The sequence below is a fragment of the Manacus candei genome, unplaced genomic scaffold (genome assembly GCF_025592945.1).
Source record: "Manacus candei isolate 608988 ecotype Guabito, Panama unplaced genomic scaffold, ASM2559294v1 h1tg000014l, whole genome shotgun sequence".
Lineage (NCBI taxonomy): Eukaryota > Metazoa > Chordata > Aves > Passeriformes > Pipridae > Manacus > Manacus candei.
This window is the reverse complement of record NW_026138062.1, coordinates 39,401,533-39,545,711: the sequence shown is the minus strand read 5'-3', so window position 1 is coordinate 39,545,711 and position 144,179 is coordinate 39,401,533.

The window sequence follows — 144,179 nt, the reverse complement described above, 5'->3', positions numbered from 1 at the left end:
CGCATAAGAAAACAGCACACATCCTTTTACTAGCATTACATCTATTAAAAATAACATTTTTTGCTTTATAATCAGAAATATAAGTAAGAAAATATTGTGTTATTTATTCCTAAACTAAAGTATCAATGCTATCAAAAGCAATAAAAATTTAATGAAATATAATTCTAAAAGCCATCTAGTTTTGGTATTTATACTATTTTTGTGCTTTTAAAAGTATGTAAAAAGCCAAAGTTACTTTTAAGTCATGACAGTGTAGAATCATAAAGTCATTCAGACTGGAAGGGACCTCAGGAGGTCCCTGGTCCAATCTCCCACTCACAGCAGGGTCAGCTATTCAGTCAGAACAGGCTGATCTAGGTGGGGCTTGAAAGCCCTCAAGTTCAGCGACTTCAAAATCTGGACAACCTTTGCCACTTTCTGACTGTCCTCATGGGAAAAATCTTCTCCGTCCAGCCTGAACTGAATTTTGAAGTTACACTGTTTGTTCCTTGTCCTGGTGCCACGTTCTGCTCTGTATTGCCTGGCTCCTTCTTCTCAATACTTCCTTAAAGTTCTGGTTCAAGGAGTTGGGTATTTGTATTGCAATAAACATTTTTGTATTTTGAACATAATAAATAGCCATTTTGCTTAAACACGAGAGCATCATGTTCACAGATTTTCATTAAGGATTTTGGTGGCACCTATCATAATATCTGTGGACAATCATGTTAATTTAACACAAAACAACCTCATAGCCAAAAGCTGACAGAGCTATCTGCATAATTTAACAAAGGATCTAATAACAGGAGGACAAAATATGGATGTCTTCTTCGATCTAGCAGAGCACAACAAAAGCCCAGGTCTGAATGGTGAAACCATGTCAAATCATGCCAGAAATAAGGTGTAAACTTTTAACACTGGAGATAAATAATGTTTCAAATAACCTGTCTGAGGTCATGGCACATTATTCTGGAAATATTAAACAAGACTGAATGCTTTATCCCCTAAAATATATAGTCTACTTCAAACAGGAATTAAACTGGGAGCATCCTGTGGCTTGTGTTAAGCAGGGGGTCAGACTAGATGATCACAATGGTCCCTTCTGGCCTTAACTTCTATGAATCTAAGTGGAACACAGCACCAGGAGAACTCAAATCCCCTCACAGATTTAATAAAAGCCAAAAGCACATGACTGACCCAGAGGCAATTTTGAGAGTTGCTAGCATGACCGACTGCTGATAATGTAGGGCTCTGCCAAGTGGCCAGACACTGGCACTGATAGGACACATTTCACAGCTGACATCTGGAATTTCAGGTAGTTGTGCGCATCACATGCAGCAAAGCTAATGACTAGAGAAGACAAGGAAGGCACCAAGCTACTAGGAAAGTGATTCTTTTAAAGAAACAAAAGAAAATTCAATTTTCTCTAATTTTATCTCTTCCAAAATTTAATAATAGGATTTGCTAATTGAGAATTGTAGGTTTTGGGGTTTTTTAAATTATTGTCATGGTTTAACCCCAGCCAGCAACTAAGCCCCACACAGCCATTTGCTCACTCCCTTGGGTGGGATGGGGAGAGAATTGGAAGAACAAAAATGAACACATATATAGCAACATGCTTCTAAATAAATATCTAGTAGTTATGAACACTGCTTATCAAATTTATTCATATTCTAACACTGGTATTTATTTTGAATTTTTAGCTGGAAACTTTATTAATAACTCTGCAGTGAAAACCAGAGAAACCATAAAGGAAGAAGACATAGTAATAGCTGATAGAGTGTCTGAGACTGGGTTTTTCATTTCCATATCTCTGTACACTATGCGTGAGTCAATTTTATTGTTTAATAATCACTTCTTTCTTTTACCATCTCTATTCATTTCTCGTATGCTGGAAACACTTCACTAATTTCCATATATTTATCTCTCATTTACAATGAGACAACTCCCAGAAACAGAGGATGAAACTGATTTCATCTAAATTTAAAAGTACACAGCACAAAAGTCTGTTTTTTGGTTTAGTCATCCTAGGCTCCCTCAGAAATCAGTAAAGAGAAATTAGCACTTCGGAAGTGTGATTCGTCTGATCTGCTGTAGATGTACACTTGAGGATGAGAATCATTTTTCCTTCAGTCCGGAAAACAGACAACTGGGAGAAAGGATGCGAAATGCAAAGGGGTTACAGAATCATGAATGGCCTGCAAAAAGGTAAAATGAGTCAACTGCCCAGTGTTTCTGAAAAAAAAAAAAAAAAAAAAAAAGAGAAGTAGAAGGCACTAAACAGAGATGACTGCAGCTTCATTAAATCAACCACACTAAAAATGAATGAGAGGAAGTAGAGTGAAAAACAGACCTATGGAACTCCATGCCAAAAGACTGCTTAAAGTGCATATGGGTGTTAAAAGAAGATTGTACAAGGACATGTAAAATAAATAATTTTCAAATTGCCAAAATCTCAAAGTTACATACACAGCATGAAAATCCTTCGAGTTGAAATAGCCAGAGACCAGAAGAGTAATCAGGAAAAGTACCATATATATGCTCACCCTCCCCTGAGGTAGGTGGATCCCTGGTCAGCCTAAATATGCTCAAACACTGACTATAATAGATGGAGTGGAGATAGTTTAAAAAGCAAGTTAAAATCTACACTGTGGATGACTGTATTTGATCAGATGAAATCCACTGAGTGTCTTTGAAAACAAAATCAGCCCAGGTTTAAAATAGGTTATATGTGGGAGAAGAAGGAAAATCAGCCAATAAGGTACTGGACTTATCATTTTTGTAGGCAAACAGACTTCCCACCACAGTTCTGCTTGTACCAGGTTCCTGCAATCCATTAATGTAATCATAGGGCTGTTGGCTTTTCAAATAATACTTCTGAAGTTCCTGAAATCTGAAATTGAATGGAATTTACCCCCACAGGTTAAAAAGGACTGCTGCAGATTAATCACAGTTGGTAGCTAAACCCCAGCAGAATGAGGGAGACAATCAGAAGGGCAAAAGTAAGAAAAATTACTTACATAGCCCACCAGAGGGACCTGATTCTTTTTTATTTACAAAAGGAGATTCAGCTGAACAGACACCTTGGTTTTAATTTAAAATAGATTAATATCAGCTTCATTTCTGTAAAGGTTAAAATTATTTTGTGCTGATATATTTGGAGGGTAGGGGGTTGTATATCTGCATAAATCCATGCAGTCACTGAACAGAGAAACTAAGGTTTGTTTCAACTATCTTCCTATCAAGACATGGCTCTTCTCCACATCAGAATTGGATGTAAAAAAAACTGTAGTATGTTCATCTATGACCTTAGAAGAGCATCTCAGCAGATTATTTCAATTACTATCACACTTATTTTTCATATACTTAATATTGCACACATAAAAACCTTCCTGTTGTCTCTCCTTTCCTGTGACTCCTGTCAGATCTTGTAATGCAGCTTGATATATACATATCATCATGTTCTCTTTTTAGAAACTGGCTTTCCTTTAACCTTAACTGACTACTCTAGTGGAAGTCCCGGCAAGAAGCAATACTTTAAGAGCTGAGTGAGCAATACTTTACTATCTTTAAGAGCAGAGTGAGAAAACAGTGTTTAAAAGGCTCTGCAGAGTTCAGGGCTCTCTCCATGGTCCATTCTCACAACATTTCCTTGATTTCCTGACAGAAAATCTGAGCAATGTCAGCAGCCATGGGCTGCTGCCAAGTTTACTTTCCTCTTACCTTTCTCTCCCTTCTCCAAAACTGGTGTCAGATATATAATGAAGCTCAATATAATGTATCCTATATTTATACTGTAGTAATACTGCCATATCAGCCAAGATAACAGACACTTGATACATACAATGCATGCATTTTTTAAACAGCTGAATTATAATTTCCTTAGATCAAAAAGTAAAATGAAGCCAAAATGTGTAGCAACATTACTCAAATCAGATGATCATATTGAATTTTTCATACTAGAGATTTAACCAGAGAAAAACTTAAAGGAAGTGACAAAAACAACACCCTAGACTTCCCATACATTTTTAAACAGAATGTGGAATGAAGGGGAAAAAATTAAAAAAAAACACTTTAGAGTATATTTTGAAGGATAGATGACTGTACCTACTGTAACAAGTCTCAGTGTGTTTCAAATGTGTGGAGCAGCACAGAAATACAGAAAGAAATAGATCTTTAGCTAACAGCAGTGCAGAGAGGTTTTTAAAATATCAAGTTCATGTATGCAGAGCAAATTATTTTTCAGCATTGTAGACTGAAAGGGATATAGACCAACAGGTACTTTTTTGACAAAATATCTGCATTTCTCAAGCAGTTTTTTGGAATATGAGAGATGATTTTTGGCAATTTACAATATGCTGAAGACTAGACAGAGAAATAATCTGCTGTAACAAATAGAACAACACTGTGAATAGAGATGGTGGAAAATATCCTTTAGTGGTTTGTAGTGGAAACCAATGCAGTTTAGGGCTTTTCTCCATCTCACTATTGTTCATGCAGTTTGAGTACTAGATGATAAAGAAGCTAACATGAGGATTTATCAGGAAATTACAATGCTGATTTTTCTGATGACATTACTTGGCTCAGCTCTGTGTATTGATGGTAAACAAAAGATCCACCAAACAACAAGAAAATCAAAACAAAACAGTTTGATGGCTTCATCAATAAAAGGAAAACAAAAAATATGGTTATTAACATCCCAAAAGGAGCATAACTTCAGAAAGAGAAATATTAAAAGAAATAAGTCACTTTTTCTATCCAGATTGCAGCCTTGCAATGAAAATGATACTGTGGTAGACATCCAGCAATGATGACCAAATGCTGCTAATGGCTTTTATAACTTTGAAAAGATTTGGAAAAATAGCATGATTAGCATTGTCCCAAAAATGATTTCTCAAAATTACCATCTTTATGAAACAGTCATAAAGATATTTAGTAGTGGTTAGGAAGAACTATTAACTAACTCAAAAGCTTTGATTGAAAGAGTTTATCAAAACTTACTGGGAAGTTCATTATACTGTAATTTCTAAGGAAAGAAGCCAAAGTCATTAATCAGACATGAGGGAAGAATAGAGATCAGCATATTCAGAATAAGCTTTAAGAGTAATATCAGTGTGACCTTCCTGTCAAGTAGTAACATAAACACCATTCAGAAGAAGATGAATGAGAGCTAAGAAAACCTAAGTGAGACAATAGGCAAAGAAACCCAGTTCGTCAACATGACACTAAAAAACTGAAGACCATCATATCAAAATAATTATATAAATTGCAGAAACCAGGGCCCAGCCCATGACCAGGATGGTGCAGAAAATTAGACAAGAACAAGAAAAAATACTTTTCTTCACTAAAAAGATTTCAGATGTTATAAAAGATTTCAGCTCCTCAAGGAGAGCTGAATAATCCTTTTAGAATTTTTGAGCAGTTTCTCACTATTCACAGTTCAACTGTCTGTAGTCTTTCCCCAGTATGTTGATTATGCTTAAGAAATACTAACCAGCAAATTAGTTTTTAAAAAGCCAGTTGTGAAGGGACTCCTTCATGATCCCCTACCAGCCTCCATTTAACATGGATCTCAGTCAGATTTAAGTAGTCTAAAGTGTAATGAAGAGATCTCCTTAGTCAGCTTCTCCTCATTTCCCTCAGGGACTTTGGTCCAGTGTTATAAATGGCACAAGAAGTCTGACTGCTAACACCTAGGAGCACAGCAAAAGGGTCTTACCTGTAAAACCTTATTGGAACAGGAGCCCATCCTCTATATTGAAGGATTCTCTTTTTGTCAGAAAATGTTACTATTTTTTTTATCCCTCAGTTTTCTAATAAATATATTCAAAGTATTGTCCAAAGCTAATATTTTACTATTTTGTATTTGCTTTTAATTTCAAGTAGTGTATTCAGTTTCTATGTTTACTCAACATCAATATTTGAACAGTCTTTCAGAGATACATGCTAAAGCCAGGGCCAATCAAGCCTGGCTAATGTTATACATCTATTTAAACCTGACCTTCAACTCTTCTCTCTAATCAACCAGTGTCTTCACTGTTCTTCAGCTAATGGATTTTTAGCACCACATGTGAAGTGTGGAGTGTGCATCAGCATCTTTTACATTCACTCTCTCCAGAAGACAGAAGAAAGGGAATATCTGACTAAAAATGCCTAAATGGATTCAGCTGTACAAACACAACCTATTCATTTGAAGAGGGGAGACTGAATGACAGAGCTCAGTTTAAATGTGGAAAACTGTCAATTTAATTGAAACTAATAAATATACATATGAAGGGCAGCAGACAGACAGTTTATTGTTTGTGGTTTTTTTGCTCCTGTAAATTCTGCTCAGTGAAAGCTGGCCAAATCTTTATGTTTGACTGTAAAGAGTCTCTTTTCTTTCTGACTTTATTGGTTTGGGTATTCATTTAAGGCCTTCAACAGACATGGAAAAATATAGTAATCTGAGGACAAAGGGAATTCATTGTAAGATTACTACAGTATCTTTGAACGTAAGAGTATGGATTTCCACAAAGAAATTCACATGAAGTCATGCCTACTTTTCAATTTAATAGAAATATATCAACATAATATGATATAATATTATACTGAATAGAGGTACATTTATATTGCATTAGCTTTCACTTAAATAGCTAGAAACTTTGCAGGGGAATCACTACTCTCTACACAGACTTTAATTAATTTCTTTTTCCCATGAATCTCTTCACAATCTTCCTACTTGTTGGCCATCTATTATCACTACAGTTTAGTTTTAAACCTTTGTCTAGAAAATTTTTCACATATAACTAAAAAAATCTTCCACAGTTCAGCAGCAAAACTCTTGTGTGCATCACATGAATGGTTGGTGGCTTGCATTGTTAGGCTACTAATATGGGAACTTGAACACAATTTCTGGTCAATAACTAAACACAAAGGCAAATGGACATGGGTAGCTAATGGTTAACTATTACTGGTAATTGAAAGAAGTCTGTTTTAAATGTGGTATGATGAGTTTGGGGTCCTCTCTGAAATTCACAGTCTTTAATTCTGACTACTGCTGAAATCTTTGGGGGATTTTATGTCTTTTTTGGCATGCAATACCTTGCATTCACTTTCTTATTTATAGGTCAAAATGCACGAAAAAGCTTTCATTCAAAGGTATATGCCCAAAGGGATTTGCAGTAGTGCAAAACTCTCATGAAAATTTATAAAAGGAACCAAAGACCTTAGAATTGGCATACAGAATTCAAGTCTATTAACACACTGATCTCAGATAATGAAAAATCTGATAAATCACAGGACAAAGGGGCCTATTATGCAATTTATTCTGATCTCCTACATTGCACAGACTATAACTTTTCACCCAGTAATATCCTGATCTCTGGATTAGCTAACGCTCTTCTAAAAAGACAAACAGCTTTACTTTAAACTTTAGTGGCAGATACTCTGTCTGAATCCCTGATAGTAGTTCTGGTGGTTAATCACACTGATTGTGTCATAGATGTGGTTGATTTCTGCACTGAGCTTACCTGGCATTCTCTGCCAGCCTTTGGATGTCAGTATGCCTTTATTTTATCAGATAGCTCTCTGCTATAAGGATTCTTTCCTCAACACTACTGTCATCATTCGTGATCACTAAACCTCTTCTTTGATAAATTAAGTGGAGAGAGATTCTACAAGGATTTCAAAAAATTTCTGACTTTTTTCCACCTTTGTTCTGACCTCGTTTAGTAGGGCTGTTGAAGCATTGACTTAATTGGTTTACATGGCACAGTAAATGACTTAGCAACTGTGCACGTAACCTTCTCCTTCTACGCCACCTATTACCTCAGCCACAACTGGGGAAAGTGCATACTGGGCCAGTATGACCTATATTCCCGGTTCCTAGGCATATGGACTTTTGTTTGCCTTTAAATGAGAAAAGCACATCAAAGGGCTCTCAGGAACCAATCTTTACATGATTATTCCTTTTGTCTCAACTGGTTTCACTCATCTGCAAATTTCATTACAGCTTTATGTTTGCTTCCAGTAAAATATTTGATTAGCACTGGGCCAAAGAGAGATTCTTCCTGACAGTCATCCAAACTTCATCGACTGAAGATGCCTATATCCTCCACCAGCTGTTACAAGCAAATTAAAGCCTGGATCACTTATATTCTCCATTTATTTCTGCATTCAGATTTAACAGTCAGTCCTCAAGGATAGGGTACCCTACCAAGCACTTCATACAATTTATACAGGCTACAGTAATAAACCTTAGACATGAAGGTATTAGTTTAATTCATATCCAAATAATCTATAAAATAATTATTAGTCTGGTTATAATGACAGTAAAACTTACCATTCCAATTATCTGGCTTTCACCTCTCTTTCTCAATAATAATTTAGCCTAAATTGATAGAAACTTCCTGATGTCCCCCCTTTCTCTGATACTATGCTTGCCCCTTCATTTCTGCTTCAGATCATAAGCTTGATGAAAGGTTTTCCTCAAGAACTGGAGAGCGAGTGAGTCGTCTCTGACCCAAATTCTTACCTCACTCATCAAAGAAGTGTGATACTGATGTTTCCTTCATCTTGGGTATTTTTTTACATTTTTGCAAAAAATCACCATAATTTGTTCTTTTTTGATTGATTATCCCTAAATCCAGTTTTACCTCATTTCCAGGTTACATTCCTTTAATAATCAGGGAATGATCAATCATTTGTGCCTTGCATTTAGAGCTCTGTGGCCTTTGCTATCATCCAGTGCTTGTACTTTCAGGGCCTTATAATCTTGTGTTGTGAGTACCCATTGCAACCTTTTTCACAGCAGCCCCCATGCTGCTTTCAGGTCATACAACTGTTGTTTTATTAGCTCAGTGTAGTAACCCATACATCCTTGTCCTAGGGCCATTAATAGCACATTTTACAAAAGCAGTAATGTGGACATTGTGCTCTGATAAATGCTGACTATCAGTATCCATCAGTTCCAGCAATAATACTGGTAAATTTTTTTTACTATACAATCCATAGCTGGAGTCGAGTCCTTTTTACTTTTTCTTTTATCTTTTTTTTTTTTAATCAAGGTGAATCATTCTTATGCTTACCTAAACAAATAAGAAAATGAAGAAGCAAACCAAAGCAATTCATTTCTCTATTCAGAAAGCAAGAAAACCTCTCTCAGTATATACACTCTGACTTTCATAGATAGGCACAATCACGTTTTGGCAACATTTGGAGTCAGTTCTGGTCTGATTCACAGAAGTTTGTTTATCATAGACTACCTTCTTGACATAAAGGTTCATTGAAGGTAATGAAGCAAATTCACTCCTACAGAATTGTAATTGCTCTGGCATTGCTTCTCCCTGAAAGTGACTGAAAAGAATTAGCAGATTTTTAAGTTCCTGCTAACTAATAAAGATATCTGATTGTTTGGTGGACTTTATATCAGATTTCTGGGAAAGTAAAAAAATAAAATTATATAAGCTACGCTGAAATTCTAGCTGTTGCACTTGTCCTTATACAGACTCAAAATGCATATATGACAGTAACACTAACAGTCTGAGACTGACTTATCTATTATAGGCTGGCTTTATCCTCTGATCACAGCATAAAGCTTTTATGGTTAAGACAGAAAGATTTCTGAGTGTTACACTTCAGTGAAACCCAAAAACCGCTCTTGGTATCGATCTACACAGGTCAGTGGTTCTAATTCTTCATCAAAACGCTAAAGTCTTCATCAAAGTCAATGAAAAATGAAAGTGACAGGAAATTTTGCCTTGTATGGTAAGGATTGAATTTAGCGTGTCTTGTCAAGTAAATACTTTTAAAGACAAACTGTATTGCAGCTCTATGTCTAGTTGCAATTTCTGAAAAACATATTGGGCACTCATTTTGAGTGCCCAACAGCATTGAGCAGAGAGCATGAAATATTTCTACCAAACAGAATGAATCTAGAAAAGCTTTTTGTTTGTTTTTCTTAGGAAGAGTAATCTTTGCTCTGGTAGCTACCTACTGATGAAGAACAAAATTAAATGGTAATAAATTAGTATAAATTGCAAAGAATCTTTAAATGAGTTTGTGAAAGATGAAATTCACAAGAATTTGCCCATTGTATCCTAATTTCCTTTTCAAGTGATCAAGAATCCTTTGCAAAGAAAAAGAGTGGTTTGATACAGAGATGATATAAGGACTTCCAAGGAAGTTGACTCAATCTCCAAGTCTGTCATACCTTTACTATGTGACTTTAGTCATTGAAGCAATTAATTGGATGAAACTTAGCTGTGAAGAAGCATTGTTAACAGAGATAAAGATATTAAGCTGTCTTTATAGTTGGTAGAGAGAAAAATCTAGTTTTAGTGTGCGATTTCTCTGATCTTTAGATACTTGGTTGATGTTGAGAATTATAGCCTGAAAGTGCCTGTTTTTAAATCCTGACTTAAAAGAGACTCTAAAGTTACTGGTTTACATATGGATACCTACACCATGGACAACTATAACTGTTCAAATGATCCCTGCCCCTTGTGTATTTGTGCCTTATTTTCTGCATAGAAATTAAGGAAAACGATGCTATTTTTACGGTTGTTTGCTTTTTCTGAGTATATGTAGACCATATATTCCCAAGATAAGGTCTTCTCTCATTTTTATACAAATGAGATTTTAACATGGAACAGTTCAACCACTACATTGATATGAACATATTCAAATTTTTAAGAAATAAATCTCTAAATCAATTTTAATAAATTATTTTCCTGACTCAAAATTGGATTTCAATTTTTGCTTAAAGTGATATAGTTTCTCTTTAATGGCACATAATCTGCAAATTACCAGAGCATCTCAATGTCAAGATACGCTTGAATATATGAAATGTCATTCCGAAAAATCATTGCCTTGACAATGATCCCATTTTGCTAATTGCCTCATCAACTAAAACCCCACCCTAAACCAAAAAAAAAAAAATATTCTTCAATCATTTCATCCCTCTCTAGAATGCAGGTGCTGCACTTTACTATAAGGTGTTGTTGCTACAGTAAAGCAAGTATGTGCAAATTAACACTAAGACAAAGCACCTGAGTGATTTTGGACTTTGTATAATTTATTGAGAATGTGTCTCTTCCTGATGAATACTTTTAGCCAGCAGAAGGATGAGAACATCATAGAATCATAGAATAGTTTAGCTCTCCAGTAACCAGAGAAGTGAATTTTGACATGTAGATCTCTGAATTTCAGTAATATGGAGGATTTAAAATTTTGTTGGTTTTGTTTTTGTAAATTCTGATATTGTTCAATCACTAACTTTTGAAAAATAACATTAATGGATAGAAAAGGATTAAAGACCACTAATTGTAAATCCCAGTAGGCTTAAATTCTCTCAGTTATTCAACGTAGTGAGAACCTCTAAGTCTTTTCCAAAATGTAGATGGGTATGTAAGTACAACAAATCAAAAAGAAGCTCAGATTTCACCCTGTACAACACCACAACTGAAAATGAGCTACCACACTACCATGTGGTGCTATAAAATCATCTGGCTTGCTGTGAACAAGGGCTTGACACTGCAAAGTTAAAATCTCTAGGTGACTCTTACATGAGGGGGCCTAACTGTTGCTGACTTCCTTATGTGTTGAACAAGCTGGCTTGGCATTGAAGAAATGTTGCAGAAGGGTGTCCTCCCACTAGAAAATATGAGTAACCGCCATGATTCTTTAGGATGACTGCACAAGGGAAGTCATATGCCACACTGAATTTTTAGTTTGCTCTTTGAGGGAGGTTTTCATATATGAACAAGTTTTCTGACAGTGTCTTCTTTATAACAAACATCTCTGTAATATCACCCAGTGAAATATCTGAAATGTCAGATGAAAACTGAGAAAGAAGTAGCAGTGAAAAAATACCACCTAATTACAATTAGACAAAATATTTGTTCTAACATTTCAGGAAAAATATATTTTTCTTAAAAAAAACAATTTTATGTTAAATTATTTTGATTATATCTTAATAATTCAAAATATTCCAACTTTAGAAATAATTAATTACATATGGCCTATATCCAAGTCTCCCACACATATTCAGTAGGTCTGAATATCTGAAAATTCCTGCCATGAGTGAGACGTTTCACAGTGTATTGGGTCTGGCTGAGATGGAATTCATTTCCCCACAGCAGCTCTCACAGTGCTGGGCTTTGCATTGGTAGCTAGAAAGGTGTTGATAACACACCAGTGTTTTTGCTGCTGCTGGGCACTCCTGTCTCTTAATATTCCTTCCCCCTCCGCTGTCAAAGACAAGATTCTGAGAGGGGACACGTGTAGGCCAGCTGACCCAAACTAACCAAAGGGATATTCCATACCATATGACATCAGCTCAGAAATAAAAGCTAAGGAAAGGAGGAGGAAGTGCTGAAGCCCTGCTTCCCAGGAGGTGGCCTGACTTGCTAATGGTCAGTAGAGAATAAACCTTGTTATTTTCCTCTTCACTTGTGAGCACACAAACCTTCACTTTTGCTTTAGTAAACTGCCTTATCTCAGTCTACAAGTTGTTTTCCATCTTATTCTCTCTCCCCTGTCTGGATGGGAAGAGGAGTGATAGAGTGGCTTGGTGAGCACCTGGGATCCAGCCAAGGTCAACCCACCACACACAGATACCAAACTAAGGAAATAGGGGTGGTCAATTAATTCTGTGTTAATATATGTATCCCATGAAAACTCTGCCTCTCCATTGATTCACACTGAAGTAGAAGAGCTGAGACATTTTAATTAAATAACAACTTTTTCCACACGAAAAAAAATCCTCCAAAACTTTGAGCTGATTTTTTAAAAACAAAATTAAATATATTTATTTCTCAATTAATTGTTAATATTTTAAATTATATCTATTACTTTTATTTTAAATTTCTACAAAGCCAAAACTTTATATAGATATTATAAAGCTATTCATTTTAGATTGTAGGTAGGAAAAGCTTAAAATGTTCCATACTTTAAAAATAATTTTATCTCTTCTCTGCAACAAGCTTCCTTTCTCTGTTGGTTCAACATGTTTTACTGCTATTAATTTAAAAACTTTCAGAGACCTACAGATTAGTACCATGTAAATACCAAAAGTAAATTAAATCACAGTCCCTTCTTGGCAGATGCATCAATATTTATTACTTAATTCATATCCCAACTGAATTTCTCTCCTAATTGTAAGAAAGCAAATAATGATCTTCTTTTATCAGGCCATTATGTCATGATAACTGAAGAGTCTCTGAAGATTTGCACTTTTCATAAGCTTTCTAGAACTTGCCTCCTGTGTCACCTGGTCTGCACTGAACTCATACATATAGCTATTTTATTACCTGCTAAGTATCTTGATTACAGATTCTAATCTTTAAAATAAAGCAATCTCTCCTGATACCTTCCAGTCACAGTCTCCTAGCAACAAAGCTTACTCCCCTTGATTCTGAATGCAGAAGAATTTATGGATACTTAAGCTTTTACGTTTTATTTCAAGCAGTCTCTCTTTTTCTCAAGAAAGGCTTTGATTCCTTAAAACGCTATAAATCAGTGCAAGATCACAAATAGGGAATTTTAAACATCTTTTGTTAAACAAAACAACACCTTAACACACTTATAATCTTAATGGAATTCACTTGGGCCACACTCGTATTATTTTCTGTATATGATGCTGGCAGAATTAGATAGCAGTAGGAGAAAGTTCCCTTCTTAAAAGTGTAAGAGGAGTCTGTAGTTAGTATAGTAGCAAATTTCTCAAACCCAAACTCCTTTCTTCTTTAATACATGGAAAACAACTTGCTTTTATTCATTGAAGATTTTATCCTACTAGACACACTAAAATAGCAAACCTTTATTGACAAAATCTTATTCAGTACTTATCATCAAAGATTTGGTTGAAGATTTGACTTCTTTATTCTGTAATGCAAAGTATTAGAGGCAAAACCTGCGAAGCTCACAAACTGTTTTCTTCCTGTCTTGTGGCCTTTGCACAGCTGTGTGAAGCCACACAATGCTGAGTGCTCTCCAGTTCATTGCATTACTATGCTCCTTTCTGCTGCTGGCGCTTAACCCTAATACCTGAGAGGCCAGTTCAGTAATTCTAACCCATTTATCAGCTCAAGTGTATAAGAGATTTGTATTCTACTTATCTGGTCATTTTGAGGATATCAAATATTATTATATTCATGCTGTAAAATCTTTCTGTTAGTGTACAGAAGTTGTATTTAACACATGGTAATCTCACCTGTCATTTCAGTCCAAAAGAAGAAAGCTTTCCAAAATCTTTGTTTATTAAGCATAAGCGTATAAGGAGAGGCAGAAAGACTGTGACTGTCATTCTACCATGTTTTCTTCATGTTCCCCCATGTATGATTCTTTCCAGATTATTCTATTTTCTTTCTTCTAATTTGATCAAAATTTGAAGAGGGTAGACACCTCAAAGATCTCAAGATGCAATGAGATATTGGATAGAGGAAAGATTCTTCAGATACTAAGCCTTTGTAATGTCCAAGATCACAGGAAAGAGAGAGATACCAGAGTCCAAGTTTCATTAGTCGCAATATGCAGAGAAATTGTAGTTATTATTAGAAATCATCAGAGACTATACTACAATCTCAGGTCATTTTCCAGACTCCCAAATAATTTTGTCAAAAGGCGTTTTACTATTTTTCAGTTTCAGTTTTTACCTTTTGTTTGTTTGTTTGTTTGTTTTGGGGTTTTGTTTGTTTTTTGTTGTTGTTGTTTTGTGGTGGTGGTGGTGGTGGGGTTTTGGGGTTTTTTTGTTACTGAAAAATTTTAGTATCAGACAAGTTAATGCCTTTTTTTTTTTCTGAAGTGAACTTTCAGAAGATACTTGATCATCTGGTGGCCTTCTAACATGAATTTGCCGAAGAAGAATCCAATATGTTACAGCATGGTCGTCTGAGCCAATTTTCTATCAACACTTTAATAATTGCTATGACCTCTTATCTTCTAATGAAATATTTTTCTACTACACTTCTGTCAATGGCTATGGCCTTGGCTTCCTGTGCTGCTCACATAATCCTTGTGATGCCTGATTCTGTGGAATGTTTCTCCAGGAGTATTTCTGCAGCAGCTTCAGAGATATAAGAATTGGTGTACCCTTTCTAATTTCTGCCATCTGAACAGAAGCTGATCGACACTCTATTTTGCTCTTATTTCTGTGGACTTTCCATTTGTCAGTGTTAGTATGAACTCTAAGGATATTTGCAGACAACTTATTACTTGAAAGTTTAACTTCAGTGCTGTCAGTAAATTATGATCTCTTCTGTGTCAACCTCTTTAGAGGCCTTCTATCACACCTTGATAATTCCTTGTTGAAATGATAAGGCAGTGAGTCTGACTGTAAACCCACTGACCTATCATGCATGGAAAGTCCATTACCTTATTGCTTTATGCTTGAAAAAGATATGTTACTGTGAAGTCACAAGAGTCACCAACTCTTACTTTTTGTCTTGTCACACTAAAGCATCTGGGAACAATTACAGCAATCTGCAGAAGCTCTTGTCAGGGCACCGCAGGGGCTAGTGCTCCCTGATGACACAGGGCAGCGCCTGGCAACCAGGGCCGGTCCCACCGCCCCAGAAACCAAGCAGGGCAGCTGGGGGCAGCCTGGGCAGCCCCAGCCCACAGCACTCACCTGAGGATAGGGACAGGATAAAGGACAGTGGTAGGGATAGGGATAGGGATAGGGATAGGGATAGGGATAGGGATAGGGATAGGGATAGGGATAGGGATAGGAATAGGGAAAAGTCAAGGCCAAGCTGGGCTTGGCTCAGGGTGGGGGTCAATGGCTGAGCAGAGCAGGAATGTAGAAGCTGGAGGCCATACCTGCTGGGACTTTCCTGGGGCAAGACCTGACAGCCCTCGGAAGCAGCCACAGGGTCCATTCTCCATGCATTAATCTAGCCTCTTTTTCAATAAGAGCTTGAGAGTGGTTTTAGATCTTCAGTGCCTTCTGGCAATAATTTCTACCTCATTTTCAGCATATGTGACCGTTACTGTTCAAGGATGACCATCTGCCTCACATGTCATCCCATCCCAGGTGGAATTCGGGTCCCTGCCTGCACTGTCTGCCTGCCAGCATTGCAGAGCTCTGCCGGCACTCAGTGCCTGGGTGCAGTCACGTGCTGCTCGCACTGCACACAGTCAGCACACAGTGAGGGGAGTTTGTCAGAGGTGACTGCTTTTAGCAATATATTTGTATACTTAAGCTTGAGTGGTGATGCCCAATTACATCCTGCTCTTAATAGAACTTTCTTGAACCATCAGAAAGAAGATGAATTAATTAAACATTACTTAAAGTGTTTTTGAAAGTTGCTTAATCTCCTCAACAAAGCAGTGACCTGCATTTTGAAAGCTCCTGAACTTTGCACTTATTAATCTCCTGGACACTCAAAAGTGGCTCTTATAAAATGAAAAATAATGCATCACAGCAACTAACTTTGATAGGGTATTGCCGAACTATATTCTAACTATATTATACAGCTGTAGGTGTAATTGTGCTTTACTGTTCCTGTTTCCTGTTCTTTACAGGCAGAGTTTCTTTTTTTCAGTACTGGCCTTTGGATAATGAACGACGATAATATCAGTGAAAGAATCCTAGCCTATATAATGGAACCCAAGTTAGGTTTGTTTCCACTTTTATACACTTATAATGATTCCTATAATTTCACATGTAAGTGGGTGCAAAAAAGAACCCACGGAAAAAAATATGAATAAAAAATTTTTCCCTTTAGTTTCTTAATTGTTGAATGAATTTCAAACTTTGTTTATGAAGTGTTGTAAATGCATAATCTGTCCTCCTTTCTTGAAAGCTGGAAGACATTTAAGATTTAATGGCATAATAAAACATTTGATAGAATACTTCTGTCTGTTAAATGTATTATCTTTTATTATAATAAAATTTAATAGAAGAGAGGAAAATCTTTCTTTCAGACATCTTACATTTATGGAAAATAATTGTCATACTCTTAATATCAGTGATGTAGCCGGTAATTTAAGGAGAGCTGAGCTATCAGTGAGGTTTAATGATGTTATAAAATGAGTGAACCACAGTTATTTGTTAAAGGCATGTTCACAAAACTATGATTTCTATCATGCTGTGTATAAGTGAAAAATGAAAGGTCTATGAAACAAATCAATAAAAAGAGATGAATGCAAAATAAGCTATATACACCCCTCTAACATTTAAGAAGTGTTAAGTCCTGGCTGGATAAAAATTTTGCTAGGAGATGGAGTCATACTCCTCTCTGCGAAGATGAAATCAAGGATCACGAAAATGCCATTTTTGCCCATCACTAATAGGAGACCCTGTAAATTGCAGCCACATCAAGATGTCATTACAACTCTGAGACAAAAGAAAATGTCCTAAAAACATGGGGGCTACGTGGAATTAAGAGGCTTAGAAAGCATGAGCAAAACAGGTTTTAGCCAGGAAGCCTGAGGCAGAAGTTAACAGCAAAAGGGCAAATTGGGATGCTGGAGCTGTGATAGATGTTCCCTAGGATTTGGACTGGAGGAAAAGCAATTTCTGTACTTAAGAAAGAAAAGGCATATAAGGAATAGTGGTTTTACTTTTTTTCTGCAGGGGACTATTTTTCCTCCTTGTGGAGTAGGAGCTTGTGAAATCTCTTAATATTGTGGAAAGCAAGAGGAAGAGCTGCAGCATAGAAGGGAATGCAGGAGATTCATTGAGATCTCCCTTTCTCCTTCAGGTGACCACCTGCATTGTGCCTGCTTCCCCTGGATTGTTCTGTTTCCTTCATCTTTACTTCTGCCAGAATATAACTTGTAAATTTCTGATACACAGAGAAGAACTTAAAAAAATTCTCGTTGGAAGCTACAGTCTCCCTACGGTTACAGCAGAGTATGAATAGTGTTTGAACCCATCTCTTACTACACAAGAAAGACCTAAACATTAAGATATCCTAACTTAACCTATCCTATTAAGATATCATGAGGAATGATATAAGTGGAAGGTTCTTAGTCACGTTCTGCGAAACTATTGTTCAACTTGGAGCAGTTTAGTGCCAGAAATGAGTGGAAAGAGAGAAAATGCAACCACAAATCTAAAACGTGTTGATTAGAAAATTCATCTAGAAAAGGGCAGGAAGCCTAAATGTCTTCCCATTGTCCATTGAATACTTATTATAGAATTAATAAAACAAGGGTAACATTTCAGATTTTCTTCCTCCTCATATGTGTTCCAAACACTTAATTACAGTTAGTTTTATGCTTATTTTCTCTTGGGTCTGCTGAATATTTAGATATTTCCTGCAAAGTAGAAAGATTTCTAACAGCAGCAACTGAATGTATTTATTTTCTCTCTATCCTGACATACCAAACAGTCCAGGGACAAAAAAACCTGCAAAAAGATGAAAGACCTGGGTAAAACAGGTTTTCAAGCAAAGGAGCAACCTGCATCTAAGATGTCCTTAACCTCAGTAGTGACCTAGATACAGCACAATTGGCAGATGGGCATGTGTGCAGACACATTTTGGATAGAGCAGAGTTCTCAGACTTGCTCTGGAGCACCAAACAGATGAGGCCCTGCAGGCAAGGATATGATGGCTCTGGAGAGAGAGACCTTGATTCAGGGTCAGATGACATTTTAAGAAATCAAGAGAGGTTATCGTAGAATCATAGAATGGTTTGGGTTGGAAGGGACCTTAAAGATCATCTAGTTCCAACTCCCCTGCCATGGACAGGTTAAGAGGATTAAGATTATACATCCAGGCTGTTTGCATTCTGCTGTTTAGGACTTTATTCAAAGAATGGATCAATTTTATAACAATCCTAAGCCGTTATTTCAGATACCAAAAATCATTCAATTCAATTACTTCATTCTGAAGTACTTCATACTCCATTAAAGCAATTACATATAGGTGTTTGCTTTAGGTAATGACATAAGCATGACAACTGGTTCACTTTCAGAATCTTTCACTGGGGGAAAAGAGTACTAAGAAATAAATTCTGTGAAATAAAGTAATCGACATCAGATTTTTCCCTTCCTGGCTGAACCACTAATTCCTAGGACACTGAATCAGGCTCCATTTTCTGCTGGACCACCATATCCTTCAATTTGGGTGGTAACACGCTGCTATAAACTGTATTGTACCACCTTACTGCTTTGGGAATTGACCCACTGGACATTATCCAAAAAATTACAGATATTGACCATCATATGTAAAATGCAAAGGTGGTCTGCCACCTGTTTGCTCTATGTCCAGCACAGAACACATCACATATGTTAAGTCTGGACCTACCAGAGTTGATGACTGCTGGACCTAGCATTCTCATTTTATGTTGCACAGTGGATTGGCTTCAATGGGAGAGGTAATCCCCACAACACAATATAGACTAGTTGTTCATACACTATTCTGTGAAGTAAATGTGAGCTACGATCCAACCAGGAATGAAGAAATCAATAATAGAATCATTGAATGGTTTGGCTTGGAAGGAACCTTTCACAATTGTCTAGTCCAGGCCCCTGTCATGGGCAGTACACCTTCCACTAGACCAGGTTGCTCAGAACCCTGTCCAACCTGGTCTTGAACACTTCCAGGGATGGTGCAGCCACAACTTCTCTAGGTAACCTGTCCCAGTGCCTCACCACCCTCACAGTAAGGAATTTCTTCACAATATCTAATCTATGTCTACCCTTTTTTTGGTTTAAAACCATTCTTCCATGTCCTACAGCTATATTCCCTGATAAAGACTCTCACTATTTTTCCTGTGGGTGTCCTTTAAGTTTTGGGTAGTGTTATCAGAGCACATCCTCAATGTGAATGTCAGCAGTGTGACTACTGAGTTAGCCCATCAAAAGTAGTAGACCAGGATTCCACTAGTTTCTAATTGAGTAACACAGAAAATAAGGACGCAAGTCCTCAGAAAGGCAAATCTTGTCTTCATAGAAACAGAATCATCCATGTTCATGGAGCTGTCAGATCAAAAAGCCAAGTCCCCAGATGAGTTGAACAGGTAGGATTAGATGAAAGTTAGAATTGAAGGTAAAGTTTTTATTTCATGTTGTCAGTCATAAATCACGTGTCAACTGAAGTTCATATTCATGAAGATAAGTTTATGACTGCTTGGGGAATCTTGATTTTGGATTCAAGTAGGAAAATTTTGAAATCCAACTTTGAACACCTCAGCTCCATTTTGCCTGAGAACCTGTGTAGCTAAGATGAAAGTGTTCCATCAAGACAGTAGTTTGGGAATACAGTGAGGGGAATTGTTTTTGCAGTGACTGTTGGAAATACTATTTCAACCCCATAAAATTACTTTGATCAAAATACATGTCTTGCAAGAAGAAAAGAAGAAGAGGATCATTGTAATAGTCAAGCTCCCACACAAAATTAAACCAAGAGACAACATTTGCTATCAGTGTACCAGAAAGGGCTAGAGAGATGGCTGGACTTGAATGAGTCTTAGGGTAAAGATAATGAATCAAACTTGGAGTCAGGGAAGCTGGAGAACTGAACAACAAATCCAAAATGCAGTGTCTAATGCCTGATAGGTTTGGTAGCTGGGAACATTTATTTTGAAAGATTGCATGTGCAGGTAAAGGAGATAAACTCTGAGGAATAGAATTGGAATTCAGCAAACTAATAGAGCTCTGATTGTTTTCCTATCTGAATAAAACAGAAAAGCCAAGATTGAATATTTTGAGATTTCGCAGTGCTACAAGGAGAATAAAATTTGCAGAGATATCAGAAAGACAAACCAGTGAGTTTTCTGAGTAAATTGGTTTTTTTTAATCACGGTGCAGTTCCAAAAGGAAAGCAAACAACTTTCAGAGACTATCAAGCAGATGTGAAAAACGAAGCTGCAGTGCTGAAGAGAGATTTGTAATTTCTCTTGTAGTTTTACCTTTGTACATCAAAAGCTCAAGAGAACTTTGTATTGTACGGACAATTCTCAGACAAACAGCAATTAGAAATTGCATATCTGAATAGGAAGATAGAGGTATTTAATTTGAAAAGACCCAGGAATGATTGCTTTATCTCCTTCATTATCAGAGTGTGTTAGAACTTAGCTGCATATTTCAGATATATCTACTCTTTCACTGAATACTAAGTACATGGAAATATAGACTTAAAACACAAAAATTTAACTACTGTACTGTGGGGAACGGTGGTAGTTTAAATTCCAGTGGTAACCAGAGGACATTCTGACAGATGTTTAGTGTCTGTAATTAGTGTGGGAAGCAGACTTTAAGCAAGAGTCTTTAAAGTTTAAATCTCACAAGGGAAAGATAAAGACTTAATATGAGGGAGACAAAAAAATGTATAAAAGGGAAGATCTTACCTGACAGTTTTTTGGTTCTTAATTGTAATTCTGTCCTGGCTTCCAATGTTCACAATGGGATTTTGGTCCCATAGTTTTACCTGAGGCAGACCTACATTTTTCATTCAAGTCTTGATTTCCTCTTGTATGATTGCATATAGCATGCTCTTGACAAAGAGGCATCTGGTTATGCCTGCAAAGGTATGTTACTATTCTTTCCACGTGCTTCAGACCTCTTGTATAGCACACCCCAGAAGAGAAAGTGGTCATTGCTCTATCTGAATGTAGTCTTAAGAACACAAAACCCACTTACAGAGGTGCCTCTGATAGCAGCCTTAGTCTCATCATTAAATAGCTATTGTTGATTATTATTTAGTACTATCCAAGTGAATCTGAAAACCCTTCACAGAAAAGGGATGCCATACAGGCCTCAAACTGTTTTCCTCTACTATTCTTTATTTTTATTCTTCAGGGCAAAAATCTGATAGGGAAAGCATTTTGGTTTCAGTTGTAATGACCCTTTGATTTGGCCTGTGTACGCTTATTGTCAGGAAGCAACTCAGTGCTGTTCCTGATGTGTTCCACTTACCGGATTCCCTGGCTGTGCTAAGGCTCTATGCCCTTGCCAGTGTCTTTGCTATCTTCTTACTGATATAATTTAAAATACTGGATTTTTTTTTTTTTAACAAGTATTCAAGGTTAGTTTTTGGACCAAGGTATGCAGGATCTGCAGTAGAAGCTGGTCAAATAGTCATCTATGGTTCAAGAGGATTTGACTTAATTGAATACTATTAGTTTAGTACTTTGTAAGGGTGGAGATATTATATTTATCTGATCTACTGTGGAAAAAGCTAGATTCTATTTACCACTTTTTAACCTTTGGTTTATCACAGATTTTTACCACATTGCAGAACTGTAATTTTACAGCAGCATCTATTTTTTTTTTCTGCTGTTTTAGCAGTACCATCTGAAAGACTTTACATATTGATTGAGCTCAATGTAAAAGATATCACATTTTCATAACACTGATCTAAGTATTTCCATTTAAATAGATCATAGAGTGGAAACCAGCAAAAATATATAAAATAAACAAAAGGTTTGCACAAGGAGATGAAGAGAAGAATGAGAAGTATGCCAAGTCAAGATCTAATATTTCAGTTTCTGTCATTCTGATTCCAAAGATCTTCATCATTGCTACATGGCTCTGCTGCCCTTTCTGAAGTCTATCCGCAGAACCTCTACCATCTGCCACTAATCTTCTTTCCCTGAGGACCAGATTCTCAGCTGATGCAAAAAAAGTGCAACCCCAATGATTCCTTTACATGCGACCTGATTTTGATTCAGACATTGCCTCAGGGTTAGTTGGTCTACTGTCATCACTCCTGTTGTCAGACCTGACACGGGCTGAGTTTCTCCCAGAGGCTTGGCAAGGAGTGACCTTGGCATCCTTGGACAGTTCCATTAACTTCAAACCAGGTCACACTGTAGGACGTGGTCGTAGTTTTGGGACATAAGTTGAAAGCTCTTCAAGAGAAATATTTAATCTCATTATCTTCTGAAACTCAATCTACAGGAATTTCAAGGTGAAATGGAGCTTACAGTCACACAGCAGTGTTGATTGCTTGATTATTTCACGCTTCTGTAATATTACCCTTCATTGCTACCACTTCCAGAAAACATGTATTATCCTAATTGTTACAGAATGTTCAAGACAACAATGGCATAACATTAACTTCATCTTCAAACGTCTTCTGATTTTTCAAGCAATGTGTTTTCTCAGCAGAAATCCACCATTTGATAACTTTAGTTAACTGTAAACTAATAGACCCATGGTTACATCTATTTTTCAGCAAAATTATAGGTTTTCCTGTGAAATTTGAATTAATTGATGCATCTACTAATGTATGTTTTTTGACATTGGTTTGCAAGTACTGCTCTTTATAAGTAGCATCCTCAAATACCTGTAAAGCAGAACTAAAATATTTCTGAAATTCTCATCATTTTCTCCCTCTTTCATCCCCTCCCTCTACCTTTAGGCCTTCTCTTCCCATCCTGCTTTAAATTCTCCAAGCTGTAGTGGGAAAAAAAGCCCCTTCCGTAGATCTCCTATTTGTAGCTGTCTGACAGATTATGGAGGTCTTTCCTTCCTCCTGGAGGGGGGAAAAAGGATACAACAGATGGTTCTCGATCTTTTTTTGTCTACTTATTTGGTGAGGTCTGCATTTTCTTTTTGGAACTCCTTCTGATGAGTTAGAAAAAAAAAAGCCTTATCTCTGCAGTATGTTTTACGTTCTGAAGTGGGTTTTCTCTGACAATCCCAGCTGTAGCACTTGTACCACTTTTCTCCTGACTTAGTTTTTAAAAGAGATCTTTTTTTTTTTGGTGAAGTCAGCTTGGCAGCAGTGCTTATGTATTCTTTCTTCATTTGCTGGGCATTTCTCTTTATCTGTCTCTACAGCATGTTGAAGGCAGGCACAGAACCCTTTTTTAGTCAATAGACTGCAGCACTAACAAAAAATATATCGGTAGGCTGGAAAAATTCTAATACTAGTTTTCATTAGCAAGGAAACAAGAGGCAAAGCAGTCACAGGATTCATGAATACAAAGCAAGCTGCACTATAAAAAAATTGGCAGTAGAGAGTTATTACCTCTAGTCCCTCAACCTTGTAAACAGGCATTTGCTTAGTTCTGTTTGCAAAAAGCCTGAGCATAGAGCAAGAATTTTTATACCTTTTTTCTATGTTTCAATAACTATTGGTATTGTATTTATGTGCTACCAGATAACTCAAAATACAAATTTTATCCAAACTGAGGGCAGGGAAGGGCAAGAAGGAGGGCTTGCTGACATTTCTTCAAATGAGCACTGAAGCATACAATACAGTATTTAAACCCTTTTTTTTCAACCACGTAGGAAAAAAGATAATATGTTGAAACTTATTCCAGGAGAAAGCCTGAGACTTCAAAGTCAGCACAGCAACATCTTTTGAGTAAAACTGACCATACAGAATGAGTTTAAATTGGCTTCTTACTTTGCTTCATGGGATTTTCTTTTGATCTCATACCACAAGACCTAAAGACAGATTTATTCTGTGATCAAACTGGAGCCTAAATCTATTGACTAGTAAAGATTTTGCAGGGATGCTCCCAATTCTAAGTGAGCCCTAATCTCTTGAGAACAACATAAAGAATTAATTTTCTGTATTTTTGTCAAGGAAGAACTCTTGCAAATTATCCTAGAAAGATTTTCTTCTGTGTGTGTTGAGACATTCTTTGTGCAAATCATTTAGTATGTTTTTGTTATTAGTATGTCTTACTTCCTTTATGTTCTGCCCCAACAGGTATCTGAATGTGCAATAGACACCTTCATCTGGTTTTTTTTTCCTTTGGTTTTACTCAATGAAAAGATGATTGACAAGCCCCCTTTCTTGCAGAGAAATTTTTGCAAAGTTCTGAAAGCAATCTGCTTTCCAGAAAAAGAATAGTAAACTGTGGAAGAGTTGCAGCAATATTTTTGTTAAGGCATTTCTTTTTCCTCTTCAGAATTTTTTTTTCACTGTCAAAAAGAAAGGTTGCAAAGACAGCATTTTCTCAGACACGCAGATTTGGTGATGTTAGCCATAGAAAGGTTTATTCCTTTCAAGAAAGACTTTCTGATCATTTCTGGAGAGACAAGGAGAAGTCAGCATGAAAATTTGAAACAAAAAAAAAAAAACATTTTTACACCAATCATTTTTCCAGAAAAATAGGATTAATTTTTCACTCCAAAGTTCAACAAATGCATTTTAAAATTTCAGAAATTGTCACAGGAGCTGTAATTTCTAACAATAATTCCATAATTCCATTGACTTGGTAATAATGCAGTTTAAGTTCAATACCACAAACAGAGACCAAAAGAAGATCCTGCTGTTGCAAACTGTCATTGTAACATTCAGTAGTGTCTTCAGAGAAAGTCTAAAGACTTTCTAATGAAAGTGTGCAGATGACAAACCAAGAGGAGTCTGTTAGGGAAAAAAACAACTGCAGTCAAAGTCAATACATATGTAAGGAGATTTCAGACTTCAAGGAAATTAATAAATATTCTGTTCTAATTAGGAGGTTTTAACATTGTTTATTTTGTTTTTAAAAAGAGCTTACTAGTATGATATTCTAAAATCTTAGTGTGAAAAAGGAAATAAACCTGAATCAGTTCTAACAAAAAGGAAAAAAATCACAAATATTTAATTTTCTGATAATTTATAGAGTTAATTGGGAAAGTGGCTCAGAGAAAGCTGATCCAGAGAAGTACTCTTCAGCTCTTATTGCTGCAATAGTCTTTCTGTTCTTCAGTTTGGTCTGTAATGTGTTTCAGGCACAAAAGATCATCTGTCTTGCAGAGGTGATCTTCAGGGACTGCTTTTCAGCATGTTTTTCACCTAAGAATAGCCAGGCAGTATGTACATTAACAGTAAGGACTAGCAACAGAACACTATACAGTTTTGACATTACTCCATGTATGAAGTGCAGAATTGCATCTCTTATAAATTACCACAGAGTTTTTGCTAGAGTGAAGTTCGCTTCTTTCCTCAAAAATTCATTAATAAGGTTCCTGGAGTCTTTCGTCAGACAAAAAAAGTTGTGGGTTTTGGTTAGTTAGTTAGTTTGTTTGTTTGTTTTAATAACTGTTCTAATTGGTGAAACATTGCTGTCTTGTCCACCCACAACATCTGTCTTCTTTTACTGTCCTCTTTTATTCAGCTTTTCTACTTCTACTGCCTTTTACTTTGAAAACCTGTTCTTCAGATTGTTGAGTAGTTTTTTCTTGCTTATCTGTTATCTTACTTTGTTTAGATTGAATGCCTATCACTTCATTGAGGAAAAGTTCCCACCTGGAACAACTACAGACACAAAAGTAACAGGGAATTTATTAATGAAACTTGAAATGCCTCCATCACATTCAAAAAAGGGATTTCAGTCTCATTTGTTAAAACATAATCACCTCACCACAGACAATATGCCTCATTTTTGTCTAACTTGCTATCTATTCCTTTTTTTATTTTATTTCAACACCCCTGAATGTTATTTATATTATCTTGCAAATTCTTTTTGCTTTTTTTATAATGGATTTTTAAATTTTTCATTTCAGGTACTAAGATGCATGTCAGTAGCAGAAACATGCCTTGCTAAAAGAATGCATAAGTTTATTGACAGGAGACAATTCAGAATCAGTGCTGCTCACATCCTGATTTGGCAAGGCAACTATATTTTAATATATTTATGCTATTATAAAATCCACACAATATCTTACAGACAAACAAGGAGCTCCACCAAAATGTTCCTCACCATTCTAATCTTCGGTACAGTCTTTTGTGGGGTACTGATTCATGCCTCTCTGCTCTGATTAGTTTGTATGTTTTTACAACACAGGGCAGATTTCAGCCTACCCAGAAGACTGGTTCAGAGGGTACTTTGGGAAACAACCCTTGAAAAAAAAGAAGGTCCAGGAGGGATGGACATGCTTCAAGGATCAAGTTTTAAACACACAGGAGCAGGCTGTCCTAGAGTGCCAAAAGATGAGCCAGAGGGGAAGATGGCCAGCCTGGCTGAACAGGGAGATTTTGAAGGAAATTAGGAGAAAAAAGAGAGCCTACCAATTATGAAAAAAAAACTGGCTACTCAAGAAGAGTTTAGGAATATAGTTAGGTCATGTAGAAAGAAAATTAGAGAGATGAAGGCACAACTAGAACTTAACCTTGCCACTTCTATGAAGGATAACAAAAAGTCCTTCTACAGATACATCAATAGCAAAAGGAGGGGCAAGGAAAACCTCCATTCTTTGTTGGACATGGGTGGGAATATAATTATCAAAGATGAGGAAAAGGCTGAGGTATTTAACACCTTCTTTACCTCAATTTTCAACAGTAGGACAGGTTGTCCTGAGGATAGCTGGCTTCTGGAGCCTGTAGAAAGAGGTAAGAAACTGAATAGCCCCCTTGTAATCCAGGAGGGAACAGTTAGTGACGTGCTGAGCCACTTGGATCCTCACAAGTCTATGGGACCATGTGGGATCCACCCAAGGGTGATGAGGGAGCTGGCAGAAGAGCTCGCCAAGCCACTCTCCATCATTTACCAGCATTCCTGGCTCACTGGTGATGTCCCAGAAGATTGGAAGTTGGCATATGTCACACTGTTCCACAAAAAGGGCCGGAAGGAGGACCCAGGAAACTACAGGCCTGTCAGCCTGACCTCAGTGCCTGGCAAGGTTCTGGAGCAGATCATCCTAAGTGCAATCACACAGCACCTACAGGATGGACAGGGGATCAGACGCAGCCAGCATGGGTTTAGGAAGTGCAGGTCCTGCCTGACCAACCTAATCTCCTTTTATGATCAGGTGATGAGGGGGAGGCTGTGGATGTAGTTTCCCTGGGCTTCAGCAAAGTCTTTGACACCATCTCCCACAGCATACTCCAGAAAAAGCTGGCAGCCCATGGCTTGGACAGGGGCCCTCTGTGCTGGGTTAGGAACTGGCTGGAGGGCCGGGCCCAGAGAGTGGTGGTGAACGGGGCTGCATCCAGTTGGCGGCCGGTCACTAGTGGTGTCCTCCAGGGATCAGTGTTGGGCCCAGTCCTGTTTAATATCTTTATTGATGATCTGGATGAGGGGATTGAGTCCACCATCAGGAAATTTGCAGATGACACTAAGTTGGGGGAGGAGTGTCAATCAGCTGGAAAGCAGGAGGGCTCTGCAGAGGGACCTGGACAAGCTGGAGAGTTGGACTGATTCCAACGAGATGAGGTGCAACAAGACCAAGTGCCGGGTCCTCCACTTTGGCCACAACAACCCTGGCAGTGCTACAGGCTGAGCACAGAGTGGCTGGAGAGCAGCCAGGCAGAAAGGGACCTGGGAGTTTGGATTGACAGGAAGCTGAACAGGAGCCAGCAGCGTGCCCAGGTGGCCAAGAAGGCCAATGGCATCCTGGCCTGGATCAGGAATGGTGTGGCCAGCAGGACCAGGGAAGTGATTCTTCCCCAGTACTCAGTGCTGGTGAGGCCACACCTGGAGTACTGGCCACACCTGTCCAGTTCTGGGCCCCTCAGTTCAGGAAGGATATTGAGGTGCTGGAGAGTGTCCAAAGAAGGGGAACGAGGCTGGTGCAGGGACTGGAGCACAAGTCCTATGAGGAGAGGCTGAAGGAGTTGGGGTTGTTCAGCCTGGAGAAGAGGAGGCTCAGGGGAGACCTCATCACTCTCTACAGTTCCCTGAAAGGAGGTTGTAGCCAGGTGGAGGTTGGTCTCTTCTCCCAGGCAACCAGCAGCAGGACAAGAGGACACAGTCTTAAACTCTGCCAGGGGAGGTTTAGGTTGGATATTAGGAAGATATTTTTTACAGAGAGATAAATCAGACATTGGAATGGGCTGTCCAGTGAGGTGGTGCATTCTCCACCCTGGAGGTTTTTAAGATGAGACTGAATGTGGCACTTAATGCCATGGCCAAGTAACCACAGCGGCGTTGGATCAAGAGTTGGACTTCATGATCTTGGAGGAATTTTTGATTGCAAGATAATCGGTTCTTTAAACAGATTAAAGCAATACCATCTAATTTTACTAAATAAAAACTCTGTAAAGCAGTGTTCATTAACTAACTCCAAAGGTCTTCTCACTGATTTTTCCATGCATAATCACTTCTGCAATATGCTTTATAAAAAAACCTGTGATTCAAAAGAAACTGATGAAAATGTAAAAAAAAAAAATCTTTTATAAGAATTTCTCCTAAGAAAATGATATTTATCTTCTTTGCTGAAATTGAAAGGCAAAATACTAGTCCCGGTCACCAATAAAGCTGTCAATCCAGTTCATCTGAAGCATTCATAATTTTGGGTGTGGTGAGAAAGGAATTGAGTAGAGTGTCAAAGAACGTTGATTTGGACACTTGTCCACTGATGGCCCACTGTTGAAACATGTTGTATCCCTCAGAAACAAAGAAAATCACCTCCAATATTTTGTACCCCAGGCAGCTTTTATTTACACCTTTTGAACTCCTTTTTCATTTCTACCTCTGAAGAAAAACTTACTTCATGGCAATGCAAGGTAAAATGGGAATGACAACTTGAAACAAGAGAGGATTGCCACTTTTCATCATAAGTCTGCAAAGTTGCCAGCTAGAAAACATTAACAGCTAGGAAATTGTCCTTGGAAAAGTGTTTTGGTTTTCTTTACCATGAGCATATATGCAAACTTTACATTAGAATACATTTATTTATTTTGATTTTATTGTGTTTCTTTTTTTTTAATTTAAGAGACTCAGTGTACATCTTGAAAAAATCTTGTCTCCTTTGAGACATTTTTTAAGTGAGCTGCTCCTGTCCCAGACAATTTTACAAAGGACAAACAAAGGATAAAGTTTTCCAGACAAAACCTCAAGTGAACTGTTCCCGTTATGGGTCAGCAAAAGCCTTCCCAGATTTTTCCACACAGAAGAAACTTCATTTCTTCTTTTGGAGCTTATTACATGATCTGGTGGCAAACATTTTTTCCTTTACCTACTATTCAAAACCTTATTCTGCACTGTAGTGGCTTGAACCAGGTTTTCCCCCTGAAGCTAAGAAAGTGGTAACCCCCAGGGGGTGGTGACACTTGGGATTTGAACCAATCTGCGCTCCTGCGAAATATAAACATACCACAACCAGACTGGAAGAGACGAGCTGTAGTTTGGTTGTTGTAGAAGTGGTAGCCATGTTCTGAGGCCACGAGGAGCAGAGGGCAGAAGCCCCTGGGGGGCTTTGGCCCCCCAACCCCCAGCGGGGGCTGCAGGGACCTGGAACAGCATAAAGCTGGGCTAGGTGCCTGCAGCTGAGAGCTAAGAAAGTTTTCTCCACTGTGAGTGAGCAGAGATAGTAGCGGCAGAAGCAGCGTCCAGAAGCGATGGCAGAGAGCCAAAAAGATAAGAACGCAGCAGAGGCGGCTTGCAACCACTCAAGCAGACACAGAGATGTCTAATGAAGAGAGAGAGAGCCGAGAGAGCAGCAGGGAGAGAGGAAGCTGGGGTAAGAACTGGAATAAGACCCTATACCCCTCTGACACCTCTGAGAAAGGAGGGAGATGGACTCCTATTAAGGAGAGGAGCCTTGGAGTGCTGCAGCACCAGAGAGAGTAAAGGAGCTAAGAAGCTCGGTTGTCCTGAGGGCTCAGCCAGGATGGTGTGTAGGAGGTTGACCTTGGGGCCCTCCCTTCCTGCAAGCTACAAAGAAGCTCGCAGCCATCTTGAGGCAGGGCACAGAAACTCTGCAAGGGGCTTGAGTCCCCTGAAGATACCAGACCGTCACGAAGACCCCCTGGGCTTCGTGGTATGACTGTGGTGGAATGACCTTTGTCTGGGGTGAATGTAGCCCATGGAAGACCCCTTTGCCTGTGTCGAGGGGCCGAGAGGGGCTTGGATACCCCCCTCGTGAGTGCTGGCAGAAATCCAGCCACAGTTGCTGCATGCATGAGATGAGGAGAACCTGCTGCCTTAGAAGATACTGCTGCTCAGAGACTGGAAAGGATCTGTCTTTCTTCCCTCCTAGACTTTTATTTGGAGGGGAGAAGAGATCTGATCCATTGTAAATACTTATGTCATGGTAGAGATAGTTGTGATAGTGTGTATAATGTATTATAATATTTATTTGTATAGTCATTGTAATATATTCCCTTTCCCCATTCTGAGTCTCGTGTTTTGTCTGGAAAAAACACATCTTATACTGGTTGAGATGGGGGAGGGGGCTTTGACTAGAGAATTAGACTTTTTTGAGGCTCTCAAACCATGACATGCACGTATAGGTTTTAAGCCGAGTAACTCTTCATTAATATTAATGAACAACTACTTGAGAAAAATCTTCATATTTTCAAGGGGATATTAAGAAAACATGGTGTCTTTACCCTACCAAGAGGAAAGTTCTGTAGGCATGCCTAATACAGTGAGAAAATAAAAACAACCAAACACAAAACCAAACAAAAATAAAACAAAACAATCAAACAAGTCAAATGGTAAACAGCATTTTGTCAGGGGGCAGATATAATTAAGTTCCTTGGATGACCACGTGCCTGTATAATTGTGTTAACAAAGGGAATATTCTCTCTCACTCATTCAACATTTTCAGATTTCAAAATTACCTGACTAACATTAAGTTTTGGGCCTATTAAATCAGACACAAACTTTTATACTTCAAGGTTATTCAAAGAAATATAATTTCTTGATTATTTGCACTTCTTACAAAACTCACACCTTATTGAAATTCATGACTCAAAAGAAACTGTTGTCCCATTTTTATAAAAAATTAAACTTTGTTCTACCAAGTAAATTCTGATGATATTAATCATATGCAACATCAATGTTTCCTACATTATCACTCTTAATTTCAGCAAAAGCAAAACCCTAAATACAGAGCTTGCTGTTGCATCACAGAGGATGAGAAATCTAGCAAATACTACAGAGGACTGCATGCAGTATACATTTTGAGGAAGTACAATCAAAAAAAAAAAAGTAGCTTGATTTTTCCTCTTAGTTTCATTTGAATAATCAAACTCTAAATTGTAGCGCTTAAATGGAAGTCAAAGAACTTGGAGTGTGATGGAGGAAGCAGTAATCAGTTTGAAAAGATGTTGAATCTCTGATGAGCATTGAATATGTCAGATTAAGTTATGCCCTAGAAAGGGAGGATCCCTGAACAACTGCTAGTCACTTTAAATTATTCTGCATTTCAAACAGGAAATCATCCAATTAGACTAACAGCTGCAGAGATTGGAATAAGCCTTACATATTTGAAAATTAAGGAAATGCAGCTAAGTACTAAGGAAAGGAGCTAAGGTAAGTCATTTTTCCTCTCCTTTTCTTCAACAGAACTTAATTTCAAGGACTTTTAGGATAAGAAAATGACTGCAAATTTATTACGTGTAGTTAAGATAGGAAAAAACATTTGCCATGAATTATGTTGGATAATTCTTTTTCATATGTATGTTGTGTTTGTCCTAAAATATCCGTTGTTTCTTTCGAAGTGGGTGGAGAACTCTGTATTTCTCCTTTTCCCAGGTCCATTCCAATACCATCACTATTATTTCCAAATGTTTTAAAAAAGATAAGCCAAAATACTACATTGGAATGACTTTTTAATTAAGAGTCATCTCCATTTGAAACTCTCTTTTCAAAGATAGTCTGAGATTGCAAACTGCAAACTATATGTAAGAAAAAAACATAGTTGAAGTTGGGAAAAACAGTAACTCAGAAGATAGAAATGAAATTTTATACAGTGAAAAAACCCAACCTCAACAACAAAAAGAATTCTCATGCCAGAGAAAATAGGATGATGAAAGAAAATAATATTGAAAATACAGTATACACCTTGAGCGTTCTATTGTATCTGAGAAAATAAATAAAATCAATATATTTTTACCTAGACACCATCCATGTCATTTCAGGATCTGAAGATGCAAGCCAGTCTGTATGTCAAAATTATGGTTAGTTTTTAATAACTGGATTAGTGTTAGACATCAGTCTCTAAAACAAAAATGGATAGAGTCATGAAGTGTCAACCATGAATTATAAACATGGTTGTTTTGGTTTGGGGTTTTTTTGTGATGAAATACGTTTTAAGCAAAAAAAAAAATTAACATGATAAAACTATATATTTCCATAATGATTCTCTCAGACACCTACAGATACTACTCCTGCAGCTTTTGGCACTGTGCATCCCATAACTGGCCTTCAGGAGACGTCTCTTTTCTGAAGAGGTTGTTCCTTGAAGAATCTCAGGTTAGATAAGCACTTTGATTTTTTTAAAACTGTGCACTAAATGTCAAGGCACATTCTCATGCTGCATACACAATTCCTCCTACAGGCTTTGCTCCTAAGTGTTTAGCCTGGGGTCTCTGTCCCTTTGATACATACACAACATCTTGTAACTTACCACAAGAGTTCACTGAAATCACAACCGAATCTCTAGCAGGCAGAAATACAGCCTTTCAGTGCTATAATTCCTCTCACTTTAAAATGCCTCATTCCCCTGATGCTTTTTAAATGAGCCTCAAACCATAATTAGGAAAAAGTCTAATAATTTTCCTTAATACGTAATTTCAGATTGCTTTCTGCAGAAGATCTTTAACTGATGTTAAAGCTTTGAAAGTCTTGATAGGATCAAAGACAAATTCATCAGGAAGAATATATAGAGGAAAGTGACTAATTTCTTATACCAGTGTATATTCACGTCACATCAAGATTTAGCCAGCTCTGGAAATATTAGATCTGAATTGCCACTGAAATGTATAATTTCAGTAAGAAAGTGAAATTAAAGAAAATCCAGGAGACACTCTCTTGCTTACTGATAGACAAAGGATTCAAAGACTAAAGTGCCCCTAAGAGTGAATTTTTCCAGTCCAACAGAGGCATTCAGTTGGGAAAAAAAACAACCTTTAAGCCAGAAATATGTTCAAAAAGTATAATTTTACTTTAAAAATGGATTAAAATGTATGTTTAAATGGTCATTGGAATCAAAGGTTCAAATGAACAGTTTGAATAGAAAGTTTGTTGCTTTTAGGTTGCACAGAAGATGCTTGTTCTTGGGAAAATTTAAATTTGCATTAAAATGTTAGATTTAATATTCTACAATGTAATAGAGTAATTATCAAATGTATTGAGACCAAGAGATAGCATAGCACTGCATTAGAATGCATCAGATGAACAAATGCCTGGAAATCACTCTGACCGCTGGTGAAATGAACCTTGTTTTATGCTTGCAATCAGTGTATCCTGCTATGGGAAAATCCAGAGGATTTTCATGGGATGTGGCACAGCACTTTTGCTCTCCTGTTAAAGACTGTTTCTTGTATTGCTTAGTAAGCATCACTTAATTTGACTGCAGTACATTTAATGTATGGCACAAGAAAGATACAAGACCCACCGAAAATCAACTGTGATTTTTTAAATTTTTTTTTTTAAAGTTCCTCAGTTACCTGAAAGAGTCTTTTTCTTGTGGTAACTAACTGCTGATAAGATCCAGCAATGATAATTTGTATGCTCAGTGCATCCTGATGTGAGGGGTTTTTTTGTCTACTCGATGATTTTAAAACTGTTCATAGACTGACAGCAACTGTTCTTAACCTGATTCTTTTAAGTTGATGAGGACTAACTGCAATCATCTAATCTAACCTCACACCTAGAAGTTAGAGACTTCAAACGATGAGCTCCCAATTCCTGTCTATTGATTGAATTTGAAAATGTCAATGGTTGTTGTGTTGTTTCAGAAACTGAGTATCTGGCTGCTAATAAGATGTTAATGTAATGAATGCTACTTCCCACATAGTTTTGAGAAATAGGTATTGCTGAACTAACTTCAATTATATGAGAATACAAGTTTATCTGACAGATGCATAAGTGATAATGCAATAGAAATCTGTAATGGATTCGATATCACACAACTTAGGGTTAAGAAACTTGAGCAACACAAAGTTAGTGTGCTGCATATCATTAGGATTAAACATTAGTTAAACAGTATATTTCAAAAAAGGATTGTAAATAATAAGTCTTAATCAATTAGGAGAACTGTGAAGGAGTAAAAGTGATTCAGACTATAATTTAAAGCTTATGTTAGCTATTGTTGAAAAATCAAAATCATTGTCAAACAAAAAAAGGGGGTTTTACCATACAGATAGCATCAAAGAGGGGTGGTTTTGGGTAGGAGGAATTCAAACAGATGTGGAAAACCAGAGATTTTTTAAAAAAGTATTAACTTAGTATGCATATATATATATATATATATATATATATATATAAGGATTTATGGATTTATGAGTTTCAATAAAGCCAAATATTGGAATATCTCTCATAGCAGCAGACAGAAAACTTTCAAGGGAAAGAGTGATACTTGAAAAGACACAAAAATAGTAGTGGATGATCTTCTGAATATGAGTGCCCATTCTGTTGCCACAGCCTAAAGAGTTAATGTGAACCCTGCATGTATTAGTTCTGTTATTACTCATGGTCAAGGGAATTACATTTCTCATATGGACAGCTTGGTGGACTGGAGGACTCAGAGGAGTGCAACAAGGTTTATTAAAGGGTTGAACAAAGCCTTAGAATGAAACACCTGAGGAGCTCAACAGATTAGTTCAACAAGAACAAAAATGGATAATTACATCACATCTATAGGGAAGACACACATAATAGTGGAGTTTCCACTCTAGTAGAAAATGTGAAAGCTGAAAAAATTTAGATTGAAGTTCAAAGATATTACTAGAGTGAACAATTGAGTATTTTGATTGGAATATATGTACAGATGTTCATTCTGTGAAAATAATTGTAAACAATCCACAAGGCTTCAAGGAACCATGTATTTTAAGGAACTGGTAAGTGTTCTTAAGTAGTTCCCAATAATTATTCACATTTTTCTCTTTAGTTTCTATTTACCAGCTGACTAAGCCCATAATTATCTGTATGCCTGTGAAACTAGCTGCTGGTATGCACCAGAGAATGTATTATTGGTTTCCACAGAAGCATAATCAAATCATGATGACTTGCAGTAATCACCATTACTTTTTAGGTTTGAATCAGTTCCTTCAGTACCTCTTAAAAAGAAAAAAAAGAGAAGACTAGCCTAGAACTTAGACACTTGGAATGTTATATTTTAAAGGCTAGAAAACTGTCACTAATAATTAACAGAAATTATTTTGATTTTCATATTGAAAGAGAAAAAAACTGCGGTATGTTTCTGTTTACAACTCCCATGTGTTTTTAATTTTAAGTCATATTTTCTAGACATTCTTACCCACTTGTCTCATTCTCTCTGTTCTGCTTTGGCTTTCTTAGGCTGACATCAGACTACCTAATCTCTCTTTTATTAGTTAGAAGATTAGTCTTAAGGTCAACAAGATCATTTACATCCAACTTGTCCTGGATTCAGAAAAAAGGTAACTATGCCTTCACTCTCTTGTATGTTTGACCCTTATCAAATGGATTTAAAATTAGCGATTTTAACACTCAGGAAATCTTCCTATTAGATTTCAGAAATATCAGCTAGATGTTCATGCATGCATTTCTAGCCTTTACCAATGATTCTGAAACTGGTGTATAACCAAATAAGAACTTTTTGTCCAAGGTCTTATTGTTGAAGATATCATTGTACCGACATCTTAATTTTCTGCTGAATTAATAGATTTTTATCTACTCCCTTTTTCTATACATGAACATAAATTTTAATAAAAACTATATGAGAAAATTAGTAAGATGGAATCAAAGTAATTTATTCTTTACATTGTTATTTGTTTGCATGTATTTGTCTATTTTAGTCATTATTTTCCTATATTAAGTTGCCAACATTTTAGAAAAATGAAAACTTTTGAGTCTATTATACACTTAACTGTATTACAGTATTTCTTGCTAAGATAATATTTACACATCTATTTTTATTTGACATACATTCAGCAGAACTCCTGGCCACTATTGAACTTTTTTGTTTGTTTCTTAAATAACTTGGAAATAAAAAAAACCTAATTTAATGTGAGGTTATTTTTTATAAGAAGTTCTCACATTTTTAATGAAAACTGAAAAAATCCTGAAATTGTTGAAATAAAAAGCTGAAAAATGTTGTTTTAAAACATTAAAATCAAAACGTGAGCTTTTCAAAACAATCTCTATTACAAAGTCATTTAAAGTAATACTGACATTTCAGTCACCTCCATACTGAACTTTTTAGTGAATTAACTTTCATTTCATTATTCATCTTTGTTTCTGGAGCCATCCAGATGGATTGCTCATTCCTCTTGCATGGAAAAGAAATAACTTACTCATTTTTCTTGGCTGATGTTGCAATACATCTTTCCCTAGAAAGATTGTAGGACTGACAGGAGAAAAAAAGGGAAAGATTAACTGTGTTAAAGCTATACATTAATGCTTGGGATGCATGAGAAGAAAAAATAATGTTTCCCTCTTTCCTGTGGGTCTTAAAGTGGTTAGTATTAAACAAGTTGGCTCATAAGTGTAATAACTTTTTTTCCCCTCTTATAAATTATTTCTCTTTTGAAGGCCCAGAACCTTGCTGTTCAATATGACATGGTCTTGCACAGAGCATATTTTCACTGGGTCAACTCAGAGAAACTGCTGAAACTAAGAAACTATCCTACAGAACAGGTTTTCCTTTTTTTCCTCAACTTAGCAGTCACTTGTGTTCCTTTCAACCCTGAAGAATGACGTGAATTTAATTGCTTTGTTTCTCAGAAAATATCATGTTCCATGTATTTTCTTCCAGACATAGTCTGAAGATGTTAATCAGTTCCCTTGCACTTGGTCATTTGGATAACTGTAATCCTTAAAGAAATTATTACTTTCTGGATATCAAGAATACGACCGAGTGTGAGAGACTGAAATGCTGTTAATGTCTTAAACATTGTCAAAATCAGAGAAAGACTTTTTGTCAAACTGCAAAGAAGCAACTGCCCATCTGTGAGCACCAAAGCACTCACCTCTCTCCCGGATATGCCTCCTGACTGGAATTTGGACTGTAACTGGGGACTTGAGATAAGACTGTTGTCCAATTATCTCAGATCTGAGGAGAGGTAAACAAGGCTCAGGGAAGAAGAATGTATCTCTGTTAAGAATCAGCCCTAGCTGGCCCCAGCAGGTGGTGGAGGAGAAGGGTTTTTAGTGTGTGATGCCAAAATCTCTCCACACAAAAGCAATAACCCCGCCTCCGGCAAGGCCACATACACAAGGGGCATTCACATGAGAGGTAGCTGAGAAGGGGTCATAAATCATCAAAGACCCCCAAAGTGCCCTCCGACTCATTCCTAAGACCTTCTGGCACCAGAGGACTGCAGGTGATCCAAGTGATGCAACAAATACGAGCCTATCGCAAGAAACTGTAAAACTTCCCCCCAAAAAAGGAAGGTGCCTGGGCATTTCCTGAATGTGTATTGATCCATTGGACTCAATGTTTTGTGGGTCCCTCACCACCAAGAAGACTAGAAGACGAGGACCCACGAGACGCCATTCGGTTCCATGGAGTGGTGATACATTTCTATTTCATCTCTCCCTGTCACTCTCATTCTTCCCACCCCCTCTTTTTTCCAATTCCTTTTTTTCTCTCTCTGCCTCACATTCATATTGAAGGGAATGATCCTGCAGGATTAGAGGTCCAGCTATTGCCTTTATCAGGGAGCAGCAAGGACTCGCTGCTTTTTAAGGACAGGTAGGGCCCTCTCTGTCAAGGGCACAATGTCACAGCAATTGAGCAGCAAAGAACAGAGAAGGTTGACAACAGTGATCAGAGTCAGATATGGTCCACTCTGCCAGGTGCATCTCTAGTGACAAGGCAGGGCTGAGGTCAAGGTAGAAATTCAAGTCTGGGAGAGGATCAGGGTTGAAATCAGACTGAAAAATTCATGGCTCATAGTTTTAGACAAAGCACCTCAGCTCCACCTCCAGATTATCCATTGTGACAAGTACTGCCCCCTCTGCCACAGAAATATAAAATATGTAAAAAATAATTTATTCACTGGAAATTAGGTCCTTGCTGGCATCATAATTCTAGACTGATACACCTGGAAGACACAAGAGACTACAACTACAGTTCTGTGAAACATGAATGGGGCTAATTTTGAAGAAGACTCACAGACTAGTACGAAGAAATAGTTCTCTAGCAGTCCAACATACATGACGGAATAGTTGATTAGTAGAAAAGAGCAGGAAAACTGGTCATAGAGAGAGGAATGATTGCACAGAGCAGAAACATGGTAAAAGAAAAATAACTACAGAGACAAAAACTGGGAAGAATTATTTTTGGAGTTTCATAATGCTAATAATTAACATTAAAATTAACATTAAAATGTTAATAACATTAAAATTAATATTTATGGGGAAAATTTACCACTATATATATATTTTATGATCATATCCCCTATCAGAAATACCAATGCAAAATGTCTGCTGCAATATGGAATAATGTGGAAGAGACAAGGGGTTGACCTTGGCTGGCTGCTGAGTGCCCACTGAGCCACTCTATTGCTCCCTTTCCTCAGGACAGGGAGAAAAAAGTACAATCAAAAGTTCATGGGGATGGCATAAGTACAGGGAGATCACTCAACAACTATCATCATGGGCAAAAGAGACTTGAATTAGGAAAATTAATTTAATTTATTGCCCATTAATCAGAGTACGATAATGAGGAAAAAAGAACAAATTCAAAAACACCTTTCCCCCACACTCCCTTCTTCCCTTGCTCAACTTCCTTTACTCCTGACTTTTCTACCTCTTACCCTAAGCAATGCAAGGAGATAGGGGATGGAGGTCATACCCAGTACATAACACTTTGTCTTTGCTGCTCCTTCCTTCTCGCACTCTTCCCCTGCTTCAGTGTGGAGTCTCTCCCATGGGAGACAGTCATGCGTGAACTTTTCCAATGTGATCCCTATCCACAGGCTGCAGTTCTTCACAAACTGGTCCAGTGTGGGGACTCCCATGGGGTGTAGTCCTTCAGAAACAGGCTGCTCCAGCATGGGACCCCCATGGGATCACAGTACCTGCCAGAAAACATGCTCTAGAATGCATTCCTCTTTGCTTGGGTCCTAACCTAACCTGACAGGAACCTGCTCCAGGACAAGTTTCCCACAGGGTCACTACTTTCACCTGCTCCAGTGTGGAGTCCTCTAGAACCTGCAGGTCAATCTCTGCTCCCCTATGGATCTCCATCGTCTGCAGCCAACCTCACCATGGTCTTCACTACGGGCTTCAGGGAAACATCTGCTCTGGCACCTGGAGCACGTCCTCCCCCTCCTTCTTGGATGACCTTGATGCCTGCAGGGCTGCTTCTCTCACATATTTTCACTCTTCTCTCCCACCTGTTGTGCAGTATTGTTTTCCCTTTCTTAAATATGTTATCCCAGAGACACTACCATTGTCACTGATGGGCTCACTCTTGGCCAATGGCAGGTCCATCTTGGAGCAGGCTGGCATTGGCTGTCTCACATGGGGAAGCTTCTGGTGTCTTCTCACAGAAGCCACTCCTACTTGTCCCCTGCTAGCAGAACCTGTTTCCACAAAACCAATACTGCTATGCAGACACTCACAAGTTAATATCAACATTTAGATATCCTAATTTCCAACTGAATTCTGTATTACATGTTCACAGCCAAGGACATAGCATGTTATATGAGGTCATCTAAAGCATTCCTCAAATGTTCTTGAAGGTAAAGTGTAAAATTTCATCTACAAGAAAATAAGACATTAATTTCAAATCTCACAATAAGATGTTAGTGAAAGATGTAATTTCCACAGGTCTGTGGTTGCCAGAATGGTTAACACTCAAGAGGCAGAAGCAAATCAAGCACGCGGGAAAAATCACAACTGGCGTAAGTCAATGCCCATTTATCACTGCACGATCATCTGGACCATACAGTTCATCAGTTCTGTGGGCGTAGGGATGTTTTAAAAAGCTTTCACACTACCTAGGTCTTTACTAGCTTACTCTGAGGCCTTCATTTCATTACCAATAAACAAGGTATTTGCCTTCCAAAAGCTTACTTCAACTGATCCAATACATATTCTGATTATGAATTAGTAGCATGCAGATATATTTGCAGATATATCTGCAAGCTTCCAGATATAATAGCTTAGTGGTACTTGGGAAATATTGAATATAAATTATTATTTACATAATTACAGCATCCATGATTGCACTGCCTCATTGCTGAAGAGAACTTTAAGGATTTTCTTAATAAAACATAAATCATTTTCTTTTGGCACTGAAAAACTGGGTATTCAAGTAGCATGAAGTCAGTACTGTAAATGTTATACAGTCAATAGTATGGGGGAAAAACACATTTCAGTTGATGAAAACAAACTTTAACTGTCATTTTCTACTTCGAGTTAAGACAGAGGAAGACTTGTAATTCAAAAAGTCATCAAACCCTACCTGACAGAATCATGATTGAAAAATCTTTGTTTACTCGTTTTCCAAGTCTTCTAAAAAACTAATGCTGAAGCTGAACTATACAATTAATTGGAAATTAATGAAGATTTTTCACAGTTCTGTCACTTGTTTTTTTTACTCCTTTGCTCTTTCTTTTTTAGCTAATATTTTGCATAATATTGTATCAAAATGCTGGAAGTAAACAATACAATTTGTACTATTAGCATTCAAGGTATCTTCAATCTGGACCCCTTTGTACTCAACTAACTTTACTTCAAAGAATTTAAAAGCTGCAAGGAAAATATGTTCTTTGCCTCTCACAGAGATGAGGTACATTATTAGAGAGAATAAGATCCAGAGAGAAGGATTTGGGTCAGTAAGTAGGATGAGGGTAAAATGTGGGTCTTTATATTCAAGTTCAAATCATGGCCAGGCTTCGCGAACAAAGATTTGGGAAGGGCTCTACCCATGTTTGTTACAAGCGTGCTGGTGGCTAAAAAGGCCAATATGAGATAGACACATCCAACTGCAAAAGGCACAGCAGAAAGACTCCTTAGGTGGTAAATTCTGCAAGACACAATTCTTTCTGTGTTGTCTTTTCTCCTCGAGAGTGACCCTGCATGTGTTCTCAAAGGAAGCAGCAGCGTTATAGATGGTGTGTCTCCAGACCTTCCAGTTGGAGGTCAGAGTAGACCAGTTATGTTGATCAATATGGTCAAGGCTGAGATGTTGTTTCAGGGAGTCCTTGTATCTTTTCTTTGGGATTCCTCTTTTGCGGCAGCCAGTGACAAGTTCACCATAAAGCAAGATCTTAGGGAGGCGGTGGTCCTTCATCCTTGAGACGTGTCCTGCCCAGCGCAGCTGTGTTCTCAGCAACATGGCCTCAATACTTGTGACTGTTGCTTGTTCTACAACAGATGTATTGGTCACATAATCTGAGCAGTGGATGTTTAGGATTGTATGGAGGCAGCATTGATGGAAGCATTCTAAGAGACGCAGGTGGTGGTGGTAGATGACCCATGATTCAGATCCATATAACAGAGTGGACAGCACAATGGCTCTGTAAACACTGATCTTTGTACTTTTCTTCAAGTGTTTACTTCGCTAAACTCTTTTATGGAGTTTTCCAAAAGCTCTATATGCCTTTGTTAACCTATTGTCTATCTCCCCATCAATCTTACCATCCGAGGAGATGAGGCTACCCAGGTAATTAAACTGCTGGACTGATTTGAGCTCTGATTGGCCAATGGTGATATGGGGGTGATGGAAGACTTCCTGAGTTGGAGGTTGATAGAGAACTTCTGTCTTCTTTAACTGACTTCCAGCCCAAAAATCTCAGCAGCATCTGCAAAGCAGGATGGGCGGCGTCATCAGCATAAAGCAGCTCCAAGACAAGATGATTTAAGGTCTTAGTGTGGGCCTTCAGTCACCTTAGGTTGAATAGGCTTCCATCAGTACGGTATCAAATGTAGATACCATCCTGGTCATCGAGGTCTGCCATGGCCCTTTGGAGCATCATGATGAAAAAGATTGTGAATAGGGTTGGTGCAAGAATGCAGCCTTGTTTCACACCATTGGTTATTAGAAAGGGCTCAGAAAGTGCATTGCCTTATCTGACTTGGCCGTGCTGATCCTCATGGAGTGAGATGATCATTTTAAGGAACTTGGGGGGACATCCTAAACGCTCCAAAATCTGCCATAGACATTTTCTGCTCACAGTATCGAAGGACTTGGTGAGATCAACAAAGGTTACATAGAGACTTTTATTCTGTTCCCTACACTTGTCTTGTAGTTGTCTGAGAACAAATACCGTGTCTGCAGTACTCCTGTTGGTTCTGAAACCACATTGTCTTTCAGATAGAACTTCTTCTGCTACAGCAGGTATTAGTCTGTTCAAAAGTATTTTTGTTAGTAATTCATAAAATATCTCTACTTTAAATACAGTTTTATGGCAATGATGTCTGCATTCTGTCCAGCTTCTTGCTCTGAGGTTTATGGTGTCTCCTCACTGTGTTCTTCCTGTTATCAACCAATTAACAGTAGAAATATTACAAATATGAAGTAGAGGAAAAAAAAAACAAACCAGTACTGAGAAGCTGTATCTGTCCCCCCACAGACCAGCAACACAACTAGTGGACCGTAGAACCTTCCTCCCAATTCCTCTTTTTCAGACTCTAATTATGTGTTCCTGTCTGCACAATAGCACAGCTACCACAGGGTGAATTATGCCATCCCATATGGTGCTCTGTGGCCTGGTACTAAGATACTCTGTTGGTGTTAGGGCTTCTATATGTATGTAAGGCAAGATTTACCCTTTGCGGAGCCACGTTATCTTTCTTGAATTACCACCCTGTCCTCCATGTGCCTTAGCGTAACTTCTAAGAGGATCTGTTCCATGATCCTTCCGGGCAAAGGGCAGGTAGTTCCCTGGGTCCTCCTTTCTACCCTTTTAGAAAACAGGCGCAACATTTTCCATTTTTTAGTCACTGTTGACTTAACCTGACTGCCATGGTTTTTCACTTATTCATCAATGACATGGACAGTGAGTTAGAGTGCACGCTCAGCAAATCTGTAGGTGACACCAAGTTGAGTGACACAGTTGACATGCCCAAAGGACAGCATGCAATTCAGAGAGACCTGGGCAAGCTCAAAAATGGGCCCATGAGAACCTCATGAGGGCCAACAAGGCCTAGTGCAAGGTCTTGCATGTAAATTGGGGTAATCCCTGATATGCATACAAGACAGGAGATAAAGGGATTGAGAGCAACCCTGACGAGAAGGACCTGGGGATACTGGTGGATGAAAAGCTGGACATGATTTGGGAATGTGCACTTGCACTCAGAAAGCCAATTGTACGCTGAACTGTATCAAGAGTGGCCAGCAGGTCGAGGGATTGCTGCATCCAGTTCTGTCATCCTCCACATAAGAAGGATGTGGTCCTGTTGGAGCAAGTCCTGAAAAGGTCCACAAAGATAATCAGAAGACTATGACACCTCTCCTGAGGAAAGGCTGAGAGAGTTGGGGCTGTTCAGCATGGAGAAGAGAAGGTTTTGGGTAAACCTTCTAGCAGCCTAGAATACCTAAAGGGGGCTACATGACAGATGGGGACAGGATTTTTAGTAGGACTAGAGGTAATGGTTTTAAACTAAAAGAAGGTAGATTTGGACTAGATATAGGAAGATATTTTTTTAAATGAAGGTGGTGAGACACTGGAACAGGTAACCCAGAGAACTAGTGGATGCCCCATTCCTGGAATCATTCAAGGCCACGTTGGATGGGGCTTTGTGAGCAACCTGATCCAGCTGAAGATATCCCTGCCCATGGCAGGGGGGTTGGACCAGATGATTTTTAAAGGTCCCTTCCAATGTAAACTATGCTATGATTCTATTATTTACTTGAAAACTTTAAAGTATTGATATTTTTCATTAATACTTAGAGACATACTATATATTTTAAAACTTTCTGACCTCAGATATGACAGTGTTTCAAGACCCTATAAAATTTTTTGAAAAAGGACTTTATTGTACTTCAAAACATATTAGCTATTAAGTATAAATGCAATGAACTGGAAAAAAAGAACAAATATTTTCAATTAACTTAAAATATCATTATGTAGAAGGGCTTAGGAAAATCTCATCCTACTGAAAAAGTGGGTTGAAATTAAATTATTTCTGCATTTTTTCTATCAGCATTATAATTCCTGTCTTCAAATGTCATTATCATTGATGCCAACTTATTACAGTTCAGGAGTTATGTTTCTACGGGTATCTCTCCATTCAGTTTTAATGTTATGGGAATTCTTGGTACTGTCCTAACTGATATCAACAATAGAAAGGTTCAATGAGCTCTATATAAATCTATTTTTGAAGTATATTTGGTAGGTGAATAATCTAAAGCTTGGATCTTGATTGGTTGAGTTGTATTCTCGCTGTCCATAAATAATGCAGACTTGAACCCAGTTGTGAACAGCAATCAGTGTATTGCACATTTTTTATTTCAAATGACTTACCATGTCTAACTAAATGAAAATATAAGCAAGCAAATCTGGTCTTTTCTTGCACTATATTCCCTGTAAAATACTTTGTAAATGGTGATTCATTCCCAGCTAACTACACACAGGAAAAAAGCCCAAAACTCGATCATTGACTTTCATATGCTCCTTTACAAAAGAAAAATAAAAAATAAAAAAGATAAGAAATAAAAAACAAATTTATTAGAATTATTATGGTGAATAACCAATAATACTGTTGATTCCTGTAAACATATTTTCAGAGTTATTTGAATATTTCATACCTGCTATTTGAACACATCAGTACACTGCACAAAGATTGATCTAAGGGCACTTCAAATTCTTACTTCCCTGCAACATAATAGGAAACACTTGAGGAATTCTATTGGAAACCATCTGGCAGTAAATAAGCAGGAAAAATTAAAAAGCCTATTTTCGGTCCTGAGTCCCCTTTTAGTGTCTGCTCTCTCTTTATGTTGTTCACCCAGCTGCCAAGTGGAACAAAATGTACTGCTGCTATTCTGGGGTTCCAAACAGCATGTTTAGGAGCACAGATAACATAATTCAAGATTCAGCAGCTGAAGTTTTTTGGAAATTTTAAGGTACATAACCTTTTACCTTGTAATAATCTCTCACACCTTGGTCAAAAAAGTATTAAAAAAATTGTTTGGAAATACTAAGTATTTCAATTCCTGAATAGAATTATTAACAGCTTAAAGTAATTTCAAGATCAAAAACACAAGGTCTAATGAGGAAATAAAAAATAATAATAAAAAAAAGACCTAAATAACCCATCATAGCTTTACAGAGGATTTAAAAGAGTAATGAAGTTTGTGACAGAACTGGCATTGTTGTTTGATAAGACATGAAGCTTACCCTACAAGAAAATTTAGAAAGAGTATTTTAGGGAAAGAGACATCTCAGAAGCAACAAGTCCATATTGTTTTGGAATACTGCAAGTCTGGAAATACATAGTAATTTTTCAGATATTACTTCTATTTTGAGATATACATCTATGCAAGACCCAAACTTATCTTTTTCACCCTCCAGCTCTTGTACTTATCATCCCAAGAAATAGCAAACTTCAGGAAAACTTAGTCTTTCTATTTACATTGCAAAATTTTCCACGAGGAGAAGCAGGTGAGTGTGGATCTTGCAGAACATTCCTGAGTTCTGAGCAAATTATATCAGTACTATGCCTACGTTAGTAAACAAGGTCAGCTGGGATCCCTCTGAAGGCAGGTAGCACACGATAGCACCAGTCTACATGATTAAACTCTCTCCTGTCCTCCAAGTATAGTGACCTTGCGCTGACTGCCCATCGAAAGCAGACCTTGGCCAGTGCTATCGAAAGTGGTGCCTTGGCTTTGTATAGCATGAGGTGGCCCGGGTCAAAACCATACTGGCATGTTAAAACAGTGTAGCTGTAGCTAATCACAATACTTGGTCTGATTTAGTTTTGAAAGTACAGGCTGTGAGTTCATCTGAATCTGAGACAATGAAGCCAGCATCCTGAAAGAATGGGAGAACTCACAAAATGAATAAGACCACCATACAAAACCTGGCAAGAAGCCTTCTCATATTCGTAAGATTTGTCTGGAGTAGCTAAACTGTTTTCAGACTCAAGAGCTATTTCTGTACAAGTCAAGTAAACAGGACTAGAGAACATTCCCAATGACTGGATTGAAATAATAGTTTCATCAGCCAAATAAACTTCTTGTTCACTCTCTGGGTTTGGATGATCCAGTTTTTTCTGCTTCAGAACAAATGCCTTACTTCTTATGGACACAAGCTAGGCACCAACTTGGCCTTTGCAGTTATCAGTCCCCAGATGTCTTTCCTTAGCACCATGGACATAGTCAGTATGGTCACAACTGTACAGCATACTTCTCAACCTAATCAAGTCTTCCAGACCTGAACATAGAGCCCACTTCAGTGTGTCTGCATCTGTGGCACTGCAAAACTGTTACTTCAATAAATCACCAGTAAATTAGTAATGGTGCTGATTGTGGTTTTTATTCATTTCAGTTTAATATAATAAAGACATTATACATGGCTCTAGGTGGTCTAATATTTAATTATACACTAAATATGACTAAATTACACTTTATCATCATTGAATTCAGTTCCCAAAGCAGGCAAGCACCTACTGTCTTTGTGTATCTCCTAACCACATTCCATTTTCTCCAGAGTAAAAATGCAGCTGTTGCAGAAAGTACTCTGACAAAAATCTGAGCATCTAGGAAACACTGCAGACAATGTTCAGATGGGTGCATGCTTTTCCTTTATAATGAGTGGCAGCAAAAGTGCCACAATGTCTCATGTGGATTGGTCCCAAACCATGTAAGGTTTTATAGACCATAATTAGTACCTTAAATTTCAGTAGGTCGTCTAATGCATCAGATTTCCACAGATACCCTGCTGTGTGAGAATCTCCAAATCCTGAATAATTTCAATATCTCTCATTCAGAAGATATTGTACAACCCTCTTATGAAATTACCAAAGTAGAAGAATGATTTGCCTCTGAAATTAAAATTCAGGACAAAAAACTATACAAAAGAAAAATATTTTATGGTAATTAAACTTGTAAGAGATAGATGATATTTTAATGAGATCTCAGGTTTGGCTGTGGTTGAGTTCTCTAGCATTTGACTTTGTCCTCTACGCAATTCCAGTTTCAAATGGAAGCATCAGACTATGTGTTAGTACATTTGCTTAAATATTAAACCACTTAGAGGCTTACATAATGTGTAAATTTGACATTTTAATTGTCTGATATTATTTATAACTGCTGCTGTCTTACTGCAGAACTAGCCTATTCTCATAGGTATGTAGTAAGTAGACAAAAGGTAGTCGATAAAAGTTGTGAAAGGGAAAATTTTTAGAAGAAATTTTCTCACAATGAAAGTAGTCAAATACTGGAATAACTTGCCCAGAATAGATATGAATTTTCTTATAGAACATTCCCTTGTGAAACCTGGTCTCATATGGCCTGGATTTGGAAAAAGAGAAAGATCAAGTAGCCACTAGAGGTCCATTCCAACCTAAAGTAATCTATGATTCTGTGATTTAATTTTTTTTTAATATTTTATTTACAGGGGTTTTTAATATGACATATGTGGAAATTAATTACAAGTGGAAAATCACAGTAAATCAGTAGAAGAAAACCAGCAATAAATACAAAATTGTTACTTGTAAAACCTTCCAATAACTTCAAAATATGGTGGAGTCACAGCTAGCCATGGGACTACGATAGATTGACTAAATCACTTGGCAAGGTGGAATTATGAATTATATGAAAGAATATGAATCTAGAAGTAAGGAATGTAAGTCTCTTAGGTAAAGGATGGTTGTGTTCTGTAATTCAGTTTCTCTGGAAAGGACCCATGATACCTACATATGTGCCAAATAATAAGGTAATAATGAATTGCCAGGAAAATGATTCTCAGATATACAAACAGTGGACTACCAAATGTAAGCAGAGCTGAAGAGATGTCATTACTAATGAGATATTAATGGAATATAGAACACACTTTTCAAGTAGGATTTTGACAAATTGTAGAGAACTTCAAAAAGAATTACCATAAAAGTTAAAATGAAATTTTCAATCATTTGGGGGGAAAGTTTAAAAAGAAAACATTTTAATAATTTTTCTCAAAAAATTATTTTAATCAATTTTTCATCTAAAAATGGTTCTTCCTTAAAGAACAATGTGATAGGAAGTTTTATGCTGTGGTCTATCATATTTCAATTTTCTGACTTTATATGGGTTAAAGTTTATTTATACTTTTCGGCAAAGGAGCAACGGCTGATTGCATATACATGAAAATCTACCAAATTTCAGTAAAAATTTCTTTTTCATTTATGTGACTCCACTTTCTTCTTGATTGTGTCTTATGTCAGTGCTCTGTGCTTAGGTGAAGTTCTTTACATTCTAAAATATGTGAACAATTTGAACAAAACAAAACGAAGTAAACATTTCTGTAAGGGAAGACAATAATTTTGATGTAACAATATTTTTTTCTCCATTTATAAGGACTGTTAAAGTGGTTGCTCTTATGCAGACACTGTGCTGCAGAATCTTTGAGTGAAGCATCTTTTAATGGGGGCAGCACCCATGAGAACAGCAATCAGGAGCAGCAATTTCTGTAAACACCTTCAGCACTTAGCTTGCATGTGATTTTAGATTCACTGTAGGATGGCAGAGCTCCAATGGTTTCATTAGTCAGGACTTTTAAACCAGAGCCCATATTTATTTTATTATCTCTGTTTTTTCCACCTTCAATCAGCATACCATAAACACTTCATAATCACTTCTGGCTTTTGCAATCCATGAGACACACCTGACTGTCTCTATTAACATCCATAAAACCAATATCAGCCCGAACTTGAATTCGTTAAACTCACACTTGCATCTAACCCTTGAGCCTTGCACCAATCTTATGGGTGTTTAAATAACACTGTGTGTCTTTACTTTTTCTCCAGCTGATAGCAAAAAATTTTGATTTTAGGCATTATGGTAGGTAAGGTGAAAGCAGTAATTCCAGAGAATCTAAAGGTACTAGAGAATATTCCAAAACAATGTTTTTCTTAAGATTCAGTAAATAATTCAAAATTCTCAATATTGCATAAATATATTTTAATATCAATTATTGTTATAAGAAAAAGCATATTAACTCAAATAATTGTTGAGATATTATTAAACACTCTTTTAATGCAAAAGATCCTAGGGTCAGATCATTTTTCTTGTTTTATTGCCAACCAGCACAAATCTCCCATAATTTTATTTGCATATTAATTCAAAGAGCATAAGCAAATAGGCAAGCACTTGCCCTATTCTCCCTCCTTCCCATCTCAACTTTCATGTTTTTTGCCGTGGGCTGCACTCTGAGGAGCTTATGGGCAGCACAGGATGGTTTCTGCTGCTTATACATATCAGGTTTCTTGTTGCTCTGTTTTTAATGGGTTTTGCTGCTTTAACCCTTTGTGTCTTTAACACAGTGTGAGTTAGCCATGGCCACAGCCTCTTGTGGGGCACTTTCAGCATGGAGTGCTCTCCTAAAAGTGTGTCTCTGGTCTGGTTAAAGATTTGGCCCCTAATGGTTCAGTTTCCTTCACCGTTGCTTCATTTGCCTCAGGATGATGCCTACATCCACCTAGAAATAGACAACCCACCTGCACATGGTATCACTCTCTCTTTGCCTGAAGGGGATGACCATGGATTTTGAAACAACTGTATCTGCCAAACGAACTTTTGGCTGTTGCTAGTAGGAAACAGAGATCAGCAGCTTCCAGACAAGATGTTGCCCTCCATAAGCTTCCTCGGTGCTAGAGATGCAGCAGGAGTTACAGTAGAAGGAAAAATGGTCACAGCTATTGAGGTAGCTTCGGTTCATTAGCCTGGTTTCCCAGGAAACAGCTTATTTAATTGCTTCACATAGAAGTTGTAAATTTCTGCTAATTTTGAACATTTTCAAAAATGTATATTGAGTCATTATAATAATGGAAACCCTTAGAAAAATATGAATATTCTGTGTTAAGTATTGAGATATTTCTTCATTGTCCAAGCTATGGATCCTTTAATTCTGCTTTGTATTCCTCTGAAACCAGTCCATTATGTTAATATTTCATACCTACATAGCTGGCAGCCATGGTAGCTGTCGGTTGATCTAGATGGAATATTTCCTTCTGCCAAAGTCATATAAGTGATATATTTGTTAGTGAAGTGAAGTCAGACAAGTCCCTTGTCATGCAGTGCTTTTGACATGAAAGCCCAGAAGAACAACAAAGTCTGTTCCAGTGTCCAGGGACATTTCATTATGTTAGGTTTCAGGCAGTGGACAGTGTTATTTCCTAAGTCTTGAGGAAGTTATGTTAGGAAGAATAAATTTGAGAGAAACCTTCTTCTTTTTGTCTAGTAGGAAGAACATAGCATACAAAATAAATGGTCCAAAAGACATGTAAGGCAGGAATCTCATGTTCCCTAATACATCTGCCAAAAGCTCCATAAATGTCTCAACAAATCAAACCCAGTTCTGTACATGAAAAGGAAGGCACTGATCAGCATTTTGAACAAATTAGAGGGATAAAAGCAGACTGGGGGGACCAAAGTCTTGACTCAATGAAACCTGCTCTTTGGAAGGAGAATTCGGCTGAAATTTATTAGAGGTAAAACTAGTTATTAAATTGCACATGTACTCTTGCTATATATCTTCAGCTTTTATACCTGATGACTGTTGCTGATGCTGCTCTTTGCTTAGGCTCTAATGCATCAGTGTTATGCCTAGGGGCTCTTTTGACAATGAGGAAAAGAGATGACTTCTAAAAATTGAGAAAGTTGCTTATTCTGCTCAGGAGAAGGTAAAACACAGGAAGCCTAGCCACCTCTGCATTCTCTCCAATTTTAATCATCCAGAACTCAATAGCACTTAGAGCTTATTTCTCATTTTAAAAGGGATCCAAATATAATCTCAAACCTATAATATTAACTGTTCCCATCTTGTTTAAAAGACCGTGTGGCCCGTTACGATTGCATCCAACAAGGACAGTAGGAGGTTTGTGTTACATGGTCCTGTGCTTGCACACAACAGCAGGAAGTAAGACTCTCAACCTTCTTTCTGGGATGCACCTTCAAATATCCTTCCCTAATTGTATTATTTTTCCACTACATATATTCAGACATAGAATATACTTTCCATCAACATTCTTTAAAATATTTTCAAAATTCTCTGTTTTGCTGGTAATCAGCATTTCTGAAGAGACCCTAGCACTGTGAAAAGAGTTGAAATAAGATTACTTCTATACATTATTAACCTGCTTATGCATGGAATGTGTACTGTGGACTGGAACTTAAAGAGATCACACAGAAGTGATCTGTGGAAGTAAGGTCTTCCATCTAAACAAGTCATCTAGTTTCCACTTCACCAAAATTCCTATTTCACCTGACTTTGCAAGTCTATAATGTAGCTTTCTCACCTGTGTAGAACACCATAACCTTCCAGTGTACTTATATGGAAAGAAATATTCATTCTCCTTACTTGTGTCTCTACTTTAGTGTTTGACAAATCACCTGAAGAAACATCCATTTATCCCCTTTGTCTACATAGAAAGCCCAGTGGAGAAGTAGACATGTATATATAACAGCAAGATTTGCATTAGGAAAGATGAATCCAGCTTCTAAGCTCCCCCCAGGTTCAGTGATAAGAATTGCATGCATCCAGAAGGTGATTAATGTTGATATATACTTTTCCATAGTACAGTGTATTCTCTTAAGTGTCTTTCTGCATTACATAAACAAACATGTAAAAGTATAGATAGGGTTAAAGTTAGATGAGATGAAAACCACTTATGCGGTGATGTTCTAGTTCTTCTGGAACATATCTTCATCATATTCACAAGTGTGATAACTTAAATATATTGTCCGTTTGCTGCCATATCAGTTTTGAAATCCTTGTCTCAAAGTAACAGCAGAAGAAGCAAACCTTTTTCTAGATTGTGATGCAGTGTAAACCAGGAAAGACTAGAGTTCGACTTGATTGTGTATATATGGCATGACTCCAAGTACAGACTCAAGGTAAATTTGCACAGAAGAATTCTCCCAGCACACTGAATTATGACTTAGAGAGTCCTAATAGAGAGATTACAAATCATACCTCTAAGTCATGGTAGATTTTCATGTTTAGAGATAGTATTCATGCCATATTTTTCCTTTTCCCATAAAGTTTAAGAGCGGCTACCACTGTAAAATCCACAAATCTTGAGAATAAGAGCACTTTCTTTCACTCCCTTCCATCACAACCAGTAAGAAAGATCATGCAGACCAATTTTAGTTCTTGATGACAGCTGTGAAATCTTACTGAATGCTCAGAGGTGTAACTATGGAAATCATTTGGCTTGTAGGATCTTATTTTTTATTTTTAAACTTTTTTACACCTCCCTCTGAAATTGCCATCTCCTGGCTCCTGTTAGACAGAAGATATGAAATTTTTCTAACCTATCATTTCATATCAGTAGAAATGATGATTGATAAGAAAACAGCACTCTGTCCATTAGAACCAAACTGAATTTGCAAGGATGCTAGTGAGATTATATAGTTATGCATCCACATGTGCTCAGAGAAATATATATACTTTTGAAATAACATATGCAACATAAATCAATGAACTTAAGGTTTCTGCGCAATTTAAATTAAACCTCAGGATGAGATACATTTTATGTAGAAGAATGCTTTGTTACTCTGTTCTGCACCCAGCCTGGTAGACAAAGTGGATGCATTTATACAGGGAAATTAAAAGGGTCAACATTAAAAGCTAGGCAATTGACTGGTGATCTTTTCACCCCTTTGTTAGCCTGCTCTCTCACACCCGTTTGCTTTGTGGAAATTAGCACTCTGCCAAATAGTACCCAATGGATAATACATGACAGACCTCATTCCCAAAGGACAATTGGACACAGCTACTCTTCTTTGGGAGGACAGAGGCAGGAGCTTTGTGAACACACGATTGGCCATTCAACAGTCTCACACCTACAGAGTTGACTCTGTCATGTGTTATTTAGTAGTATGGATGTATCCAGATGGAGCCAGGCTGTGACACTTGGCAGCAGCAGAAGCCAGAGGCAATAGGACTGAAGTTTGAAGTAGCATTTCTGCAAAGATCTCTGCTAACATCAGGCAGCAGATTCATTTTTATATCAGAATCATAGAATCATGGATTTATAGAATGTTCTGGACTGGAAGAGACCTAAAAGATCATTTACTTCCAACCCGCCTGCCACGGGCAGGGACACCTTCCACTAGGCCAGATTGCTAAGAGCCCCATTCAGCCTGACCTTAATCACAGAACATCCACAGTTTCTGTTCCAGTGCTTCACCACCCTCAAAGTGAAGAATTTTTTCCTGATATCAAATCTAAACCTACTCTCTTCCCCTTTTTTTGTCACTACAGGCTCTGGTAAACAGCTTCTCTCCATGTTTCTTGTAGGCTCCCTTCAGGTACTGGAAAGCCACAATTAGTTCCTCTGAAGCAAACTTGCTAGCCCCATTTAGCACTGTTTCTCTTCAGCAGGCATTGAGAAGAGGGCAAAAGAGGCTATAACTCAGTTGTTTTTTCCACCTGGGACCATTTACAGCTGAGACTTTGAGTCACAGGTAAAAGATTTTCTCAGTACTAGTATATCAAAGACTTCAACCATGACAGTGTGCAGAAAATCAAAATACAAGTCGCTCAGCTCAGGATTTTTAGACAACAATATTTGCTTGTAAAGTGCTTCGGGTTTGTGTTTACATTACAAATTTCCATACTGTCTTTGATGCACAGTAAGGCAGAAGGGATATAGGAGATTTAGGAACAAAAAGCTGATGAAGAGGAACTAGGGGACATTGATCCTAATGAACTTTTACTCTTAAAGAAGCACAGAGGGCTTAAATATGTACTTTTATTGGGGGGGGGAGGGGGAAGAAGTTTTTAAGAGCGTGAATATTAAAAAACAACATTTATAAACTGTTAAAATAAGTACAGGATGTTTTCTTCCCAACCTAATTTTCTGCAACACCACAAGCTCAGTTGCTAAGTAATTAACAGAGCCAAAGAAAGAAAGAGAGAAAAAAAAAAGAATCCTTTTTCTAAATTCTCTTTAAGTAGCACATAGGGATATTAGATGGCAGCAGATCCAGTTATAATTGTTGTTCTAGTATAATGTAACTCACACAGAAGGGAGCACCACGTAACTGTTATACAGTGAATTTGGATCTGAATGGCTTTATCTCACAATGCACATCTTCATTTATCCTGGTCTTTGTCTAAGATTCACATTGTTCTAAAGGAGAAAATTACTACCCTGCTCCATGTTGTCGTGGTATTTAGACTTGACCTCTAGTTTGCCCTGAGAACTCCTGAGTACCAGCTTTCCTAATCAGGTCAACAGAGTACCTCCTCAGGTCAGTGGGATTCACCTCACTGCTTTGTCTACAGGACAATTCCGTGATGAACTCAGGGATGAAATTCAGCCACTTCTTTCTCATTAGGATACTCTGAGCAGTTTCTTCTAAAAAACTGGTTTAATTTGTAAGCAGAGACAACATAGAAGTAAATAGCTAGTCTTTGTGGCTGTCTGCATTCAGAGATATAACAAAAAAAATATCCTGATAGCAAAACCAGCATTTAATATTTCAAATGAATGAGATATACTCTTCAGTATAAAAAAGATATTTAGATTTCAGCCTTATTCAAGTCCTTCATTGAAAGGCACCCATCCATCCTACTGTAAAATTGAGTAAGTCATTTATTATTACTGTACTGAAACTGTTGGATCTTTAATTTCATCAGAATTACTAGGTTGCAGATATCTGACTACTTAATGACCTTGTATTTACTGAGAAAAGAAGTCCGCTGCTGAAATGACAGAGATGTAATGGCATGAATTCATTGTGGATAACAGAGCTATAGAAGAGCTTACCATATAATGTATGACTCAGATCTGACTACTTTTTGACATTCAACAGTAACACTACTAAACTATCACTTAAATAGATATCAACAGTTAATCACAAGTGACATAATGTTTTTAAGGGGGAAAAAATTTCACTTCTCTGTGTGTTTTGCCTCAACACTGTGCAGGAAATAAGGAACAAAAAACGAGTGCCAGTTAAATAGCACCATTCTGCCTCATTCAAAATAAGTAGAGAGACATCAGCCAGTGCTAAAGCATAGTGGTAAAAAAAAGGCGAAGGCGAAGGAGAAGGAGAAGGCGAAGAAGGAGGAGGGGAAATGAATTTGTAATCAGAGCACCTTCCTTCTCCAGCCTCATATACACCCTTAAGTAGTTTAAACTAATAGCATTATAAGAATCGGTTAATTTGTTAAATATCAAATATTTTTAAATTTTCTCTCTTTTAGGACCAGATGACTTCCAAAATGTAGGCTGTGCCAAGCCACTCATATCCTGGAAGTTTCTTTATATACAATAAAGCCTATGCAACACAAATGTGGAAAATCAGAATGGTATGCTTTACTGATCACTCCTCGATTTTCTTTTGAGACAAATAAAAGTTCTGTGTTCATTTATGCTTGTATAGATCTTCCTCTTTAAGGGAAAAGCACATGAAAATTCAGTACCATAATGCTCCTTGTGTTCTAGGTAAATGTCTTTAAACACTGAGTGATGGGAAACAGATATTTTAAAAGATGCTCAGGGGAGCCATGGAAGTCTGTGGGTAATCCAGGAAGTAAATTCAGATCTACACACATTATATTTTGTTTGAAAGACCATCTATTTATGTCCATTTCTACTGCCCTACTCATCCATTTTACTCTTCCTTTCAGAAGAAGCTGAAAAAAAAGAGTAAAACCTAAGGCATGAAATTAACAGCCCTGTTGCCCAATCTGTCAACCATACTTCAGCAACTGTCCATGAATATCAACAGTTATGATCCAGGAGCCTGATCCAGGAGCAATTAGTCATAAACCCCATTAGTCTCAAGAGAAATCTGACATAGAAAGATTAAAAAAAAAGATATCTAGCTACTGACTTTAGCACTAGCCCAGGCAAGAAAAATGCCTAGTATTTCTAGTATTTCCAGTTGTAAAGACAGCCAGTGGTACAGACAGTACTTTTAAATACAGATACATGTGAAAAGGAGATACTTACATTTTTTTTGAGAAAAGGAGTGAAGAAGCAAAGATAAGTTTTGAGAACCAAACAAGGGAATAAAGGAAACGTAGTGTGTGTAAGCAATATTAATTTGCAAAGTTCAGGTTTTATACCTAATGTTGAGAAAATAAAGTAAACTTCAGTAAAGAACGGGTCAGATGTTCAGGGGTCATACACTATTTTTTTTCAGTATGAAATCCACAAATTAGACCATATAAGCAATTATTAAGGGTACCAATCTGGAAGCTGCAAGATGCAGAAACACTTTTCCAACCCAAAAAGAAAATTTATTGAAGTGAGTCACTGCAACCTGTTGATGTTTTAATGGCAACCCCTTCAAACAGAAAAGACTTATAAACCGAGTAATATATGAGTAATATCCTGCAGAAGTAATCTAAAGCACCAAATATGTTTTCTCTACATTATGCAGTGTGTTTTGATTTACAAATTCTTTTTGCTGACTTCAGTAACTTATGTCCGGTGTAAGTAATTACAATGGGTTGTCTTATGGCACTGATGCATGGATATTTTGTCAGCTGCATGGTTATTCTGTCTGTATGCTTTGAGCTTACTATATTTCAATTTTTTAAATGCAACTTGTTGAAAACATATGGTTTGTTGTCTCAGGGAAAGATTGCCAGTACTCGTTTGAAACCATCTTTGAAAACACTATCAAGTATTACTTCTCTTGATACCACGGGACATATTTGTAGGTGTAAATTCTGGGCCTGCCTGCTGCCTGTTGATAAGCTAGATACCACATATACTTTGTGACTATGTCAGTATTTGCCACAAGCAAAATGATGTTCATCCTCTGGCTCTTATGGATTGTAATGTGAAGTGAGAGCAGAGATAACACAGGAAGGCATTGTACAGCGTTAAGGTCATGGAGTCTGAATAAATATTAGCTCAGGCCCACTGGAATTTCATTTAATGTTTTTCTAATCTCTTTCCTTTCTTTTGGGATTTCAGATGTTCATACACATGTGAATTATGAAATGTCAGCTGAAAACAGAGCTTACATTCTTAAGCGTTACAGATGCAGAATGACAAACCAGAAATATAAGAGAACATTAGAAGGTGTAAATTACCAAGTGTAAATTGTATCAATTTATTATGAGGCATCATACTTAATATTATTGGTCTGCTGATACCAAAAGACATCTTGAACAACTTTGCCTTCCTCTCTGAAGTCCCCTGGAGAGCAGCCTTTTTCAGCAGAAGGTCAGGAAGGAAAGTACGACCTTTAGCTTCCTGCTAATTTTAAATAAAGTGGAAATGGCATCTGCCCTGAATATGAAGTATGCTCCGAAAGATGTTCTCAGCAAAGTAAAGGGGTGAGTTTAGCTTCTTCTTGAGCCACGTAAGGGAAATCCTCAGAAAAAAAAAGAAAAATGTTCAGCTGAGAAGGAAGTAGATGACCACATAACCTCACTGCTCCTCCAGGACTGCTCATTTGGAGAGTACATTGAGAGTAATAAGGACCATGTACAGACAAGAGGAGTTTCAATCTTCCATTGCTTCTTTCCCACCATTCTAAATAAGTATTGCTCAGGGATGGAAAGTGCTTCAGCCTTGGCCCTCAGCAAAAATAAAATCCTTCCTCTTTCCAGGAAAAATAAAAACCCAAAGTAACAACCTGAACATTTTCAGCTCCCCTCTATACGACAAATTTCCACAAGTGTAATGCAGTATGGGGCAGAAGGAGTTCTAGCAGCTTGTCAAGATTTCTAAGGAGGAGGAAGGGAGAGTCTGTGCATCAGATGGGAACTGTGATAAATATATGTAACTGAAAAAAGGGTAGAAGGAAGGAATGAGACAAATCTCCTTAAGAGCACAAGACATTGAATTTTCAGCTTCTGCTGCACTTTTCTACTGCTGACACAGATGATCTTTCCTTTCCTGTGATATGGAGACATTTCTCTGCCTTAATCATAACCTCCTCTGCAACTGTAGTCTCTCAAGTATAAGCAGATTGAGGTTCCAGAGTCCAAAAGGGGAAATATTTAAAAGTGAGGGTTTGTATGCAATTTCACATATAACTTTATTTCTGTGGGCAGTATTGTTAAAATTTAGATAGCACTGCCCAGAATTTGATAGTCATTGTGTGCCAAAAGCCCTCTGTATTGCAACTACATCAAATTTCAATTTTACACTGAAGATCATGGGTTGTTTGCAGAAAAAGACTGAACTGGTAATAAGAAACTATTCACTTTATTTACAAATCCATAAATATGTGATCTTTTCTCCCTTCCAACTGTATTTCAAATAGCAAGATGGAATAACAGTATACCCTTTGGAACCTTTCTTCACTCAAGTACATGTAATCATTACTGTCAGCCCATCAAGCTCCAGGTGAACATAGATTCTATATAAACTATTTCAAGTCACATTTGATTAGACCCTTTTCTGTATGAGTTTGACGTGGTTTATTATTTCTTATCACTGCTTCTGTGGTGGACTTCCCCAGAATAACTTCTGTACCATAACTGACAAACGAAATCTGACTGCACTACAGTGGATGTAATGCTGAAAGTCCCCTGCTAAATATGGTAAATGAAAAGTGTATCCTGTCAAACACTCTTAATTGAACAGAAACTTTATTTGGAGTAATATCAAGCAAAAACATGTAACACTTACCAGGCAGAAGAAGGTAGAAAGTAACCAGTATTCCAGATGGATGTGGCAGAGAATCTGTGGCAAGACAAAGGAATGTGGTAACAGAAAAGAACATAGCCACTAATAAATAAGGAGAAATGCTTATGGATTTCACCAGCTTTATGGTACAGAATGCAATTAAAAGAAAAAATTAATTATAAAAAAATAAAACCAGTAATAAAACCATGGCTGAAATTTTTAAAAGTTTATTTAAGAACACGAATAATCACAATGATTATGAGACAGAGACAGAAGCTTTAGGTGCCTTTATGTGCTTTCTCTGTTGTGAATAGTTTTTGGAAAACTAATACCATGACAGATTTTGCCTATTTCAGTGGTTTTCTTGCTATCTTTCCCTCTCCTCTCAAAATACATACATATAGAGCGGTAAAACACTGCCTATAATGCATGACTGAAGCATTCTTCTCAGCAGAGAACATCTTTGTATCTTCTCTTTTAGACTGTAAAATGAAAAAAAAACAAACAAAACATGTATTTTTATTCCATTTATCTCCTTCAGTGGTCAGTTCTGAATTAAATTAATCTTAATCTGTCTATCAATAGAAAAGTCAAAGGCAGATTCTGTTGGCATGTGATCAAACACTGCTTCTTCTCAGTGCCTCACAGGGAGTTGTTTATCATAGTTTTTAAAAATTCTTCCTGTTTCTGCTCATTTGCCAAAATTTCAATAAAATGCTGTTTTAAACCTATAAGACAACTTCAGTTGGTGTGGAAAATAATACAAGAAAAATGAAGATTCAGTGCTCTTCTCTGAGCCACATACAGGAACCAGGAGATGAAGTTCAAGGTTTGACTTACTCCACAAGCTCCCACAAGTTATGCAAATTTCTTGCCCTTGGAACCCTTTCAAGTCGGTATTTCTAGGTGACAGTGTAATAAACAGGTCTGTGCCTCATTACTCTGCACTGGTAAGTGTTGCTGTCCGAAGGGAAGAGGGGACAGGACACGAGGAAGGGTGCAAGCAGACTTGTTTATTCAGGCGTGTGCCCGATTCTTAACCATCCCGCCAGGGAAAAGGGGCAGAACATCGGGTGGGCTATCAGACAGACAAATGGGGGAGCAAATCAGAACAGGGCACAGGCAAAAGGGGGAGGAGGAAGCCTGGGCATGTGCAGTTGTGCACTGTGTAGCATGAATACAGTGAAACCACATAATAACAGTAAAGTCCATATGAAAGTCCTGCCAATTGCTGTATGCTCTTCTCCATGCCTGGAACTGTTCCCATCCTGAATCTTGCTTCTCTACAGGTAAGCCTCTGCATTTGATAGGCTTCTTCAAAAATCTGGCATTCAGAATTCCACCCTTGTATATGCTGTCCTGGTCACACTACCAAGAGCTAACAAAAAGGACTGTCAACTCGACCAAGGAGGAATTCTGTAGTACCTTCCATCTCTGGGAGGATTTCACATGAATATATCCAGAATATTTGAAATTAATAGTTGCCAGGATTGCCCAGCAGATTTGCAAATGTGCCTGGAAGCAGTGCCTTGTGCTTATTACTGTTAGGCACTCTTGTCTTGAAAACTCAAATTTCATAAACCTCTTTCCAGAGAGCTCATGTCTGAGCCTGTAATAATACATGACATGTCTCCTCAGGGATGCTGAATAACTCACCACCAAACAGAGAGCGATCAGTCTTTCAACCACAAGGACCTGACCGATGAGCCTGGAAGAACAGCAGTGAGGCTTTATTTCAACCTGTCAATAAACCATTCCACTATTCATAAGCTAAACCTTTTTGAAACAATTTATGGGACTGGGCAACAAAAGGAGGATCAGGTATGAAGAACAGACTGTCAGGGAGGGGCAAGGGCCAGCTTCTCCCTAAGGGACAGGGAGCCAGAAGCCAAGCACAAGACAAGGCCTGGGGACTTACAGTTGGAATCAGCCTGGTGCCCAGATCATCAGCTAAGTCCCTAGTGGTGTTGCAGGTCTGAAGGCAAGTCATGAAGTCATGCCTAAAGGTGAAGATCAGGATCAGGTCTGGCGATTGTAACTAGGATCAGACACAGCTCAGTAGTAATCAAACAAATCCATGGTGACAAGGCAGGTCTGAACTGAAGCTAGGAAGTCAACCTGAGGATCAGGGTCAGGGTTTGCATCAGCAAGTGCACAGCCAGGAACAGGCAGGAGCCAAGGGTTAGAGTCTTAACAGCAGCTCCTGTGGTTAGGAGTATCATCCACACTCAGGTTTCTAGATTTCTTCACACAAAAATTTCCCACTCAGAACCATCTGTTGTGATTTCTGTAGCTGTACTTGAGCTCAAGCAACTAAATGACAGGAGGGAGGGTTGATGAACTAAGGGATCTGAAGAAGAAACTGACAGTCTCTGGAGCAGGGCAACATTTTGTGCATGTGTCTACCTGTGAACATGGGTGCAGACTCGTGCCCACCAAAACTGCTCCATCACTATCCTTCTCAGTTGGACAGAGAGAGGGAAAATATACTGTAAAGCTCACTGATCGAGATAAGGAGGGGGAGAGATCACTTGCAGGTAACCATCACGCAATCTCAGCTTGAGGAAATCAGTTTAATTCACTGCCAATCATATCAGAGTGGGATAATGAGAAATAAAAACTAAATCATAAAACATCACTCTTCTACTCCTCCCTTCTTCCCAGGCTCAACTTCACTCCCAAATTCTCTACTTCCTTCCTTCAGCAGTGGAGGGGGTTGGGCAATGGTGGCTGCAGTCAGTTCAAAAACGGTTGCCTCTTCCTCTCCTTCCTCCTCAGAGGGAGGACTCCTCACACTCTTCCCCTGTTCCAGCATGGAGTCCCTCCCATGAGAGACAGTCTTCCATGAACTTCTTCAAAGTAGGTCCTACCCATGGGATACAGTTCTTCATGAACTGCTCCAGCATGAGTCCCTTCCAAGGGTGCTGTCCTTCCGGAGCAGGCTGCTCCAACATGGTCACCCACAGGATAATAAGACGTGCCAGCAAACCTGCTCCAGCATGGGCTCATCTTTCCATGGGTCCTCCACGAGCCTGTTGGAGTGCTGGCTTCCCACAGGGTCACAGCCTCATTCAGGTATCCAGCTGGTCGGGCATGGGGTCATCTATGGGCCAGTAATATCCAACCTTTGTAAATTAGGGTTTCTCTGGTCATTTCATAACTTACCTATGCCAATGGTATCTAAGAACTTTGTCTTCTGTGGACAATTCTTCACAGTAACACAAGTGAGTGGAGCACATAATTCCAATGCTGTAAAATGTATTCAGATGGGCATATCTGAGCTAATGCAGTACTTTGTAACATGATTATAAAAAATATCCTTGTACAGAATTATATAGCTATGTAAGTCAGGTTTTCTATTTTACAGTTCTATGTGATTATTTCCAGTAAACACACATTCAGGCAGGAGGTAGAGATATTTTAGAGATATGACTGTGCTTTAAAGCTAATTTATCAATTTGTTTCTGTGTTACATCAACCTAAAATTTTATTATCTGGAGCCGCAAATCAGTTTTGTTTAAACTTTCATAACAGTGCATACATTATACTTGCTGTCATAGATTTAAAGCTTTGGATCTGTAGCCCTAAATGAAATGTAGCCCTCACTGGCTGGTATTTTTGAGATGGGTGTGGCAAGGGGGAAGTTGGATATTGATAATAAAACTAAAAGCAAACAAATAGTGTTAAAAAGAGTGGAAGAATATGTACATCATATCTATAATTTTATTCTCATTTCAATGTTATGAAGACTTTCTCAAAACCAGAGGAAGTCAACAAAATTACTCAGTAAGTTATAAGCAGAAATATTTTCTAGTTACTCTGCAACTATCGTTAATGGAACGCTGTTTATAAAATTACAAGAGAAGGTTCTTGACATATATTCCATATTCATTAAGTCTGATGCAATCAAGATTTCTAGAGCTAGGTGTGATCACTGTAATAGTTTAGTCAATTTTCTGCCTAAAACTGCTTTTGCCATCAAAACAATGACACCTGAACATGAGGGAGAACTTCTTTACAGTGTGGATGACTGTGCACTGGAATAAGTTGCCCAGAGAGGTTGTGGAGTCTCCCTCACTGGAGATATTAAAAAACCATCTGGATGCAACCCTGTGCAATGTGCTCTAGGATGACCCTGTTTGAGCAGGGAGGTAGGATCAGATGACCCATTGTGGTCCCATTCAACCTCATCTATTCTTTTATTCCATGCTTCTGAGAAAGCGGGGGTTCACAGTCACTTATTGTGGTGGGGTGATCACTGGAGAGTTTCACAGAAATGTTGGGATCCATTCTATTCCTAATTGATTGTGAAAAGGAGTAAGTAGTGATCAAAGTTTGCAACTCGTATGAAGTTTCAACTCTTATGGAGATAGAAAACACAAAGGCTAAATACAGAGAACAGCAGAATGCATTTACCTGACTTAGTGACTGAGCAATAACATGGCAGATGATGTTCAATGTAGGAAAATGCAAACTGATGTACATAAAAGAAAAGGTCTATAAGCTTACAATTGTCACTCAGGAGTGAGATCTTTGGTTTGTGGCAGACAGGTCTATGAAAAGGTTAACTCGGTGCTTAGTATCTGTCCAAAAACTAGGGAATCAAGCATTAGGAATTATTAGAAAAGGTTATGAGAACAAGAGTGAAAACAATTATGTTATTATATAACCCATTTTTCAGCCTCAAGTTAAATCCCTTGCATGGCTCTGGAAGGCTATCAATCATATCATATCATATCATATCATATCATATCATATCATATCATCATATCATATCATAGTTTGGGTTGAAAAAGACCTTAAACATCATCTAGTTCTGAACCCCCAGCCATGGGCAAAAACAAGAACCTGAAAAGACAGAGAGGCAGCAAGGATCACCAAAGGCTGCTTCTATAAGAGCAACGCTGAGCAGGCTGACAGAGGAGCATCAAGAGGTGGCTGCCTTGCAAGGAGAAGTGAATAGGAAACAGTGGGACAGAACAGGACAGTGTCCTCTCCAACAGGGTATGGTCTCAGAACAGCTAAGCAGGTTTGGTGACAGTAACCAGGGTCAACCACAGTCCAGTGATCCTCAGGCAAGACTGTAGTGACAAGACAGGTCAGTAATCAAGCCAACAAGGCAGAGTCATGACCATGACTGGGCACAGACACCCCTGCAACGTAGACTGGGACAGTCCTAAAAGAAAGGATCTGAGCTTATGTTCAGCTTCCTAGTGAAGGAAGGAGTCTCTGCTGAGTCCTCTTCAGGCTCTTTCTCCCCCTAGTATTTCCACAGCAGCATGATCCCAAGTTACACGCTAACCATGTCGGCAGTTGGCCAGCTGTGAAGGCAGGCAGAGCCTGGGGTGAGGGCAAGGGAGTTGCAGAGCCTGCTGGTGCACACAAAGTCCAAACAGTCAGAGATTGCTTTCTCGTCCTGAAGAACTGGGAAACAGATGATAGACAGTTACACAGTCCTGATGTATGTATAGAGAGAAAGGATCCATTGTTTGTAGTCTTCTCCACCAAACAATACTGTGGGCAGCCAGGTTCAAAAGAAAAAAAAAGGAGGTGGTTCTTCAAGCAGTAGGCAACAGACCTGCTGATTCTTTTTCCATTGTGAATACAGCAAGTTTCAGGGGTTTAAAAGGCAACTGGATAAGCATTTTGAGGATAAATCTGTTATGAGTCACTAGAGAGCTAAATCACTATAGGATTGTGAAGTCTCTTGGGAGAGTTGGGCAGTGTGCTGGTTTTGGCTAGAGGAGAGTTAAGTTTCTGCACAGTGGCTGGATTTGTGCTGAACACAGTGTTGATAGTATAGAAATGTTTTTGTTATTGCTGAGCAGGGCTTTCACAGAGCCAAGGCCTTTTCTACTTTCTGTATTGCCATGTTGGCAAGCAAGTTGGGGGTGCATGAGAAGCTGGGAGGAGATGCAGCCGAAACAGGTGACCCCAACTGACTAAAGGGATATTGCATACCATATGTCATCATGGTCAGTATATAAAGCTGGGGGAAAGAAGGAGGAAGGAGGGAACATACACATAAACATATACTTGAGTTGAGTATGTTCACATGTTTAAGTGTATATATATGTTGAGTACACTTGGCAAAACCAACAGCAAATTCTTATGCTATGAATGTATATGTGGAAAACACATTTTTGCAAAATATTTATTAAATAGTTCAATTTTTAGAATTATAAGTTATTTTGAAACAGCTGTTCTAATTGAAAATAATTGATACAGATGTGATCCTGAGAAATAACTAGGGATTGAGTAATCCTAAATTGTATCTGTAGAATGTTTTTCAATCTAGACAAAACACATATGTTTTATCCCCACATAACAGTTCCATCTGAGATAATGGATATGTTATGACAGATGTTGTAAATCCTGAGCAGGACAGTTCTTCCCCCAAGACCATGCAGTCCAACTAGACAAGACGGGTGAGATTTGGGAGGAATATTGGAAAAAAAGTAACAGAAAAGAACAATGAATTAGTGAATGTCAGGAATGTTTTTACTACATGGAAACCTTACAGACCCTTTCACAATCTGGAAGAATAGTTGTCACTATGAAGGAAAACAATCCTTAAGGTGCTGGGAATCAGGTCACCTTGTGGCTTTAAATAGGTATCCAGCCCTAAAAGGTCAGGGATTAGACATGCACTGCTTGGAAAGGAAGTGGAGCATCCGAAAGAACTGAGATGGAAGTGAACAAAGTTGACCAAGTAGAGGGAACAAATTTCTCTGGAGTACTGCTTCCAGTCCTCTGTTGATCTTTTTGGATTTACTGCTTGGATGGAATTGCCTTGATCTTCTGTTGGACTGCAAATAAAGTCTGAAAGGTTTTGAATGACAGTGACACTGTTACTCACTGTCCTAAATAGCAGGAGGTAAGAGCAATATAACACTAACTCTGCTGCCATCATATACTTCCCAGAACCCCATGTTTGGTCAGAGGAATTTATTTTCATTCTACCTTTTCATTTACAGCTAGTAAAAGCAGGAAAACTTTTGCCTTACTACTGAAGAGTAGTAAGATGCTATGTAACAATCTACTTTTTGAATTCCAGTGCTTTTGGATGACTTTCTAATTCTATTGTCAAATACCAACAAATGACTACCATTAGTGAGCCAATGTCAGTGAAGATACATATACAACCAATTATAATTTATAAATTGCATACTATTTATATTTATACTATTTATAAAATAGTAAACAAAATAAATACATATAAATATATGAAATACAATACATGCTGAAATAAGCAGGTAGAAAGTGATTTAAACTAATTCAAAATTGTCTATTTTACCCTTCTTTTGGCTCCTAGCTTATCCATCTGTATTAGAATCTCTTTCATCTCTCAGGTCTGCTGAAGTAAAGGAAAGAAAATTAATTAGGATTATTTTATCCTCTCTAGTCTACATATGTGGGCTTTTTTTCTTTAAAAACACACCCCAATAGAAATAAACTAGGATACTTGCCTTCTTCTCCATGAATTGTTATTCACGTTGTAACAGTAAATCTCTAGCACTTGCTGTTGTTATTTAATTTACAAGACTATTCTAGCTGCAAAAGCAGGTAGAATTTTATTAGTGAACGGCAAAAGGTCTTTTACATTCTTGAAATCTTTGGGAAATATCCTAAGCAGTGCTAAAACTATTTCAATTTTTTAACTTAAATCACATTAATTCATAACAGTGCCGGTTTCTCCCCTTAATCTGTAAAGACATATTAGACTGACTAACATAGATGAATTGCTTCTTGCCTGCCTTCCTCCTCCCTATTCTCTTATCAAGTGATTGGGATATGGATATGCATTTTCCCAATGGGATACCACCAAAGACAAGGACAGGAAGAAGCATCATGTGCCGGTTGTGGCAGAAACAATTAATCATGGTATCCAGTGTAGCTTTATGCCATTCTTTTAGACTCCAAGTCTAGTCTTTTCGGGTGTTCACCTTTTTAGAATCACAGAATCATAGAGTCATTTAGCTTGGAAAAGACCTCCAAGATCATTGAATCCAAACTTTGATCCATCACCACTTCATCAGTTAGATCATAGAACTAAGGGCCATGAACACCTCCACAGATGGTGACTCCACCATCTCTCTGGGCAGTTAACAACCCTTTCAGTGAAGAAATTTTTCTTGATGTCCAACCTCATCCTCCCGTGGCACGATTTGAGGCTAAGTCCACTTCTTCTGTCACTAGTTGCCTGGGAGAAGAGGCCGACACCCACCTTTCTCCAACCTCCTTTCAGGTAGTAGTAGAATGATAAGGTCCCTCCTGAGCCGTCTTGTCTCCAGGCTAAACAACTCCAACTCCCTCAGCTGTTCCTCTAGACCCTTCATCAGCTTCATCACCCTTCTCTGGGTAAGTTCTAGCACCTCAATGTCTTTCTTGTAGTGAGTGGCCCAAAAGTGAACATGGGATTCGAGGTGCAGCCTCACCAGTGCCAAGTACAGAGGGATAATGATCCTTTACCTGGTCCTGCTGGACATGCCGTTTTTGATATAATACTTTATATTATGTCTATATTTTGGCATCCTACAAAATATCTCCAGAGAAACTTAGGCAGGAAAAGGTAATTTTAAAAATCAGTTATAACTCAACTTGAAAAAAATGAAGCAAAGAAAAGTATCTCTTTACTCTGGTAGCTTTCTTCTTAGGGGTCTACTCTATACAATGGAAGTAGATATTTCTGTGGCACAGACATATATTATATACGTCCTTGCCAAATTAGTACTTACTACGCTCCTTGAGACAGGAGTTTGACAACTGTTAGACAAATTTGAATTTTTTAAAAATTGTTACAAAGGTGTTATCCTTGCTTTTTCTATTTCTCCATGCTGCTTATAAAAAAAAATAAAACAGAACAAAAAAACCCCACAAAACAACCCCCCCACGCCAAAAGAAAACTCCACACCAAAAATACCCGAACAATGACAAAAGACTCCAGGCTTGAGAAAAATGCGCCACATTTCAGTTTAAAGGTAAAATAATAGTGGTGTTTAACAGAATTGATTGTAGTGACTCCTTGTTCGCGGTTTCTCAGAGAGGGTCTCAGAGGTGCGGTCCCCCTTCTGTGGGAGGAAAGAGCCACCAACTCTCTTCTCTGCATTCCAGGGTGAAAAGTGGTTTATTTGAAACTCCCGTGGGCTTTTAAGGTCTCCAGGGGAGGGCTTAGAAGGAGGAACGTGATTGGGCCAAGGTCCGGGGGAAAGGGAGTGACTTGAGGGCTCTGCTAACCAATGGGGGACACAGGAGGACCAAGGTCCAATAACAAGCCAGGGATTGGGGAGAAGTGGATGAAACAGCCAACCATGCTTGTGCAGAGGCGGGGACTGGTTTGGGGAGGAGAGACAGCATGGCACCGTGTGAGGGGCCACGTGAATCAGGGGATTACACAGTACAGGGAAAAAATGTACAATAAAAACATGAATCATTGCTGTTTCTCCACTCTGCTTGATCCTGGAGAGCTGCCACTGTGATGGACCTGCTTCTAAAGTCGTTTTTTCCAGGATTCATAATCTTTGCATTCCCCCAAAGGTGTTATTAAAAATTTTAAAAAGTTTCTTTAGAGAAGGGTACAAATTAAATTAAGAATGAATATGATTTGGTATTCTTTATTGGTAATGCAGTTATTTACTATAAGTAGGATTCATTTGGAGTCACTTTGATTTGTGCTACCTCGCTCCTACAGAAAAAATACAAGTGATCACTTAAAAGCAGACATTGCATTTAAGAAACTAAGCCATCAATAACACTGGTCTTATAGTAGAGCCCAGAACCCGGTACTGTATTAGGTGCTGCATAAAATTGTAGGGAAAAGTCAGTAGCTGGAAGAATTTCCAACTGGTGCTGAAATCCCAGACTCTTGTGTAGAAGGGAACAGATGTGACATGCAGCCAGAGTGTGGGAGAATCACAGAAAAACAGAGCAGCTGATCTGGGAAAGCACCTCTGGAGATAATTAGACCAACCCCTGCTGCAGGCAGGATTGCCAACAGCAGGTTTACCCAAGACCATGTCCAGTCACACTTTCAATATCTCCATATTCTCTACCTGCTTCTAGTGCTTGACCACCCTCACAGTAAAAAAGGGGGTTTTTCTTATATTCAAATAGTGTATCTTGTACTTCAACTTGTGCCTGAAGAGCAGCCTACAGATCTGCTCTAGCAACTTTGTTCTTTTTTCTAACTTGGTGGGGGAAGGAAGTGGGATTTTGTTGGCAGGCAGTTCACTAAATTCACAAAAATACCGAAAGGAGGATAGTACTGTCATGAAGTTTATTTAAAAGATCTATGAAATTGAATAATATGTCAGTGAGAGAGATCGTTCTTTATGACTTCGACTGAAAGCTGGCGAGTGGCTTCTGTCTACAGTAGCTCAGATGGGTCTCCTTCCCTTCTCTATCCATTCCCAAGAGGAAAGCAGGAGATTGCAGTGATCATGATACCTGTAGGAAAGAAAAGGAGAAATCAGCTTTGCATAGTCTTTGTATTAGACAAGGAAGTGGAACTAAATGGACTCTTATTTCCTGGGAGGTTATTTACCTGAATTTTTTGAGGGCTGGCCTTGTGGGAAGATCCAGAGGAGGGAGCATGCCTTCTATGAATTACAAGTGTACCTGCTTAAGCAGCTGAGGGCAAACTCTGTAGTGGGCTCTCACACCTGATCATTTCATAAACCATCTATCATTTCACAATCTGTATTTGCTTCTGTCTATATTTGCAAAGAAAATATGCCTCTCTTCTTACAAAATGCAAATGTCTCTGAATAAAGAGATATAGGAGAAAATTATGAACATCAGAAAACATTTTTTTACTGTGAGAGTGACCAATTACAGACACAGGTTGCCCAGAGGGGTGATGGACACTTCATCCTCAGAGATATTCAAAAGCCACTTGAGCATGGTCCTGAGCAATGTGCTCTAAATGGCATGGCTTGAGCAGGGGAGGTGCAGATGACCTGCAGAGGTTACTTCTAACCTCAATCATTTTGTGATTTTAAATTTTCATGAAAATAGTTATAACACTGAAGGTGTTGCATTGACCCTTTTTCAAGGTCCCACACCTTACTTAGGAATGAGTTTCAGGCAAGTCTGGAATTTGCAATCAACCCTTTGAGAGAAGAAGACTCAATTCATACCTTAAAAATTAACACTTTGTTAGAAACCTGTGGGTTTTTCTTTGCTGTGTTCAAAAGCCCATGATTTTAGTGGGACCATGATATAAAATGGGTCCATGCTCAAGGGGTGCACCGGGCCCTGTGTTGTGCCAGTGTCACCAGCAGTTTCCTGAACTTTTGTCTTACCCCAGATGCCTGCAAACACATGCTGGCTGAGGGGAGCTGATATATCTCTGGGATTTTTTTTCTCTGCACAGAAAATTGAAACTTTCTCCTCTTAAGATACTATTGCTTTAAGTTACATTTTCTGCTGCTTGGTGCATTTGCAGATCTGAGGGTTGCTTTACGAAGTCAAGGCCCACACACCATATGTGAGGCATGGCAGGAGAGAAAAGGAGGCAGTTAATGATATTTGCTGCTTTTAGAGACTGTACAGTAGAGTATCTTTAACTTCAAGGACTCCAGTTCCCTGCCTCTGTAAAACACTGCCTGGCTATGATTATGGAGAAGTGCTTTGCGGAAGAAACACAATAAATATGATAGCAAGTCAGACGGGACTCAAATAACTATAGTGGCATCAGAAAGCGGTAGAAGATACCAAAACACTTCCAGGACTGAGGAAACCTGAAAAAACACTTTGAAGAAATGAGTTGCATGGTTGCAACCACCCACTTCCAAAGACAAATGGCATCCATTCCAAGCAGTGAGGATACCACCATTCATTTGAACTACCATCAATGAGTGTCAGGAGCTGAAGATTTCCACTGCCAGGTTGACCCCTAGTCTACACACAGCCCTAGAAGAAACTGATAAAGTCTGAAGAATGTCAGAACCTCTAAGATACTGCTACTAATTAAAGTAATTTAGCACTAAAAGTAGCACTAGTAATTTAAGATGGACTTTGTTCTCCTCAATTTCTCAATGGTTTTCAATATAATAGAGGAACTGTTTAGATTGTTTCCCTATAATTATTAGTAAACATATTATTTGCTATGTCTCTTATTAGAAGCAGAGACTAAATACCTCAGCCTAATTATGACTCATTTATGAATGCCTGCTTCATTGTTCTAATGAAAACATGCTCTTAGAGAGGTAATAAAATTAGCATCAGAATCTATTTGAAATGAATGGTGGATGCTCAAAGCAGTCAACACCTAAGTCAGCTAGAACACGTATGAGTATGCAAGAACTGTTATATACTGTTCTATAGATACTATTTAATTGTTACAGTTGTATTTGACATTGGAAAGTGACTTCTTGATTTAACTGGATTTGAACTTGCAAGGCTTGTCCTCTGTTGATCAAATTGCACAGATTCACAGACAGCAGAGAAGCAGTGTAGTTCAGTGCCAGATCTGGATCTCAAACCTCAGCTGTATTTCAGCTAAGTAGCACCTCAAGAAATGTAACATTAAGACACAATCACTATGTTCAGGCACAAAGTCACTATCATGCAGACAAACTCAATTTCTCATGGCAAAACATTTACTAACCTTCTATCTGAGAAGAAAATTGCACTGGACATTTCAAAACAGTTTCCTAAAATGCATAAAATTAGTAGTATCCAAAACAGTCTTTTAAAGGATATAGAATCAAATACAGCATCAATACCAGCAAAATCAAATACAATGCTTTTGAGTATTTATTTCCTTCACCCTAGTTTTATCCCATAATTTTAATGAATAAATATATTGCTAACCTATTAGCTGGCAAAAGAATTCACATTGAATTTAACTAAGGTAATGTTGTCCAGAATTCATGACTTTGCTCATAGGAAGTAATGTTTCATTGCATATACAAGACAGGCAGCTGAATGTGAAAAAGTCCACAGGGTTGCTAAGACAGACATGCAAGTTCTGCTCTACCTTTTGAGCACTCCATAGGGAGCTACTGTAGTGAATGGGGGATGGATTGTGCTTACTGTTGTACAGATATATGTTTCTGTAGTCTCTCCTAACAGATATTTGCTCCATTCTTACAGATTCATGCCCCTACAGAGTTCATTGCTCCAGTTCTCTGTGTGTTAACCAGGAATGCAAGTCCATGTTTCAAAGGCAGAAAGCTCTAAAATTTTCAAGAACCTCTTGTCAGCTGGAAGACATGGCTCAAAGGACACCAGAAAAAAAATCATCTGAGGTAAACCTAACCTTGTCAAAATCTTTGTGAAAACATTGAAAATATACTTATTTCACATAGACAAATGTCTATCTGAAAACAGATGCAGCTTTTGATCAGCAGTCACCTAACCTATGTGAGACAGTTTTTTTTTTCCACAGCAGAACACTAATGATACTGCTATCATTAAAGGTTGTGTTTTGCTCAGCTTCTGAATAACCATAAACATCTAATTCTTCTGACACAATATCACTGATCTGATCAAAAAGCATATCAAAAAGGGATAGGATTTTTCTTCTGGTAGAAAACTAAATGATGGCACCTGCTCTGCATTGTACAAAAATGCCTGTGGTTGGTGCAAAACAACCTCTGTTCAATGTATGCAACCCCCAAACTATGGTTGAAGAACAGTCAGTTTGATATCCTTCTTTGAATTCCCTATAGTAAGCAATTCCATTACTCCCCAGGCATACTTGACATACATAACATAATGCTGCTTACAGTTTCAACTATGGTAAGAAATACTAGCAGAATATAAACATACTTGGAACATACAAGAAAACTTTATGTTTTAAATAAGCACTACAGTACAATTTTTGTCTCAGATCATAATGATTATCTCAGAGTTTACTGTGCTTACTGAAGGTAATTTTAGTGTAGCTATCTCTGCTGAAAGAGCATGTCCTTTAAACAAGAAAAGGATAGGTTAATCTCAAAAAAATATTTCTTATTTAATATGTTAAATACTTTTTTGTATCCTGGTAGATATAATCTTATTTTCACAAGCATTTTAAAAGGTAGTGTGGTTTCTGTGTTGTAATGCTTGTCTCCCCTTGGAACAGAAGATTTGTTACAGACTACTGACCTGAAACTTAATTCACAGAAGGAAGGAGAGCATGATAACTGAATCCTACACTTTCTTAAGTGTATGTTCTCACTTTTAGCTGCATCTTCATTTTTTGTCTTGGATTCTGAGAAGAAAAAAAATGCAATAATATTCCTTTCAAGTGACATATTTTCAGTAATTCCAAGACATAATATCAATAGTGTAATGTAGTCAGGTCATACTGCTTTCTATATGCCAGTACAATGAAGGCCCTAAGGCACATCTTGGCCTTTTCCACCGTTGACTCCATGAAGACTTCCAGTTTTGATTTGCCAGTTGTTAATCTTAGTTGACTAAAACCACAACCAAATTCTCCTGAGAGACAGTTAGATTGCATTACTCAGTATATTACTCATAGGTTATATGGCATTCACTTACTGCATTGAACTGCAACCAAACATTACACTTGATATTTTTAAGGGATTTAAATGATACTGGTTGGCAGTCATGTAACTTCATCAGCTGTGACGCAGCTGCTACACACCTTTATGACCTCTTAGTACTTTATAATTTTTAATGTGTTCAGAGTTAGTCAACAGTAATGTCATAATGTCATCTACAGGCCCTAAACAGTCCCAGTTTCCCTTGGTGACCCTGTCTTCCATATTCCACCAGATAACTAAAATAAAGGGTCAGAAGAAAAAGAAATCACAACAAACCCTTCCATAGGAGAGTAAAATCATAAGTAATTCAAACAAATCTCTACACCATGATTCTGCATAATGAGTTTTCTTGACATCTTTCTAGTAATCTCTGGCAGGAACAAAGTGAAGATAACTTTTCATGTAGTATTTATTGACTGAAGCCATGGCATCAGGTTAAGAAGTAAGATAGTGCAAAAACAAGGTTTAATTAAGTAGTCTTGAAGACTGCATTAAAATTGTATTATGTTCAGTCCTTAAAATCTTTGGTAAGCTGTTGGTCTACAATGGTTGCTATTCCTATAATATATGTATGTCCAACCTTTCTGATCCCAACAACCAGCCATCAAATCTTCAGATGCCCAAGGGCCACAGGACAGACCTCACATATTCTGGACAGCTGAGAGAAGAAGAGAGCTCAAACTGTGGTTCACAAAAGATGACAACAGCTCCCAAGGGGTCCCACTGCTCCACAGACCTGGGGATGGCCAGTCTTAACACAGCCTACTGATTTGCTTCCCCAAACCCAGACATTTAGATTACCTAGAAGTTTCCATGCCAGTTCAGCTTCCCTGTTAATCAGATGGCACAACCTGCCATATGACTTGAACTTCTGAAGCTCCACACATAGCTTAAGACCCACCTTTGCCATCTTGTTAGGCTTACCAGCAAGCATAACTTTGAGCAACCACAGACCTTGTTAAAGTCAACTGATGTGCTTGGCTCTGTTCTGTAAAGTTAAATGGGAAACAAATAAAAAAACCCCACCAAGACACACACAAGAAAAAAAATGGCTGAAAAACCAAAATCGCCGCCCAAGGACCTGGGTCACCTGACATGAGGTAACGAAGAATACAAGAAGAAGGTGTCTATTGTTGCAAAATGTTACTTTTTCCATGTTTTGGAAGTAGACAGTCAAAATTAAGAAAAAACTTCTGGCAGTGTCTACATTTCAGCTACTTGTGTTTCCTTTCTTTGGGGATCTCTGAACAGTGAATCCAACAGCATTCCTAATGAAAAATACAAGAAGAAAATCAAGACTAAAAAAGTAAACCGCTTGTTCACCCCTTGAGTCTAGCATCTTTTCCACTTCTTCTCTTATAGGAATAATAAAAACCTGTTACACATTCTCCTGGCAAGCAGATGTTCATCTCAGACTATCGACTTGCTTTTGTCTGCTTAAACTTACTTCAGTGTTCCTCAGAAAGGCAATGAGTCACTGAAATTATATGAGTGTTATATTTAAGGCATACATACACGTGACCACTTGGAGCAACATCTGAAAAAGTTTCCTTCCTAGGTGAGTCTCAAAACAAAAGATGAAATACCTCTTCTACTATTTCTATAGAATCATCAGACTGAAGAGAGATCTATATGCAAAGAGTAATATTTTTAAAAAATTGCTTTAAAATTTGGATCAGTCATTAACTAACACAATCAGAATTATTGACTCTCTTCTAAGTCAATCCTACAGACTACAGGAAGAAAGAAGAGCTACATCCATATGAAAAGGAAGTGTTTCAAGCTTTTATGAGGTATGATTTTATCAGTTAATATTTTCAATTCTAGGGCTTTCTGTGCTGTTTGAATAAAAACACTTTTTTAAAAAAATCATATTTTAAATACTTTTACATAAAAATTAGAGAAACATCTCAGAAGAAGAGTCAGAGTAACAGCTTGACAATAGACATCACAGCAGATCTCATTTTGCATGCATTCTTACTTCAACCCCTGTCAGACAGTGAAAAAAAATATATTATCTGAAGCTCTTATACCTCACATTTGTTGCATGCAGCTATTATTTTACTTGGCTTTGATGTTTCACACAACTTTCTGAAGCAAAGAATCTGCTATGACAACATGACATTTCCCATATGTTCCCTTAGCTGTATGAATGAGAAAACCTTGGCTAACCCTAATTAGCATTGGCACTGTTGTTTGTAATCCTTGCACTGCTTTCTATACAACATTGTTTTAGTAACTTAGAGTATATGAAAGGTTCTGCTTATTGCGCAGAGGACCAAGAGCACCATGTTACGGAGGATATTTGACTTTAAATTGTTGGGGAGAAATGGTGGCCAAGTCCCACACCTTGGCTAACTTTCCAGATTGTAACTAGGTGGAGGTTATGGCAGGATATGGTCTGGGTGCAGACAGATGGGGATTGCCTCCAGGTGAATTTCTCAATTCCACCTGCTTAGCTATATGAGCTGAAGGAATTTTTTAAGAAACCTGGTCAGTCTACAGATGGAGGAAAAAAGACTTACCTGAATTGGTTCACATTGTGCCTCCAGTTATAGAGTCTTCTTTTCTCTTTTGGCTAAAAAGTCATTGCCAGTGACTAAAATGAACTTAGTCTCCTACAGATCAAATGCAATTAGTCCTAGCTTTCTGAGGTATTGCCTCTCCCGGTGAATAGGCAAATACCTAATCTCTGCATGTAATCTAGCATTCCAGAGATTTTGTCTGATATGTCAATAATCCTCTTTATAGCTAGCTGGAGGAGAGTGTTGTACAGAGTGTTGCTTGTCACCTCGCATGCCTTCAGCTCCATATGATTCGGGATCTGGCATGATTTCAGAATGCAAATCCCTGCTTTGGTTACTTGGAGAAATGATACACCAGAGGGTCATGCTGCCTTCCAGAGGGACCTGGACAGGCTGGAGAAATGAGCAAACAGAACCTCATGAAGTCTAACAATGGGAAAAGCAAAGTCTTGTATCTGGGGAGTAACAACCCCAGGTACTAGGATATGCTGGGGGCAGGATGCACTTTCCTTCTTTGCAACAAGGACACGTTGCTGGATCAAGCTCAACCTGTCCACCATGATACTGGGTCCTTCACTGCGTAGTTGCTTTCTAGTCAGCTATGCTTAAGACTGCCCTGGAGCCTGGGCTTAGTCCTCCCTAGGAGAAGGACTTGGCATTTCCCTGTATAGAACTTCATGATGTTTCTGCTGGCCCATTTATCCATTGATGTACCTTTGAATGGCAGCACATTCTGGTGTATTAACCAGACACATTACCTTCTGATAGCACTTCTTTTTCCTTTTTTACTCTTCAACTAATTTTTGTTTTGTTTTTTGGAAAAGAATCACTTTTCCTGCTTTAAGGGTCTTCAAATCCAGTTATAACATCCATGTTCTGGCATACACTTTCTTTTTCATATTGTTTTAAATCAGGGATAAGATATGCACTACTTCCAAATATGTTAAGGTTTGCAATTCTCAGAGATCCTGGACAAGTACTGAGTAACTAAGCCTATTGCACATGTTGAGTTCAAGCCAAGTGCTTTATCATTGAAATTCAGAACTGCTCCAGTAATACAAAAACAAACCCACAAAATATATAGAGAAAAAGATAAAAGGAGAAAAGCAATAGCAAGAGCTCTTGATGGGATCTTTTTTCCTTCTGTTTTCTTTATTTTTCAAATTTAACTTTAAAAATAGCAAATGACTGAACTGTTAAAAGAAAAAAGAATCCAACTATGAAAAAAAAAGGTCAAAAATGTAGGCAAAAGCATTTCTTGACAGAATTGGCAACTGCTATCTTCTCCGTTTCCAATCTTTTTTTTCTTCTCATCCACTGCTTGACTACTTGTTCACACATCTCTCCTCATTTGAACATAATTTTCTTTACCTTTTTTTAGATATATATTACCTTCATAAATATTGTGTTAGCAAGTTGAGAAATAGCTTTACCTTGATCTATAAAGAACTGAGGTAGAATTCAGATTCTAAATTTGTTTTTTCTTTCCCTGGATGTAAAGCTTGTGCAGCAAGGAACTCTCTTTTCACTCTGTATTTTTACACGAATGGATACAACAGAGCTGAAACACAACATTCATCTCTCATCAGTGATACAATGTTTTTATTAGAACAGGAGATTTGCAACTTCCCTTGTGAACATTGTTTTTTCTGTCAATCAGTAATTTCTTCATCTATTCCTATTCTTTTATAAATTCTTATTGTTTCCTTCTACACAAGGAAATGCACTTCTTTGTTTGGGTACACCTGCATCATAATCACAGTAACTGCAGAGACGTTTGAAAGGGCTTTTGGTAACCATCTAGCTCTGACAGCAAAAGTTTAGTACAAGTTAATATCTCTGATCAAAGTTGATAAACATCCTGTGGTTTATAACTCCTTATTCACTAAGCATAATTCAGCAAGCTATCTGTGTACTAGGATCCATACAGGTATTTCATGAGATCTCTATGATGCTTCAGGATGTGTCATTTTTTTGAGCAATTTGTGAATTGCTTGCACTCAGGCCCTTCCAATTATTTTTCCCTGAGATTAAAGAAGTCCTCCTCTGGAACCTCTTTCAAGTATTTGACACTTCAATTTTCTCTTCTTTTTCAAAGTTGTCTTTCATTTGGGATCAATTAAGAAAATCCGCCTATTTTTTCATGCTTATATGTTACATAGACAGAGGACCTGAGAGCATTTCACGTCTGAAACACATCCTCCAGCCGAATTGAACTTATTTGGTAAAGGCTTGAAATTGTAGTCATGCCCTCTAGCTAAGTATAAAAGTAGTCTCCTTCAGGCAGTAATTCTTTGTTTTCTCCTATTTTTTATTTTCCTAAAAAAGGTTTGAATAGCATAAAACAGCTGTGTCCCATTTAAAGGAAACAGAAAACAAGATATTTGCAATTAGAATTATGTCCTTCTAAACAAGCAATCATTTTGAAATCACATTCTTCCATCACTTTTGCTATTATACCTTATGCTAACAATTCAAGACCTGGTCCCATCCCACTAGAAACAGAGTTCAACATTTATTGCATTATATGGGGAAATAAAAGAATCAAAAGTTAAATATTCTGCTCTTCTGGAAACAGACAAAAACATAAGGATTGACATTTTAAAAGCCATATACTTCATAGCTTGTAAGCTTCAGAGCTTAGATATGTTGTATTCTGGTAACTTTGTGTGCTACTATTTGTCTTCCTCCAGGTTCCCAATATAGCTTGTTTTATTCAAAGCAATGCTCCCATCTTGCTATTTAGGCTTCCTACGTTCATGCAGAAACTTACGTGATCAGCCCTTAAATTTTCTTCTAAACCTGTCTGTATATGGCATTTCATTTGTTCCGCCTACTGATCATCACTATTATTAGTCTTTATCAGATTTGTTTTCTTCTTAGGACTGTAGAATTTTGGTGGGTGTTATTCTACACCTGTTTATTTTCCACATTTTTAAAAGGTCACTCTTGACCTTGACTTAGCAGCAGCTTGGTCCTCTTCCAGTAAAGTCAGAGGGATAGTGGTCTGGAGAGGCTTATTAGAAACTGGATACTCAGTCCCTCTTCCTGCACATAATCTGGAAGGCACATCAGACAGGACTAAAAAAAAAAAAAGAAAAGACTGAAAAATACAAGAATATGTAACATACATATTGTAAATGCCTTGTCACTAGATATTACTCCGCTTGAGACTTTACCTGAGCTCAGGAATAGTTCAGAAAAATTCATGCAATACTAAATCTTTTAAGTTTCCTATACACACAGAAAACATGTCCAGCTCAAGAATTCCCTGAATTACAAATATCTGTGGCTAGTATCATATATATAGTGCTAGTGATAATGTAATAGGAAGTAAACCTTGTTACAAGCAGTTGGAGAACTTTTTCTGAATGCAACAGACAGCTTTATATGCCAGTTTTAACCTGAGGGAACAATCTGTATCACATTTGGCATTTTATAGGTAACTCCTGAAGTGGGGAAAGGAGGAGTGTCAAGAAAAGTGGGCAAAAGGAATGAAATTCTGTAGTTCAATTACAGGTGCATGAGCAGGAGGAAGGCTCTCAAATTTGTAGATTCTATGGTGGCTCTTGTCAGTAGTGGAGATCTTTTACCACCAGTACAGAGTGAGGGGATCCTCTTGAATTCTTGTTGCCTGTACTCATGATTCTTTAGTTACTTTGCACATTAGTGCTGCTTATTTAGTAAAGGTGTAGGAAGAAACAATATCTGTGGGCTAGTGGCTGTAACACCATATTGCAGTAAAAAAAAGGCTGCTATTGAGATGTATATAATGTCAGATACATGAAGTCATTCATTCTGCTTTTGGGTAGCTAAATTTAATTCAAGATATTGGTCTCAAACATGGTCCAGAGAAGAGAAACAAGTCTGAACACAGGGTTACAGAACATGACCTGTGTACAGCATGAAAGAACTGAATCAGTCTAGGGAAAAAATAACTGCCTCCAAATACACAAAAATCTGGTACAAAGAGGAACAAAGTGGTTTTTTTCTATAATCCCCGGGGATAGGACATGAAAAAGTAAATTTATATTGCCATGAGGTGCTTTTTGTTTAGGAAACCACTTTTAAGTCTAAATGTAGTTAAACAATTGAATCAATTACATAAGAAGGATGAGGAAGATCCGTCAGAAACTTTTAGGACAACCCTGTCAGAAATAATACAGATATTGTGGATCCAGTCTTTTAAATCTTTTTATTGTTCTACTACATGCTGAAGACTGTGAAGCATTCAGATACAATGATAGAAATCTTATATAACAGATAAGTAGAGACTGCTTTTGAGAATTTCACAACCATCTCACAAGTGTATCATAATTATTGTACTAAAAGATATATTTACTGGAAACCAGTGGTTTGAACGGACACCAACCAAGACATGGGGCTAATGTTTGGCTACTCACACTCTGAATGTTTGAAAAATGGCAAATTACTGTCATTTATCTTGAATGTCACAGGAATGTACTCTGAAGGTTTAAAAGAAACACTTGGATGAGATGATATTAACATTTTATTTTGTAAGGTGTCCACGCTTTGTACTTGAACTAAAACTTCATGATACATATAGTCCAATCTAAGCAACAGCAGCTCAATTCTTTATCAAAGAACTAAAATAATAAAAATAAAAAATAATATTAATAATAATCAATGAGTTTTCTTTTCAAATTGTACCACACATTGACGGAAATTAATACCATGCCTAAAAATAGTTTTGATATTTCAGTCCTGTTATACCTCCAACATTTGTTTTTGTCTTACTGAAATTGGTTCCTTAGTTACTGCAACACCTTCCTACAGTATCTTTCACGATAAAATACTGTACAGTTTCTCCCATGCAGGAGGTATGTCTAGGCTTTAAAATCAGTGCTTCCAGAAAGCAGTACAATACTCATCTCCTGTATTGATTTTTCATTAATTGCAAAATGTGAAAATTTTAACCATGTTTAAGATTTTTTTTCCATTATAGGGGTCTCTTCTCTGAAAAGGCTCTTCCCATAGCTATAGTCATGTGAGTTAGAAATTAATATTAAAAATAGAGTATAGGTGAAATAGAAATAGTGCCATTAAACTAAAATATACATGTTTTTGTCTGGGAAAATGCTAACGCTTCTGATTTTAACTCACGTGACACTAGAGCCCTACTGATTCACAAAGTAACTATGAATAAATAAATTTTAAAGTATAACTACTCTTCCATGTAGCAACAATTACATGAGAAGCTTTATATATATATATATATGTATATTTTATGTATCTGAATATTTTATATATTTTCATTTCTTCTGCATGTATAGGAAACAAAGAGAAACAGAGAACAGTGGAGATCTTCATTTGGCTCACATGAAAGGTATTGAACAAACCTGTGCAAGCATTAGAAAATTTTGGCTACATCAAACAGAGGAACTAAATTCTACTTTATCTTACACACCTCGTCCACTTCTGGAGCCAAAGCACTTGCCTTTTAAATAGGTAGAATACTTCTTTGGTAGCTATCTAGTTCTCTTTTAATAACATTCATCCTTCTTTAAAAAAGACTGATCCTATGTCAGTAGTATCAATGACACAGTATGGAAGAGGAAGTGAAATTTTTTAAAGCATCAGAGATAAAGAAAACATATATGAAGCCTAAAACTTCTCAGTAAATGTTACATACAAGAAGTTCTTTAGCAAAAGAAAGGAGTGAAGACATGGGAGTGAGATTCTGTGATACCATGCCTTGTCAGCCTCCACTGTGCATCACACAGTCAATGGAAGGATACAGGCTGGGAACTGATCATGCTCCAACAGACTTAGCAGCTGTATGATTTGATTCTTTGAAATATTTACATTTTATAGGTAAAGATAGTTTTTGGGTCTGCCCTCACTAGAATATCTTGCAATATTTTATTGTGTCTGAGCATGATTATGGAGGCTGAGTTTAACTGATAGACATTAATGATGACTGGCCAGATTGTCTTGCTCTACGCCCTCTATCACTCATGGTCAACTTGTTGGTTTAATAGGGTTAGGGTTTAGTTTATTTTATACCTAGGCATCATGATCCCAAAAACAGTAGTATTATGTCAGAGGTACCTGAGCACGCATCATCTGCTGTCAGCTCTCTGAAATGAGTTAAAGTTGTAATTGACTTGGATGCTGTAGCAGATATATTCATTGGCTTTTAAAATCACTTTGTTCTAACTCTGTACAAACCAGCAGCGAAGTCATTGACAAGAAGCCCTTATCACAAAAATCCCAGTGGCCATTTATTCCTCCTTGGGCATATCTGCTGGGACAGAGATTTTCAGCTTTTCATTTTTCTGAAGGCAGCCATTCACTTTATTTTCCTCGACTCTGTCTTTCTGAGAGGTGGGAGCACAGGGTGAATCAGATGTCTTCACATTTCATCTATCAAATGATGACACTGGTCCTGCCCTATCCCACCTTAAGGCAGCGGGTCTGCACTGTTGTTTGGAGGCAGGCACAGGCTGCCTCCACTTCAAGCTGATAATAAGATGTGTTCATACTTAGCATGACAATAAGTTTGGTGTTAAGTGTAACAAAATATTTTGTAATATTCTCAGAGTACAAGCAGGTTGAGCATGTATTTGTAAAACCTGCTGTTAGAGGGGTCAGGTGGAAAACTGCATACCTGCATCTGATTATACTAATTTGAGAATTATACTTATCTGAGAACAGTGCAACCACCCAGGTAATCACAGAGAGGTGTTTAGCTCCTTCTCTTTCCTGTGTGAGATGCAGTATTCTCTGTAATTGTATAGTCTGAAGAAAGTGAAGTGAGTAAAAATACTTGTTATTTTCTTTAATACAAGAGGGATTGAAACCCAGGAGTGATTTTTCATCTCTAACTACATTACTATAGTACCTGTTTTGCTGCTTCTCATTTCAAGGGCAGTATATTAAGAGTGTTCTGGGTTTTTATTGATTGCTGTCATAATTAGCCACTGTCATGTAATTAAGTGAGACTGGGTCTTGTTTGGACTTGTACAAAGAGAAAATATAAGAAAAAAAAAATCAAAAAAACCTCACAATCAAAGGTTGTTAGAGGATTTTGACTTGTTTTGAGCCCTTTGAGGGGAGGGAGGGAAGCAAAGGCAGAAGCGATGTTATTGTAATGTTGAGATGATATCACTGAACATTGGTAAAAAGTACATTGCTGGGGGTGGGTTTGGATGATATTGCCTTTATAAGTGTTTATGATTGTTGTCTCAAGGGACAGTGTCTATAATATAAAAAGATAAATTTTGACTAATTTAATTTAATTTGCATGGCTGGATCATTCACTGAGACAAACAACAGAAATAATGTTAAACATTCAGTCTTATGAAAATATGCACTGATAAGTCTCATGCAGGTGTTTGAGTCTTTCACAAGAGGATTTCCAATCATGCGAAAGCTGTGTGTGCATTTCTAACCAAGTAGTCTCCTGCTGACAGAGAGCATTTTGAATGTTTAGAGTGTGGTCACTAAGAATATTCTTGATATAGACCTCAAAGCAAACTAGAGACTGATTGACTGGGATTATCCTCTTATTTTTCATAATTAGCAAGAGGGGAATCGTTAGAAAGTGTGTGATTAAGAGATACTATCACATCTCCTGCTATTTCATTATGAGGAGGTGAGAAATGTAAGGAAAGTTACTGATCAATAAACCCTTCAAAGATACCCCAATTTTTTTTGATTATTCAGATAAACTTTTTTTCTACTGAAATTATTAATAGTCTGACAAGTCTCATTGCAATTGTCTGCCCTATTTTTCTTTTGTTCTTTAGGTTACTCTTCGTTTGTATCTTGCAAGCCCTTTTCAAGCATATATGTCTTAAAGCACTTCAATGAACTTCAATGACATTGATTAATGTGATAATTTTTTGTTTAAAAAAGTAAGATACTTTTTATCTTGGAAATTTACCACTCTTTCTTTTTTTCCTTTCTTTCTTTCTCAAGCAGTTGGTGTTATAAACTTGAATAAAGTACTTTATTCAAAGGGAATTAAAGCGAAAATGAACCATTGACATGGCTTTTGCTTACAGTAAGGACTGGCTAATTGAATTTAAAGCTGTAGTTTGTTGACATGGAGAATAACAGCTACATCTATTAATTATATATCTGTAAAAATAAATTAGTCATAAGAAGTACTGTAACTTTTTCTTTCCTTTACCAAAAATCTCACATCATATTCCACCTTTTCTTACCAAGAAAAGTTTAATGCAAAGAAAAGAAATGGTTGATGTAAGAAATATAATAATTTGAACACTGTGAAATTAACCAAAATTTGTGTCAGAATCTTGCAGGACATAATGCATTATCTACACAGTGAATGCCTTCCTACATTTTCAGCCTTGGCAAATATTAAAAGCAAGAATAGTATACATGTGTGGGTTCATGTGTGCATGAATACACGCATGTTCTTGTGGGCTGCTCTAGCCCTCCAATTTTTAACATGCTGGCAAAAATAAGTGTCAGATATCTCAAAGAAAGCCAGTTTTGTAAGATTTACTACAATTCAATGCCTCTGCCCCACATACAGAGAACTGGCAGTTGAGCAAAGGAGAAACATAAAGAACATTGTTTTCCACGTGTCATTTTTGTATACTTAAATATATTAGAATGATCCTTTTTTATTTTTCTTCTCTTTTTTTTTTTCTTATGGCTACCTAGCTACTCTGAGAGAGGACAGGCAGCAATGCCATCCAGAGAAAATGAGAAAGCAACTGCAGAGATGCTAAACAAATAGCTCTTGTAAAAATCAGTATTGGGCTGAGAAAACAAGCAGCAGAGATATTTTGGGGAAATTATGTTTTTTCCATTCATTGCCACATCACCATATGTTTTGGAAAACAAGCACTAGGTTTGTGTCAGTGCTCTGTCTGGATACAAACACACAGCAACCAATTTTGCGATAATTTCTGAATACATGTTACCTTAGTCACTCATTTTAAAACCTGCTCATTAATTTTAATGATGGTGACTTTTTTTCTAAAGCATTATGACATGCACGTTTGAAAAAGACCATAATTTCTCTTTGAAAACTCTCTGGCATTTATGAAACTAATGATTTAAGTCTGGCACTTCAGCTACAAGGTAAATGAAATGGAGTGAATTTTTTATCCAATATTTGATGGCTTTGCATTTTGGATATGTATTTATTTAATGGTAATGAATTAGGCAAATTTTTAGTATAATTTAGAATTTCAAGAGTAATCTAAAAAATTCTAAACTATGCACGTTTTTTTTAATCTCATCTCTACAATCATACTGATTGTTAAAGTCACATAACTGAAATCACCCAGTAGTGCATGATGCTAGCTCCTGGGTCTGGATCATCCAGCCTTGGGAAGTCAGAACACCTAAAAACTTTGTTATTTCTTATAAAAGCTATAATTTGTGCCAGTTGTAAAAGTTACCCTCAAAAATATTCTCTTCTTTAGAGGAGGCATAAAGAGTACAATGTTCCAGTTCTTCTGTTTCCCTGGATCCTTGGGTCATGACACTTCTATTTCACTACTGTCTCTATTAAAGCCTCTTCAGCTTGCCTCCTGCAGGGTTGTTAGGAGACCTTGACATTATTACAAAAATATAACCCCCCAGTCTCCTTCCATGTACCTCATTCCCCAGGTGAGCAACCTTTCTCTTCATGTTTCAGCTGTGTTCATATAAGTCACTGTCTTGTTGTCAACCTTGGGTTTTGGTCAGGCTTTAAAGACATGCATGTGAAATACAGATCAGGCAAAGGCAGCTGCGAGGGAGCAGGTATGAAAGGAACAGGGATGTCTATGGAGGCATGAAGGAAAAGTCTGCACCAAAAAAATCAGGTGTTCTGACCGAAACAAGTAAGTTCTTTCCACTGTGCTGCTGGGAAGTTGGTACTCCAGATATAGCAATTGTTTTAAAGAAACAAAAAGCAGGCTGAGGAGCAGCACTGAGAAGTGAGGAGCCAGGAGCTGTGGCCAAATCAATATACAGAAAGAAAGAAATTACTGAGATGAATCTGGAATGAGGGCTATGTTCTCACTGTACTACTCCTGGTCTTGATGACGAATCTCAGCAGAAAGCTGAGAAGCATGTGAACATCTATCCCTTTTTCCTCCTTTTTTTCACATCTTGACGTAAAGCATTTCTAAGATGGCCTGCTCCCTTCCAAGCTGATCCATATCTGAAATAAGATTGAAGAAATCCTGACTGGTTTTTGGGAACAGCATTGGCATCATCAGTTAGAAGTCAGCATAAATCAGCCAGTTTTAGTCAGAAGGTGATGAAAAATGGGTAAAATGAAAGAACTGGCAGCTTTCATGAAATCCTTCTGAAAACACAAATCAGTCCCGTCTGTTCGCTGTGAGCAGTTAAATCCATTTCACTATAGCATGAGAGAAATGATTTTCTGGTGGGCAAAGAAAAAAATCTGTTGTATAGTCGCATTGCCTCCACCTCCATTTACTCAAGCCTGATTTTGCTCCTCTCCAGAACAGCCTCTTCTATCATGAGCTAGCACTATAATCACCTATAGCTCTTGAAGCATCCCAAAAGCACTGTACCCCATCTAGTCCCTGTTTCCACAGTCTAAGTAAGAGCTTTAGTCCCAGTTCACCATTGTAAGAGCAAATTGAAGGCAGTCAGCTGAAGACTATTTGAAGAGAACCTGTCCCTGCTGCACATATGCCTGTCAGAGAGAACAGTATGTTTTCACCCCCGAGATAGCCCCAGCGCTTTCCTGACAGCCATCAGAGTGAGTCCATTAGCAAATTTGGAGTTGAACTCAGACTCTCTAAAAGGATAGTGCAGGCACAACAGTCCAACACACAGACCTGAGGAGAACCTCTATGCAATTTTTCTACCCAGGAAATCACATACTTTGGTACAAAACTGCAGTCCTGAGCTGGCGTTCTTTCAGAGTCATAGAATCATAGAATCATTTAAATTGGGAACCATCTTTAAGAGCAACTATTAAACTTTCCCTGTCAAGTCTTCCACTAAAAGATGTCCCTAACTGCCACATCTACACATCTTTTAAATATCTCTGGGAATGGTGACTCCATCACTTCCCTGGGAAGCGTATTCCAATGCTTGATCACTTTTTCAGTGAAGAAATTTTTCCTAATATCCAGTGTAATATTCCCTAGTACAACTTCAGGCCATTTCCTTTCCTATCACTTCTTATCTGGGAGAAGAGACCTAGGCTAGGTCAAAGCTAGTTAGGCACAAAATATTTCAACTATTTTCAAAATTGTTTGTTAAAGAGAGGGTGGTAAAAGAGACCAAAGCAGAGCTAAGAACTTAGCCACATACATTCTTATTTTGGGGCAAAAGCCCAGATGAATACGACTGATCAAAGACTGGGTGGAAGGCTGTAAAGCACAACAGTAAATTTACAGGGGTTTCCATGACAAAATGAAAGGATGAAGTTATGTGACCCTCTACAAAGGGTTCATAAAGTTTGTGTTTTCACAGTTCAGGATCAGAATTCATTTCAGCGAAGACAGAACTGCCTTGCAAAGGCTTTCCTCTCTTCAAGCCATTTTTGTGAGTTTTTATAAAAAATCAACCAGAGGAGGGAAAAAAAAGCCCAACTTTTTTTGGATTATTGCTTAATTCATTTTGTTACCCTAAGACATGTCATCTAGGTAAATCACTTTTGGCTGCAATGATGTGTCCATAAAAAATACCAGTCTTAGTCTTTAGTGAGTGAGTCAGTTGCTCTGTTTGCTTGGGTATAATTTGGGAAAAAAAAAAAAAGCAGATCATTAAATTATTTTCTGAAAAGATCCTTAATTACATTTAGCGACAGAGATGATTCTGTGAAATGGATAGTGAGGCTGCATAGCAGCAAAAAGAAAAAAAAGATGCCTTTCTGCTCTCTGTTCTGAGACAGGAACTTCTGAATGCCCCACATTTACTGGGAAGTTAACATATAATATAGTAATTCATTCATTTTGCTCATCTATATCATTTTTATGACACGAAAGGTACAGGCATGTTTCCAGTACCTTCCTAAACAAATTTTGGAAATATAAGTCTGCAGATGAATATGCCAAATGGAGATTTTAGAGGCACAAACACAGCAGATGCTCAGTTCTTAATATTATTTTCCTCTATGTTTTAAAGTTAATTTCTTTAGCAGGGTCAGCATTTATAAGTACATCATTTTATTTTTATGGAAGTTTACTAAGCAGATTCAAATGAAATATTTGCCAAAAGGATGAAACACTAGGACAGGTTACCCAGAGAGGTAGTAGATGCCCCATCCCTGGGGACATTCAGGGTTGAGTTGGATGGGGTCCTGAGCAATCTGCTCTGGTTGAATATGTCCCTACTTATTGCAGTGGGATTGGACTATACAACCCTAAATGTTCCCTTCCAACCCAAACTATTCTATGATCTTATGATTCTATGAAGTGTCTGAGGGTACAATTCTTATCTCTCCTGCAGTGCATTTAGCATCAGTGGAAATATTTTTCTGATAGTCTGTACTGTAAAAACAAAATAGGACTTTGCGAGTAGCAGGAATGATAGGCAAGCTGGTTTACACATTGTATGTATTAATAGCATAGCTACCTTTGGACAAGACTTTAACACTATTGGGAATAAAGATATATATATTCAGAACCATAAGGAAAATACCTGTAAAAGTTTTCAAGCTTGCAAGCACGTAAGCTTATTCAGGTAGGCAAAATCTTATTACTAAATTAACTTGTATGCAAGATAGCAGTATGCGTCCTGACATATGATTTTTATTTTTGCAATTTTAAAGGCTAATTTACTAAAAAAATCTTAGCAATGTATCTATAATAATAAGCTACAGAAAAACATGGTTATCCAAAAATTCTTCCTGAAATACAGGACTATGTTCCACATGAAGCACTATGGCAGGTAGCCTGAAATATCTGTGTTGAAATGAGGTTTATATAAACCAAGATGAAAGCACATCAAGTATTTTGTATTTTCTGGATGATAGTACATAGTTTTCAAGTGCAGTTTCCAGAACAAAAAGGAGTCACAGGAACTGCACGTGCCTGTGTGCCACCTCTACTCACACAGTGGGTGGTGATGGTTCTGCTGTATTACAGCATGGTGTCCAAAAGGATGTGAGCCTAATAAGAGCTGGTAATTAAAAATGATTAATCAGGCACATGAATCTCCACTGTGGCTTCTGTGAATCTGTAAACATACTGATGTTCTATGTTATAATAAGGTCCTTGTGAAAACTCAGTTGTTCAGATTTTGTTGGCATGGCAGTTCCACTCTCAACAAGTTTATATGTGACTTGTGCCTTCCTGCCTTTTCCCCATGCTGTCCAGTTATCAAGGCACACTTAGGCAGACCTCAAAAGAGGAAACTCCACAGATTTCCAATAATTTACACTTTAGTCACACAGATACTTGTAGCACTTTAGAGCCAATATATATAGCGAGGCCTGTCTTTGAAAAGCAAAATATGCTTTCACTTGACACACAATAGGGTAATTGAGGTGTTTATCACTTCAAAGTAGCCGAAATGGCATTATTTATTTTGAGGTTAAACTGCTTCCCATACTTGAACTACATTGCTTAAGAATCCAACTACAATCCAACTACATTGTATCCCTATGAATAAGTTAGGAGTATATGGCATAGATATAACCAGAATACTGGAAGGCAAAACTAGGACTTGAATAGCCAAAGGAGAAAACACTGAGAATGGAGAACTGGAGATAGAGTCCACTGGGACTGCTGAAACCTCAGAGAGATTTCAACAGAACAAAGTTTTGAATCACAGACAAGAGAAAAAACTTGTCACAGTGAGTCATAAAACGATTAGTGGTGCCACCATCTAGGAAAAAGACTTCACTAGAATTCAGCCTCACAAAGAATGTTCTCTGCAGCTATACAGTATTGCTTTTATTAAAGTAAATCACTTGTTACAATACTTCTTTTTCTGTGTAGAACACTGTTATACTACACTGAGAATGTATATATATTTATATATATATATATGTGTATATGTATATATATTATTTCCTCAGGAGGACTGCTCTCTTGAAATCTGATGCCTGAGGTCTTATAAACCAGATACTCACTAAGGCTTCATCGTGAATGACAGATGCCAACTCTGAAAATCTCTGTCATGGTCATCATTGTGGAAGTCATTGCTGCACCATGTTTCTGTATGGAGGATTGGATCAACTATTTCAACAGTGTTTGTCTTATACCGTTACTATTTTTAAGCTTACACTCCTCTGCCCACCATACTCTTACCTAGAAATGTCTTGTCTCTGTGGAGAATTGGACTTGAGAGAGTTCAGCAGTTAAAGAATGTATGTTGAGACAATTCTGCCCCAAAGCTGACTGGGGGCCTATTCTTGCATTCCAGTGTTGCTACAGCTAATGAAATGAGCCTTGGTGAGCCACTGGCCTCTTATTCTTCAAAACCTGAAAGGGCAGAAAACCTGACAGATCTGACACAGTAAAGAAGGTAAGAGTAAATAAAGGCAAGAAATGGGGAAAAAAGACTCCTGTTGTTCAGGCAAAAGGAATATGGAGTGAAATTTGGCACAGGAGGTATGAGCAAAATTCAGTTCTGTCACATACTATTTATATTATATTAACATATTTTATATATATTATGCATTATATGTTAAACCAGCAATGATTTTGTCTTCCTGCATTTTAATTATTTTCCCCACAAAAAGTGGGGGGATTTTGGTGGGTGTAGAGGAGGAAAGGAGTCAATTTCTCTGTAGCATGGGAAATTTGTTCAGAAATTTTACACCTTGTGTTATACTTATATACATAATAAGGCTGTTGCAGACTTGGAGAAAATTTAAACTTTTTATATGCATAAATATCTATATCTATATGAATATAACTTTGTATATAGAAAAAGTTGTACAGGTTATGTAAAGATATATATATCAATATGTAATTTTATATTTAAATAACATAAGTACTCTACCCATAGATCTATAGAGAGATAGAAAGATAATACATATTCATAGTCTTTAAAATACATTGTAAAATTAAGGCAACTTGCCTTTACAAGGATAGACATAGGATCAAGGTATGGACAAAAGCAACACCTTCTGCCTAAAAATTTTCAAATTCATCTTCAAAACATCTCACATGAATGTTGTAGGCATAATTTAATTAATTGCACATACTTCTGTGCTGCTTTTAAAGAAGGAGGTAAATTGTCTGTTACATCACATAAGGCTCAAGAAATTCCAGTCCATTAGTAACCAAAGAGGATGCTAGGTGACATACATTAGATGTATTTTGAAATCAGGTTGTGTCAACAGATGTCAACAGATTCATGAAAGTCTTGACCAAGGAGATTTTTACTATAACAATTTAATTAATTTTACCATTTTTTAATCATGAGACAAAGTGCAAAAGCCTGGATGTGTACTAATAATGTTTCTTTCAGAAAGAAAAAAAAAAAGGGAGAGATGATTCAGGAACCAACAAGTGAAGAATAAAAAGAATGAAGAAAATTGAATTCTGGACATCATGGATTGCCCCAACTTGTAGGGGAAATTGGTCCTACTGTCAGAAATTTGTGTACATTCTTGGGGAGTGCTGGTGGGTGAAGCTAATCACGCTGCTCCTTGTGTCACAACCACAAGTGCTACATATTCAAGAGGCACCCACAGGAAAATAAAGATAAGAGGTTGGAAAGAAATCAGTCATGGAAAAGTATACAGTTTTCTGTAGACTCAAACCCCCTGTGAATTTATCTGTCAGGGAAGGGGCTTCTTACCAGCAGGAAGTCCATGAGCACTGGTGTTGTCAAAGTTTTCATTCCTATTCTCACCCTGTGTGCACAAGTGCACTTCTTACCTTTGCTCTCATTATAGAACATAGAGGATGTTTCTTTCATATCTAATTGACTATTCTGATAAAACTTGGAGGAACATGCTCCTCAATTTGGTTGGAACTTGTTAGGGTTTAAAAAGGATTACACAATTATTGAGACAGGGTAATTAGATAAGCTTTATTTTTTTTCCTCAGGAAAAAGAGAGAGATAAAAGAAGTCAATTCCCACTAACTGATACCAATGGATCACATACTAAAGGATTACTTAGAATCATAGACTCACTATGTTTGGAACAGACCTCCAAGATCATCGAGTCCAACCATTAATCGCACCACATTTACCACTAAATCACATTCCCAAGTGCTACATTCACACACCTTTTGAACACTTCCAGGGATGTTGATTTCACCACTTCCCTGAGCAGCCTATTCCAATGCCTGACCACCCCTTCAATGAAGGAAGTTTTCTTAACATCTAATCTAAACCTCTCCTGGTACAACTTGAGACCATCCCTTCAGCTTGAGGTTAACAGCTATTTGGCAAATGTCAAAAGCAGCAGCCCCTGGGACACAGAAGCACGTGCTTTCCATACATACAGCATGCCATCAATGTAGTAAATGCAGTAAAAAGTGACTGCTAAACATTTGGCATTTTTTATATATCTAGAAATTCATAGAATCTGATTGTCACTAGCACTGGCATCATTGACTGTCATAACTCTTCCTCCAATTTCTTATGAACAAGCACCATTTGGCATTCAAATGCAGAGACATCACAACAATATGTTCATTTTACCTGAGTCCCAGGAATGATGTTATTATGGGTGACCTTTTCCTTTTAATGAAAACGCACTGACTAGATCTTCAAAACACATTTATTGCAGCTATAATGCACTGGACAGGGCTGTGTGTGTGTGTGTATGTTTCAAAAATATGGCAAGCCACTTGTATATTTTACTCTCTGTAACTAATAATAATTTTCATTTTAGAAAGTGATGGAAGATTACATCTCTACCAACAGTCAAATAATTCAGGCTGCCAAAACCTTATTGGACTAAAAGTGGAGATAGGTGGAGGCTTCCCAACCTGCTTGAACACAAACTGTGCATACATCATTAGGATTTGTTGATGCTGACAGTTTTAAAAAAATGCACACGTTGAACTATCTCTTGCACTATTCAACATCATCTGTGGAATAAATACATTCAATACTTAGCAGACAGGATAAATAAAAAGTATGAGTATGGAGAAAATTATTATTGGTAATGTGTTAAGAATTACTCTACAAAAGTACATCTAGGTACATTCAGAAAACCAAAATCAAGCAGTCCTTAAACTAAAGAGCTTATATTCCTACAGTTATCCTCTCCTCACAGCGTACAGTCCACACTGCTGTGTATGTGCATGTGTAGCAATACTTAGTCGCATTCTTTAAAATCTTTGTTGCAAATATCTTCCTTTCTATGAAATGCGTAATTTTCTCTGCCTTAACGAGAATTTTCTGGGGTTTAAAATCTATCTTTTTTTTTTTTTTCCCTTGGGAAAACACTGCATTCTGATAGTTGAAGGCAAATATACTTCAGAAATTTCCTTATGGATTTTTTTTCTTGAATTCTCTTCTTATACTTGATAAAGATATCACACAAATTAATAAATGCATCTGAGAAATAAGGTTAATTAAACTAATAAAAGAAAACCAGTGGAAAATAGAGTAGAAAAGGGAGATCTAATCATGATAAAGGAAGCACTATCTTGTATGATGGGCCTGTAGTTCATGTACAAACTTGATGAACATTTTGTGACAGAGCTTCAGTTTAACCCCCAAAATCTCGGGTAAATCAATACATCAATATGTAGTTTTTAAAATCCAAGAGGTTCTGTGGCTTGAGGTTTTTTCCCAACATCTGACTAATCCAAATGCTTGGGCTTTTTTCTCGGGATTTCAAGAGAATCATTAGGAGAAAATTGCAGTAGATCTGCATTGTAAGGGAATCACCTCATTAGTCCAGACTCTTCATAATATCCTCTATTAAGCTCATTGGTTTGGGTCTTAAATTGGGGAAAAAAGATATTTGACCATGTCAATAGAAATGCGTATAAACTGAACTATCTTTCTCTGTAATCCCTCGACTGACCTTAGGTGAAATGCAATAAATGATGGTATGGTAATTATGTTCTGCTGTTTTACCAGACATCCTCCATTTCTCTGAAATACTATTTTCTAGTTTTATAACCTTTGGCTCTCTAAATACCAAACAGAACCAGTATGGATAGTTACTCTTTCTTCATTATTGCAAGAATTATTCCCACTCTATATTGGCTATCGTACTCCTTACGGCAAAGTGTTTCTGTTGTGCAATAATGATAATAATTTCATTCAACTGTAAAAGATTTGACCGTAGCTGTAAGAATATTATTTGGCACAGTACATATAAAAGAGCCCTCCTTTCTTGAAAGTAGATGATTTGCAGTAATTGGCATGCTTCTCCTGGTCCTACTTAGGAAGGGTCTAGCTGATGGAAGAGTACTGAGTATCTTTGAACTGAAGGCAGCAGCAAGGCTGCCACTGTGACCTGGTCTATGTCACCACTTCAGTCATTTCCCATAAATCTTTAAGTGATACAAGCAGCAGAAACACACTTCCCGTTACAGATCAGAGAATGGATCCATTTATCCACAAGTCAGAATCAGTGTTAGCAGATGAAATTACACCAGTGTGAAAACATCACACAGAAAAAGCTATTTTTAACATTCTTAACATGGCATATCCTGACTTAAGCAAAGAAGCTTTGAAGAAATCAAGAAAGATGGAAGAAGAAAGGAAGTGAAGGGTCCTGTGATGCTTTCCTGTTCCTTTCCTCTGAATCAATGACACTTTCATATGCTGATTTTGAGACACTATGCCAAGAATCGTTATCCCCACATCATGGCAATCCAGAGAACACAGTAAGGGAGAAGTGCTGCAGTGCACCCTCCTTTGGATCCCTTCTCTTTCTTCTACTAAGTGAGCCATGGGACAGTACTGACAGCTGTGTACTGAGATTTTATTACTTAGTTTTGGTGGGGAGTTTTTTCCCTTGTTTCTTTTCCTTTTTTTCTTTCTCCTTCTCTTTTTCTTTCTTTTTTTTTTCTTTTCCCTTTCCCTAATCCACTTTCAGGCTTGAAGGTGGAAGCCTGGATAAGATGCATTGGTGATTCACCCCTCAAAAGAGGTTTAATAAACCCTTCAGTATGTTTCTCCATGGTAGCTTATCAGAACCTTTGAAAGCAAGGGGTTTTTTAAACAGCAGTAATTAAGTGGTCTCAGAGAAGCCTCAAAAATTTGTTGTGACAAATGAAAGCATCTCAGGGTAGAGGCTAGATGCTATCAAACTGTTCAATACTATGAACCTAAAAACATTATTTCCATGAAGGACTTAATACAGTGAGGAGCTATCCAGTTTCACTGAAATCAGGCATCAACTCTTGCACAAAACTGATAATGAAAGAGGTAAATCTCCTTTAATTTCTATGCTCAAGAAATAGAAGTCACTTCCTTGAAGCTCTCTTCATATTCATTTCTGGGCAATTATGTTTGTTCAAAAGTAGCAGTTAACCTACATGTTTATAAACCTAGAAACATAAGAAACAGCACAGGGAAAAGTATTTCTGCACTTACATATACCTATTAATCTTTTGTTTTGAATACTGTTAGGAACACAAACAGGTTGCCACAATAATTCATGGAAGTTGCTGCTGCTGTTAATATCTCCTGCATGTGTGTTTTGGTATGTCACCTACAATCAGCATGGAAATATAGGGGAGTATTATTTATGTAAAAAGCCTCAATGGCTTCCAGATTTCACTGCAACCAGAGTATGAAGGGAATTCAGGTTGAAAATTAAATTGGTGTTTTAGGCATAAGTCTGCTTTACTAGACAATATGAATACAAGTTTATTTGTGTTTAACCCTGATACTGTATGAACTTAGAAAAATGTCAAGACAGCCTTGAGCTCTAAAGGTTTTATCTATAAAGATGTTCATATCATCTTCTGTAAAGTGTTATTTTCTATGGAGTTGAAATTATTTGCCAGTAAGTAGTGAGTTCTTTACTACGCCATCTAAATTCTGGACAATTATGTTGATTCTGAGATCAGTAACTTAATTATTTCTTTTTCCTACAAAATTATTTACAATCAGCAGAAATTGTGGTTGTGCAATAGTTGAATAAAGTGTCTGACCATACAAAAATTGAACCATGCATAAAGTTTTCTGAACATCTTTATTTGAAATGTGAAGCCCTAATCCTAAAAATCCCTTTACCTTAATAGGATAAACAAATGTAATTGTCAGGAATCTTGTCATTCCATGCCTCAGACTACAGTGGCATACACATTATGGCTTGAGCAATACTTTGCATATTACATGGAAATGAAAAACCAAACCATGTATGCAGTTCAGCTGGAAACAGCAGCCGGACTCCTCTAAGGACTTTCAGCATAATGAAAGAGTAAACAGGTTTTCACTGCCTGTGAAATCCAAGTATCCAGCATAAAACAGCTTTGCTTATGTGGAGTCAAACTTTTCCAAACACAAATATTCTGGCTAGCAGAAAAAAGCTATTACCAATTCTTTTTTGGTACTACTTACTTCTGCAGCGGATCCTTGATGTGCAAGAAGGACCTCGCAGTAGCCTTGGAATCTGTTTTACTAAATTACATAGACCAAGTGAAAGGTAGTCTGGACCAATAGAGCCCTCTGATAGATATTTATGGTCACAACAGACAGATGATGCTAAATCATCCAAGAGAGGGGTGACTTATCTCTGCAGCTTTAAACCTTGACATTTAGCAGGACTGAACAAATGGCACATGTACCTCAAGTACACAGGATTTATTGTTTTCATCTACCTAGGTTCCCATTTTATGTGAGTCCCTTATTAAAATATTATTGCAAACACCTAAAGCTTCAGTCCAAATTCCTGAGATGTCATCTGGGGTTTTGAATATTTGCTGTCTAGAGATGTCTTTTCTCTAGAGCTCTGAAACTGTAACCTGTCTATTCTTTATTTAGAGAAGAACTTACCTTCTCTCTCCAGAAAGGGTATGTCGCATAAGAAGTGTAAGCCATTATTTTCGTTTCAAAGGCAAGGCCCTGTATTGACAACACATTCAGACTCACCAGGAATAACTGAGGGGACTGCAAAACCCTCTTGATCACTTCTGAAATACTGACTGGCAATAGATTTTCTCAATAAACAGGTTGAGTACCAAATGTCTAATCATTTGAGAATAGAGAGACAGCAGGATTTTTCCAGGTTAAGTAAAGGGTCTGACTAATCTCACCATCCAACAAGGGCCTCACTCTGTTGTCTCCAGAGAGAGCAAGTGAGCAATGGCCAGCAGCTTTTTGGTCCTATGTTGAACTCTTAGGCAGTAATTTTCTGATTTTTTTTGAAATATCAATAACACTTCCTTTATGTTTTTGTTTTTGTTTTTTTTTTAATTTTCTGTGTTTCCTTTGGTCCTCAGCTTATTCTTTAAGGAATTTCTGTACCTTTTCAAGACAGGCATAGGCTTGCCCTTTCCATGACACTGAGTAGGGACGAAGGATGTTTGAGGAAGGATGACGACTGGATGTGGCACTTAGTATTGTGGTCTAGGTGACAGAGTGGTGATCAGTCAAAGGTTGGACTTGATGATTTTAGAGGTCTTTTCCAATGATTTTGTGATTCTGTGACATAAGAAATCAAACCAGTACAAGTACTACTTCGGGATTTTCTCCACGAGTCTCACAGAGAAAATACCAAGTCCAGAGACAGTACCACTACATTTAACTCAGGGCAAGTTCTTGTCTTGTGAGTGTAGCTTGACTAGAATTGGCATCTGTGCTGCCTGGGGAGAGGGTGGGAAAAGGCAAGGAAACAATGAGAAGTGGTCACCAAACCACTTTCTATTGCCTGCCACTCCCAAAACAATATTCATGAATCTCATTCAACTTACATTCTAATTACTTTTTAGGTTTAAATCAGAACTTCCAGAGTTTTGAAACAGACAAGGCAATAAAAAGATAATCACTGTTCCTTTTCGGTGTCATGTACCAATAAAATGGGATTGAATAGAAGCTCTCTGCTAAAATCATTTTCTTCATAATTCAGTGATGTAAGGAGTCAATGCTGCTGGACTTATTTGGGGGGGGAAGTACATTATTTGTTAAACTCTCAAACATGAATTTTTTACACAAGAAGAATTCATTTAAACTCAAGAAAATATATTGTTATCATTTCTTTTATTTAAGTATCTTCCTTTTCTAGTCTAGAAAGAGTTGGAAATATCAGCAAGGCTTGTAATGACTCACTTTCTTTGTGTTACACCTGTAAAAGAAACAAGGTCCTTCTTGCTGCACTGATCGTTGCCATTATGTCTTCCTTTGCAACACAGTGAAAAGATCAACAGAAACCACATGACTTACACTGGTTTTATGTGCTCTTCCTGAGAAATAAGGACTTTTTCGTGCTGTTGAAAAACGTAAAGTAGAAGTGGAAGAAATACTGCCAGAACTTGATTACATTTGTGCTGATGTTCATGTGAATGGCACACATGGGACCTAGTACAGTGTGTAGGATCTGCATTATTAAACTATAAATATCTACACCTCTGCTGTCTCCATCTGAGCTTGTCACTCTAAACTTTATTACTAATAATAAGAAGTAGACACAATTGAACTATTTGAGATGCCTACATAAGACTGAGCTGTATTAGGTTTCAGAGGGATTACAAATCTTTTCCAAATTGCAGCAAAAGAATTTCTTAAGAGTTAACAGGCCATAAGAGTTTCAGTGATGAGCATCCTATTTGAAAGAATATAGGGAAGAGAAAGAAACAAGAATAAACACCAAAAACAGAACATGCGAGAATAGCTGGAGAATATTTTGTCAGAATTAATCCCTTTATATATAACAAATAGATTTCTGAAGAATTTTTTTTTTTCATTAAGAAATACTGGATCAGTTGGATAAAAAATTCTGTGTACATAAACACTAATACATAAATATATATATATAAACCAGGGTCACACCATTGATACACTGAAGAAAACTAGAATGCAACCCTGTGTGTATTGATGGTTCTGAAAAAAAGGACGTTAAAACCAGGACCATTTTCTTGCTCTACTAGACAGAAATACCCAATATCTACTGTTTTAACCTCTTTTGAACCATTTCAGTTCCTTCCTTTAGGGTTTAGTTGGCACAGAAACACATCCCTGGCTTACAAATTGGTTGTTAGTTTTTTCTGCAGTGTGGATTAAACCCAGTAAAATAATTTCAGTGGAATATGTTTAAAACACAGATGTCTTTTTCATGATCTGTTCATAGTTTGTCTCATTTGAAACTTGAATTTCAAATCCAGAGTTATCTTGCTAGAAGGGACTTTTCTGGTATCCCAGATACATGAGACCCTAAGTGTCCTTGTGGGATTTGCTTTTAAACACCCTTTTCTCAATATCAAATTGCCATTTTCCCTCTGGAGTCTTCTTTACAGGATCCCCTGAAGGAGCTTGGCGGGTTGTGTGGGAACAATGTCAGAAAACTGCTCCTTTAGCTTTGCTTTTTCTGCATGAAAACCACCCCAAAGAAATACAGCATCCAGAATGATTTTAGGAGTAACTACTAAAAAAAATGGTGTTTCAAGCCAGGGGGAGGAAAAGTTAGGCATTTAAATGGGTGAGGAATAGGTGTCTACCCAGCCTCAAGCCTCCAAAGCTTAATGCTGTGTAACTGCTACATGCATTAATGAAACCACCCAATGTCATTCTATGAGTATTCTCACTGTTTCTTGTAATTAAATGGAGTTTGCTTCCCTTTCCACCTGTCCTGTCTTTGCTGAAATCAGCAAGAACAATGAAGGTATTCTAAATAATTAAACGAGAATATTTTTAGTTTGACAAAAATAAAAATATTCAACATTTTGTATCTCATTTTGCCTTCAAATTGACATAAAGGAACTCTTGAGACCACTTCTGAAATCAAAACTCTGACTTCAAGTCTATGCATTTGATGTCATGTCTGGTGTCAAGCCTGACACCACTAACTTCTGACACAGTGTAAGTTTAAATTTTACAGATTTCAAATGCAGGTTTCCCATCCCACTCTAATCTCTGCAATGAGTTCAATGTTTCAGGAGTATCAAGTTGACAGCCTTGGAGTCTGCAGTTCTATCCAAAGCACAGCAATTGTTCTCATCTAAGTGGCAGAAGATCGAGTTATTAAAACTTACTCTTCTGCAGCACACAAGCTGTCCCACAGCCTGCCGTTAGCATAGCTCAGACCTGTGTTGGAGGTAGGCATTGGCCCTTCTGCCAATTGCAATGTCCATATTGATGGTTCAGTGATGTGAACTCTTGTCCCATGGCAAACCAATCTGCAATATCCAATTCAATTCACTTAGTGACCTACGGGCACTACTAAACACAGCTGGATGCAAGCAGTGATCCAGAAATGAAAAGTTTGCTATCTCCTTACCCATAGCCTGAGGTGCCCTGCCCTTTTTGGTGATGTTTGTGTAAGTTAAGGTTTTTTATTCAGTATATTTCTTTCACCTTATACCTCAGACCACTTCACTGTGCAAAGTACAATGCACAATTCTTTTATAAAAGTTATGGTTTTAAATGACTAAGGAGACATCATACAATTTCCTAAGTAATAACACTATGTATGTAAAAAAATAAAACCGTGTGGAAGCAGTGTTGGGAGTAATCTGGAATAATCTCTTATTTCTTTTTTCTCTAACCATGTTTTTCCACAGATTGACTCAACTTCAGGTGCCCTTTAGAATTCAAAGTTATTTCCAAACTTTGCAAATAATTGAATTTTCAGTTTTTACAGCACGAATTTAAAACTGTTAGTAGTCATCAGGACTCCACAAAAGTAGAGAAAGCACAGCCCACTGTTCCTTCCTAATGCCTCTTAAGCTCCTGTTTATCATGAGATAAATAAATAAAAGCCATGTAAAAGAAACAGTTCCTTCCTCAGAGACAATAAATAACCTCTTGAACATTCTTTTGTGAGACAGGAAATCTCCAGGACTTCAGCATGTACTCTGAGAAAATATATTTGTCTTATCATTTTTTTCAGGGGAAATGACAATGAACTCACAAATCTATTTCTCATGGTTTTCTTATAATATTTATTGATAAAAAAATAAAAAGAGAAAAAGTTGTAATATTTTGCTAACCTTTAACCAGTGAAATGTACACCATTGCGAGGAACTGTGTTCAAACCTATGTATAAATCATTTCGTGAAATATGCATCCACTAGAAACTTATCCTGAAAATTATGTGCATGTAATGTCTTAAGTTTCTGAATTTCAACATCAAATCATTAGGCAGAAAATAGATACCTTAAACCAAACAAGAAGTGGACACAGCCTAAAATATATTCAACTACAAATCTCTCTTTTATTCTGCAGGAACTATTTTGTTAACATTAGGAGGGGACCTGAAGCAGCTTCAAGGGGTAAGATTTCCTTGTTATTCTCTCCTATCAAATGATATCCTTATCTCTACCTTCCCACAGTCCTTTTCCTACCACAATATGACATCACTTTTGAGAAGTTTGAGTCTGTACAATTCTACTGTGTTCTCCAGTAAACTGTAAAGACTTTCCTCTGAAAACCAAGTAGGTCTTTTTTCTGGTTTATTTTCTAGTAAGTTTAGGATTGTGTTGTTACTGCGATAAAACCTTGAGAAAGACATAAAAATCTAAGTATAAAGTTTTACAGAACTTGCATACTGACAAGTGACTTACAGATAAAACCTATGGAAAGCAGTATATGGTTTATGGGTTTGTTTTTCTTTCTCCCTTCCTGGATCACTGTAAATAGGAAAACAGAATACAAACCAGAGGAATTTTAATAGCAGAGTCTTGACTCTGAAAATTCCTTGGTTTCAAGTATTGACTGGAAAATTTATATCTGCCAGGTGGAGGATGATACCGAATCTTCACCTTCCAGAAAAGAACATAGCAGAGTGGGCACAAGGCTTTTCCATTTATGAAGGAACAAAAGTTCCTTCATGAGGCACTTCAGGACTTCAGGAAAGCACTGTACATCATGGAATACTAGGTGCAGAAAAGTATTTCTTCGAGATTGTATTTGGCATCTAACCTTGAGGGCTTATTCACAGATTTCCTCCCGAATATTTCAGGGTTATTTTGATATAGCAAGTGCTGCACTAGGTTAGAGGGAGGTACTATAAGAATTCTTGAGGTCTGTGCCAGGAATGAATTATTCCAGATGAATTTTTCTTTATTTTCTACCTGAAGTATAGATAGAACATTTCATTCACTGCTTTCTCCTGCTTCTCCATGTCATATCACTCTTTATTCAGAGTAGAGAAGCATGAAGAATCAGGATTCTGATTTCCTTTAAGCAGAAAGGTTCCTCTAAGTGAAGCATTGCAGACATATGGCATTTAGCAATGGCTTTCATCTACAACTAGTCTTTTACATTTTACAAAGAGTCTGCAAAACAGAAATAACTGAATTTGCTAATCATAATGATTAGGTGAATCACAGACACAAGCTGAGTTGAGCAGCAAAATAAACTAAAATTAGCAACAGCATGCCCCTGGCCTAGGGCAACATCCAGCTGATGAACAGAGACAGCTGGGACCTCATCCTTGCTCTACATTCTGTTACCAAAACTAATTTGTTGTGTCACTTGTATAATAGCAGGGACAACATCCACCTTCTCGGGCACCTGCGCTGCAATTTCTATGTGGTTTTGCTTCTTTGTGGTCACAGTCCACCTGTCTGGATGTATTCGTCAGGAGATAGCACAAATAACGTGGTGGAATAGCTGTTATTACATCTGTCACTGATAATCCGTCTAAAGCCCTTGCATTTGTTCTTCACAGAATCTATAAAGGCATTTTGAAAGATCTATATAGCCATGTTTTGATTCATCAGCTCCCCGTCAGCTTTTCATGCTTTTTTTCCTTGCCACAGATTAACACTCTCCCTCACTTGGCTGTAAATGCCGAGACATAGCTTTTTATAAACTAATCAATATTTAATCATTGTAATACTTTGCAGGTTAAGAGAGGTTCAGACATGAAAATTATATTGCACTTCCCTGATATTGGAAAGACCTCACTTTGACTCTGTGGGATTAATAAATCATATTATTCCCATTATAACAAGGAATCCAAATTATTCGTAGGTTTAGTGAATTACCCAAGGTTATACAATGCATCAGTAGTAGAGCAAAGAATCACACTGGTTAAAAACCTGTCCTGCAGGTTATGCTCTTTGAATTATATCAATTACGTCTGTGTGCATGTTTCAAGAGATATAACATCAGATATAAACTCTTATTGTGACGTGGATGTTCCATTGCAGTCCACATTCATCCCTCTCTGCATTTTTCTCCATTTAATATGACCGGTTTCATCATATCAATTAAGATAAAGAACTGGAATCACTCAGAGAAGTATGTTAATCTTGCTCTGCGTGAACTAATCAAGTAACGGTGAGCAGCTGGTCAAATGACCAGAATTTGACTGACACTACTGTCACCAAGTGTCTAATGATGACACTAAAGCTGCATGGAGTCCTTAGAAGTAAAAATGAACATTTCAGTAGCAGAAAAACTCACCAGCTCGAAAAATCATAAATTCTTGCATTCCATGAATGCAAGTCCTCTTAGTTTGGAATGGTAGTTATAAACTAAGGTCTTCCAAGTATCGTGGCCACAAAACTCATATAATGAGTTTTCACCTCTGCCTTGACTTTTCATTGAGTTTCCATGAGGACCTCTTTTTCAATGGAAAATTAGAAGCCTAAATAGATATTAAGTACCTTTCTTTGGGGATCTCGGTCTTAGCCAATAACCAGAAGCTGCTTTACTGATCCTATAGATGGCTTGTCTACAGTAGCATCAGTCACCTGTTGACTTGGATTTCCAGAACAGGAAACGCCATTTATTTCCTTCGCCACACCAAATGTCATTACTAACCAACAAACTGCATATTAAAAGTTAAGAGAGTCCTCATGTATTACAGTTCATGGTTTTCAGTAAATGAAGCATAGCTTTAACACACACCTGCTACTCCTTTTCAGTAGATCTAAGACTAGGTTCATCCAGTGAGCACCTTACAAAAGAGATACCAACATTTATTCCTTGAGTCTTTTGGAGAATTTTTCAAAGCTTGTCTGAAAACAAAAGTAAATAATTACCGGATAAATGTGCAAATTTGTTTATATTTCTCCTTTTCATCTCACTCTCAGTTCATGAATAAATGGAAAGAATATTTTCTAGGAAGTGCTTAAAGAAACTGATTATTTAAATTCATATACAAAGGCTCTAGCTGAAGCAGCAATAAGGAGGGGGCTATACAGCTGTGGAGGTTCATTCAGGAATAAAATCTTCATGAAAGCTTTCCTGAATAGCTGTGAAAAATAAAGTGCATGTTCAGGAGAAAAAAAAAAAGAAAACATTACAACACAAATTCTCTGCAAGAATTTACTTTAGTATGTTTCTCTGTCTCCTCCTTATTAGAAAATGTACTATCTGAAATCTGTTGCTTCCCTCAAGCAACAGAATTTCAAAGTGATTATGCTGTAGGATGAAAGTATGTAATATACTGGTTAGAGCACTCTCTTCTTTGCATTGATTTGAAATGGTGTGTTAGTGCTACTGCACAACAGATTACCTGGGGTTATTTAGGATTAAGGGTACACTGTCTCCTAGGACTATAATTAACTAGCTAAAAAAACCTGGGTTTTGTCTTTTTTTCTTAGTCTCATCTTTTTTTATATCAAGACTCCTTATCGTCTTTCAATCACCTGTGCACAGTTTGCCATCACTGCATAGGTTTTCTAACATATCTAGCACCTTGTGTTTTCTCTCTAGTTTTTTTAATACTACAGAACTAGTTGAAGGTGGTGAGAAGCCCTTTATGTTCATTATATGGATCTTTACAAAGGTGCCATTAGCACCCTTCTTGATCTTTTCTTTCTCACAGAAATATGTTTAATGGCTCAAAACCAAACAGAATACCTACTAAATAGTATCTCTCTTAGTTTGCAAACAACTCAGAAATTTTATTGCATTTGTGTGATTCCTACACAATGCAGTAACCTTCCTGGATAATCTTCTTTAAATATTCCCTGGGGGTTTCCCTTGAGCATTTTGAAATCATTTATTTTATATGAAAAGTTCATAAATAAGAATTAGGAATAAAAATTAGGAGGAACGGGAAATCCAGTGGGGGTGAACATCATCATTGAAAATTAAGTGAGGTGAAATATTGTTGATTTATGTTTTACTTGTGCCTTTACAGTACAGTTGCAACTACCCTACTATTTTTGAGAATTATTTTGTCCAGGAAAATGAAATAGTTGAATGTACTGCATTTTGTGGGTTCAGAATCACTGAAAGTGTTCAAAGTCAATGTCAGTTCTGGCTCATCATTAGAAGTGTTCAAGGTCAGATTGGATCGGGCTTTGAGCAACTTGACCTAGTAAAAGTTGTTCCTGTCCATGGCAAGGGGGTTAGACTAGATTATTTTTAAACATCCCTTTCAACCCAAACCATTTAATGATTCTATGATTTTTTTCATCCAAAACAAGAGCTGAAATATTGATGTACAAATAATCCTGATCAGTCTTTGTTGCCATGTGTTTTCTAAGCATAGACAGAAACAAGTTGAAGAGTGAAAAAGCAACAATACAGCTACTCTTTTTTTTTTTTTTTTTAAATCTGCTGAATACTTTGAATTTCATGGACATTTACACTCCCTCTTCTTTGTGTCTTTTATTTTTCCCAAGACAAGGGGACAACTTTTCTCTGGTAATAATGCCAATCTATTTTAAATTTGCCAGTGTTGCTCTTAAATTACAGATGCTGAAAATATTCTGTAAATCCTTCCCAGCTAGAAAAATAAAAATTAAAAAAAACAGTGTTGTTTCTGCAAAGCTCAAGTGTCTTACATGTAGCGCATTGTTATCCTCATTGCTGAAGCCCACTACAGATAAAAAGTTGTTTTGAAAAATACTGAATAATGTGGTTGCCTAGGCAGCAGGGACTGGACTGATTGACCTGGAAGGTCTTATTCAGTCTGACATCCTCCATACCTATAAAAGGAGAATACTCGTAAATGAATGCTGAGGCTTCGTTTTTTTGAGATTCGGAAGTGCTATAGAATCTCAGTAAAGCAAGACAACAAACATCCTACTGAAGCTTCCTGAATTATAAAAAATATTTTGGTAGTTTATGTTGTTTCATTAAATTCAGACCAGATGTTTATTGAGCTGCACCTGCTAGACTAAAAAATGAAATTGCCCTTAGGAAAAATGTGGCAAACCGAACTAAACTACTGACTTTCCCTCTCCAACTCTTTAGGGGGATTTTAACTAGTTTCTGTTATATTAGGTGTAATGAACACAAGAAAGGGACTATCCATGCAGAGTAATAAAATCCATGAGATTTGTTAGGATATTCAGTTTCAAACAGATATATGTTTTCCTCATAGAGAAGAATGAGTGAGAAAGCAGACAGGACAAACTGAGAACTCATCTATGCACCAACCATGCAAACAGACATACTAACACTTGCCTATTCAAAAGTTGTAGGTAGAAGAGACAAGAAATATTTATAAAGTGTCTCAGACCAGAATATTCATTCCAGAGAAACATCCTTTTTGGTTAGAATTGCAAATTCCTTTACAGCTAATTAGCCAAATCCCAGCTTTCCAGACTTTCATAGTATGAATGCAAGTTTTCATCCCTCAGTTACATTCAGAAGAACGCTAAAAAAAATTAATACAGCCAAAAGAAAGATATTTGTTTTGGACTGAAGAATGTAGACTACCTTGCAAAATAGAGACCAGGCTAGAATGACATCTGCAGTTTTACTCTTTATCAACTGAAAAATTAGAGGGAATATCTATGAAAAATTTTTAAGGGCTCATAGAAATTAATTGCACAGTGAGATTTTGAACTCCATGAATTCACTGTATCAAAACCAAGCTATACTTCTTTGAATAATCAGTATGAGTATAATTATGGAGGTTTCACTTTAGTAGAGGACTCATAATACTCGTCTTATATGGTCTCCATTGTTCATATGATGGTACAAAACAACTTAGAATTATATAGATAGCCCGATTTATCAGTTCAATGTCCTCTGAACATCAACTTGAATTCCATATTCATGCCTGAGTACAAGTGATAGATTCATAGCACAAGCCTTCCCTTTTGACATGTAATGGAATCAAAGGGAAGTACGATGTTCCACTGATTTATTTTATATGATTTACCAAAGGAATATCTGGAGTTCCAGTCTCTGCTCCAGGGGCTGTTTAAGTATTTTATATTGTAGAGTGTCCTTGGATAAAAACAGAAATAAACCTGAGACCAGAATTAAAAAGAAATGTCTCTTGCAGCTAAGGGCCCCTCTTTATACCTCTCAGTTAAGTTTTTCCCTCTGATCTTATAGCTCACACATTTCCAGGTTTACAGCAGTCCAGCTTCAACAAGAATTGTAAAGTGCCTTCCTAACATCTTGTAATGCACAAGAGGAAAAGACTGATGTGTGAGAGCTGTGGGTAAGAGAGCCCTCCAGGCTAGAGGTTTTCCACTTCCTGAGTACTCTTCTAATCACTAAACCATCACGTATCCTTAAATAAGGATGTTTCTCAGACACTTTTGTTGTCATTAAAGTTGTTAAACAGAGCTGTGATTTGACTCCTAAAAATCTTCAATATCTTGTTTGCTCCACTGTTTCTTGTTGCATTTAAAGACATTCTTTGTGGCACACAAGAAGGCAGCAGTTGATAGACAAATTTTGAACTCTCATTTGCAGTATGCAAAAGCCAAAATAATGAAGCTAAACACAGATGAATTATTGATTGCATACAGCTACACTCTGCTGAGTTTTATCCCTAAGAATAATTCAGTTGTTTTAGAATGGTTTTGCTCAAATTATAAAGCATTTTTGTCTCACAAGAAAAAGAACAAAACCACAATATATGTTTGAAATAAAATTTGCTGAACTGAATCCATGCACAGATTCCCCCCCCCCCCCCCCACATTTGAAAGGTGCTCTTCGAGTTTGCAAATTCTTAAGCTTGGTAGCACAAGCTTTCAAAATGCTCCAGGTACTGGAAATACTTCAGAGTGTACCAGTAATATTACTGGTAAAATACAGAGTCATATTAGGATATTTTACTGAAATTCTTTTTAAATATGTTCAGCTTTGAAAGAGAAAAGAGATCAATAATACAGTGACATTTGTTTTTGCCTCTGACATACACAGGTTCCACATTATGTCCAGAACTCAACTTCCACTACAGAACTTAGTAAGTTAGAAAGGAAAAGATACTACAGATGATAAACCAATTAAAAAAAAATCCACCTAGTTGTCTTGGAAAAGATAACATCACTCATCCCCTTGTGCGTGTGATGTAGGAAAAAGCAGTTGTCTTTTCTTTTGTAACCTTGAATATGATTTTGATTTGTGAAGAAATCAAAAGATTTTGATTTGTAAGGAAATTTTCCCAAATCCCACCTTTGCAAAGACATTTCATGACTGGCATGAAAGTAAGATTTCTTTGAACAAAAATGAAAACTTTTTTGAGGTTCAAGTCTAACCAAACCCATCTAAAACTATCACAAGAGCTTCAGATTCTGTGACAATAGATTCTGAAACACTTGCTAAGAAAAAAATTCAGATTTACTAAAGTTTTGCTCTCCACAGTTGCTTCAGTTCCTTTCTCATAATATTTCATTGCCAGGGGACTGGTAGCATAATAAGTATAAATATTGCCTACGGGAGTGTTCCAAGGAATAAAGTCTTAAATACTTATTGCTCTTACATTTTTGGATTTTTTACAAAGCATTTCCTAATATCACCACATAATACAATGTGGGTAGATTACATTTGACCAAAGGTAAATGCCTATAGCATGCACATCTACATTCCAGCTAAACTCTCAGTGGAAAGAGCTTATATACTTTTGGAGCACAGTTCACACTGTCCCAAAAGAGAAACTTGAAATAGGACAGTTGCATATCTAGGAGCTTCCCTCTTTAGTAGAATTGAAGGATGACCAACTTGAAGCAAACATGAACATTTTAGAGCTTTAAAATTAGATAAGGTGAAGCCCACTCTCAGCTGCTACTTTCTAAAGGGTATACAAATCTTTCCATTATATGTGTTATGTTCAAATTAGTAGTTGCTATGCAATTACTGTGGTTATACTATTATTAAAACTTCATCATGGAGCTAGCATAATAAAATACCCTGTATCAAAACAGTCTCTGATTCCCAACTTCATGTTTCAGCTAAACAAGAAGTGATAATCCTCGTTACCCATGATTTTTCTGAGCAAGGTTGTACTAATAAATTAGTTACTTTTGCCAAGAAGCAAATCTCACAACTAATTAGGCTTTTTGGGAGTTTAAATTTTCCTTTGTAGATTTCTGCCAAAATAAAAAATCTCTGTATGAACCACTGACTGAACTTCATTGTTGTATCTCAGTACACACTGAGATAAACATCGGAATTCTTCAATATTTAGGAGGGACAGAATTTTGGGTGTGTTTCAACTTTTTTCACTCTTATTCTGACTAAATAATTTATATCAGAGTTTTGAATCACACAGAGAGGTGTGTCCCTAAATTTTCCCTGGTTTAAGTTTTTTCTTACTTTTCTTTTTGGTTTTGTTCTTTTATAATCCAAAAAATAGTGTTTAAATTTAGGTTATGCAGTTGCTTATTGTGTGCTTTACTGTACTTGAACATCGCAATATTCAAGCCTTTCCTGAAAGCTCACTCTTTATCCTCTCGTCTCAGAACCACTTCCCTTTTTTTTTTTTTGTGAGATATTGTGGTGTTGAATATAATGAAAATTGTAAAGCGGTAGGTTCAAACTGGTACTTTAGAAAATATAGAGCTGACTAGAAATAGATGCAGGCAGGGCACAGACGTGTACTGAGGCTGACTCGCAGAAAGTAACTCAGCGTGGAGAGTCTGAAATCTAGCCAAGGGGAAATGATTTCTGTTGTGGTGTTTGGGACCGATAATAAACAATCCTATTCTATTTGTATTGCTCAGAGTGTCAGTTTACCTTTGACATTACATACTGCTTTATGTCTTGGCCATTCATTTGCCACCCTTGAGGGGTAGGCAATGGACTTAAGTCTATAACAAAGCAAGACAGTTTTTTCTCGTTGTTTGAAACAGCATCATTCTGTGAATAAAGGTGGGATCTAATTCATCTTGACAGTGCATTCTCAAACATGTCGAGCAATATTTCCACAATCTATAATGACAGTAGATTTGTTCTTAAATAGGCATTTGCTACATATAAAATTTTATATTCATGGATATATCTATACTGATGTTTTCTCCACTGTGAGCACAACTAGATCTCTTATATCAGCTTTAATAGCTGAGTTTATGTGTAATTTGCTACACTTCATGGTTCTGAAACACAAGATTTTAAAGTGAAAATGATAGATAATGCATCCCTCTTTTTCTCATGCTGTCCTTTTGAAACACACTTTCCTCTCTGCCCTTTCAACCCTACACATCATGTTGCAGTACACTGCAGGAGATGTTGGTGTCATTTCTCTGTTAAACATTTTCTGAGATACTTAAACATGAGAGATGTTATATCACATCAAACATCACATCCCAAAATACTGCAAGAAATGAAGGTAAGGACGTTTCATCAGTCAGCCTATAATAATAATAAAAAAAATCAGGTTCTATTTTTTTATTTGCTACATAGCAAATAAAAAAAACTCACTCCACTGTGAGTTTGGGTCAGTTAGTAAAAATTCAGAGTAAAAGATTATAACAAATAATTCAACAGCATGGCTAGTTATTTTGAATTAACTTAGGATATGCTAAAAGAAGGTAACATTTAATTTATTTCTATTGTTTTTTAAGTATGTTGAGGAACCAATCAAGGAAAACCCAGAGATATCTGAGTTATCTTGCATTTGCAACAAACTTTGCATATGCCTATAGAGAACTGGCACATTTGTGATGAATGGCTTTTTCATAAGCCTGAGCTTACAATGTATTGATGCTTAATGTTTTGCCTATAAATTCAGTAAAGTGACATTTCCCAGTTCATCAGGACATTAAAGGGATAAAACCATGTAAGATTGTGATCTAGAGTTAACAGCATGGATTTTAAGTGCCCAAAATAAAAAATACAGGTGAAGGTACAGGCACAGTAATGGAAAAGGGAGATGGATATCTTCTTCTATCAGTTAATAAAAAAAGTCTCCAGAGACTAATACTCTTGGTTACTGCTGGAGAGAGCAAAAAGTAGAATTTTCCCTTCATGGGTCTTTTTTTCCCTCCAGCTCTGAGAAGTCTTTAGAGGATATGTAAAGTATAAACCATTGGAGTGTATGGTAATGAGAAAAAAAAAAAAAAAGAAGGAATGGAGAACTGTTCAGGTTGTGGGAACAAGTATATTTTTAACAGAGTGGACCCTCCTCAATTAACCCCCTCCACTGAGGACTTTGTAACCAACAGTGCCAGAGGCGACCTTATGGTATGATGTTCTTTACTGATATTGCATAGCACAGGAGAAAAAGTAAGTGTCCCTTTGGGGCTGGGACTCTCAATGTTTCATCTTAGGGTCTGAGATGACCCTGCCTTTATATTCCCATTGCCTGTTGGTGTGCACCTGGGAGTAGAGAGTGGTGGGAAGGAAACAGAAAAGTTAAGTGATGTTTATTGGGCATAATCAGAGGCCAATTTGATTGGTGCCCAGCAAGAAGCATGAGCTTAAGGGGGTTATTAGTTACTCGTTTCTGTAGGCAATAGCTGTGTTTTACAGAGTTCCAGTAAAATTCTCTTGACTCACAGCATATTTCCTCCTTGTTTTGAGTGCAACCTTATTACTAATAACCAAGGAAGTTTTCCATTTAAATTGTATCTTCAGGATGGATGTAGTTTTTACATATGCTGAATAGGACCTCAGGCTGACGCTTTATATTAATCGGCCATAACTCATTTCATCTATACAACATGTGGAAAATGCCCATGATTTGTATTGCAGTAACGTACTAGTGTTAAGATGATTTGTGCAGTACTTTTTAATTCATATTTACTTCTCAGCTTAATGATGCAATTTTTTGGTCCCTATTTTGTATTTGCTTCTCTCCTTCCTCTTTCTGTTTTTTTTCTATCTCTCCTCACACGTGACGCAATAAGCCTCTAGCACGCAGAGGGTCAATAGATGCTTTCCAGTTTTTATAGGTGGTTTTTGTGTGCTAACTTTATTGCTGCCACCTTTCCTTCCTAACAGAAATTTCAAAGTATATACTCATCTCACGGGGAAATATGGTAGAAACATCCACATTCCTGTAATCCTTAGGCATGTACTATTTTATTTTTAATTGCCAAATACTACTGAGAAGGCAGTCCTTCTAAGTACACATCAGTTTCAACTCTATTTGATATCACTTTCCTGTCCCAGCATGCCTACTACAGCCAGTGCCTCAGTGATATATCAGAAGGTAGCTGGTGTGGGAAGAATCCTCCAAAAATCAGATTTTTAGTGCACAGTGTAAAAGACAAAATTTGAGTCAATTGAATTTTTTTGAGAAATCATGAAATTTGAGATCTGACCTCGTGTTACTAAAATAACTGGTTTCACCTCCTTGTCTTCAGAAATGAGTTCTGCTTTGGAGTGACATTGGATTTTGCTGTGTTTGTTGATACAACAGGTATATTTTGGGCTTGCAGCACAGCACAAGCTACAATAAATGACCGTATGCGGCACATCTGCAAAGGTTGGGTCACTTGAGAACTCAGCAGATGCACATGATGTTGGCAGCATGTCATATCCTGAGTTTTACTCAGCTGGAGGGGAAGACAAGTACCTTGGGCTGGTAGCATCCAGCTTCCACTGCAGTGTCTGCTCTTTCAAAAACTTTCTATGTATGCCTTTGTCTCGGATGAGCTAAAAGAAACTTGACTCTTCCTGGAGCTGCATGGAAAAGTCATCCAACTGGCTTTTCCTTGCCTTATCCTTTCAGTTCTTGCAGTATGATGGTGTCACCATGAAGCTGAAACAGAGGGTAATAAAGAAATCAGAGCTCACAGGTAAAGGGCAGATATCGCAGGTGCCCAAAAATCAAGCACTGGTCATAGACACATGTAGCCGAGTGACTCATAACCATAAGATTCAGATTACACTACAGAAAAATGCTTTTTACTTCAACTATTCTAAAAACAACATTTGAAATATTTCTCTAAGAAATACGTTAAGTCAAAGTGAGAAATATGAATGTTATGTTGGAGTTATTAACTCTTTCAATTTTATTTCAGATGTTAAATGTATCCTTCAGATGCTATGGATCAGCAATTTTCAGCTTTTGCTAATTTGACACATTAATATTTGATCCTTCAGACAAAAAACAATGGCTGTTTTGAGTTTATTAATGTATCAATACTGTGTACATAGATCTAATATTTTCTCAGATCTACGGCACCCATATTTTCATACAAAAAATCTTATTTGGTTAAACATAAAATTTAAGTCAAAATCAAACTAAGATAATGAAATTTTGAGATATATTAGGATATAACTCCATCAATGTTGAAATACAGCAGTCAACTACTTAGCTAATGCAGAAATTATTAGTGCCACCTATTGGCAGGCGATGCAAACTTTGCAAGCTATAAAGCCAAAAAAATAATACAAAAATAAAATGCTAATTGATTTCCAAAAGTGAAACTTCCATTAAAAAAAAAAATGTGCTTTTCTTTTTTTTTTTTCTGGCATTCTTATATGTTTTATCTTCCTCCATACGATTTAAAAAATATTTATAGGAGCAGTGACTTTTAAGTAGATAATGACGATAGCAGCAAAAAACAACTTTTCAAATTATGAATGTTACTAATAAAAGTAAGAAACATTATTCTAAAGAATCTCACTTCGTTTCAATCAGAAAGGGAAATGCACAATTTTATCCACATATCTAGCCAGATAATATGGGACAGAGAAGATTAAAAATAAACTATTCATAATCTTTTTGAGAATGACAGTGTTGATTACCAAAACCTACTGAAATACTAATCTTTTCAGTACCTTTCAAAAGTGCTCAAATTTTCACAGCTTATTCCAATTTATTTTTATTAATAGGCTATGACAACTTTTAGAGAGGAATTTTAAAAATACTAAAATTTATAATGAAAGATATGAAACTACCAAAAATTTGACAGAAAAGACAATATGGTTTTCTGAGCCAAACTGTGAGTTTACTTATTTCTGTGCTTAACATGTACTTGGAAATATTGGTTTGGACTCTTGATATACATGTGAATAGGAGCACAAAGGGTCAAATGTCACAGATCTGGCCAAGTTACACCAATTTGTTGAGTCCTTTGAATCTTCCTGCAGGTTTAGTAGGTACTATGTCAATTACTTCTTCCCAGTCTTGAAGGAAAATAAAAGAGCCAGAACTGTAAACTGTTTCATAGAATCATTCCAATTTGACAGTGATTTATTGGTAAGTCAAAGGATTCTAGTCTTTTTGTGCCCACTTTCTATAGTTTTGTTTGGAATAGACTTCCTTGGTTTAATTACGTGAATATTATGAGGCAGTATTAAAAGCTATGTGTGACATCTGCTGCTTCTTTTCTATCCACAGTTACTCTCTCACAGAAGGAAATTAGATTATTCCGATATAATTTTGTCTTGACAAATCCATGTCGACAGTGACTAATTTCCTTGGGGTTTTTTTTAGATGCTTACAAATAGTTTGATTATTTGTTCTAGCATTCTTCCAGGAACTGAAGTTTATCTAATTTCCTAAAATTGTTTCACATTCCTTTCAAAGATCACTACCACATTCATTCTTGATCATCACCCATTGTCCTTGACTTTTTAGGACTACTTCTATCATCTTTGATATTTCATCAGCTAATTCATCGGGTATCACAGCATCAGCATCAGCTAATTGAAAACATCTCAATTATTACTAAGTATTTAACCTGTTCCTTCCCACTTAGAGTCTTGGGCTTAAATTTTCTTCATTGTTACTTATTAGGGTAAGATTGAACTGCCTCTAACTCTTTTAAATAAGAGTGATTCAGAAAAAGTAATAAAAAACATGTCAGTATCAGCTCTTGAGTACCTTTTTGTCTTTTTTTTTTCTTTTTTGAGCAGCTATTTAGTTTGCCTTTGTCCTATCTTTTTCTGTCACGAAAGAATGATTTTTATTATCATTGTGGCCTTTGGGATTGAAATTTGTTATGTGCCTTGGTAATTTTTGATTCTGCAACATCATATTTATGCAATGCTTCCCTACCCTTAGGAAGTGACCCAGCTTCACCTTTTCAGATGCTACCTGAAAAGGTCAAAAAATAGCTCATAATTAGTAATAACTATTGCTTATAATTTAGCAAATCTTATATTTTCTGTTCTGAGATAGTTTGGATTTTTGCGCTTAATATTGATTCCTTAAGTAACTCCTAAATTTCTTGAATTCCAATGTTTTCTTACAAGACAATTCTGAGTATAATGAAGCCTACTTTCCTGAAATCTGATGCTTTTATTTCCTGTTTTTGATTTTTTGTATCATACATCTCATGAACTCTATTATTGCATGTCTTTTCTCACTCACTTCTGCTTTTACTCTGTTGTTCTTGACCAATTCTTCCCTAGTCATTATAAACAAGGAAAGAATTCTCTCTTTCAGTTGAGTTCTTTGTCATCTGCATCTGTAATTACCATCAGGTCATTGCAAGGACTTCGTGGGCAGTTCACATCTCTTCCCAACAGGAGTACAAAAAGTTAAAATGCCTCACTACACTCATATCCTGTCATCTGTATAACTTTGCTGTTTGCTTACAAAAAATCTCATTTGCTTGAAAATTTACATTGATAGCCTATTGTTTACCTCTCTGTTTTGACAATGCTTCTTTTTAAATTTTATTTTAATTATTTTAAAGAGCCATATTAGTATGGTAAAAAGACAGAAACCTATCAGATAGAATTCATAACACAGATAATGTCCCCAGTAACCAAACTAGGCCCAGTGAGCACTGGGGCAACTCACTGAATATTGGAGATAGATATATCTCTCTAAACTCTGATAATGAATCAGAAACACTTGGCAAAAGACTCTACCCAAGCGCTGCTCATTGCAGCATTCTAGGATTTTTCAGTTTGCTGCACCACAAGTTAGGTTACCTACCTGGTTATTTGTACGATGATTATCTTTTTGTACTTAAAATCACCTTTCCCAAAATACAAATAAAAAAAAAAAAATCATTGGTAAATATTGCCAGAAAATAAAAAAGGACTCTCAGAGACCAGTTCTTAGTTTATCAGTAAATATAGCGAATGAGGTAAAAATTAATCAAATCTCTTTTATGGTTATTTTTGTGAGATAGATACAGATTTCCACTTAATCAAAATTAATTCCTTATCTTTTAGCCATTCTGCAGCTTAATAACTGTCTTGAAAAGGTTTTATTTCTTGCTGTCTGAAGTCAGAGAGAATTTTGCTGCTAACATCAATGGAGAAAGATTTCACCTGAAGCAGTTCAGTATAATGATTCCTTAATAAAATACTGGAGACTAGTTAGAGCTTTATTATGTCAGACAACTGCATTCACATCTCTCTATTCCAAGGATCTTCTGTTTATAAAGTGGATACCACTGAAAGGCTGACGATTATCAAGGTGATGGAATCTCTACTAGAGCAGATCCTTTCCTTTTAAAGTATTTATGCCTAGAGTTCTATAGACTTGTGGTTTTGCAATGGGTAGTTTTCAGCTGTACATCTTTCACCACTACTGGCAGATGAAATGTAGGGGACTGAAGTTCAGCAATCAGTTAATTGATTACAGCCTCTGGCTCAATGCTTGCTACAATCTCACTTTTTTTGTCTATCAGTCTCATTAGCTTCTTTATCCTTTCCCTTCAGTAAAGCTATATTGTGTTAGAGCTACACAAACAATAAAAAATACAGAATCCAAGTAAACTTCTTTGTTTTCTCTTTCCACATTTCAACAGAAAAGGAGACCCTTAGGTGCTGTTGAATAGTAGCATTATTTTGTTAGGGAACTAACAGCCAGCCCAGTGGGGCTTTTCAGAAGTCATTGCTATGTCGTACGGCTCCCCAGTGACACTGGACCGCATCACTTACCTCGCACACAGCCTTCTGATGTTACTCAATCTGAGAAACAGCCATAAACATCGCAGTTATGGTGACCATTATCTTTCTCCTGAGGGATTTCACTCTTCCTTGAGAATCTCCAAAGTGATAGCACACCAGCAGTGGCAGTACACTGCATAATGATCTCAGCCACAGAGGTAGGCAGGTAGGATGGGGGTGGATAAAAATAATGCTCAACTGCTTTCTTTTGTGGCATGGTATTTTATTTGGGTTGATAGCAGTCCAATTCTCTGTGCTCATCTGGTTAGTGCAAACTAAACAGTCTTCTCTTTTTATATCAAAGGAAAAAAAGTCCCCTGGTAAGTGGAACACCGCTGTTTCTCAGTGTAAACCACAACACCTTAAAGACTCAACACCTTAAACAAAAAAATTATCACCATACTACCTTTGTCTCTCTTATGGTTGTGGCTCTTTTTAAGAGAGTATATAAAACATTTTTTTCTTAGTTCCAAAACTGGTAAAATTTTGAGTACTAGAAGTTAGAAAAAATGTCACTGTACCTGCTCTCTTCATATAGACTTTCCTTTCATGTCCTGTGCAGGATGGTTTCACATGGGAGACTGGATTTAAACTGACCTGGTGTGGAAGATCATACATTTTTATGTTACCACCATGTTATTGACCAAAATATTGAATTTTGTTCTGCATGACATGTGCTATGAGGCAGACTCAGTGTGATTTTCTTAAAAGATAACTCCATCTGGGAAACCTTTCTTGCTGAAAACCTCAAGCAGTTTGCTGAAAATATTGTAGATTAAGGTGTTATCAGGATTTTCTCAGACTACTGCAGTGAAGTGTCGTTTCATTTTTGAGGGCTGATGCATTAATGAATTAATCAGAAAACGTGTTAAAGTAACAGCCATAGCAAACCCAACACTTCCACACTTCAGTACATACTGCTCTTTCTAAATGCTGAAATAACTTCTGTTTTTGTCTATAGAAGAAATCTCTAAAACCACTCAAAAAACTGTTAGTTTTTCCTTAATACCTTAGCATTAAGACTCAATCTTTGGAATTTTATTTTAGAATACCTTTTCCAGATGGATACAAGAATATTTTCTTTGCTGATACAATGCACAAAAGCCTCTTGAGCATGCAAACCCATACATCTGTTTCTACTGCCTGAGCTAGAAAAAAGTCTCACAAACTTTTTTCTCGAATATGTTGTCCATGGTGGTGATATAAGTACTATTTATGAGCAGAAGGGCTTACCTGACAGTTTTGTTATGGTTAAACAGTGCTCTCAGCAGTAAAATATAAGTTTCATAAAAAGCCACTTATAGTGGGGCCCTTTTTTTTAGTAATAATAAAACACTTTTCTCTTTTGTGATGAACACTATTTATGAAAAGAAAGTATTTAAGGAAAACTAAGCATGAGATTGACTTCATCATACAGACAGATATGGTAGTATGAACACAAGTAACAGACCACAAAAGTCTCATAAAGAGTGACTCAAGGGGTTCTTTGGAAGCTTTTCTCTATTTGATTGAAAGCAAATACTGAACTGGCTTCAGGAGGGAAGGTGAGCTTTAGTATACCACACCAGATTCAGTGCAAGTTGCAAATAAATCAATTCGTTCCTTCAGTTCCAGGAATTCTCTCAAAAAATAAGGAGGTTATATTGCTTAAAGGAGCGCTATGGTATTAATTCAACTCCTCACTGTGTCAAGAACTGTGTAGTGCAGCTCTATCATAGCATCCCCTCAAAGCTTCCTCTAAACAGTGTTTTGTTTAGCTTTGTATTTGTTTTCTACGGAAGAGCTAAATGGTGATTCCTGGAAAGATATTCTTCATTTTAACCCTGGGTTACAGAAGTCTGAGAGTGCAGGTTCCTGTGTGATGGGAGTCCAAAGGGAGCTTCGAGAAACCAGTGGGTAAGCGATGGTTCAGATATGCAGCAGCTCGTGACTCATAGAGTGCCTGAGCTCCACAGAGCTGGCTCTAAGCTGCTGTAGTGTTCAAGATCCCCACAGGAATAGAGTTAAGCAGCAGATTAGCTTCAGCCTTGTGCAGTTGCAGAGCACCACAGGACTGGTGCCCAAAGATAAGCTCGGCAGTTGTGAAGCTTCCCTCATAGCAAATCCAGGAGACGTCACCAATGGGATGATGATAAAGGTGTAATATTCATGAATATCAACAAAAGCTTGATCCTTGTTTTCTTGCCAATTGTCTGACACAGGACAGAGCTGTGAAAAGCTAATCAGAGAAGTACTAAGGAAATTGGAATTTCACTCATGGACACTTTTATGAGGAAACAGAAAAATCTTTCAAGTTTTCCCTGGTGGATACTTCACAGCATTAAATGTACAACAAATGACTTCCTCACATCCCTTGACTGCCTTGCAGCTTAACTGTGTTAAAACAGTAGAGTGTTAAAATGATTCTTTGGAGATGAAGCAGCATGATCATACTTTGAAGTGAAATAAACTTATAAAAGTGAAAGTGCTGCTTACCAATGTGAAACAAATTAGTTTTAAAAGGTAAGATGTTATTTCCTCCTTCTTTTTTTTGAAGGTCCCAGTTCCCAAAGGTTGAAAAATATGGAAATAGAAAAGTTGTTTATTTTTTCCATAATGTTCACTTCAAAACTCCAAAATCACTGAAATTATATTCTAGCGAAATCTTCCTTTTCAACATCAAAAAACTAAAGTAATGTTAGTTAGAAATTGGACTCTTTTCTACCAAAATGTAATTTTGAAAGAAAAACAAATTGTTACTTCTTCTGTTTTTACAGGATGGACACTATCTGTAGTGATAGGTTTTGCTACTATTGACTGACTATAAAAACCCACCAAAACAGAGACAGCAGAGAGGAAAAATCTTCTGAAGCCTTAGATCAGGAGTGTATTTTATTTAAGTTATAATCAGAAGAATAGAAAGGTAATTTTCAGATAGTACTATGTGTAAAATCTAGCTTCTGTCTGCAAGCTACAAACTTACTATCTTCTACAGCCTTGTCTTGATCTTCAGAGGAATCAGATTATAATGGCTTCAGTTCCTCAGTGCTCTTCTGGTCTTAGAAAGGTTAAGGAGAAACTAGTAATATTTCAGAAGAATACAATGTCATAGTCAATCACATCTCTGGACTCATACATTAATGACAAATCTTGACAGAAATGCAGCATTGCAAGCTCCTGTTCAGATAAATTGGAAAATTAATTTTAAAAAAATAATAGAAGAATCTTTTATCTGGTTAGTCAAAACTTTGACTATATTGGTAAATTAAAAAGCTACTACAATGTGACAGAATATAAAATAAAACAAAATACTATTAATACTTATAGATATTTGAAAATGTTAGTGAGGTATATCTCTCAATCTTGATAGTTTTCCATATTTCATAACTTGTATTCTGAAGCGTATTTTCCTGGTCTGTTTTCATAACAATACAACCAAAAGTTGAATGACAAATTTTAATTCTTATCTGATGTCTGGTGTTTCACAAGAAATAAATCTATGCTGCTGGAGTATTTTAGAACAATGTCTGCAGAAGCCAAGGATCAAATTGCGTGTATGGAGCATACCTGTGAGGAGGAGGTTGCAATGGAAATACATTGACAAGATATGTAGGAGATCACACTCCTGCTGCATATGCTCATTTTCTCCCCCTCACAAGTATGCTGATCATTTCTAAGCATAGAAATGTTACTTTCAGAAGCTCTGAAAAGCTTCAGTTACTTTCAGAAGCTCTGTAGGCAACATTTAGAAAAACATAGAATTTTGTCAATCTTATATCCCAGCTGACTCCCCAAAACAGACTCCAGATGACCAGGCAGCCTTCTTTCCTTCTGAACACTGGCATTTTATTTAGCAGACAATGACAGAAGAACATCTGAAAGGACTGAAGTCCAGGATCTGAAACAATGCTCTTTGAGCAGACAGTAGTGGACACTGGATGCTTAAGGAAGTTATGCAAGAACAAGACAAGTTTGAATGCTATCAGTGTCTGATAATAAGTAGTTTAAAGATTTCTTAAATCAGGTATGGCTTCAGATATTTGTATTTAACAACCCCTGAAGGATTCTTTGTTCTGCCTATAAATTTGTCTGAATCCATTTCTACCTTTGTTCTTCATAATATTTTGTGACAATTACAGTTTTAATTACAATCACGTTAAAAAAAGTGCTTCACTTGTTTTAAACCTTCTTCTCGAAGAATATCGCTTGGCAACTTCTTGCTCTCTTTGAGTGTTAATGAACGATCATCACTTCTGATTTGATATACTTGTACCATATCCCAGCTTTTCCAAATTGGAAGTCTTATTCTGTTTAATCTCCCTTAAAACCAGAGCTGTTTTGCACTGTTGCTCATCCTTGTCACATTCCTTCCTGCTTTTCTATTTCTGCCTAACCTTTTTGAGATGAGAATATTAGAATGCACTGTATTACTAAAAAATATAAATATCCTGGAGATTTATATGCTGCTTTAATTATGTCTTCTGTTTCATTCTACCTTCCTTCCTTAACAACTTCTAATATCATATTTTTCCTTTCTGGTCATACAGTGCATCAAGCTCTCTTCAAGGAACCATTATAGTCATTTTGTGATCCCTTTGTTAAATAGTCTTAACTAATTTGTATCTGCATAAATATGATTACTTTTCCTAATGAGCGGAGTCTTTTACTTTGTTGACCATTTCATTATCAGTCAATAATTGAGTGTCACTGTCAATCTTGAGATTCCTCTGTACCTCCTTGTGGGCAGGCTTTACAGGCTTTTTTATAGGGTAGAGGTGATTATTCCTTAATACCTTGATCCTGAAGATGTACTACCAGTTGAGTGTAGGGGGCCAAATGGGCTAAAATATGACATCTTAAGTTTGCCTAGAAAACAGTGTTGAAGGCATGGGCAATGGGACAGCTGGCAATAGCAGTAGACTGTTCAAATATTTTCACCATTTCTTCCTACTTCTTTTCTTCCTCTTCCCAGAGAATTCTGACAGGAAGCACAGTTCAATTTCATTCCTTCATCCTTAGAAAAGAAAACTTCTGTTTTGTCTACAGTGACAAGGAACCATTGATGTAAAATAGGTATATGTAGCTACTGGTCCACTATCAGCAACTGAAGCAGTCTCTGAGCAGTTTTTCTGAAGTCACTCACAATAAATCCTCTGACAATGCAGCCTTGAGCTTTCAAGGAAAAGAGAGGAGGCAACTCTATATTAGTCTAGTAGTTTACCATACCTCATAAATCAATATTTCCTACTGCCTTGCAATATTTTATACTACCTTTCTGTTTCCCTTGCAAAACAGGGGACCAAAATTTAAGAGATGTAGAAAGTCAGCAGTATAGACCTAACTGTAATCTACAATTAGAGTGCAGTATGAATCCCTATAGTTGGTGAAAGGAATTTCATTGTGTGAAATAGTTAGGCAAGTACCCTGTATGACGTGCAAGGTCAATAAACTAACATGATCCCAGGGAGACGAGAAACTAGAATAGTTTATTTGGACTCCCAAGTTCATATTTAAAGGGTTCAGGGTTTATATATTTAACAGGGGGTTTACGTATTCAACAGGGAGTTTACATATTCATGGTATTAAAATTGTGGAGTTTCACAAGGATGAGGTAAGGGGAAAACCCAGGTTAACGCATTTTTGGGGTCTTAGGAATTATCTCATGGGAAAAACCCTACTTTATCTTGGGGGATTTACAGGGGGGATTAGGTATTGGATATACATATGCAAAAGGGGGGAACACGATGGGTTTCATGAAGAGGTCTGATGAGGTTAGGATGTGGATTCTCTGGCAGGACATGTGATAACATCATGTAAGAAGTCTCTTTACATCCTGCTGAAGAAGGCAGGAAGAGTCCACAGAGATGAGGTCAGTGAAAAGGGGTTTTTCCAGCTTCTGTTCCCCATGGCCTTCTGCAGAGACCATTCAAATTTCTTTCTGCAGATATCATATTTTGGAACTCAACAAGTTTGCTTTATGATTACTAATTACAAAGTGTCCCAGCTTCTGAACTTTTTCAAGTCTGAACAAAATGTTCCCTGGAGAAGATGGTATCTAGGTTTTAAACCAAGTGCCACGTCACCCAAAAAATATTTGCAATAAAGCATAGCCACTTGTAGTACACATTATTGAAAAAAAAATAAAAATTCGTTTCAGTCCTATCAAAAGCAATGGTCCATTACTAACAAACTAACTACAATCCAAAAATCTTGGCCCTCCCTCTAAACAGTTTCAATTCAGGACAGAATTGACCATAGTGACATAGCAAAATAGGATTCTTCGCTAATTGTGTGTGTATTTCTAATGTATTAGAGGAGATGAATCATGAGAAATTCAAAATTACAGCATTTTTGCAGTATTTATAAAGAAGAATCACCATTTTGCAGCTAGCGGTGATAGCCTATTTTGTAAGTTATTTGAAATTTCATTTTTATTTATTTTCAATGCTAATTTGTTCCACTAAATGCTGTATTAATTATAAAAAAAAAGTGTATTCATCTCCATTGAAAATACAGGAGGCCTAGAGCTATTAGGAGTCCAGTAAGAGCTGCTACTTTTATCCTTTAGCCATAGCTAAAGTTTAGAAAACCAGCTTATCTTTCTCTATTATAAGATTGTATGATCTTTGTTGGATTATGACACAGAGATGATTCTGGATTAAACATGCTGAGAGACAGGTTGCTTGATGGGGCAAAAGATGGTAGTGACAAAAGATGAGTGACAAAGATGGTAGAAGATTCCAAAGGTACATCAGCTATTACAAAGCAGATTATAGCCTTTCTTTCACAGTAGATATGCTTTGGGAGGGTGTCAGCCACTGATGCTTATGACCATCTGGGCTAGAACAGTCCTTCCCACAGCCACTCTAAACCTGCATCACCTCTGTGTGATCATGGTCTGCAAGCAGAAACCTCCAGCTAGAGGTCTGGGACACGTGGCTATGCTGAGGATTGAATGGAAGTGTATTAGAGAGGCTGAAGGAGGTCTTCAAAACACTATTAAAAATATGAAAATGCAGATTATTTTCAGGTTTTACAGGAAGCAAATTGGAAATTCATCCATTCGAAAATATAGCTAAGTGATGGAAATTAATTCAAAGAAGCCTTAGTATGAAAAAAAAGCTCTGTGTGGTTTCAAACTCACTTCAAAAATACATATACAGTTTTGATATCTTTGCACTAGAAATGATGCTCTTTAGCTAGCACAAATCAACACAGTCTTCTGCAGACCTACACTGATTTACGTGAGATGCAGACATGACCCATTGTATTTAATTTTAGGCATCTTATTACAAGGATATTCACATGTTGGAGGAAGATGAGAAGAAAGCTGCAAAAAATGATTAGACTTCTGGAGTGATTGATGTATAAGGATTGATTGCGAGTGCTAAATATGCATAGTTTGTCTAAGAAATGACTAAAGGGGGACATGGCAACAATCTATAAATACTTGAAGAGTCTAAATGTCAAGGAGGGAAAGGCATTTTCAGGATACAAAAGAAACATAGCAGGTTAAATTTGTGAAAGAAAAAAAGAGAATGAATTTAAAAAGAGCCCCCAAAGGAAGACCTTGGAGAGTAGAAAGGTGTTGTCTTTCCAAAAGAAAAAAGTAGAATTGATATAAATATGGATGGATACATTTACAAATGCATCAGGTATCCAAGATCATTTTAAATGTCCTTGAAATCAAATTTTTAAGTCCAGAGATCAGACCACATCTCTATTCACAATAAAGCCTGGGCATTTTATCTTATTTTATTTCATTTCATTTCATTTCATTTCATTTCATTTCATTTCATTTCATTTCATTTCATTTCATTTCATTTTATTCATTTTATTCATTTTATTTATTTTATTTTATTTTATTTTTTTAAGGTTTAAACAACTGTCACTCTAGAAAGAACCACAAAATTTAGAAAAAAAATGTGACTAAGTCCATTGTAATTGCAACAAATTTAAATTAAGAACACCACTTTTAGCTAAACAATGCCTCTTTGATGAAAATAAGGAGAGACAAAAGATCTGTATTTTTCCTGGTTTTTTTATCTCTGGAACCAATGGTATGATCTAGGAAACAACAAACGAAAAGGTTGCCTCTGGACATACACATTTTTCTGTTCAAGGCAGAATATTTTCAGAAATGAGTGGTGGCTTTAGAAAATGTATATAGCACTGACATGATTACAACAACTATAGATTTATATCTTACTACAAATTTCATTACCACTTGATTGCAAGATTCCAAGTAGTGAGGAGTATAGAAAAGATCAAACACCTGCAAGATGCTGACAACCAGAAATAAGATTCAGAGAAGAGGGCCTAAAACTAGAAGGATAAATTGATGTTCATCAAGAGTGGTATGTCCTCAACTCCAAATGTGAGTGAGAAGATAACAAAACATGTTTTGGGATATACAGAGACACAACAAAAGAACCGTCGGACATAAGGAGCCACATCTCCAAATTCAAAACTGACATTGTTTTCCTAAAGCTGTAAATGTCCAAAAGTGAAAATAAATATTGAATCTAAAAGTAAAATAGAGGTGATTATCAGATTATATTTCATGATATCAGATTTTACAGGTATTGAAGTCGAATGAAATTACTATGTCCCTCCAGCATAACACAGGTTAGAAAACACTATTTGACAATTTTTGTCTCAAGTTGAACTAAAGAGTATCTTTTAGAAATATATTCAACCTAGATTTAAAAGCTCTAAATGATGGAGAATTCATATCATTCTTTTGTAATCCATTGTAGTGTACTTCTCTGTACTAAAATAAATGTGTCTTATTTCAATCTTCCTGTTACTGGTTTCAGTTTCTAGCTACTGGCATTCTTTCTGAATAACTCCTACCATGTTTACTTCTCAGAAATCCATTTATGACCTCAAGTCACACTATTTTCTTTTTCAGTTCTGGTTTACCCACAATTTTTCCCAGACACCACATTTCAGAGATTTGGTAAATATATATTTAAATAGATAGTTTCCTTGAATGCATAATTTAATTTCCTAATATAAATTCACAATTATTCACTGAAGATAATATGTATATCTATATTGACCTGAGAGACCACAGTGGCATGCAAAATATTTTGCAGAAGCTTGACATAGACTGAATTGTTCTGGCAGGAAAAACCTGAGCTCACCACCACTCATCATTGCAAATTACATTTAGGTAAACATCAACATCTGCTTCCTGTGCAAACAGAGTCTGTCATCATAGGACCCATTATATTATTATGAGTAGATGAGATGGTTTAATATTCATTACAGATATAAAATCTGCAAGAAACTGCTTCGTGCACACGCTAATGGGCAGTAAACATGTGAAATTACTTGTACTGGTCTCCACAGGTAACTACAGCTTTGAAACTTTAACTGATTTAATATGAAGAACTCCAATAACATCAAAGAGATATTCAGAGGTAACAGTTGTGCTTAGTAAATAGTGTGCTTTAGTTACAAAAACTAAAAAAGACTAGCCCATAAGGAAAAACTAGTAAGTCTACTAGTTTACTACTTTTATTGCCTGTTTTATAATAATTTGTGTTTCGTTGTTTTGAAAAAAACTATAATCCAGCTACAAATAGTAATACAATGACATAGTCAAAACCAAAAATCATATCTTTTGCAATTCCTGTGCACTTTTGTTGGATTTTAGATCTGGGACATGGGAAAGAACAGTGGCATTGCTGTATCTCCCAGTTCTACACTTTCCCTGCATGCATGAATCCATCTAGGAAGAGGTAGAATAAAGAATAAGTAGAACCTTTTGTCACTTCTAACCCACAGTACTCTAGTTCACAGAGCTAAACCACCATGCAGAGTAACAACTAAAATCATAAAAATATAACAATGTGAATCTGTGAAACATTTTGTGAGACTAGAAGTTTAGTCTCACTACGTGACCATTTACAGTAGACACAGATGTAAATGGTGCAGTTGCAGACAAGAATTCATGATTTTGAACAACTACTTTGCTATTTTAAGTGATTTTGGCTTTCTTAGGACTTCTTAGCAGCTAAAAAAAAATAAAAAGAAAAGGACATAAAGAGCAGTTACTAAATCCAAAACCAGCAAGTCTGACACTTGTATGGAAGTTAGGATGGCTACTTTTGGAGTGTTTTTGTTTGTTTAGGGGTTTTTCGCTTGCTTTTTTACAGTGTAAAATTGTCACGACCAACCAAGATCTTTGAATTTGGTAGGATTCACTAATCATGGTAATATGTAGGCAAATATTAGAGTCTTGGGGTTTTTTCTAGATTTTGGAACATCAGAGATTGGGAGAAAACTTTTGCTGATGATCCCATAGATGACCCCACGTTAACCAGGAACATGGGACTGCAACATCTATGGGGCATCTAAGGCCAATTATGGTCCAATGAAAATAGTATGTATAGTGTACAGCAATTCCTGTAATTCTTGCCTTGTGGAAGGGGGTATTAGCCTTCACTGAATTTTACTGTTCACCTTTAGATTTAGCTTAGCTTCTCCCTGTCTAGATGCATGTTGTTCTGAGCTGGAGCCCTACTTTGCATCAAGTGCTACCTTTCCAATGGAAGTAGTCTGTGACTGTCAAGATGTTTTCTGTTACCTATTCAAGTGATATTGTAAGGGTTAATGTGGTGTAACAGCAAAGTCTGCATTTAATTTGCTTGCTTTATACAGAAAGGCCTGTGCAATCCATATAACAGACCCATAAAGAAGACACAATTTGTAGTGTTCTGGTTTATATTCATGGGAGTTTCTTAAATCCAAGTCTGCAGGATTAACAGTAGGATCTGTAAAAATCATGTTGCTGTAGTGCAGCAATATTTACTCAAGAACAAATCTAAAACTGAAATCTTATCCCATCACATGATAAATTAACCTAATGAATTCTATAATATATTAGAATATATGAGTGGTCACACCTGGTCAAATTGGAGCTTCTGAGTGGTATGGCTTAATAATAAAAACCTAGATAAATAAAATAAGCATGGGGCAACCATAAGGGATAGCTCCCCATATAACCTCCCTGTCTGTCAATTAGGTCCTTCCAGACTCTGAGGTACTTTTATTAGTAGGTCTTGATGGGATTTCTTTTCTGACTTTCTCCTATTACTTTTTGAACTCATCAATGCCTCTGGCATTGCTAGCACCATGTGGCAGTAAGTTGGACAACTTAATTATGAGTAGCACACAAAATTAACTTATTTTGTTTGCTTGAAGCCTGCTATCCCATAATTAAATTTCATGTCTGTTAGTTCCTGTGATGTGAGAAAAAGTGAATAGTTGTTTCCTATTCCACTTTACAGTGTCTGTCATGATACCTCTTCTCTGTATTTTCCAAAGCTATAAGTACCTGAAGAGCCTGTTCCAGGACAGGATAACTACTAGTTGAATTTGTCTGAAACTGAAGCATGTGCAAATCAAGAATAAGTGCTTATATTAAAACTAGACTATGCCCCTTATTTCTACCACCATCCCTTACTCCAGCCATAGACTCACAGAACTGCTGAGGGTTGAAAGATACTATAAAGATGTTGTTTTTTTTATCTTGCAATCTACTTTTTTGGCCAAGTTCTCATAAGTGTAATATCTGGGTCATCTCCAATAATTGTGATTGTATAAACAGTAGCTGAATTTTATTTAATATACAATTTCTTCCTTCTTTCTTTCTTTCTTTCCTTCTTTCTTTCTCTACTCTGAATGGTATGAAATACATTCTATGTTTCATGCTAGTGCTTAGCAACCAACTTCAGGACGTTAAAATAATACAGATTTCCTACCCATTCACTCTTACCTGCTGCTCCCCCTTATTATAACAATGCCATTGACTCATCATCAATATCTTCAACAGTGGCCAATTAAGTGACACTTCTAAGAGTTGATATAAACCCATATGAACCAAAATACTTTCATTTCAGTTCTGACCTTCACCATGTTTAGCAGAAATCTATTCTAGAAGTCTCATGGCAAGTATAATAGCCTTATTTTATCATGAGTATTTTTGTTCATAGCATGTTATAAAATGGTCTACTGCATTTCAACCTCACAGAAAGAAAATATATAATGTGAAGTTTTGGGAGATTCAGAAACCTCTGAAGTTTCAATTTGTATAATAAATATAACATACACCATTTATAAGGTTACTTCTGAGACACATAATTCTGTGAGCTATATTATGATGTTAACTTTGCAGAAAGGGATTGTAGTTATATCAGGTAGCAATGAGAATACATGGTGATCTGAAAACAGACAAAGCTTTAGCATTTATTTGTTTTCTGTCTTTTTATTAGTTTAAAATTACAGAAAACCTTCAGTCACATCAATATTGTTTTGTAATTCCATAAAAGCTTTATTCAGACCTAAAAAACAGCAGCATAATTCAAAGTAATGCATTCCCAAACTCAAAGAATCTAAACCACCCACTCAGTCTGCAGTAACAGAGAGTGCACACACTCACACACACGCACACACGTTCACACATACACACACACGTACATACCAACTATTTGAAAATGCCTGCAGAAAACACATATGTTTGGCTGCATACCCTAAAGATACTCAGATGTCTCAGTTAAGTGTTGATATATCGAATTCCAAAGCCAGACACACTTCTTTGAGAACACTAAGTACTTCTTTTTACAATAGGCCAACTTCTGCTAAGGTTGGTGATTTCCCCGCTGATCTAAAGCAAAGTAATGCCTTGGAGTGACAATGAGATATGTCTTCATCACTGAGAAAGCCCAAAACTCAAAAGATCAGTCCCTGGGTTGTAGCATGGGCAGATTCTAATGCTCAGTGGTACAAAACCTACAATGTGCATGGATTTCACACTGAAGTTGACATAAATTCAACGCAGAATGTGCAATATCATCCCAGCTTTTATAGTAACCTTAGGGAGGAAAAACTGTGAATTTTCCAGATGTACAGAATTTAATAATTTTGAAACCTTGCAAAATCCTTATTTTTTAGTAATTTTTATTGAGGGTAAGGGGGCTGCAATATTGCTGCCTCTATTTTTTTCTGACTGAGAAACTCTGTAAGCATAGGATGCAGATCATAGGAAATAATCATACTTTGAAAGAATAAAACTTCATTCATGTCCCATTATTAATTATGAAGGGCTTTTATTCTTAAAACAGGACAAAGTAGTAGCTCATTTGCTGTGGAAGCAAGTACCCAGAAGCTCTATCCATATCATAAAAAATAGTGTTTTGATACTCCAAAAGCAGGTTCTAGCCAGCCATTCTAGACTAACCTATTTAAAATTAGTCATAGTTAGCTAGTACAAAGTTGTAAGCAGAGGAGAAAGAAGTCTGTTTGTTCATTCCAAGGCATTTAGCAGATCTAATTAATATTTAATAAGAAACCCCAAACCATTCCAGTTTTTATAATGCACAACTTGTTAAGTATATATGCAAATTTCAGAATAAACTGTTTGCAAACAACAATAAACTATCAAGAAATTCAAGTGTCTTGTTTCTAGCTGAATGAAAAATTCCTTTTTTTAATTGAAACTGTCTTGACAGCAGTTTGATTGCATAGTTCCTTGACATACTTTGATATGCTATTTTTAAATGGATAATTAAAGAACATAAGGAAGATAGAAAATACAAGAACATTACATATGAAAAAGAAATGGATACATAGTTACTCTATACCACATGCTTACAAACTGCACACATCCTCTTATGCACATTCAATTCTTTATGCTCAGTCCACTTGGCTACTGTGAGACTACTTCATAGAATTGAAATCCAGCACATATTTAAGTGCTTGCTGAATGAAAACCTAGAAAAATAAAGAGACAAAGAGTTAGAAAAAATTTTAATTAAGACATATCAAATATTTTAAAAATCATTTGGCAGGTCCTTCAAATCTGAGTAGCTAAAAGAAGACAAGATTTAACAACAAACCAAATCTTTTATAATTTGGTCCTAATTCTATTAAACTCATTCAGACCAAACTTTCAAAATAGAAATGGGATATATCTGTGAATATGAACAAAATCAAGTTTCTTTCTGTGTTTTCCTCTTCCGAGAACTGAACTGATTTGTGTTTATAGTGTATTGCACAAATGACTCACTCAGGGAGCATCTGTGCTAAGTACTGAGTGGGCCAACATTTTATATCAAGTAATACGACACATTTTGCTCTTTTTTGTTTTCAAATTTTGAACAGATCTTATTTTTTAAGAGTTCCTGTCTCCCCTCAAGTCAAATATTGTTCTCAGGCTCTGGATCAACTTTGACCTAGCTCCCCCTGGGGCAGAAGTTAATAACTCTCCCAAGAAATGAGGAAGAATGGGAATAAAGGTGGAGATTCATATCAAGTCTAATGTACTTTTGCATCAGCCTTAGCACTAGTGAATAAACCTCTGCCAGGATAATTTGCCTGACTTTCTTCTCTGCAGAAGCTGCTTGTCAAAGCACAGCTAAGGACAGAGGAACACCACAGAAAGGTTTTGTACTCTGCATTCCCATGCATACACATAGAAACAATTGCAAACTTTTCAAGTTTTCAGATCTGTCAGGGGTTTGTTGCACATCAGACAGTGAGCACTGTCACATCTAAAAAAATACTCTCTGTTTGACTGAAATTCTTGTACTAAAGCTTCATGGTAAGAAAATGCTCCATTTGCTTTCACCTATGTTCAGAGGATTTTGCCAAAAATCTCTTTCTTCCAATAATTATTAAATAATTCATATGAGTATTCGCGGAAGCCCAGTCCTACTAATGGCAAAGACCAGGCTCCATCTTAAAAGGCAGCTTTTCATATGGAAAAGTATTGTTGGAACAGTACTACTAAATATATCTTCCTGCAAATATAAATGTTTAAAATGTCTTTCTTCATAAACATTTTTTCAAGGAAGTATTTTCCAGTAGTAATACTCAAAATTAAAATACGTCCTTGGGTGGAACTCACTGTAAGATTCAGCAGCAAAGTCTGTTGTAAATGTTGGACACTGAACTGAAGGCATACAGAAACATCCATTTTCCCAAATTTTGCTGGTTAGACATTCCCAAGTTTAGTTTAGTTTAGAATGGATCTGGATATTTTTTTGTGCCTGGCTAGTATCTCCTTATCCCAGTATACTTTTAATGAATGCTGAAGTCCATCTCTTGTCTGTTGAGCAATAAATATTTGGAAACATTTATTTCAAAATATTGTACTAAGTAACATAATAGGGATTATACTACCAAATCTAAAAAGGAAATGGGACAAAATTATTTCACAATATCCATTTTAACAAATCTTCCTTTTGATTCCATTTGATAAGTCAAAAAAAAAACTTGAAATTTTTCTATATTGTCAGGTGCAAACACGGAATACCGAAAGCAAACAAATGTTTGGGGGCACTGTAGAGAATTCTCTGACAATTTTTCATCACACTTGTTGAAATGAGATAAATTAAGCTGTTACCATGACAAAACCCAGGAGATTTGGAAAGTCTGTGGGAGACAACTGGAAGTGCTGAAGATGTATGAAAAAATAAGTCTTCTAAATACTGGTATAACATATTGGAGACTGACTATATGTCCAGGATCTTAATGATATAAAGTTCTTGCTTGGGTCCTTCCCAGCAAGCAGCAGTATTTCCCTGTTTAATCATAATTCACATAAAAATCAATTTTGACAAATCCATAGTGGGTTTTTTTCTTCAAGTTCATAAAAAATAATTTATAATATTAACCACTAGCAGGTGGTTTAAAAGCACAGAAACTGTGAAAGATGTTCAAATACATGTTGTGTTCAGCATAGTCGCTCTTACCAGTTGTCAGTGGTCTTCTTTCTCCTTTTTGCTTTCTTAATGTGTCTAAATTATTTAGTGAAGCTGTTTACACTGATTTTATAACACTTAAATACAAATCAATAGGTCACTTCATATCTTAAATTTGTAAACTGGCTTTATAAATGGCATAAGACTCTGTAAACCAGTCAACAAGCAGCTATATGCAATTTTAAGAGATTCATTTAAGGGTCAGTTAGAGCTTCAATGATAAATTGACATATCATATAAAGGACCCCGAAACAGAAATCCTGGGTTTAGACTCCACACATTTTAGTGAATAAGACAGTGCTTTGTCTGCTTCGTAGTCAACACAATATTTGTTGGCATTACCAGTTTACAATTCAGTAGCATACAAGTACTGGCATGAAAAAATTCATAAATTGGTTAACTAATTTCCAAGCGAGAAAGATCTTTAAGTTGTGATTTGTGTTAAATGCAAATCATAGAATCGTGGAATCAGAGAATCATAGAATTATTTAGGTTGGAAAAGACCTTTAAGATCATTGAGTCCGACCACTAAGACAGCACTGCCAAGTCCACCACTAATCCATGTCCTCAAGTGTCACATCTACATGTCTTTTAAGTACCTCCAGGGATGGTGACTTCACACTTCCCTGGGCAGTCTGTTTTAATACTTGATAACCCTTTTGGAGGAGGAAATTTTTCCTAATCTAAATCTCCCATGGTGCAACTCGTCCTGTCACTTGCTACCTGGGAGAAGAGACCAACACCAACCTTGTTAAACCTTCTTTCAGGTAGTTGCAGAGGGCAATAACATCTCCTTTGCACCTCCTTTTCCCCAGGCTAAACAATCCCAGCTATGTCAGCCACTCCTCATCAGACTTGTGCTCCAGACCTTTTGCCAACTTCAATGTCCTTCTCTGGACATGCTCCAGCACCTCAATGTCCTTCTTGTAGCGAGTGGCTCAAAACTGAATACAGGATTCAAGGTGCAGCCTCACCAGTGCTGAGTACAGAGGGATGATCACTACCATGGTCCTGCTGATCACACAATAGCTGACACAAGCCAGAATGCCATTGGCCTTTTTAGCCACCTAAGCACGCTGCTGGCTCATGTTCAGCTGCTGTCAATCAGCACTCCGGTGTTTTTCTGATAGGCAGCTTACCAGGACCCTCTTGTTCTAGTGCTCTAGTGCTCTACATGGGATTGTTGCAATCGACGTGCAGGACCTGGCACTTGGCCTTTTTAGATTGCATACAATTGGTCTCAACCCACCAATACAACCTGTCCAGATCTTTCTTTAAAGCCTTTCTACCCTGCAGCAGATTGACAATCCTGCCTAACTTCGTGCTGTCTGAAAATTTGCTGAGGATGCACTTGATCTAGATCATCGTTAAAATATTAAACAGGACTGGTCCCAATACTGAGCCCAGGTGAACACCACTTGTCACCAACCATCAGCTGGATGTAACTCCATTCACCACCACTCTCTGGGCCTGGCCATTCATATAGTTTTTTATCCATCAACTCAGCCAAGCCACAAGCAGCCAATTTCTCCACAAGAATACTGTGAGAAATTGTGTCAAAGGCTTAAATAAAACCCAGGCAGACAACATCCACATTCCTTCATCCACTAAGTGGGTCATCTTGTCACAGAAGATCGGGTTGGTCAAGCTGGACCTGCCTTTCACAAACCTGTGCTGGCTGGGCCTGATCCCCTGGTTGTCCTACACATTAAATGTGATCCCACTCAAGATGATCTGTTCCATGACCATCTCCAGCACAGAGGTCAGGCTGACAAGCCTATAGTTCCCCAAATTCTCTCTCTGGCCCTTTTTGTAGATGGGTGTCACATTTGCCTGCTTCCAGTCACCTGGGGCCTCCCCAGACAGCCAGGACTTCTCGTAAATTGTGGAAAGTGTCTAAGTGAACACTTCTGCCAGTTCTGTCAGTACCCTTTGGTGGATATCATCCCACCAAACTGCAGTATGCAGTAAAACAACAAAAACTCTTGGTATTTTGGATTGAGGAAAAGGGAAAGACTAGGGATTTTGTTCATTAAAGCTGCAAAGACACTTGTTCCAGCTGCCTGGGACTCAGTTGGTTGTAAACATCAGGGTTTACAACCCTGGTGAAGGCCTCCCATGGGTGTGGATCAGGATGAGACCTGGTGAATCAGGGTCGGGCAGTTGGTCATTGGGATGGGGACAGTCTGAGGCCAGGTCGGAACATTAGACTGTGGGACAGCAGGGCTGTGGCTAGGCCTTGGCAAGGCTGCCTTGCAGCAGAGCCATCATCCCCGGTGTAGGTTAGACCTGGTCACAGCTTCCCCACAGCATAGTCCAGAGCTCCTCTCTTTTTTCCATGGAACATGGCCCAGTGTTGGCCCTCCTGGGAGAGGGGGCCTGGCAGGAATAAGGAACCAGGGTTTGTCATGTGTCTGTATAACTAGGGAAAAATTTTTCTTCAGAACAAGAGGTAGGTTCCTGTTAACTTCTTTTGATAGCTGTTATAGCAAGTTGAAATAGTGGGTTGAAATCTGGTAATTAACATTCAGCTTCCATGTCTCTCATCTGGGTAAAAGCTGACCGCTCATCTGTGTGCGTGGGGACTGGCAAATCTCACCTCCAGCTGCATGGCAAGTACAATTACCTTGTCCAGTACCTAGCTGTACATAAAGTTCAGGGACTTAGAAGCAGTTTGTGCACATCTGAGCCTGCTGCTGTTCACTTTGTACTTCATTACGCACACCTTCACACATCCCAGGCAGATCCATTTGTCTCTTATCTACTTGTCTTGTCCCTGAAGCTCGTGTTGTAAAAAACCATCAGGATCTTGATGAAATTTCATGTAAAAATGCAATATCCAGCAGCAAAGTGCTTTCAAATACTGTTTTAAGGGTTTGGTTTATTATTGATTCACAGGAAAATCTGGTAATGAACTTTTTTTAAAAAAACAGAAAATACAGTTGCCACACAAAATTTTTCCAAGGAAAATTTTTTCTGTGAGGAAAAGCAAAATTTGGTCAAGTCAACCAGAATGAGAAAAGTTTGGGGGTTTTTGAAACTAGTGGAAATACTTTATTTTACATTCTGCATTAACTTCAGTCTGTGCTTTGCTGTTGCAGGACCTCAGGTTATAACTTAAGAGCATCCCTTCCTCACTCTCTCAAAAAAAATAGCTCTGTGAATGGATATATGACATATCACTGCTTTTTTGTGTTTGAAATTGCAACATATGCTTATATCTTGAAAACAAAAGCGTAGCAGGAAGAGGCATATGTCATCAGAATGATGGTATAGTGCCTGGGAGACATCTAATAATCTCAACCCAAGCTCATCTAGTTTTGTAAATATCCAAATATTTTACTGTAATCACAAACATCAAGATGTAACCCTTTTTCTGAGTTTATTTTACAAAAACAGGTGTCAAACTTGCTACCCCAATTAGAAAGAAAACATATGTGAAAGGATTGGTAATTTCCTCAGAACAGCTATTTCAGTATTTACACACTCTACTTAGAGACAAAAAGCTAGTTATAATACTATTTATAAAACTTAAACTCTCAGAATTTTTTAGTTGTTTTTGCAGTAACTATTTAGCTCAAGAGACCTGTGAAGTACTTTATTAGATCTGGAGCAGCTACAGATTAGATGGAGGTTAGGTATTTTCCCTTTTCATAGGTAGGATTACTAAATTGGAAACATCTGAGACATACACATTTCAACTTTTATATATATATGTATATCTCTTTATATGTACACAAATGCCTACATCTAAACATTGATGCAGGAAATTATGCTAGAGGTAAGTCTACTGTGAGATGAAATTCAAGATGAAGTAGTAGTTCTCATTTGGAATTTGGCCACTAATTTGTGACTGTGTTAGATAATTTGTAAAAATCATAGAAGATAGGAAGACTGATTACGTATCCTAAACCTCACTAATACCGAATATTTCCATATATTGATTCAGGAAATGCAAACCGATTTCATAACACTGGCAGAAGATATATTTCTTCAGTTATCTGGAAAATACTTGGCAATGTGATATGATCCATGTTTTCAAGGACAGATCTTAAACTACACTTTCAAAAGGCAGAGACATAAATCAATGGCAAGATGTTCTTGTGAACTGGATACAAGAAGTTTTCTGTCTCCTCCTTCTCTTCTAATTTTATATGTTTTTTAAGTATCAAATGGAAATGTTCATTTTAGTAAAGTTTTCTAAAGGATAACTTTCAAGGCAATAGAAAGAATAATAACACACCTGGCTGACTTTCTATTAACATACTGATGAAACTATAAACCATCAGAAATGTTTCTTCAGCAAACTTTTATTTAATGCAAATATAGTCATATTCTTATCAAACTATTCTTTCATAATCCAAATTCATTGCTAATGAGATAGTAAGAAAACACTACAAGTTTTTGATTTATCATTGTTTTTTACCAATATATAAAAAGTTTATGTCTTCCCAGGGAATTCTGATTTTGCTTGTGAGCACCAGACCTTCTGCGTATATATGTGGGCAGAAGTTGTTGCTCATGAAATTGTCTGAAGGTTTGAAATGTTCTTACTGGAGAGGACAAAGGAAAAGTTTTTTTAGGGAACAGACTTGAACAGAGTCAAAATCCTTTTGTTCATATTCTCCTCCCCCTGCCCTTCCCTCCCCTCTAATCTCCTCTCCATGGTATCATCCTGCATATGGCAAACTTTATCCAGAGTATGACTATAGTCAGGTATACAACTATAGCTTATTCATATTCTATTTTCATTTCATTTCTGGAAAATCATCAGATAAACTTACATACTTTGTTTCTGAGCATCACCATGTTAGGGAACCCCTTCCGGTATCACATCAGAAACTGAACTCAGCAGGTAGTACTCTATTAAAATAATGCAGTAAAGTATCAACCAGTTGGCAAAAGTCATAGTTTTTAAAATGAATTTACAGTCTTGCAATTGCAAAATATCATCCAGCCCTGAGTTTGATTTTAAATACAGAAGATAGAGGTATTTGAGTAGGGGCTACCTTTTCTGTTCCCAAACTGTGAACACACCTTTATATCGACAATAATAGTTTATGAAATTTATCTAATTTGTGTATGTTACTGCCTGATTACACCTAAAATGTAAATATTGAGTCTTCCCCAACACCACGTGGTACTGATGTAATCCATAACTCCACATAAATTGTCCCCACAATTCTTTGTTCTTTTATTACTGCAGGTATAAAAAGGAGGTATAAATAAGCTTATCATAGGTAGTGAGTTTCTACTGTGTATACAAATCTCTGATTTCGCAAGTCTGTATCTTTCCATTTCTAATGTCCAAAATATTACCATGTTTTCAAAACCTCTATTTTATAGGTTGGTTTTTCGAACTTGCTGGGTTTTGTTTCTTTCTTTCTTTTTGTTTTGTTGGGTTTTGGTTTTGGTTTTTTTTTTAGTAAGATGATTTCCAGTGTAATTCAAATTTATAAATGATATATGTAACCTTTACCTGGGCAAACATTTGAATATCAAACATCTTGCAAATTGCTTTAGCAATCAGGTCCACCAATCCAACAATAACAGAATCAAACAAAAGATGTCTCAGCTCTTCTAAATATCTCTTTATCAGAATAATTTTTAGTCTTGTCATCTCTTTATCAGAATAATTTTTAGTCTTGTCATCTTTACTTGTCCATACAGATGAGGAATTAAACCATTTCAAAATTTAGTCATAGTGATTGTAGAAACATCATAATTTTGACTACTTTGGGTTGCAGACTAATTATATCCACTGTAAGATATGACAATACCGCCTCTGTAATTTCAGAAAAAAATACTATAAAATGGTCATAAAATATGAGTCCTTTCTCCTCTGCTTTTTTTCCTTAGCAAATCTTGCTACATGGTACAGTTATTTCACTTTAAATCAGTTGGCTCAATATGAAAACTCAAAGCAAGCATAAAAGTCAGAAAACATTACATGATCTTGTCTTGATAATGTGTGAAAAGGTTCAAATCAGAGAGGGCCTAATTCTCATGCAAGCCTTATCTCCAATAAAAATAGTGAAGAGGTACCGACTGCAGTTTCACTTTAATTCCATTTGGATCTCTGCAGTTTTACACTAGGGTGAGTCCACCATTGTCTTAAACTGACCACAGAATTATCTAATATAAGAAATAAACATAGTCCGGAGAACTCTCTTTTATTTTCCTCATGAATGTCTGTATGAACTGAAGTTCATCGAGGCCCGGTCCTGGTTTCTGACAATGAGGGATGCATCAAAGGAAGATATAAAAATCCTGTGGCAGTGGTATACATGATAATGTGGATACGTAGATTATCATGGATGCACATGACTGAGTTAAAATGGCTTTCTGTGTCCACTGGCTTTTGTTTGCAGAGAAGAAATAAGAGCACATAGTACAGATATGTTGTTGCAATTAAGACTTAATGTAAATGGCAATTAATTAGGAGACATTATGTCTGCTTATTTATTTTTTAAGCTTTATAAATTCTATAATATTAAATTTTAATTTATTGTACTCTAATAATTATTATGTGTATCCCATTAATCATCAGGAATGTGCATATTAAAATCCAAAGCACAATATGAGACACATCCTGCTCTATATTGGTAAAGATAGGGCATCCTTGGGAGGGCCATAGAGGAACTAACATGTTCAGAGGGAAATTTGAGTTTGCATAAAGAAATGCAAATCAGAGAGTTATTCTGTTTTGCTGAAAGAGAACACATCAACTTTGCATTCATTTAAAATACAAAAAACATAGTCCGTGAGATCGTTACAAACAAATCATGACTGTTGGTAGCATTCCAGACTGATTAAGGTATTTTTTATTGTTAATGGTATTTTAATTTTTTTTAAAAGAGACCGAAAGCGTCAAATCAGTAAAACAAAACTAGGAGGGTAAAATTTCTCTGGGAATTTGATCAGAAAGGTTTTTCTTTCTCAAAACTAAATAGCAGGTTCATTTTCAAACAAAGATAATAGCTGCACTGTCTGTAAAAATATTTTATGCATACAAATGAATACATGCAACATCTTTGTGAAATGGGGAAATACTACAGTCTTTATAGTCTGGTGGGCTAACTGAAATATGAAATGATAATGATTTACATAGAATTGTACAGGTAAATCAGTCTGAGAGAATCTAACTGGAACATCTGACTTTAATTCTTATGCTTCGATGTAATGCACTGCCTTATCCCTCTCACTATTTCATTTCTCAGACGGAAAATACAGGGGAGTATACATTTCCCATATGGAGCAGATAACAATGCAATTGGACCTGGAAAACTTTGTGAATATCAACTGGTTCGTACCTGAATTGATGTACTCATTCTTGAACGCTGAGGTGTTACTGCCCTTTCCAGCTCCTTGTTGATTCTTGTAAACAAAGGGAGCTCTGAAGTTCTTACCAGTTTCCACAATTGCTTAAGCATGTGCCATCCTTTGATTTTCTCTATCACTGTTGTTGAGTATAATTTCATCTCACAATATAACTGTACATAGTATTCAGAGACCAACTCAGTCATTGATGAAAAGATACCAGATTACCAGTACAAATTTACTTGAATTAGGTGATCAGCTTTTGTTTATCTCTATAGCCTCAGCTATCCATAGTGCTCATCTGTGGCAAGTCAAGTGCCCACTTGACTTCCATTCTAGTTTTTTATTATGTAGGAAACTACAGCATTTCACTATCAAATGAAGAGGAACAATGCTGCAAAACTGAAGAGCTGTGAAAAATACCTGTGTTGGAAGCATTGCCTAATAAAGCACTAGTTTTCCTGATACAAACATCAAATCCTACAACCACATTTTTTCTGATTCACAATTTCTGCATAAATACTTTACAGTATTACAAGTGACATAATACTGTGTCTGACTTGGTGTAAATATGTATTAAAAAAGAGAGGGTATTAAGAAATGTTCTATGTGCCTAGATCTATTTTTGCAAAAACACACTGTTCAAACAAAACAGGCAGACATGCTAACAAGAGGAATCCTGTATGTTGCTAGCAGTGAGAGCTTCAAAGCACTAAAAAGAAATAATCACCACTTTGTACTCACTTTTTTCTTTTTTCACCTACATGACAGACACCCACGTTTCTAAGGAGCTTCTCTATCTATGGTAAAGACAGAGATGGATGATTTTTAAATTCTTTTCAAACTCATAAGATGATTCTTTCCTCTAAATCCTAAAATTTCATCAGATAAAGAGATGAAATTAAATAGGCCTGTAAGGTTTTCAAGCATCCATGCAGCTATTCAATTAAAAAGCAGTGAAAGAAAACACTAACAATATTGAGACATTCCATATCAGAAGCAATGGAAATCTTCTCTCATTTTGATCACTAAAAGTAAGAAACTGGAATCAGTGAATTTGTATTGATGTAGAGATTACAAAGAGTAAAAGCAAGAAGAAGCCTCACTTAACAGTCCTACTCCTGCTTTCTACAGCAGCATACCCTGTCTTAATTTTGCCTCAATATGTATTAAATAACTTAGACCTTTTTCACTCAAACACAAAAGTGCACATTTCAGACAATATGAGTATTTTTTAACTATGAAAGACTTATGTGCAAACTCCGTAAATGACCATACATTCTCTGCATCATACCTATGTCCAAATTACCCTGCTAAGGCATATGCATGAGAAGAGTGTCTTTAAAATGTCATAATTTTTAAATTACTGAACCACCTTGATTCTCCCATTCTAACCTTGTTTTATTGCTCTGCACTGAAAAACAATTAGGACTGCTCAGCCATGGGGTCATTCAGCATCACTCGACCATGAATGTCCTGCAACAGGAAGAAACTACTGTCAACAGATATCCATCAGAACACTGCTCAGGCACTGAATGAAAATGGTCCATGCAAATGTTTTACAGCTGCTCCTAAAAGGTAAGGTTAGTTTATCTAAACTGAAGCTAGTCATAGGAGCATTGTGGTTTCAAATAATTTTTCCAGATCAAAAGTTGTTGCCAATCACACTGTTGTTAAATCCCTTCACAGTACTTCTAAATGTTTTTTTTTTTTCCTTAGAAACATATTCTCACCCTGTCAAAAGAAAAATCACAGTAAAAATAAAATTTTAAAAATCAGGGTCAAGGTTTAGATTCAAACATGTCCTTCATGGAAATCTCTGGTACATTACTGCTTTCAGATAGACTGTGAGAAGACAAAAATGAAACCCCAAAATTATTATGGAATGAGAAAAATACTAGGCTTTGCCCAATGACCTTAGGAGCTATTCCAGTTTCTTAATTTTCCCTTTTGTATTTTTTAAGTATCTATCTCCCTCCTTCTGAATGGGAGATGTGAATTTGGATTATCAGCTCTTTTTAGAATATTGCAAATTTTAAGTTGAATTTCATTATAGAAGGTATTGAGTTCAGTGCCATAAAGGTCAGTGAAGCAAATTCAATACAACAGATTTCTGCTGTTTTATTTTTAACTCGGGGGTTTTAGGCTCCCCTACTACACTGTTCTTAGATCATCATCTAGCTTCCTTAAAACTCATCTAAAATATTAAGCATCCAAAAAGAAAATAACCTATTTGTAATCTATGCAAGTGGGTTTAATCACTAATATGTAGTATGTTAGCCTGTGTATTCAGTCCTATGTTCTAAAGTGATGTAAAGAACTGTTTGAAATAAAACATCCATCCCCTCTGTCAAGAAGCCTGAGTAATTTACTAGTAGTAATAATTCTATTAATTATTTAGTGCTTTCCATCATCCCTACCACATTCAGACGCTGTTGTAAAAACTCTTTTGAGGTAAATAAATATTTCAGTAAATGTTGTCACAAGATTAAACTAATAAACCACACATATTAAATTCCTCTAGAAATTGTGGGTTTCGAATCTGCCCTCTGTCTTTCTTTGAAGACTTCCCGGATCTTTGTTTCCTTACTCACTAGCATAGGAAGGCTACCTGACCATTGGTATCAGTTATAATATATAATGACAAGGACATACATAAAGAAAAGTGACTTGTCATTAAAAAAACATTTAATATAATGAGTACAAAAAAGCCATATGGATTTCATCATTATCAGCATCATAGCCAGTAATTATCTGCAAATTATAACAATAATTGAAGTATTGGTTACTTTGCATTGTTCATTCACTTTTAGTATTGATACAACTGCCAGCAAATTAGATGATGAACCAGGTTTATTCACATTATAGCTGTATACAGAAGTTCAAATCAGAACCAGGAGACCCCACAGAAGAATGAAAACACTGGGTACTGTGACCTCTTCCATAAAAAATATCTCAACCTTAGTCTGAAAGAGGGTTCACTAGTCAATGTGACATGCATGAGAAAGGATGGAGGATAAAGAAGGCTACACAGTCAGTTATGGTTCCTTTGATTCTTACCTTAGAAATCTCACTATTCACATTCTAAAAGTTTAGTGATTGTTCTCTAGAATCCTTACCTTAGGAATCCTTGATTTTCTTTCACCCTTTTCTAGGGTCTCAGTAAACTAGCTACAACTGCCTTGCTCATCTCATAAGACTTCCAAATCACTAAAAGTGATACAAATTCCATGTTTTGGTTTCTAACAATACGTACTCATGAAGACATACTAAATTCTTTACGCTCCAGACACAGAGCAAGTTACATATTTGCAGTTTGAGACCAGCTGGGTACTTACTGGGTGTGACCACTATTTCTTATAATGAATACCTTTGTATCTAATGCTTAGAAGCTTGTTGCCTACATGCTAGCTTGACTTGCTGCTGGTAAAATGTGTGTTATGAGGCTGACTCAAAACATACTGAATAACATTTTTAAAAATCCCTTCAGTGGGCTTTGGTTCAGTGGGCTTATCTATGAGATTAGAAAGTCCACATTGAAAATTAATCATAAATATTTGAGAGAAAACCATCATCTCATTTTAATGTAGTTGGTCTGCATTCATAGAAAGGTACTGATTTAGCTACTTAGTAATATACTCTATTCAAAAGCAGCTGAGGGAGGCACAACTGAACATCCT